Genomic DNA, 144179 nt, shown 5'->3' on the forward strand with positions numbered 1-144179 from the left:
CTAGTGGGAAGTTGTTGTATAGCACAGAGGGCTCAACTTGGTGCCCTGTGATGACCTAGAGGTGGGGGATAGGAGGGGAACGGAAAGGAGGTTCAGGAGGGAGGGATATACGAATACATACAGGTGATTTACGTTGTATGATAGAAACTAACACAACATTACAAAGCAATTATTTTCCAATGAAAAAATAAACATAACATTTAGAATTTTGGGCAGCCTTACAAATATGTAAATCATAGAGACATTCCTGAATATGAGTACAACAACAATAATAATAGCAAGATGGACAATAATCAAACTAATCATGACAATAATCAACTCAAATATAACATGATCTACAAAAATAGCCAGGTAATGTACACCAAATGTCAGTTTCTTATAATTACAACCACAATAATTACACTATTTGAGTGCTTATCAGTGGCAGATACAGTCCGTTTTGCTATAATGTGATACATGTGTTCCTAAAAAACACTGTGCTCTGCAAAATTGGCAAAAATAGTCACAAGGCTTCTGGGGAACATGGGGTTGGGGTACAACATTCAAACCCTTCATCAGGGACATACTGAAAAAAACCAAAGGAACTAAATAAAATGGAAGGAGATTTTTAACACTTGTTTAAGGTTAAGAAATGCATAAATGCTAAAAATAAGTGTGACATTTTAGCTTGGAAAAGACCTGACGCTTTTCTTGTGGAAGTGTTTGCAGCGTATGACTTACTTCGACGGGGTGAAAAGAAGGTCACCTGAAGTCTGATGGACAGCTGTCAGGTCAGATGTAGCTGGCCGATGTCTGAGTTTATGCGTGTATGGTCCCTACAAGTCTCAGGCCAACTGGGTGCGGTTTTTTCCGCTTCTGCCTCGTGTTTCTCACAGAAACGAAAGTGGCCTGAGCAAACAGGGACGTCTTGGTGTGCTCAAATTGTTCACTAATATGTCAATTCCATCGGAAAAAATCTGCATTTTCACAACAGTTATCCTATTAATACTAGGACTGACTGTTTTAGTTTAAGTCCTTTACCTATTTGAACTTAGGTGATCCTCTCAACACCTGCTTTGGTTTGGTACTATTATTGTCTTCATTTTATTAATGAGGAAACTGAGGCAAAGAGAGCTTAAATGACTTGATCAAGATCAAAGCTTGTTACACAACACAGTCATTATACTATCCCACCTTCCAACATAGTATATTCTGCTCAGGATAATAATCTATTTAGTAAGATACTTGTCTCCATCAGAGTTTTCAAGAGTGTGTGCATATACATGCTCAGTCGTGTCCAACTCTTTGCAACCCCATGGACTGTAGCCTGCTAGGCCCCTCCGTCCATAGGATTTCCCAGGCAAAAGTACTGGAGTGGATTGCCATTTCCTTCTCCAGGGGATCTTCCCAATCCAGGGATCAAACCTGAGTTTTGTGACTCTCCTGCTTTGGCAGGCAGATTCTTTACCACTTGCCATTCAGGAAGCCCCTGTTAGATGAATTAAAGTGAAAGTGAAATCCCTCAGTCGTGTTCGACTCTTTGCGACCCCATGGACTGTAGCCTACGAGACTCCTCCATCCATGAAATTTTTCAGGCAAGAGAACTGGAGTGGGTTGCCATTTCCTTCTCCAGGGCATCTTCCCGACCCAGGGATCGAATCCATGTCTTCTGCATTGCAAGCAGATGCTTTTATCACCTGAGCCAGCAGGGAAGCTAGATCAACTAAGGAAGCACTTAATTTATATCCCATTGAGAGATGGTTGCAAATGTAAATGGATGAATAACTAATGACATTCTGAATGGGATTTTGGTAAAAGAGTGGCTAAAAACTGACTCTAAGGTAACAGGTAGGAAATGGGTATGGAATAAGTCTTGGCTATAGAGCTGGTTATACTTGGTTAACTCCTGCACTTGTTAGCTGTGTGAACAGGGCAAAGCACTTAATTCTCTGAGTTTCAGTTTCCTCATCAATAAAAAATACCTTTTGTCATATCATTATGAATTAATGAGCAAATCACATTACATATATAATATGTAAAAGGTGATTAGTAAATCTCCAGCTAATAAGAGACGACCCTGAAGTCCATGAGAAGAAATCAAATCAGTCAGCAGGGCAAGCTGGAGGTTGGAGCAGAGGCTAAGACAAATACAAGAACAGACAGGGGAGAGGTCAGAGGAGCAACAGAGATGGACCCATACATGGTCGCAGAATAACTTACACCTAATCAGAGTCTTAAATTATATACAGAATGTACAACACAAACAGTGAATCCTAATGTAAGCTATGGACTTTTGTTAATAATAACGTGTTATTATTGGCTCATCAATTGAAACAAATGTACCACCGAATACAAGATGCTAATAATAGGGGAAACCAGGCTGACGTGAGGGGGTAGGTGGCAACTGTCTGTACTTTCTGCTTAATTGTTTTGGAATAAAAACTGCTCAGAAAATAAAATCTATTAATTAAAAAAAGTTTTAGTTTTGCACGGCTCTTTTCCCAAGCTTCCTTCCTTAGCTTGCCTGATCCTTCTATTTTTAATACTCTTGACTCTGGCTGCCAAGACTGGTCTAGCACTTAATTTTCTGAGTTTCAGTTTCTTCATCTACTAAAAAACACCTTTTGTTATATTACTATGAATTAATGATCAAAATCACATTACACACACATAATAAGTCTTAGTTACTCTGTCATGTACAACTCTTTGTGACCCCATTGTCTGTAGCCCTTCAGCTTCCTCTGTCCATGGAATTCTCCAGGCAAGAGTACTGCAGTGGGTTGCCATTTCCTTCTCTAGGGGATCTTCTCAAACCAGGGTTTGAACCCGGGTCTCCCACATTGCAGGTAGACTCTTTACCAACTGAGCCACCAGGGAAGCTCCATATATAATATATGATTAGCAAATCATCAGCCCATGAGAGAGGATCCTGCAGTTTGCCCAGAGACAGGATGCAATAGAGCTGGCATGCAAATTTAAGTTGTCTGGCTGTTCTCCTGGTTGTGGAGACAGAGCATGGTGGCTGGGTTCACCAGCTCTGCAGGCAGGCAGTTTGGCCGTTCTGAGCATAGGTTCTAGAGAGAAACAGACCTTAGGTCACCCACCTCCTCTGTCTGTGACCACAGACCATCTGAGCCTTTCTTTTCTCATCTGAATGTGGGATGATATTATTGAAACTGTTATGAGAATTAAAGGAAACAGTCTATGAGAATGCTTGGCATAGTGTACGATACACTGTTACTGCTGTTTCAGTTCTTTATGCTGCATAATAAACCACCCTGAAGCTTAGTGGCTTTAAACAATGATTTATGATTTCTCACAAGTCTGTGGGTTAGACATTCCAGCAGGACTCAGACGGGCACTTTTCCTGCTCCACATATTGTCAGCTGGGGCCACTCACCTGGCTGTACTTGGCTGGGGCTACTAGGGGCTGGAAGGTCCTGCTCACCTGTGCCTTGGTATTGTCACGTGGCTAGCTTGGGCTTCCTTGCAGCAAAGCTGGCTCAGAGTAGAGTTTCTTCCATGATGACTGGTTCCTAACAGCAAAATTGGAATTGGCCAGTCCCCTCAGAGGCTAAGTCCTGAACTTGCCCAGGGTCATGCCACTACAGTCTCCTGGACAAAGCATATCACACAGCCAGCCTTGAGTTGGGGGAAGGGTAACAGGAGTTGCCCCTCATGTGCCTCAGGACAGGAGTGACAGCAGCCATTGCCGGAGATGATTGCAGTGCTCCAATATTCTCCTGTGAATTGCCCTGTCATTTTACACGACAAGCATAGCTGCATCTCCTACTGCCAACAGCATGTTGAGAGGCAGAGGGAGGTGTCACTGTTGTTGAGGGAACGGAAGTACAAGCATGGCCAGCGGGCTACTCTAACCTAGCCGCTGCATCATCCCTTCATGTCAAGAGGGCTCAATATATTTTTATTTTATTCTATTTATGTTTAATTTTATTTATATAATTTTGGCTGTGCCTTGTGGCTTGCAGGATCTTAGTTCCCCAATCAGGGATTGAACCTGGGTCTCAGCAGTGAAAGTGCTGCATCCTAACTACTGAACCGCCAGGGAATTCCCCTCAATACATGCTTAGTATTGTTGTTCTGCCAACAGTGTGTACCCACCTATCATCTATTTTGTATTTTATTTCATGTCATGAGACTATTTTGAGACTCTTTTTTAAAAAGTCACTAAAACAGAAACATAGAGACATACCATTTAAAAGTATCATTTTACCTTTTCACTGACAACACAGAAAACCTTCTATTAACACCTCAGAAAAAGAAAATAAACCTGATTGAAAAGTAAGCCCAGGCTGGCTTCTATATTCGAGTTTTTGCTGTTTGTTTTTCCTTTGCACTGGAATGCCCTTCTTACCTGGCTTCCTCCTCCCTTCTGTGGGCAAAAGAACACTTATTTATCTTGTAAAACCCAGCTCGCATGTCATTTCCTTTATGAAGCCCCTATTGACACACCTGCCACCAAGTAAACTTGGTCACTCCCTTCTTGCGGCTCCACTGCACCCTGAAAGCTTCCCCTGTAGCAAGCATAACTTTATTGCACTAACATATTGATAAAGGTTCATCAGAGGGAGCATGGGGGCTAATGTCTGAGTCCTGCCATGAGGCGATACAGAGAGAAATGAGACGAACCTCTTGCCATTGGGGAGCTCATTGTCTGTTGGGGCAGTTATACAATATTAATTTCAAACATGATCTTCATTTCAGGGCTAGAGATCTACACAGGGTTGTTAGGGACACACTTTAACCACTTGAGTAGGGGATATCAGTTGGCACAGTGGTAAAGAACCTGCCTGCCAATGCAGGAGACCCAAGAGACACGGGTTTGATCCCTGGGTCAGGCAGACCCCCTGGAGAAGGAAATGGCGACCTGCTCCAGTATTCTTGTCTGGAAAATCCCATGGACAGAGGAGCTTAGGAGGCTACAGTGCTTGGGATCACTCAGACACAACAGAGCACACACACACCATGACACAGTAGAGGCTATCATTTGGCAGACTACTAGGAAGGCTCTCTGCAGAAAGTGTTACCTGCTATAAAGAGAGATATGGAGCCATCAGTATAATGATCTCAGACGTCCCGACTTCAGCCCCTGTCATTTTGGAGGAAGCTTTGCATCCCAGGTGTGATTGGTGTGATCTCAGAGAAGTGCGGGGAGCAATGGCCCATGTTTACTGTAAGAGATGGGAGGGTTTCAATGTATAAGGATTTTCTCATGGTCTGGTAAGGATCCCACGTAGAGCCAGGGCTGCTAAAAAATTTGCAAGGAAGAGATAAGGGCATTGTTTAAGGCTGTTTGGTTTCCTTACAGGTCAGAGAAGCACTTTAACTATGAAAAAAAAAAAGAGAGAGAGACAGATGTAAAACAGCATTTGGGCCAATGAAGATTACCCTTGTACTTACCTGAATGACTGTAACAGTCAGCTTTTGCTAGGGTATGCTGCTGTAACAAACAGTCCCACAATCTCAGTGGTGTATTTCTCATTGACATTACGTGCTGACTTCAGAATGGCTGTGGTTCTGACCCCCATGTTTTTCATTCCAGGACCCAGACTGACTGAAGGAGCAGTGCTTTTCTTGGCCTGGGTCATCATGGGGCAGAGAGACAAACACAGTAACTCCTGAAGCTTCTATTGGGAAGTGGTATGTGCGCATCACTCATATTTAATTGGTCAAAGCAATGAGGTGCAATGTCACAGAAGGGACAAGAAAATGACAGGAATATAATTTACACAATTTACCACAGCTACACAGAACCCTAAGATTAAAAGCTGATGGTTCTGAAGACAAGAGACCAAGAATATATCATACAAATTAGACCGATAAGTGCAACCTGAAGCAGGAAAAATATGAGAGTAATCTGCTAAAGAAAGAAATATGAAAAAATCAAGGATTTCCCTGGTAGTCCAGTGGTTAAGAATCTGTCTCCCAATGGCAAGGGACTTGGGTTCTATCTGGGGTTGGGGAACTTAGATCCCACAATCTGCAGGGCAACTAAGCCTGCTCAGCCCAACTACTGAGGCCACATGCTCTAGAGCCTGTGCTCTGCGACTAGAGAAAGCCCAAGTGCTGCAATGAAGATCGAACCCACACCACCGCCCCCACCCCCCAAAAAAAGAATCAGAACTTGCCTAAAAAACAAAGCTTAAAAACTTCAGAAATCAAAAATGTATATAGTGAGGAAAATTTTGATGTCTTTACCGACAAACCAAAAATCAGACTAGCAAACAAAGCAACCAGAGAAGTGTGTTGCTTCAGACACAGGCCCACTGAAGCCCACCTGTTTTGAGGATCATGGATGCGTTTTGGCAGGTCACACAAGGCATTTAGAGGAGAAAATGGATCGAAAACAAGCACTTCCATGATTAGCATCATCGGTTGCGCTGGCAGTGCTACTCTGTCACGCAGTGGCCACCAAAAGCTCTACTCAGCTTTTTTGCTTTACCTCCAATGCTGTCTTTTCCCAGAAACTTTCCTTGATGACTCCTTTGTGTATGAATTGCATCTTCCTTAGATGTGATGGTACTTGTGTCTCTATTTAATATATTGCCTTTATTATAGTTAATGATTTACTTCTACCTCCTCACCCCCAAGACAACTGTGAATTCCTTGAGAGCAGAAACAGGATTTTATACATTTTAGGGTCTCCCATAGTGCCTAGTACAGAGAAGTGCGCACCAAGGAACACAAATCATGGTTGTTGAAGTTCAGAAATTGAGGATCTTGTTTGGAGTCTCTTGACAGGCAAATGCTAGCTCCATTCTTGAGGTGTTCCCAGAGCATACGTGCATAAAAGAAGAAGGTAATGATTGTTAATGACACTTCTAGGGCTCAAACTCACCAGTACAGTAAGAAAGCCTTGGTAAGATAGGCAAAAGGGGAGAATAGATTGGGAGCAAAGGGTTGTGTAAGTGAGAGGTTCTGTGAAACAATACCAGTATCTCTTTGTTCTTGTGCCATCAAGATTATTTTGTTCCTTTTAGGTGTTTCTATTTTTCTTTTCTTAGTATAAAATAGTAATTAGTTACATAGGTCTTAGTTTCAATAAATTGTTTTAGGATGTGGTTTGATCTCAGTTATGCAAACACTGGAAGAGAGCAATATACAGTTAATTTAAGGACTTAAATATATTAGGCTGAAATGCATTATAATGATACAGAGGGCTATGTAGAATACTTATGTTCATAATATAGAGCACGAATATTTTTAGACTTTCTGATATTAGGTTTAGGTGTGCTTGTTCTATTTTGTAAATCAAGGAATTGGCCTATATCTTTGATCTATGTGTTTAAGTTTTCATGGTGACAGATACCTTATAATAACTAGAAATAGAAATTCCATCTTTAGTGATAATACAGTATGGGGATCTGAGAAGAGAAGGTCTTAAGGTGCTATTAATTAGCAGAAATCCGAAGCACACAGTCTCAAAGCAATTAAGGCTGTTAATTGAATATGTGGATGCATGGTGGAATGGCTCATATGTTGTTGGGGAGGGTACCCTAGGCTGGCAGAGAGCAGTTACATTATACACATTAAGTTGAAAAATTCACAGAGAACAAATATGGGTAAATATACATTTGTCTAGTAGTTAACTGGATTTATGAATGGTGATACATTGTGGGGTATATGCAAATTTGTCTTTGAGAAGCAAAATCCAGCATTAACTATTCAATCTTTCAGCCTATCTGTGGGGAGATATGGCATATGACATATGGCATACCTTTTACTCACGGAAAACTGAGCTTTTCTAGGAGATTTTGCTGTCTTCTGGTTTGGCAAACATCTCTATAATTCACATGCTCCTTTAAATGAAATTGGTGGTCACACAATGGCTGCCACCTAGCATCCATGCAATTTTGGGGGCAGAGGGGAGTGGACATTGTTGATGAGCTCAAGGTCTCTAAGAGATCCTATTATCAAGATCCTCCTGGGTTCTTTGAGTTGCAGCATTTGATGAACCTATGAACCTACTTCTAAAAGGAAACTTAATTGAAATGCTCAAGACTGTGAAACTCATTATCAGACAAATGCAAATCAAAACCACAATGAGGTACCATTTCATGCCAGTGAGAATGGCTGCTATCCAAAAGTCTACAAGCAATAAATGCTGGAGAGGGTGTGGAGAAAAGGAAATCCTCTTACACGGTCGGTGGGAAGGCAAACTAGTACAGCCACTATGGAGAACAGTGTGGAGATTCCTTAAAAAACTGGAAACAGAACTGCCATATGACCCAGCAATCCCACTGCTGGGCATATACACCGAGGAAACCAGAATTGAAAGAGACACGTGTACCCCAATGTTCATCGCAGCACTATTTACAATAACGAGGACATGGAAGCAACCTAGATGTCCATCAGCAGATGAATGGATAAGAAAGCCGTGGTACATATGCACAATGGAGTATTACTCAGCCACTAAAAAGAATACATTTGAATCAGTTTTAATGAGGTGGATGAAACTGGAGCCTATTATACAGAGTGAAGTAAGCCAGAAAGAAAAACACCAATACAGTATACTAATGCATATATATGGAATTTAGAAAGATGGTAATGATAACCCTGTATGCGAGACAGCAAAAGAGACACAGATGTATAGAGCAGTCTTTTGGACTCTGTGGGTGAGGGCAAGGGTGGGATGATATGGGAGAATGGCATTGAAACATGTAAATTATCACATGTGAAACGAATCGCCAGTCCAGTTTCGATGCATAATACAGGGTACTCGGGGCTGGTGCACTGGGATGACCCAGAAGGATGGGATGGGGAGGGAGGTGGGAGGGGGGGTTCAGGATGGGGAACACATGTACACCCATGGCGGATTCATGTCAACATGGCAAAACCACTACAATATTGTAAAGTAAAATGAATAAATAAATAAAACAGATAAAAAAAAACAGAAAGAGAAATAAAATGTTCTTTTTAGAAGAACTTAAGTAGAAAGTGGTTAATATTTGGGACAGTGCTCACTATTTTTTAAGGCTATATCTATCTCCCCCATTCCCCTCTGTCCCGTCCTCCCCATCCCCCACCCCCGCCGCCCCCGTGCATGCTCAGTCGTGTCCCAGTCTTTGTGACCTCATGGACAGTAGCCTGCCAGGCTCTTCTGTCCATGGGATTTCCCAGACAAGAATACTGGTGTGGGTTGTATTAGGCACACAGTCCTAAAAATGCGAGGTTAACCTGTCCTAGGTAGGAGGTTGAAGTCATTCACGCTGGATTGAGGAGCATATTCAAGAGATGACTTTTCGGAGCAGGAAAGTTCCTGTTTGTTATGTAATATGTGTGTTTCATTATTTACACGATTTCCCTGGGCGATTGGGAGCTGTGTACACAGCCAGCTGCGTCCGAAGCAGCAACCCAGGCTTGAAATAAAACTAAACAGCCTTCTTTTATTGCCTTTCACTCCTTATGCCTTTTTTAAATGGAAAAATTTCCCTAAATTACTTCTCTAGATAAAAACAATTTTTTTCCCTTAAATATTTGTAGGAACTATAGGCTTCCTGGAAAATTTTCTGTACTCGTTTCCACTGGTCTCTAAGGATGAATTAAATTAAAAAGTGAATATTCAATGATAAAGATTCGGAGCGGGAAAGTTTTTTGGTTTTGGTAAGGGGTTCTCAAGCCCTCTCTCATCGGGGTAATTCATTTCTCTTCTCCCGACCCCCTTCGTTCTTTGTGGTATTTCCTGGAGTCAATGACAATACATAAGGGTAGGGAGCCCTGGCCAAGGCTCTGCGCACTGGGTGCTCAGGGCAGACCCCGGGGTTCTAGAAGGAAGGCGCGGGAGCGGGGTGTGTGCGTGTTGCGGGGAAGAGGGGTCCGGTGTGTGTGTCGTTGGGGGCGGGGTCCGCCGTTTCCACGGCTTCGGCCCGGAGCCCCGGCCTTTCCCTGCGGTCCACCGCAGGCCCGGCCCGAGCGCAGGGGCGGTCCCTCCCGTGCCAGCCCCGCCCCGGTCGGGTTTATAACCTGCCTGCTCGCGCTCCTTGAGCCGCAGCTTCTCTTGCGCTCCTGCTGCAGTCGGGTCGAGAGTCCCCGGCCCGCCGCCCGAAAGACTTCCGCCTGGCACGCGCGCGTGCTCGCATCCACATTGCCCTTCACCGCACGCTGTCACACTCATCCCCGCTCACACTCATCACCCTCTCACACACGCGCGCTAACACTTACGGGAGCGCTCCCCCTGGAACGCGCGCTCACACTTCACCGCTCACACCCACTAGCGCCCCGGAGCGCTAGCCCTGCAGGGGCGCGCAGGCACCGCCGGCGAGAGCCCGAGGGGACTCACGGCCTCCCCATGGCTGACCTGAGCTTCATCGAAGATTCCGTGGCCTTCCCGGAGAAGGAGGAGGATGAGGAGGAAGAGGAGGAAGGTGTGGAGTGGGGCTACGAGGAAGGTAACCCGCTGCGCGTCCTGAGGCTGGCCCGCGGGGTGGGTCCCGCTGCTCTGGCGCGCTCCCCGCGCCTCCGCCGCCCCTCTTTCTCACGTGGGTCCCCGGCCCGTTTAGGGGCAGCAGGTGCTCCGGGTAGAGCGGGCTTCTCTGGGAGCCCGACCTTGGTGCCGGGCAGCGGTTGGCATCTGCCCCCGTCCGGTGGGCGAGCCCGAAGGCTGCGTTGGTGACAGTTCCATCTGGCTAGTAGCCAGAAGAGCAGCCTTAACTGTTACTGAACACCTTGAGAATGCAGCGTTACTGAAACTCTTATTTTCTTTATTTGAAAAAAAAAAAAAATTCTTTGGTTTACAGCGTTGGGTTAGTTTCAGGAGTACAGCAAAGAGATTCAGTTATACAAACGCATATATTCACTCCTTTCCAGATTCTTGTCTCTTATCGCGTCCGTGAAACTGTTTCTTGCTTGCCTGCGGGGAGAAAGTATCTATTTGAGCTACTGAGTTTTCTAGAAGGATGCTGACACCTTTCAACTTTTTCTGAACAAGTCCTAAGTTTTTGGGCTGAATCAGTGGGCCTGGCAAGATGGGGATTGACCTTGTATAAAAAAGTTTAGTTTCCTAAAATGTATCCCTGAAGGTGTAGGACTCCTGATGGAGCTAACAACTGGTGCTGATGTTGACTACATATCTGCAACAAATGTAGAGTTTATAACTTGCATTATGCAAATATGGAAAGAGTATTATCTATATTTGCATGATATATATATGTATATAGGAGTATGTGTGTGTGTGCTCAGTTGCTAAGTGATGTCTGACTCTGCAACTTTATGGACCACAGCCTGCCAGGCTTCTCTGTCCATGGGATCTCCCAGGCAAGAATACAAGAGTGGGTTTCTATTTCCTTCTCCAGGGGATCTTCCCAACATAGGGACAGAACCTAGGGATCGCATGTCTCCTGCTTGGAAGGTGGATTCTTTACCACTGAGCCCCCCAGGAAGCCCTGTATATATGAATATGCACACTTCAAACTACTGTTTAAGAAATTTTTACTCACTAGCATTAGATTTTTATTTTTTGACTCACACTAGGAACACTGAAAGTTACAGGAATTTTCCAAGTACTTAACATAATTGCACTAATGAACAGAGGAAATTTTTGTGGTATTGTTTCTTTTTCCAATCACTTAAAGATGATCTGAATTTCCTAGAGCCATAAATTAGTACCTCTATGTAGGCAAATAGAACATTTTGTTAGTCTGGGACTCTGAATGTGATATTTGATAACATTCGATCATTCAACCTATGAATGCAAAAATGCACACACTTTGTTAATACCATGTCTTCTATAAAGCGACAGTAGTCATAGCTTTCTTAATAATGGCAAGGATCATAAACAATGTTTAAACTAGTTTTCACATGTTAAAGTTTGCTGTAACTTATTTTTTCAATCCATTCTAAGTTTGCTTCATTTTGTCCTCAGGTGTTGAGTGGGGCTTGGTGTTTCCGGATGCTAATGGAGAGTACCAGTCTCCGATTAACTTGAATTCAAGAGAAGCTCGATACGACCCCTCACTGCTGGATATCCGCCTCTCCCCGAATTATGTGGTCTGCCGGGACTGTGAGGTCGCCAATGACGGGCATACCATTCAGGTTATCCTGAAGTCGAAATCAGGTATTTTAGATGTTTCTGTGTGCTTCTTATTAAACTAGAGGTCATTGCCAAACTAATTTAGCTTGCAGGACCTTAATGGTAGGACTAACCTAGCTCTATTGTCAGGATACCTTTATATACTGTAGCATGCTTTTTGGGGGAATTATTTTCTGAAACATTTTGCAAGGATGAAATTATGAAGGTGTCAGTTGGTTGTCCCATGTTATATGATGTTATTGGAACAACCTTAGTTGGTCAAATTCCAGCTCTGTGAAATTTGAGGAAAAGTATATACAAATGTATGATGCTGAAGCTCCAGACAACTCATTGGTAAAGTCCTTGATGCTGGGAAAGATTGAGGGCAGAAGGAGAAGAGGGTGTCAGAGGATGAGATGGCTGGATAGCATCACCATGCAATGAACATGAACTTGGTCAAACTCCGGGAGATGGTCAGAGACAGAGAGGCCTGGAGTGCTGCAGTCCGTGGGGTCTCAAAGAGTTGGACATGACTGGGCGACTGAGCAACAACATACACAAGTATACGAATCTTCGTTTTGTCCAAAGTGTTAATTAGCTCAAATCATTTAGATAATTATAATTCTGTCTTACTGCTTTGTAAAACTGAAGATTAGCATTTATTGATATAATTTGGCATCCAAGATAGACTTTTCAAATTAAATTTACTATATTAATATATAATTATATATAATATAATTAATAGTAATATAAATGTAATTAATATGGCAAGAAGAATTTTAATTAATAGCAGTCAAAATCAGTCTCTAAACTCAGTGAAAGATTTAAATGGCAAACAAAGCTCTTACTTTTTATTTTTTTTAACTCTCTTCCTCCCTTTTGAACCTATTTGAGATGGATCTGAAATGTTTTTTAGAAAAACTATTGGATAATTGCCAAGGAAATTGCTTTTTTGCTTAAATATAGGGGGAGAGGAGAGCAGAATATTTTAAAATAAGCATTAATTTCTGGCTTTTCATAGTGAATACTAACTATACTCCATGGGAAGAATGTAAAATTAGGAATGTGTTGAAATATTGGGAAGTATTTAATAAACAGAGACCAACTGTACTCAAATTAATTCTGAATCGATAAATTTGATATTTCAAGCCATAAAATCTTTCAGTTTAATGTTAGACAGGGCAGGTATTGATTTCCAACTATGAATATTTTATTCATTGTGAATATTCCTGAGCTTTAATTTAGAGTCTTCCCAGCTACTCTGAGTCTAGACGAGGTATGGATATTTCCCAAAATAGAATCTAAGGTGTAGTCAAAGAGACAGAGTCAGATATAAACTCAAACTTAAGTCAGGTTTTTTGGGGGGGAGGGCTATGATGGGACATCATGTATTAATTTTAAAATACGTAATAAAATTATTGAATGCTGACTGTCCTGACATAAAAAACATATTAAGGTAATGTTGGTATTACACTGTAAAGTGTATTGGTTTATGTTGACATACTGTTTCATTTCTGTAAATAAACATTTACGTATCTATACAGCTAACATGCATTTCACATCAGGGCATCATGGTGACTGAGTGTTGGTTTGTATACAGATGGGTAAGATGGTTCTTGAAGATTCCTATTAATGACAACATAGTCCTCTATGGTGTCAGTGTAAATGCAACCTGGTGTTCTAAAAGTGTCACAAGAGTGTAGAGGAATGAACAAGTCCAAATGCTATCAATTAAGACAGTTTGTGTTCATTCCTGCTTGAAGATCAAATTTACTCCATCACATTGAGTTTGCCATGTTTTTTCTGGTGCCTTCTCAAGCATTCACAATTTTCTGTGGCCCCCTACTGCACCCCCAAACAGAGCCCATCAAGCATTGTTTCGACTTTTCTGCCCACACGGTCCTCCCCTGACCACTGAGGAAGAGTTGTCTGTGTTTCTGTCTGGGCCTGTTTTGGCGCACACACTCTGACCCCTTCCTCCATCCTCTTTGAAGACCTTGCTCCATCAGATGCCTGTCTCATTTCTTCCACTACAGTCAGTCATTTCTTCATTGTTTCTCCCTTTTCAGTGTTTCTCCATACTTAAAAAAAAAAAAGTAAGAAAGAAACATGTGTCTGGAGCAGTTTATATTTACCCAGGTTCTATCCTTGGGTCGGGAAGATCCCCTGGAGGAGGAAATGGCAAGCCACTCCAGTATTCTTGCCTGGAGAATCCCATGGACCGAGGAGCCTGGCAGGCTACAGCCTATGGGGTCACAAAGAGTTGGACCTGACTGAGCAACTGAGCACATGGAAGTTTTGCCCCTCATCGTCCCTGTATACTTAAATTATAGTTGTTATTTAAATTAGCTCAGTGTTTTTATTATTATGACTGTGCAAATATTGTTTCCAGCTGAGGCTATGTTGTTTCCTTTATTGAATAATGTGGGGGGCCCCACCCCTGGTGTTAGTGTATTTTTGTTTGATTTTTTGTTTATCCATCATGGTTTCATTTCCACACTCTCTGACGGCTGGCAGGCACATCTTCTCCCAAGACATTCAGAAAGTCCTTTGAAGTCCTTCTGCCCCTCATATCCACCCTTCTCTCCTCCAGCCCACCTGGACTGCCATTGCCTGCAGCATCCTAGATCTCAGGCCTAAGAAGTCCATTGACCGTCTGTGTGTTCAATCCCATGTTTGCTCGATGATGTGATCCTCTTTTGAGACTGTTGCCTCCTTTCAGAGAGTTTTTGGTTTATTCCCTCCCACAGTTCATCTCCTAGTAATTTGCTGAGAAGAAGGCCTTGTGAGAGTAAATATTTAGAAACCTCGTGTGTCTGTGTGCTGGTGCTTGGTGGGCCCCAAAATCAAAAGATAATTGTCTTTTATTTCTCAGGAACTTTCTTATATTATTTAATTGAGAAGTTTTCTGTTTTTTTCCTCTTTTTCCATTAACTCTTTTTTTTAGTCTTTTTTCTTCTATTTTGTTAGATTTCCTCAACTTATATCTTTCTATTAAACTTCTACTCTCTTGTATTTGTCTTCTAATTGTCGTATATTTATCTCTAATCTGTTCTTAAATTTTTAATTTCTAAAATGTGGTGCTTATTCTATGAATTTTAAAAATTAAAAAAAAAACTACCAGTGTTTATTTCTTGATTACAGGATCTTTTTTTCTGTTCTCCTGTGTTTCTGTTTTATTTTGGGGTTCTTCTTCTGTTTGTTTTGGTCTGTCTGTCTTATGCTGGAGGTTCTTCTCAAATGTCCAGTGATCTTTGGCTTTGTTCACGTTTAGTAATGGGTCTAAAAGTCGAGTTAGAGGCTCTGCATGTGGGCAGAGATTGAGGTCTGGTGGCTGTCACAGTAACGTGGTTATGTAGGAGCAGGCTGTGTTGTTGCAGGAGCCTTTGTAGGTTTATGGATTTCTCCGGGGGAAGCCGTGTGATGGCTCACACCTGGCTGTCCGTATTCTGGTTGTTGGTCGCAGGTGAAAAAAGAACCAGAGGGTACATCGACAGTTAATGAACCTACATTGACACCTCATCAACACCCAGAGTCCATAGTTTACATTAGGGTTTGCTCTTGGTGTTTTTGAGCTTGAACAAATGTTTAATGACATATGTCCACTATTGTAATATCACACAAAATGGTTCACTGCCCTAAAACTTCTGTGTTCCTTTTGTTCTTCTGTCTCTTTCCCCAGCTCTTGGCGATCACAATACTGTGGCCATCCTTATACTGGCTCTGTAGTTTTGTGTTTTTCATGTCATGTGGTTGGAATCATACATTTTACAGGCTTCTGCTTGGCTTCTTTCACTTGGTAGGAATGCATTGAAGTTTCCTTGGATCCTGTTTTTTTTTTTTTTTTCTGACCAATCCCCAGCACAAGTCCATGTCAAAGAGAAAAGGACTAAGAGTCCTCTTAATCCCGAGGAAGGCTTCATTGGCTGAGATTGGAAATGAAATCCCACTTTTAATAAAAAATTTGCAGAATAAGTACAATTAAAAATTTTTGGGGGGGGACTTCCCTGGTGGTCCAGTGGTTGAGTCTTCACTTCCAATGCAGGGAGTTGTGGGTTTGATCCCTGGTTGGGAAGCTAAGAGCCCACATACCTTGTGGCCAAAAAATCAAAACATAAAATGGAAACAGTACTGTAACAAATTCAATAAAGACTTTAAAAATGGTCGATATAAAAAGTCTTAAATGTTTTTTTGTTTTGTATTAAAAAAGAGTACAGAATTACTAAAAGAAGTTACAACAACTGTAGTATAATTTAAATACTTCCACTTATTAAGTGAAAGCTTCTAGCATAATCCTTATGGTGTAGTTTCCTTAGATAAGTGTGCTTAGTCGCTCAGTCATGTCCAACTCTTGAGACTGCATAGACTGTAGCCCGCCAGGCTCCTCTGTCCATGGGATTCTCCAGGCAAGAATACTGAAGTGGGTTGCCCTTTCCTTCTCCAGGGTATCTTCCTGACCCAGGAATCGAACCTGGGTCTCCTGCATTGCAGGCAGACTCTTTACTGACTGAGCTATGAGGGAAGCCCTTAATAACCCTATCTGGGGTTTTAAATTTGAGAGATGTCATGAGCACAAATATTTCACTCCAGACCTCTTGCTGGAAGTTCCCAAACCAAGGTCATTGATAAGCTCCTCATCCCATGATCAAAGGACCACTTTAAAATCCTTATAGTGCTTTAATTCTGCTGCATTTGCAGTGGGATTTTTGGAAACTCTTTCTCCTGTTGGTCTCTATGACGCACCAGCTCTGGATGTTTCTTCTTAATTTTGACTACCTTTCCTCTGCCAGTTCTTCATCCCCCATTATCATTAATTGATGGAATTTCTCAAAGTTTCTTCTTCGACCCTCTTCTTGAGAAGAAAATAGTCTGATTGTGTAGGTGATACAATAAGGCAGCAGATGAGATTAGGAAGGTGACTGAATCACAGATTCACTGAATGGGTTGACCCCCAGGAGGCCACCATTCCAGCCCCCGATCTCAGACCCTCTGGCCAGTAGCTGCATATCTTCAGCTTGAACAGCTCAGGAAAAGATATTCATGCCTCACTGAGAGAGGATCCATTTTGCTTTCGAGTGAAACCACATCAAAAAGTCCTGGGATCTCCGTCATCTCTTCTGTTGTGGAATTCTGGACCTATACAGAACACATGTAATGGTACTTTCTTCTTTTTTTTATTTTAAAAATTTTATTTTAATATGTATTTTTGGTTGTACTGGGTCCTCCTTGCTGCTTGCAGGCTTTCTGTGCTTGTGGCAGATGGGGCTACTGTCTAGTTGTGGCGCATGGGATTTTCATTGCGGTGGCTTCTCTTGTTGCAGAACACACACAGGCTGTAGGGCGTGCAGGCTCAGCAGCTGCGGCACACGGGTGTAGTCTCCCTGCAGCACGTGGGATCTTAGGCCTGGCATCGAACGTGTGTCCCTACGGTGGCAGGCGGGCTGGACCACCAGGGAGGTCCTGCAGTTGTACTTCCACATGACGTTCTTTAAAATACTGACTACAAGATCATACCATGAAATTGCTATTTTTCCTTTCCAGACATAATTAGTTCCTTCAGCTGGTCCTCAAATGATAGCCCTCCCTCCATGAATACATATTTATTGATCATTTACTACCTGAAATACAAATTATCTTATCTGTTCTTAGAGAAGTTCGTGTAAATGAGGACAACTAGGAGAGCAAAACTTGAATTTCTTTATGATCATATTTATTATTAGCTGACTCTGGGGGACTTAAATTATCTGGACTGTCATCTTCATCTGCTTCACTTTGCTTATAGACCCTGTTTAACTGGCCTCCTCTCCCTCTTGTTTGATGTTAGCACTGCATTTATGAGCTGATGATATTTATTCTTTAATGTGAAATAAAGCTATAGGTTAAAAGCTAAGGACTGTTAAACATATTGATTGTTGCTTTGAAGACTTCAAATGTTAAAAGAACTGATTAATACTATTTTTTTAGAATGTTTTATGAATACATTTGGGATTCCTTAAAAATTAAACTGAGGTCATAAGATCTTTAAACCTATTGAGAAGTGCTCTTTGATGACCTAGAGGGGAGGGAAGGGAGTGGGAGGGAGGCTGCAAAGGAAGGTGATATGTGTGTACTTACAGCTGATTCACATTGTTGTACAGCAGAATCTAATAGAACATTGTGAAGCAGTTATACTTCAATAAAAAATAAATTAAACTTATAGAGAGTGAACTTTAGGGACCTCTCATCCTTTGGGGGATGCATCAGGGGTCATTGGTGTTGGTCTTCCTGAATTTGGGGTCATGACTCCATCAGGCTCTGTCTCCCGGTCATGCTGTCTTTGTCTGGCTATGGCTGCAGCTTTCTCAACAGTTGGGCTTGCACTTTGCTGATCTACCATCTATGCAGACCTAGGAGTAGTATTTTAATCCCATTTTTTCTTTGGCTGTGCCTTGTGGTATGCAGGATCTTAGTTTCCAGACCAGGGATGGAACTGGTACCCCCTCTGCAGTAGAAACACAGAGTCCTAACCACAGGATCACCAGGAAAGTCCCAGACTTGGGAATAATATTTTAAAATGCAAAAATATTAGCCCACTGCTTAAAAACTAGTGATGATTCTCCAAGATAAACTCCAGCCTGTCTGCATGGCCTGCCATCTGCCCACCCCAGCCCGGCCAATTTCATACCTTGAGGCCTGCCTTTGGCCATTGGACAACTCTGACTTTATTCTCTTGGCACCCATTCTGGCCATTTCCCACCTCTGAGTCTTTCTGAGCCTCTTCTTTCTGCTTCTAAAGTATAGTTTCTCACTTCTACACTTAGCAAATGGCAACCCACTCCAGTACTCTTGCTTGGAAAATTCCACGGACCGAGGAGCCTGGTAGGCCACAGTCCATGGGGTCACAAAGAGTTGGACATGACTGAGTGACTTCACATAACATAACATAAGACTTGCTTAGCTGTCACCTCCTCCGTAAAGTCTTCCCTGACTTACTTTCTAACTGCTCGCCTCCCCCCACAACCCCCACCTTTGGTTTTGGCTTGGATCCTGCTGGGTTCTGACTGCCTTGTGCATTTTCCTCTGCTCTTTTTTTTTTTTTTCTTTTTTACTTCTGTCCTTAGTCATGTTTGATTGTTTGCTACCCTTTGGATTGTAGCCCACCAGGCTCCTCTGTCCATAGTATTCTCCAGGCAAGAATAGCAACCCACTGGAGTGGGTTACTATTTCCTCCTCCAGGGGATCTTCCTGACCCAAGGATTGAACTCCTATCTACTGCATTGCAGGTGGATTCTTTACCTGCTGAGGCATTGGGGAAACCCCTTTCCCTTCTGCCCCGATGGAATCACTTTTAGTTCCTTCAGCACTGAGAATGCTTTGCCAGTGCAAGGCTATATCCTTCCTTTTACACACTCAGTGGTCAGCACATGGCCAGGCATGGAGTCCATCTCAAAACATGTGTGTTGAACTCGAATGAAATGAGGGGGACTCAACCTTTGAACTCTCTGGCAAATCTGTTTTCAGCAAAGGATTATAGAAGCTTAGATAGTTTCAGGGGAGTGTGTATGTGTCACGTCTCTATGGGATTCTCAAATTTTGCAGAAGCTTCTGAAAGGAACTCTTTTATGTCTATAAGTGTAATAGCCATGCCTATCAGAGAAAAAGCGTTCAAGACAACGGAGGTGGTAGCAATGGTAACAGTGTATCCTGTGTCCTTTTCACAAGTTTGTTATTCTCAGGAAATGCAGCACATCATCAGTGTGAGTTTCATGTTTCATTGTAATTTTATTGAACGTGATGATACCACAACTAATAAACCTGCCATCAGATCAGATCAGATCAGATCAGTTGCTCAGTCGTGTCCGATCCTTTGCGACCCCATGAATCGCAGCACGCCAGGCCTCCCTGTCCATCACCAACTCCCGGAGTCCACTGAGACTCACGTCCATGGAGTCAGTGATGCCATAGAGTGACAAAATATCACTCAGCAAAATTTGATATTCATAAATGCAGGATAAGTGTTCTTCTCTTGGTATGACTAGTTTCTTGTAGAGCAAGTAAATGGTCCAAAGGAAGAATAATGCTTTGAGAGGATGCTGCCAGATGGGTGAAATAGAGCTGCTATTTATTTGTAGTCTGTAAACACAATCATTTGTGGGGGATGAACGGGTAATGCTTTTACCTGGAACCTCATAAAATTCTGAATTCAGGATACGTCAGTTTTTATGGCTTTGCATGGCCCTGTGATTTTAGTGTGGTTTAACTTTGGATTATTTGTCTGCAGCTTGAATGGTACCAGAACCAATTCTTGGCTGACAGATTCCCCTTTGTCACCTCTCCCTGGGGACCAGGCTTGGTTAAAACGCTTCCCTTCTTTGTGTTCCTTTCAACCCCATAGAATGAAAGACCCTGAGGATTTGGTTTCATTAGAATTTTCTTAAGCATGAGGACCATGTAATGACCAAAAGTGAAAGTGTTAGTTGTTCAGTCTTGTCTGACTCTTCGACTCCACCAGGCTCCTCTGTCCATGGGATGCTCTAGGCAAGAATACTGGAGTGGGTTGCCATTCCCTTCTCCAGGGGAACTTCTCCACCCAGGGGTAGAACTTGAGTCTCCCACATTACAGGCAGATTCTTTACTGTCTGAGCTACCGGGGAAGCCCTGTAATGACCAAATAAATATCACAGTAGAAGTCTGATCTTCATAAATATATACATTTGCATTTCATCCTAGCGGATGTAAGATCCATGAAGCCAGTGAGTTTTGTCTGTTTTGACAACATCCATGTCTCTTAAACACCATATACCTACTACAGTGTAGGTGATCAAAAAGTATTTGTTGAAGTATTTTTCAGTGAAACCCCTGTGGGCCCGGAACTTCTCCTCAATAAAACATGCATCTGTGCAGTTTGGATTTTCAGGGCATTTAAAAATATCATCTCAATTTCCAAGTTTTAATCTGAGGAAATATTGGCCACTAGGCAGGTGGGAGGTACAGGTGAAGCTCAGAGCTCTCTTTTCTGCCCCTGAAGTCACTAGCAGGATCAGCTTCATCCGCTGCTGTAAGAAAATACTAGTGAACTGCTCTGTAACGGTTTCAGAAACTCTGTGTGTGTGTTTGTGTGTGTGTGTGTACCTGATGAAAATGTTTTGGGCAAAGGTATTTTTAATCCTTTTTGTTTCACAATGCTCCCGTTTCTTTTTGCTTAGCCTTGTGGAGCTAAGCCTCATCCAAGACAATTTTCTGCTCTTTTTTAAGAGTGGAGTGTTAGAATCGTGCCCCCCCCCATCCCACCCCATGAATGCCCCAAAGCCTTAGGTCGGGTCATAGACACGTAGGGTGAAGGGTGCTTCCGTTTCAGATGGTGCAGGCTGGGGGGCAGCAAGCAGGAGACTGATCTCGATCTTAGGGAGACAGCAGCGAGCAGTGGCTTGAAGTGGGATCTTAGTTCCCTGTCCAGTGTTTTGTTGCTTCAAGACTAGATGTATTTTCCATCATCCTTCAGAGTGCCCTTGTTTGGGACAGAGTTCTAGGTTATCTCCAGAAGTGAGACACAGAGACAGGGACCCATAGAACTAAAATTTAACATTTTAAATATTGTGAATATTTTATCACAGTTTTATTTTATTTGCATTTATGTGACACTGGATGATAGATAGCTTTTTAAAAATTGTGATTTCATTGCTAAAAAACCAGGTTGGCTTAATAATAATTGGCTTCATGGGTAATTATGCCAGCTAACATCTGTTCTCTCAATTGAAAGTGTGCTTGTGTATGGATTATCTATAAACAATGTTTAATTTAGTGATAAGTCTATAGAAAATTATTGGTCAGTCTGAGACTCAGGTCATATTCTTGTCTCCTGATCAATGCTAAGTTTAAGTCTCAGGGGAAACTGTGATAGCTGCTGTGTTTATTTCCTGTCTGCTCCTATGCCTAAAATATATAAGAAGTTAACATATACATGTCATTCTCAAGTATTTTAGAGTTTCTGAATGTCTGCTGTATCAAGATGATAGTATGAATTCATCCCAAAGTAGTTATACTCTCCTCATTTTGGCTATGTGAATTTAATCTGTAGAATTTATGAGACCTCTTGGCAAAAAATGTCCCCAAATGTTTATAATGCTGTGCCGATGAATGTGTTTGAGATGTAATTAAGTAGAACTTATTTTCTTTTTCCAGTTCTATCAGGAGGTCCATTGCCTCAAGGACATGAATTTGAGCTGTATGAAGTTAGATTTCACTGGGGAAGAGAAAACCAGCGTGGTTCTGAGCACACAGTTAATTTCAAAGCTTTTCCCATGGAGGTAAGAAGAACAAATCAGCTTGAACAGCACTAAAACTTTGTTGTTCATGTAGAGTATTTGGTGATTTACTGAAAATGATTTAGTTTCCAAGTAGCTGTGTAGTTCTTGAATTTGATCAATTTGTATTAAAATAAAAAAGTCCTCAATAAGCTTTTGGCAGCAGAAGAAACTTCCCATTAGCCTTAATGGGCCTGGAGAATGCCCATGGGCTGTTGGTTACAAAGGTAATCTATGCTGTTAAGTTTCATCATTGTATTATTATTATTGTAAAAATTCTATAGATTCACCAGGTCACTTTTGTGGATACTATGAATGGATGATAAACAGAAAACAACTTTTGGAGAAACTTCAATGGTAATTAAAAGTCTAGTTTAGCTCTGATTAAAATTGGTGAGTTGATTTATTCATCTCAAGTAATTAGAGGGAGAGAGAGAGATTTGTAGAGAGTTATTTTGTCTGAAGAAGTCACTCTCCTACTTACCTTCTTAGTCAACTCCTGCTCTTCTTCAATATCTAGTTAGCATGTCATTTCTTTATGGGACTCTTTCTGAGTTCCTTCCCAAAGCAGAATTAATTTCTCCCTTCTCTGTGCTCCTAGTTTCCTTGATAGATGGCTGCTGAGGCATTGATCTCATGCATTGTAACCGTTAGTGTTTAAAGAGTCCTTCTCATTAACTGTGGGCTCTTGTTATGGATTGAAGTGTTTGTGATTTACCACTGCCCCCCTCAATTCATATGTTGGAAACTGTACCCCTTCATGCGATGATATTAGGGGGTGGAGCCTTTGGAAGGTGATTAGGATTAGAAGAGGCCATGAGGGTGGGGCCCTCATGAATGGAATTAGTGCCCTCGTGGACTCCAGAGGGAGCTTGCTTCTTCTTGCTCACTGCTGGGTGATGGACACAGGACCATCTCCAAGCCAGGAAGCAGGCTCTCACCAGGTACCCTGATTGTGGACTTCCCAGCCTCCAGTACTGTGAGAAATAAATTCTGTTGTTTAAGCTACCAGTCTATAGTAATTTGTTATTACAGCCCAAGCTAAGACAGTCTCCTTCTCACTCTCTGGGTTCCTTCCAACATTGAGTCCAGTGCCAGGAACATCGAGACAACGCATGTTGGTGCAGTTGACAGGATGCCTCTGTTGTTCATATTTCTTTCTATACGGACCAAAGTTCTCTCCTGGGAAATAGCCCATCAGTGACAAGTAATGGTATATGTGAGGGGCCATCAAAATGCCAGTCTTCCTATCATTCCCAGCTGCATGTACTGCAGTGTGGAATTGCTCATGACCAGATGCCACATTCATATCTACCTCATTGCCTGGAAATCACTACTGTTTATATAAGTGATACATATACCTTAAAGAATGAAATCAGAGAAAATATTTTTCAATGTTGCTTGAATAATCATTAAAGAAGTTTTATTTTGAAAGCTCAAAATATCCCTTCCTTAAAAAAACTCAGGGTCTTAAAGAAATATTAAATGAAAAAATATTATGTGTTTTGAGGATGGAGGGAAAAAACCAATTGCAGTGTGTTGAATAGCATGTGTGGTATGTGAAGTGAAGTGAAGTTGCTCAGTCGTGTCCGACTTTTTGCAACCCCATGGACTGTAGCCTACCAGGCTCCTCTGTCCATGGGATTTTCCAGGCAACAGTACTGGAGTGGACTGCCATTTCCTTCTCCAGGGAATCTTCCTGACCCAGGGATTGAATCTGGGTCTCCCACATTGTAGACAGACGCTTTACCGTCTGAGCCACTAGGGAAGTCCTAAGTGGTATGTGATACTGAGGACAATAACAGGAGATACTTCTTTAAGGCCTTGATGGGCGACGTTGGGTCTTCAAATGTTATCTTTCCTAGGGGCTTTTTTCCTCAGTGCCCACAGACATCCTCTCACGTCTAGAGCCTTGAAACAGTTCCACCCCATCTCTGTGTCACCTCTTGCTGCTGCCCTATCCCCATCCAATGTGAGAAGGAAGAGTTCATGCCAGAACATATGAAAGAAGAGAGAGGACCAAAGACAATTCCAAATAAATCTGCAGAGTAGCCGAGGGCTGTGGAGGGACAGGAAAACACTGGGCTGTCATCCTGCCCTCTTCTTTGTGTTGAAAAGCTTCTCCATTTCAACCAGCCTTCAAAGATATATTGGTCTAATCAAAAATTTAGGGAGAGATGGGAGTCCTTGGAAAAGCACCAACTTCTGGATGAAGATTCAGTGACTTTGTGACACACAGAACTTACAGCCTTGGGGAGTTTTAATCGCTTAAGTGAGTCAGTGATATATGCTTTTCTCCCCAAAGTCAAAAAGAACTTCTGGATCAAATGTTCAGACTGGTCCTGCTACTTGATGAAAGTTTAACTGTCCTGGTCCATTAAGCGCAGGTAATGGTTTGTGCTGAGTGGAGATTAAATTCTGGTTTCGTTTCTGCAGAAATATTTTTATGTTTAGAATGATGGAATTACTGACTAATTTTTCCAAAAATAGATGATGAATAATATTTGAATTCTGTGTTATCCCAGATTATCTCTGATCCAGTCCTGAGAAAAGTACTTCTATTGGTCATCTGATGTTGGTTTTTAGTGCTGGGTCCTGATGAGTGTGTCAGTGCCGTGGGTTCACAGAGTTAGAGGGAGGTAACTGTGAGTCAGGTATGTTTTGTTTTGTTTTGTTTTAATGGAGGCTGTGAAGGGTAAGCTGGGTTTTCAGGAGGAGAGGGCTGACTCAGTGAAAGAGAGAAGGACTCCACTTAGAATAGTTGAGGAGGGAATGAGATGCCTAAGTGGAGATAGGTAGATAAATTGCCACCATCCCCCTGTCCTGAACTGCCATCCATTTGGAATATAAAGACATAGCCAAAGGAACAGTAGAGAGTGAGGGGACCAGGTACTGTTTGGGGTACATGATTTAAAAAAAATAATTTTCTAGGATACTTTTTCTATCTTATTTAAAGTTTAAGACTGACTTTAATCTCCAAAAGATATTTCAATATATATTTCCTTTTTGTTTATTTTACTTTAATTTAGATGGACGGTTTATTCAACAAACATTGTAAACAAATATTTACCTTGTCTGTTGCATATAACATGGGGATAGCTTTTAACGGCAATTCATCAAGCTTGCCTGTTGACTTTTAAAAATTATTTGTGTGTGCTCAATAATGTCCAGCTGTTTGTGACCTCCTGGACTATAGCCTACTGGGCTTCTTTGTCCATGGAGTTTTCCTGGCAAGAATACTGGAGTGGGCTGTCATTTCCTACTCCAGAGGATCTTCCCCACCCCAGAATTGAACCCTCATCTCTTGCGTCTCCTGCGTAGGCAGGAGGATTCTTTACCACTGTGCCACTTGGGAAGCCCGTTTAAAATGATAAATACAGGCCTAAAAGCAATCCTGAATGTATGTTTGATACTACTAGTAGTCAGCCACATCACTTCAAAAATTAACGCAATTTGTGACATTAGACAATTTAAACTGCAGCTCTTGTGCTCAGCAAGATGGATCAAGCATGTCCTTTCTGCTTTTCCTACTTGAGATTTGCAGTTTTCAGAAACACGCATGCTTTCACGGCTGCCTGACATTTCTTGCCATGTTTTCATCTTGTAAACCAAATTCCATTATGAAGACTCCAGATTTCTGCTTAAATGACAGTGCTTAACAAGAGAAAAGAAAATTGTGCTGCATTTTTCTTCCTGTTACCTAAAACATAATGGGTTTGCATGTATTAACTATTTTTACAAGCGTCTGGGTGATGTCTACCAGCTTGAATTCTTACCGTGTGGATATTTTGCGTCATGATATTTAATCAAGACAGCAAATGTGAGTAGAAGGTTGTTGGTTTAAGCCAAGTATGGGATCCAGTCAAATTAATTCCTGTCTGTTTGTCCTTCTCATGGCTGTAGAAGCTTCGTATTTTCTTTGGACGTCATTGGATGTCTTAGCTCTTGATGATCAACTTTAATACTCTATGAATTTTGTGATTAGCTCTATCCTTGGTGCATCCACCATATCACTAGAATTATTTATTATATTCATATTAATTTTGTTTCAAATCCAGTTAATGGAGGAACTTCCAGATATTTAAGTTCAAATTCAACTTTCAGGATATGAGTTGTGTTTTAGTCATTTTATATGTGGAGACCGTCATGTTCTTTGCCACTTCTAACATTTAACATTTGCCACTTAAACATTTAACTCCTGGTAAATTGTGATTAATCTTCACACAGGGATCACTACACTCATACTTTTATGGGAGAGTACATTCCAGGCATTCAGGTTTTGTGCCAGAGCAGCAAAATTAAGAAAAAATCTGGGGAATGGAGAGATCAATAGTATGGCTAAGTTTTATTTTTTTTCCTTTAAATAATAATATTAGCTCTCTGCTTTCCCTATCATTTTGCAAAGAGAGAATCTCTAATTTAATAACTAAATGTAGGAAGAGTAAGGTCTCAGGATAAACACCAGCCTATACGTTGAATAGACTGAACTTTTATTTATTTATTTTGATTTCACATTAGATATTTCTTTTAAAAAATTTATTTATTTGAATTGGAGGATAATTACTTTATAATAGCATGATGGTTTTTGCTATATATCAGTATGAGTCGGCCATAGGTATACATGTGTCCCCTCTATCCCGACCCGCACCTCACACCTCCCTCCCCGCTCCATCCCTCCAGGCTGTCACAGAGACTGGCTTTGGGTGCCTTGCATCACACATCACACTTGCACTGGCCATCTCTTTTACACATGGTAGTGCATATGTTTCAATGCAATTCTCTCAAATCATCCCACCCTCTCCTTCTCCCACTGAGTCCAAAAGTCTGTCCTTTACATCTGTGTCACCTTTGCTGCCCTGCATGTAGAATTGTCGGTACATGTTTTACAATGTGTGTTGATTTCTGTCATACAACAAGGTGAATCAGCTGTAATTATACGTATATTCTCTCCCTCTTAAGCCTCCCTCCCTTCCCCTCACCTCACCCCCCAGGTCATCACAGGGTACCTGGCTGGGCTCCCTGTGTTATACCACAACGTCTCACCAGCTATCTATCTACTGAACTTTAAAAAACCTCCCTGGGTTATTTCCATTTTCCTCATTTCACTACAGATGAATGGTGGTTTTATCAGAATGGGCACCGATCCTGCCCACACACCAGCAGGAGATTGGAGCTCGGGTTTGACTGTCGTCCCCTTTGGACCTAAAAGTTTACCCTTTGAGAGTGAATTATCCAGAGACACAGCTATTGTAGGGCCGACTCTTATCTTTATTTACACTATAGATAAAAGAAGCTCTTGCTCTGTGTACTCTCAAGGGCTCAGTGAGAACTGAGCTACATACCAGCTGTCTATGGAAAGTTGAGTGCATAAGATAAAGATCTGTTGTATGAAGCAGAAGTCCTTTTTTAAAATCAAAAAAAGAAAACCCAGCTTTTTGGCCACATGGTGTGGCATGGGATCTTAGTTTCCCGACCAGGGATTGAACTAGTGCCCCTTGTATTGAAAGCAAGGAGTCTTAACCACTGGATCCTCAGAGAAGTCCTGAGCAGAGTCTTCAGTTGTGAAGAGTCAGACCCTGGTTGTAAAATAGGCCAACAAAACACTATGAAGAATGTATCTTATAATAAAGTGCCAATCCTGAATATTATACCCCGTCCCCTCAATGCCCCAGATCTCCAGATATCCCACATTTCTTCTGTTGTTTTCAGGCAAACAGTAGTGTCTACCATTTAAGTGTTCTTTGAGTGAGTAACTCCTGACCTTTGGGTTGCTGCCTTTCAACTCACTTGCATATTCATTTGACAGAAAGATGTTGATTTTTATTCATTTCCTGAGGAGATAGCAAGAAGAGTTTCATTGGTTAATAGTGAACTGATGATCTTCTCAAGTTATTTGATTTCCACAGGCATCCCAAGTTGAGCTTTAAGTTTGTCAGTCTCTTCCAAAATAGACTTCCATCGACTTTCCAAGGAAGTATAACAGGACAACTTCAGTGAGTTAGACCATGGTGAGGATTAGACATACAAGGCATATGGTCAAATATTTTATTTGTAGGAAGAACTTTAGAGATCACCTAGAAAAGTTATACTGAAGTAACTTTCTAAACTCTTATTAACCTCAGAGAAATCTGAGGCTCCCAAAGGTTGAGGGTCACAGAGCACTTTATAGGAAACCATGATGTAGAAGCGTGTCCTTTGGTTAATTAAATGTTCCATTTAAGAATTATCCTTTACTACTGGTCTTGCCTTTGGTGACTTAGATGGAAGGAGACAACACCAGAGTCTATGTCCCCCTTTCCACTGCCCCTGGCATTTATGTCTGCATGCACCCACATTTAGATGTAGGCATGTTTTTGCTTTTTGGTTGTTTTTTTTTTTGGCTGTGCTCCAAGGCATGTGGGATCTTAGTTCCCAGACCAGGGATTGAACCTGCATCCCCAGCACTGAAAGGTGGATTCCTAACCACTGGACAGCCAGGGATGTCCAAGGTGGGCTTGTTTTAACCTTGCTCTATTCTAGTGAAACTGTGACCTTGTGCCTGGGCCTTATGGGCTATGAAGATAAAACTCAGAGGGCCTTTGTGAAGGTACAGGAGTCTCCAAGGAGCAACCTTGCAACCTCCTGAGAATTGGGGTGGATTTAATGGACCATCAACTCCCCCCACCCCTCCTGAGATGCTCCCAAAGATCTGGAGAGGAAGCTGATGTTGCAGGAAATGGCAAAGGACACGCAGGATCTGTGAACTGACTTCTGTTCTGAGAGATGCTTTTTTATTTTTTCACCAAAGCCAAGTCTTACTACGAAAAGAAGCTCTAGTTTGAGAGCAGTTTATTTGCCATGATAGTTAATACTTGGGATTGTGGTTGCTTTATGGGAAATAAAGGGAATCTTGCCAATAAGAAGAGTTAAGACTGACACTAAAGGAAGCAATTTCACATTTGAATGTTCAGCTTCTCTGGGTGGTGTTATCGTTTTGACCAGAAAAAATTCTCTCAACTATAATGATTATGATCATTTGGGTATCCAGGAATTATCCACAGGACTAGTAGATTGAGCCTCTTGGATAGTCAGATGGAAAAATTAGAACCTTGTGCTGTGGCCTCTTCAGTGGTCTTAATGGGGAACTCCCTCTCACATTTGGGTAAAGAAAAATAAAAACAGATTTTATATTTCCTGAATTCTAATGAACACTTGCCTTTTTAGTCCATAAAAATCATACCTCCTGCTCTGATTCAGCATGTTTATTTTTTTTTCCATTTATTAAAATGTATTTAGAGCAGAAATCTCAGTTTACTGAGTAGAAATTAAATTATAGTGCTGAACAAACAGAAATGTTCTTTTGGCTGCACCACGTGATATGGCAGTTTGCCATTTCCTCTTTGAAACAGAATTGTGTAAGGTTAACTTGACCTTAAAGTAGTTACTTTGAACCTACCTTCAATTTTACATTTATAAGGATTTCTCGTAGTAGATTATTCATTATCATTGTTTGAGAATGTATGGGAGGTTTTTCTTGCTAAACTAACTGAAAGAAGGATTAATATTGTAGCTGGTTTTACCATGTAAAGGCAAATTTGTGCAAAATAAAAATTAGTTCCTATAATGAATATGATATATAATGTATTTATAGGTGGCTATATACTTGCTCCATGTAGACATTAAAAAAAATGTTTATTTATTTTTTTAATACAGAAGCTATCCTTTTTGGAGGGGGCTGTGCTGAGTCTTCCTTGCGGCACACGGGCTCTTTATTGCTGAGCGGAGATTTTCTCAAGTTGGGGTGAGCGGGGGCTACTCTGTAGTTGTGGTGCACAGGCTTCTCACTGTGGCGGCTTCTCTTGCTGCAGAGCATGGGCTCTAGGTGTGTGGGCTTCAGCAGTTGCAGCACGGGACTCAGTAGTTGTGGCTCAAGGGCTTAGTTGCCCCGAGGCACGTGGGATCTTGGATGAGGGATCAAACCTATGCCCCCTGAATTGGCAGGTGGATTCCTAACCACTGGGCCATGAGAAAGTCCTTAGAAATATTCAAAATTGGGTTCTAACAGATCTAATGGAGAAGGTAATGACAACCCACTCCAGTATTTTTGCTTGGAGAATCCCATGGATGGAGCCTGGTAGGCTGCAGTCCATGGGGTCGCTAAGAGTCAGACACGACTTCACTTTCACTTTTCACTTTCATGCATTGGAGAAGGAAATGGCAACCCACTTCAGTATTCTTGCCTGGAGAATCCCAGGGATGGAGGAGCCTGGTGGGCTGCTGTCTATGGGGTCGCACAGAATTGGACACGACTGAAGTGACTTAGCAGCAGCAGCAGATCTAAATCCTCTAGTAAAACACATATCCTCTTAAATAGCCTTCCAATAAAAAATAGACTCTTGTTTGCTCAAACTCATGTCCATTGAGTTGGTGATGCCATCCAACCATCTCATTCTGTGTCACCCTCTTCTCGTCCTGCCCTCAATCTTTCCCAGCATTGGAGTCTTTTCCAATGAGTTGGCTCTTCACATCAAGTGGCCAAAGAATTGGAGCTTCATCTTCAGCATAAGTCCTTTCAGTGAATGTTCAGAGTTGATTTCCTTTAGGATTGACTGGTTTGATCTCCTTACTGTCCAAGGGACTCTAAGAGTCTTCTCTGGCACCACGGTTTGAAAGCATCAGTTCTTTGGTGCTCAGCGTTCTTATGTTTATATATCAGTCCAAATTTCCCAATTTATCCCTCTTCCCTCTTCCCCATTGGTAATCATAAGTTTATTTTCTATGTCTGTGACTCTACTTCTGTTTTTTAAATAAGTTTATTTGTACCATGTTTTTAAGATTCCACGTGTGAGCAATGTAATATGTATCTTTCTTTGTCTGACTTAACTTCTCTCAGTATAATAACCTCTAAGTCCTTACATGTCACTGCAAATGGCTTTATTTTGTTCTTTTTATGGCTGAGTAATAGTCCATTGTATATGTGTACCACACCTTCTTTATCCATTCGTCTGTTGATAGACATTTAGATTGCTTCCATGTCCTGGCTACTGTAAATAGTTCTGCGGTGAACACTGGCCTATATCCTTTCAAATTTTAGTTTTCTCTGGATATATCTAGAGGAAGACTTTTGAAGGCATTTATTAGAAAGCAGATATGTTAAGATGTAGTTGATTGTCAGCCAGATGAAATGTTTGTCAACTAGTATGCAGAAGGCACTGTGCTAGGTACAACCCTATTACAGGTAGCTGTAGGCTAGCGTAAGTAGGATAACTTGGCCAACATTAGGATCAGTGAGAGACAGGACAGGAGAGTTTAGATGGTAGGGAAGAGTTGGGAAAGGTCTTTGTTCAGGAAAGCAACCGGAGAACTTGACTCCGGGGCCGCTGCCTCCAGTAACAGTGGAGCCTCGCGGGAGGGGTCAGGATGCTGTAGCTGGAAGTCAGAAAACTAGGATCCAAATGCAGGCTCTGCAGCCTTGAGCAAGCTAGTAAACTGCGTGCAGCCTTGATGTTCCTGTCCTTAGATGGGGCTTGAAACTAGATCAGAGGCTGTGCTGTGCTTAGTAGTTTAGTTGTGTCTGACTCTTTGTAACCCCATGTAGCCTGCCAGGAACTGCTGTCCATGGGAATTCTCCAGGCAAGAATACTGGAGTGGGTTGCCATGCCCTCCCCCCAGGGGATCTTCCTGAGTCGGGAATTGAACCCATGTCTCTCACACTGCACGGATTCTTTACTGTCTGAGCCACCAGGGAAGCCTAAGATCAGAGGCTGGCAAAGAGTAAACCCTTCAGTACGTATTTCCTATCATTAGGAAGAGATGGGGGATGTCATTGTGGTTGTGATGATAAAAATCTAGTGAAAATACCGTGAGAGCGAAACCAAAAGCTTTTTTTTTTTTTATTTCTACAGATAAGAAATGCAGAGACTATGAATGGAGAAAAAAGTTTGAAGTCTTTTTTTTTTTTCCTTTAAAACTCCTGTGTGCGTGCTAAGTGCCATGGACTGTAGCCTGCCAGGCTTCTCTCTCCATGGAATTCTCCAGGCAAAAATACTTAAGTGGGTTGCCATGCCCTACTCCAGGGAATCTTCATGAACCAGGGATCGAACCCACATCTCTTACATCTCCTGCGTTGGCAGGCAGATTCTTTACCACTAGTGCTGTTGTAGCCACGAGTCCCAGGAAACAAACTCACTCAGAAGGACAATGCAGATAGTGGAGTGCAGTTTATCACACTGGAGGGCCCAAGGCAGAGTCTCCTCTCAGCCAAGGACTCCGACCAGTTTTTGTGAAAACCTTATATACCCGAAGTGTACATGCACAAATCCACCTCCCCAGATTGCCTGACAATCAAGGTTAACCTGTGATTCATATGCCTTAAGGCTAGGTAGTTAACAGTGGACAATTATCAATAGGCCTGTGGTCATACCCCAGTAAGCATAATAGAATGTATGATTCTATTCAGTTACACAGATAATTAGGGTATTCTTTTAGCAATGAAGAGCCCTGGGGCTCTTCCTTCCAGGGGGCCTGGTTTTCCAGTTGGTATGTCATTTCCATAGATACTGGACATATAGCTCAAAGTCCACAGTCTGGCCCAAGATGGAATCCCGCTTTCAAGATAGAACCTGTTCTATTTCCTCCTTCAGTGCCTCCCCTGAATATATCATCTTCTACAAGTCCAGTTAGTAGGACATTTCCTGGTCATTTTTCCTGACACATCTCTTTATGCTTGCTATATGTGCACATGCACTAGAATTTATATTATTGGCTTCTTTTGTAGTAAAAAGCAAGCAATTATTTCCTGCATAAAATAGTTGAGTAACAGTGTGATAAAACTTCTAATTGAATAGAAGGATGCTACGAGATTTTTAATTTCATGAGATCTTAATCAGTATAAAAACTGCCTACATTTTCCTAGTTTTTCTTTTTGGATTTAAGAGCGATAGATCAAAATGACACAGTAAAGTTATCAGTAAGATAATTTTGCCCTGGCCACTGCGTTGCTGTATTTGAATACATTTTTTTTTTTCTTTTAGCTTCTTAAGGCTACACACAACAGAAACTCACTGTCTAATCTGGAGCAATGTACCATGAATCCTATGGGAAACTGGACTTTCTGATTCTGTTGTTCCCTAGCAGGAAGACTGCTCTGGTTGTAGTCACGTGTTTCGGGAAATAAACTCACTCAGAAGGACAATGCGGATAGTGGAATGCAGGTCATTACACTGGTGGACCCGAGGCAGAGTTTCCTCTCAGCCAAGGACCCCGACCAGTTTTTGTGAAAACCTTATATACCCTAAGCTTAGGTGCCCAAACCCACCTCCCCAAATTCCCTGAAACTAGTCTGAACAAAGGAAAAAGAAGTGTACAATCAAAGTTAACCGGTGATTCATTTGCCTTAGGCCTAGGTAGTTAACAATGGACAATTATCAATAGGCCTGTGGTCATACCCCAATAAGCATAATAGAATGTATGATTCTATTCGGTTACACAGATAATTAGGGTATTCTTTTAGGTGATGGAGAGCCCTGGGGCTCTTCCTTCTGGGGGCCTGGTTTTCCAGCTGGTATGTGGTTTCCATAGATACTGGGCGTATAGCTCAAAGTTCACAGTCTGGCCCAAGATGGAGTCCTGCTTTCAAGATAGAGCCTGTTCTGTTTCCTCCTTCTCGGTGACATGGATTGCCAGTCAAGGAGGGCTGCACTCTCATTCCATTCACCATGGTGCTGGCTGTCAGACTTCTCTATGGGTGTTTAACCTCAGTTCCTTCATTGTTACATAAGGGTGATGGAGTTTTTCCCACCTTTATGAAACTTAGCGAGAGGCTGTAAAAATTAATGGTGTGATACTGGAAGCACAATTCACTGAATATGGTGGTGGAAAATATTGTGTCAACTTATTCACAACCTAAAAATTGAGAGTTATGTTTTATTTGGTGGAAATTTTTAGGACTTCAAACTCAGGAGGCAGCATCTCAAGTGACCCTGAGAGAACTGCCCCAAAGAAATGAAGGCAGGAGCCAGGTTATATAGAAGTTTTGGAACAAAGAACAGGTAGCCTGAGTGTCAAAAGATGATTGTTAATTAAAGGAAAAGCAGATATCCCAAGTTAAGGACTTCAGTGCTTTTCTATGTATGGGAAGATGCAAGAGTCTGAGCTCACTGAAATTATTCCTTTGATTTGCACCTCAGCTCTCTCCGGCCAGTGTCCTACGTTTCACATCCTGAGTTGCCTCAGGGCTCACCTTAGGGAGTTGCTGCAGTCTGGTGGCTGCTAGAGGGCAGGTATTCTTTCCTTCTTGAGTTCCCTCAGGGCTCACCAGTTCACCATCCCTGGGGTGGCGCAATCGCTGATGGCTGTAATGTCTTTGTTTACTGATATGGCAGGAAGTATTCCATTTCTCAATTGTTTTTAATTACAAAATCTGGTATTAAAGTGTTTCCTAAAAGCATTGTAAGGGCACAGTTAGCTCTGTTGGATGCAAATGTTGTAACTTGGGGCGGTACAGTTTTTTTTTTTCCCCTCTAAAAAACCTTGAAATGAGTAGATAAAAAGAAATCCATATTTTAAACATTAAGTATAAAAGGAAAACATTTGTAATTTTTAGACCTGGCAAATGATGGACTTTTTTTCTTTTTTTTTATCAATTAATGTTTTCACTTGGGAACCCTAAGGCAAGTGTATTTTCTAAACCCAGCTTACTGAATCACTTAGAACTCTGAATGAGAGAGATTATTCAGTGGAACCAATTTATTTGCCTTCAGAGTTAATGTACATCTCATGGATATTCCTTCTTGGGTCTATAAATTGGTGAGTTCTCCCGGGAGATCCTATAAAGAGATCGCTTCTCCCCAGCCTGAGCTCTGAGCAAATAGGAAGTAGGCATCGTTAGGGTCATCAGATAATGGAGAATAAAGCATCACCTTTGTTGTAGATCAAGGACGTCAGAGATGTAGCTTAGTATGAGAGAGGGAAGGGTCGGCCTACTCAGTCACAGGCAGGGGGGCGGGGGGAGTGAGAAGGGAGGGAAAGAAGGTGGGTAAGGAGGTAGGGGTTGTGGGGGAGAGGTTCTAGGTTGCTTTATTAGCCTGCTTTCTAAGGGTAGCTCAAATTTCGTAAGAGGAATAAAGAGAAGGGAGGAGTTAGTTGAAGGGGTGGAAGACAGGTCAGCTTTGTTTAGGGAAAAATCTCTCTTTATGGGAACAAGGAACAGGGAAGAGGTATTTCCTGTTAATAAGACTAACTCTTCAAAATTCTCCCAAGTAGCCTTTACAGTTCTATGGCATTAGACACGAGCAAGAGACCAGCTGCATCTGGTGGTCAGTGAAGGAAGTCTGGCTTCCTTTTACTGAAGGTTTGTTCACTTAACCATCTGGGACCACATCCCTTCCTGCCTGTGCTCCATTATACCTAATGTAGTCCCACAATTTTCTTCTTTCTAGAAGGAGTTGAGGACTTGGAGTGAGCAGGGATTTTGAAACATGTACAGGATTTATTTATTTATTTTTCTTTATAATTTACTTGGGTGGATTTTTGCCCAATTCACCATCTCAGCTTGGACCAGCTTTTAAACCAAAGAGATGATGACAGTTTACAGATGCTTCACTTTTCAAAACTCGTGACCCATGCCCAGGACTTAAATTGTTAATCCTGTTCCGAATTTGCATTGTATGACTCTGGAAATATTTTTCAATAATTTTTAAACGCAAATATCACTTATCCACCTTGTTATGGAGAACAAATATTACAGATTTTTATCATTGGGCATTGTTGCTAATGAACTTACCAGCCCTGATGTGCTTTGTGTTGCTAACCTTGCTGTTTTCTCGCTGATGTAGAACTTGACTGTATTAAAGAGCTTGACTGTGTTTGGTCAGTGGCTTGGGTCATAGTGGGGATAAAGGCTGTAGTGATCCTGCTGCCCTCTCCTCAGCTGAGCTCAGTGGGTTACTTTGTAGCTCGCGAGCAAGTGAAAAGAAAGATATTGCTAACGTTTGAGTCTGCTAGGAAGGCAAGGTGGTAGAGTTGATGTATACCATTCAGTTAGCAGACATTGGTTAAGTGTTTGTATTTAAAGCCAGGCAGACCCAGAGAAAAAAATCCCTGATTCAGGCAGATCCCCTGGAAACAGGAATGGCAACCCACTCCAGTATTCTTGCCTGGGAAATCATCCCATGGACAGAGGAGCCTGGTGGGCCACAGTCCCTGGGGGTCACAAAGAATCAGACATGACTGAGAGACTAACACTTTCATACTTTTCTGTGAGAAACATAGAAGGTAAGAAGACAGGCTTTGTTGTTGTTTTATATTTTAATTTTATTGGAGTATAGTTGATTTACAGTGTTGTGTTAGTTTCAGGTGTATGGCAAAGTGATTCAATGATACATACATTCCTTCTTTTTCAGATTCTTTTCTCATAGAGGTTATCACAGAATATTGAGTAGAGTTCCCTGTACTGTGTAGTAGGTCCTTGTTGGTTATCTACCCTGATATATTGTAATGTGTGTGTGCTCATCCCAAGCTCCAGATTTCTCTCTCCTGCCCACTTTTCCCCTTTGATGACCATAAGTCTGTTCTCAATATCTGTAAGTCTGTTTTTGCTTTGTAAATAAGTTCATCTGTATCTTAAAAAAAAAATATTAGATATCATGTATGAGTGATACATGATATGTGTCTTCATCTCATTTCATTTAGTATGATAATGCCTAAGACTACCCCTATTGCTACAAATAGCATTGTTTCATCCTTATGGCTGAGTAATACCCCATTGTATATGTATACCACATCTTCTTTATCCATTCATCTGGTTGGATGTTTAGGTTGCTTCCATGTCTTGGCTATTGTAAACAGTGTCACAGTGAACATTGGGGTGCGTGTATGCCTTTGGATTATGGTTTTCTATGGATACATGCCCAGGAGTGGGATTACTGTATCATACGGTAGTTCTGTTTTTAGTTTTTCAAGAAGCCTCCTTACTGTTTTTATAGTGGCTTCAGCAATTTACATTCCTACCAACGGTGTTGAAGGGTTCCTTTTTCTCCACACCTTCTCGCCAGCATTCATTGTTTGTAGTTTTTTTTGATGTCCGTTCTGACTGGTGTGAGGTGATTCCTCATTGTAGTTTTGACTGGCATTTCCCTGATAGTGATATTAAGCATCTTTTCACGTGCTTTACAGACATCTGTATGTTCTGCTTTGGAGAACTATTTAGATCTTCTGCCCATTTTTTGATTGAGTTGTTTGTTTTTTTGACATAGAGCTGTATCAGCTGTTTGTATATTTTGGAGGTTAATCCTTTGTCAGTTGTTTGATTTGCAAATATTTTCTCCCCTTATGTGGGTTTTCTTTTCATTTTGTTTATGGTTTCCTTTGCTGTGCAGAAGCTTTTAAGTTAATTAGGTCCGGTTTGTTTATTTTTGGTTTTAGGTACTGCTGTGATTTCTGTTAGAGTGTTCTGCCTTTGTTTTCCTAGATAGTGTTTGTTTTTAATGATGTTGTTGTCTGGTTGGAAGAGGCAGAATTAAGATAGAAACATGTGAAATGATGAACTTCCCCAGTGGCTCAGTGATAAATCATCCGCCTGCAAAGAAGGAGACACAGAGGACAAGGGCTCAATCCCTGGGTCGGGAATATCCCCTGGAGGAGGAAATGGCAATCACTCTACTATTCTTGCCAGGAAAATTCCATGGACAGAGGAGCCTGGCGGGCTAGAGTCCATGGGGTCATAATGAGTCCCACACGACTGAGCACACATGCATGCGGGGCACGCATGTGAGTTGATAACTCTAGAAAGGTTGTGAGTTTCCCTTGCGGCTCAGCTGGTAAAGAATCCACCTGCAATGTGGGAGATCTGAGTTCGATCCCTGGGTTGGGAAGATACTCTGGAGAAGGGAAAGGCTATCCGCTACAGTATTCTGGCCTAGAGAATTCCATGGACTGTATAGTCCATGGGGTCTCAAAGAGTCAGACACGACTGAGCGACTTTCACTTTCAGAAAGGTTATACAACAACGAAAAACAGTTCATGATACTCATAGGAAACAATTCCTTCATGTTTGCTGCTGTGGTTGGTGCTGATATAGGATAATACATAATAAATAATCTAGGTCTAGAAGAACTTTCTATTTCCAAGAAGATGTGACCTATTAAAAATGCCTGTTATATAGGAAAATAGCTTTAAGGGATAAAATGTAAGTGGGGACACACATCATGGAATAATGGATTTTTGCTGCCCTCAGAGAAAACTGTGGGAAGGAGTGGATATTGGAAGTGGGCTTTTGATGGCTGGGCAGGAGTTTGCTGGATAAAAATGACACGGATGGAAAAAAAAAAAGAGGTGGGTATAAAGATGTAGGAGAGGACATGGGCTGGGGCTTGAGGAGTGATTGGAACAGCCAGCATGATGCTGTGAAATGGAACTCAAGTAATTGAAATAGTGATGGCACAATTAACAGGAAAGAGAGGGAGTCAGCAAGTGAGGGACCATGCTGGGGAGAAGCTAATAAAATTGGATTAATAAATGACATTATTTTAGCAAGTGCCATTTTATCCTCTTACTGCCTGCAGTGCTTTTAATCCCAGCATTCTTTCAAATTAAGTAAAGAACAGTAGTAATTGGGGTCACAGTTCTTTAAGAAATTGTGAAGATGCCCTTTGCTGAAGGTAGTGTGAAGAGGAAAATATTTGAAGCTGCACTAAACCTTGTGTAATTTGAGTCTTAATTAGAGCTAATATTTCTCTACACAATGGAAGAATGAGTTAAACTAAAGATGACTAGATTTCAGTTTTTACTTGTTAATTGGAGTTGATTTGTGTTCTCGAGGGAGAACATTTTCAGTGTTGGACTTTCCATTCCTTCTCTGTAGTCTGATGGTCTGAATTTGTTGATTTTCACAGGGTCGTGTGCATTTCTGTCCGGGTTTTCTGGGTAGCACCCACCAGAACCTCTCCACTTTGGTGTTTTTGAAAAATATTTATTTGGCTGTGTTGGATCTTAGTTGGGGTGCACAGGATCTTCATTGCAGTGCTCTGACTCTCTGGTTGTGGTAAAAGGACTTAGTTGCTCCTCGGTCTGTGGATATTAGTTCCCTGACCAGAAATCGAACTGGAGTCCCCGCATTGGAAGGCAGATTCTTAACCACTGAACCACCAGTGGAGTCCCCCATTGGTGGAGAAGGCAATGGCACCCCACTCCAGTACTCTTGCCTGGAAAATCCCATGGACGGAGGAGCCCTGTAGGCTGCAGTCCATGGGGTTGCTGAGAATCAGACACGACTGAGTGACTTCACTTTCATTTTTCACTTTCATGTGTTGGAGAAGGAAATGGCAACCCACTCTAGTGTTCTTGCCTGGAGAATCCCAGGGACAGGGGAGCCTGGTGGGCTGCCGTCTATGGGGTCGCACAGAGTCAGACACGACTGAAGCAACTTAGCAGCAGCAGTAGGAACCTCCTTGGAATTGCTGCATGTTGCTGTTGTGAGTTGCTGGTTCCAGAGTCTTTCTCTTCCTTGGTCACACTCTTTCTTTGGTATCACTTTTCAACATTGATGTCTATATCTCATCAGTGTGCCTGATGGCCTCTTCAGTTCAGTTCAGTCACTCAGTCGTGTCTGATTCTTTGTGACCCATAGACTGCATGATGGACAGGCCTCTCTGTCCATCACTAACTCCTGGAGTTTACTCAAACTCATGTCCATTGAGTTGGTGATACCATCCAACCATCTCATTCTGTGTCGTCCCCTTCTCCTCCTGACTTCAATCTTTCCCAGCATCAGAGTCTTTTCCAATGAGTCAGCTCTTTGCATCAGGTGGCCAAAGTATTAGAGTTTCAGCTTCAACATCAGTCCTTCCAATGAACACTCAGGACTGATCTCCTTTAGGATGGACTGGTTGGATCTCCTTGCAGTCCAAGGGACTCTCAAGAGTCTTCTCCAACATCACAGTTCAAAAGCATCAATTCTTCAGCATTCAGCCTTCTTTATGGCCCAACTCTCATATCCATACATGACTACTGGAAAAACCATAGCCTTGACTAGATGGACCTTTGTTGGCAAAGTAATGTCTCTGCTTTTTAATATGCTGTCTAGGTTGTTCATAATCCTTCCAAGGAGTAACCGTCTTTTAATTTCATGACTGCAGTCACCATCTGCAGTGATTTTGGAGCCCCCCAAAATAGTCTGCCACTGTTGCCACTGTTTCCCCATCTATTTGCCATGAAGTAATGGGACCGGATGCCATGATCTTCGTTTTCTGAATGTTGAGCTTTAAGCCAACTTTTTCACTCTCCTCTTTCACTTTCATCAAGAAGCTCTTTAGTTCTTCACTTTCTGCCATAAGGGTGGTGTCATCTGCATATCTGAGGTTATTGATATTTCTCCCGGCAATCTTGATTCCAGCTTGTGCTTCTTCCAGCCCAACGTTTCTCATGATGCACTCTGCCTAGAAGTTAAATAAGCAGGGTGACAATATACAGCCTTGACGTACTCCTTTTCCTATTTGGAACCAGTCTGTTGTTTCATGTCCAGTTCTAACTGTTGCTTCCTGACCTGCATACGGATTTCTCAAGAGGTGGGTCTGGTGGTCTGGTATTCCCATCTCTTGAAGAATTTTCCACAGTTTATTGTGATCCACACAGTCAAAGACTTTGGCATATTCAATAAAGCAGAAATAGATGTTTTTTCTGGAACTCTCTTGCTTTTAATGATCCAGTGGATGTTGGTAATTTGATCTCTGGTTCCTCTGCCTTTTCTAAAACCAGATTGACCATCTAGAAGTTTACGGTTCATGGTTGTTGAAGCCTGGCTTGGAGAATTTTGAGCATTGCTTTACTAGCGTGTGTTCTCTTAAGTTTCTGTATTTTAAAAATTAAAAGAAGTGGCAGAAGTAAGAAAGATACTGACTTTGAAAAAACAAATGAAGATGCTTCAGATTATGTGGCTATTTATACTTACATCCATCTCAATTTTAATGAAGACTTCATTTCAGAATTTGTGGGGGATCATATTTGTGCAAACACCATGGAAGTTTTCTTTGTATGATGAGAATTTGTCTTACTTTCGTTACTGATCCAGGTGAGCTAAAAACTTCTGGAGAACTAGACTTTTTGCTTCTTGATTCTAGTTAAATTTGAGCCCTGTTGGTAGGCAAAATTATCCTTGATTGTTTGAGTCTAATGTCAGAAACATGTAGGTGGCATCTCTTACTGAATAAATATTGAGCCCCGCGGGGACAAAGATTTGAGAGAATGGAGATGACTCTGCCTTTCTCTCCCTGACCTTGTTTTTAGAAGCGTGGGAAAGATAGTATGTGCAAAATGGGGATGACCAGCTACTATAATTTTCCGGGGGTGGGGGGAGGATGTGGGGGTGGGGAGGGGCAGGCGGATAACATTCAGTGAGCATGTACATAGTATTATTCTTGTCAAAAATGAATGGAGATTTTGAATGGGAGGCTTGGGAAGCACTGGGTGTTGTTAAATGATGTGGGGATACCAGGAGGGAAAGAGAATGGGGGGAAGATGTCTATATCAGCTGTGCACGTGTGCTAAGTCGCTTCAGCCTTGTCCGACTCTTTGCGACCCCATGGACTGTAACCTGTCAGGTTCCTCTGCCCATGGGGTTCTCTAGGCAAGCGTACTGGATTGGTTTGCCATTTCCTCCTCCAGGGGATCTTCCTGACCCAGGGATTGAACCCGAGTCTCTTGCATTAGCAGTCGAATTCTTTACCACAAAGCCTCCTAGGAAGCATCTCAGTGAGTACATACATATATAAAAATATTTTGTTCATTAACATATTTCATTTCTCTGAAACATATATGCTATCTGTAATATATACTTTTAGGGAACATTTTTGTTTGTATTATTTGAATATCTATAGGTTTTTAGAGAATGAGTTGGATGGCCAAAATGCTAAGGGCTTGGAGTAGTAGGAAGTATATACCAGTTTAGACATCAGTGACTACACAGACCAGTCAATCAAGAGTGTTTTAAAGTAGAAACTCTAGCCAGTCCTGGAGAAGCTAGCCCAGGGGTGAAAATCCTCATTTCCTAATTGGTACCCCACATCTGCCCCCTTAGCCTTTAAAGCATTTCAGCTTTGCTGATTATACATTTTGGAATATGCGCAACACGTTATCATCTTGTTTTGGAAATCCTTTTCCCCTATGTCAATATGAACTGCATGAAATTGCAGTGCTTTGCCGTGTAAACGTAGGTGAAGTTTCCTATCTGAATTGTGCTTTTTCTGGTTCACACCCATTGATGTCTTTCCTGTTCCTAGTTGACCTTTTTTGACCTAGGCTGTTTTGGTCCAAGTTCCACCTCAATCAAGGAAATTGATACTTCACCTTATCATGGCATTGAAAAGGAACTTGGGCTCCGTGTTTTAGGTCAGTAGCAAGTCAAAATCCAGTTTTCTAGAATGGCCTTGAAAATGATTTGATTCGTGGTTGGTTCCCTAGAGCCCTGCTCTGTGTTGGCATCAGAGTCTTATGCTGAAGACTTACCTGGGAAGCACGGTCCCCTTTAATGAGCCCTGAGAAATGATGTGGTTTAGGATGAGTTTGCCAAAGAATGGTCCTTTGTCCAACTCTCTTGAGCAACGAGTGAGTTGGATCAATTTGTTAAGATTTTAAAGTAAATAACAAGACTTATATAAATAAGGAAGCACTTTGTGGGACTAGCATAGGTGTTGATATTTACAGAGCTTTTTTGTCCATGAGATTAGGGTAGCCTTTCTGTGTCCTCATCTAGTTGTGGGTAGGTGGGGAGAATGCCACCATTTCTTGGGGAATGGTTTTGGTAATACTCTGTTACATATATCTCTATGTATACATTTATTTGTGTAACTTGTCAAAGTTCACTCTTCTCACCATAATTCGAAGATTCAGGATGCTTCTTCTCTTGTGGCTCAGCTGGTAAAGAATCTGCCTGCCATGTGGGAGATCTGGGTTTGATCCCTGGGTTGGGAAGATCCCCTGGAGAAGGGAAAGGCTACCCATTCCAGTATTCTGGCCCAGAGAACTCCATGGACTGTACAGTCCATGGGATCTCAAAGAGTCGGACACGACTGAGTGACCTTCACTTTCATTTTTCATATTGTTGCAAAGTTTTATGTCTTTTGCATTATCTCATAGCCATGGAGTTAATGCAAGATTCAGTTTACTGCAGTCCTCAGGAAATTGTGGGGACTGTGTTAACACTTTTGAAGGTTGTCCATGTGCCAGGCATATGCCATATCTTATTTAATCATTAAAACATCTCTTAGAGGTAGATGTTATGTCTGTTTTTCAGCTGAATAATCAGGTCAAGAGGCATTAAATAAGCTGCCCAAGGTTACATTGGGAATGGCTGAGCCGTGGACCAACTACCGTTGTTTTCTGTATACAGTCTGTGCTTTCTCATATTTCTAATGAAATGGTCCTGATTTTTGCTCTAGATAATTGCCATTCAGAAAGTGAAAGCCTCTGAGTATGCTGTGTTCACAGATGAGTACCTTTTCAGGTACAGTGAGGAGTAAAATGGATTTTCTTTAACATTTTCAGATATATGCATTTTATTATAAATTGTAATCTTTTGAATATTGTAACTGGATTTAAAAAAAGCTTCCTGAAAATTAGATTATCAGACAGTGGACTGGGGTATGTAAAGTTTGAGGGTGAAAATTGGCAATGGTATTTCTCAAAGAAATGAAATAGTTCTGAATTTTAAATCCAATTAAAGTCACTTTTTATGCATTCTTACTACTAAAAAGAGCTTATTTCTGTAATTTTTATCATCAACTCACCTGAAACAGTTAATACATGATAAACCAAATTTGCCACACTTTTCCAAGATTATAGAAAGACATATTCTTTTAGTGCAAAGAGTTTGGACTGTTCCCAAAGAGTTTGGACAGGGAAACATCTCGGATGAACTTTCCTACTCAGGCAACATGACAGAACTGCAAGGTGAAGTCTTTAGTGAATTTGAAAAGCCAGCTTCAGAGGCAAAGAGGCAAGCTAGCTAAGAGACCTGGGCCATAATTCTAGCAATGGTCATGGATGTCTAAAGAAAGGAGTTGCTCCTAGGAAGAAGCTGGGTGGTTGGACCTGGGAGACTGTAAGGAGATGGAAAATGTCCAGACGTAATTCTTGGTTGTTTGTAAGGCAAGAGATGGACAGAAGAGTTTTCTGACTTGAGTCTGCTAACTGAGTTGGGAGCAGAGGGAGACAGAGGTCTGAGGGGTGGTGGAGGAACTTCAGTTATGAAATGCTGACTATAAAGTATCTCAGTAGGCAGTTAAGTAGCAGGATCTAGACTTGGGGTGGAGATTTTGGTTAAAGATGTTGACCTTGAAATCGTGGGCATCTAGATGACAAGTGAAGCCATAGGGTCACCCAGCAAGAATATTCTCAGTGAGAAGAGAAGAGGTGAAAGGATGGAGCCCTAATAGTGTCACCCCTCTGGGTGGTGGAGAGGGGTGTCAAGAGAAGGAAACCAGGAAAGAAAGCCAAGATGAAGCTGGGGTTGAGGAGAAGGAAACCTGCAGAGTGTGATGCACCGAGTACATAGAAAGGGGTGGTTCGAGAAGATCAGGAGGGTCTCAGATGCTCCAGGGCAGTCAGGTCAGCCCAAGCCCGATGTGTGAGGTAGAAGAGAGTCCGCATGGACTCAGGGAGAGCAGTGGCACTAAAGTGACAGGATGAGAGATGGATTTCGGTGGATCATGGGGGAAGTGGCGATGTGGAGAATAGAGAAGTTTTTGAAAAAATCTGCTGTGAAGAGAAAGTAGTAGGAAGGGATGTGAGGTCAAGGAAGTGTTTTTTTTTTTTTTTAAGATGAGAAAAATCTGCACATATTTAAGTGATGATGACAAAGGAGCTAATAGAGAGGGAGGCTTGAGGCCAAAGACTCAAGGTCCATGGAGGGGGCGGGGAAGAACAGAGCAGAGGCAGATGTTGAGTAGGCCATGAGACCAGAGGAAGGAGACAGGGTGGAGAGGGAGCTGGAGGGAGATGTGGAGGCAGGAGGGGGGCCCTGGCAGGAAGGAGAGAGAGACGGTTCCTTTCGGATGATTTAATTTTCACTTCCAGGCAGGAGACTTTGGTGTTTGAATATTAATGGTGCTCACGAGGATGTAGGGCTGAATCCTCCTTGGTGCCATGGTTTTGAAATTTGGGAATTTAAGCACCTTTGGGCAGGACGCCGAGTTTCTGTTTTTTCATAGCTCCCTCCTCCCTGCTCCATTCCATCTTTTCCCCATTTATCAGCCTGCTTCCTGGAGGCCTTTGAATTGCTGACTGACTTTGGTGACCTGCTTTTCTATAAAGCATTATTAATTATCGTTAAACCTTAAGAAAGTAAATAGTGAGTTCAGGCAGTATAAAGAGAAAATAACCAAACGGAAGGTAGATAAGCACATCTTCCTTTTCAAAGACCGAGCTGTTTAAATACAGCCCTGCCCACCTTTCCACTGGCAGCTCCTCCTTCTCCCTCTGCTAATTGGCTCTCTCCAGCACATACCTGATACTCACCAGCAACTTTCCAAATGAGGTTCCTTGTTCCTGTAATGGCTTTATACGTGAGGTAGTCTGATCCCTCTTTTACAGCTGAGACCCCAGGGCTTAGGTAATTTTTGCAGGAGCTCATAGTGAGAAAGAGTGTTCATTCATACTGAGTGTGCGCTTGGCACCTTGTGCCCTTGGCAGTGGGCACAGCCTGGCTGGATTCTAGCTGCTTCCTGGGTAGTACACTCTCCATTCTTCCTTCCTGGTTTTTCTTGTCTCTACAGAGAACATTGTTTGTCGTTCCTCCATGTGTCTTGTGAATAATCATGCTGTGAGTTCCACTCTGATCAGTCTTCTCTTTGGAGGAAAGAGCTGGCGTAGAGGTGGTGGAGCCACCTGGGCCCGGCTCTGGCTCTGTCACTTGTCAGCTGTGCAGCCCCAGGCAGGCTACTCCCTCCTCTGTACCTCCATTCCCTTCTCATTCAGGTGTGGTGTTGGCAGCAGTCATAGCATCTACCATGGTGGAGATAAAAAGCAGAGACATTGCTTTGCCAACAAGGGTCAGTATAGTCAAAGCTATGGTTTTTCCAGTAGTCATGTATGAATGTGAGAGTTGGACCATAAAGAAGGCTGAGCACCAAAGAACTGATGCTTTTGAACTGTGGTGTTGGAGAAGACTCTTGAGAGTCCCTTGGATAGCAAGGAGATCAAACCAGTCAATCATAAAGGAAATCCACGCTGAATATTCATTGGAAGGACTGATGCTGAAGCTGAAGCTTCATTACTTTGGCCACCTGATGTGAAAAACTGATTCACTGGAAAAGACTCTGATGCTGTGAAAGGGGATGACAGAGGACGAGGTGGTACTTAGTGGACATGAGTTTGAGCAAGCTCCAGGAGATGGTGAAGGACAGGGAAGGCTGGCATGCTGTAGTCCGTGGGATTGCAAGGGGTCGGACACGACTGAGTGACTGAACAACAACAACAACTGATGGAGATGATCATGGGGGCTGAGCAAGGTGATGTTTGCAGGGAAGGTGCCTAGCAGAGCAGATAGCACCAGTGCTCATTAAATAAACTGTTGTTGTTGTTTAGTTGCTAAATCGTGTCTGACTCTTTGAGACCCCATGGACTGTAGCCTACCAGGCTGTTCTGTCCATGGGATTTCCCAGGCAGGAATACTGGAGTGGGTTGCCATTTCTTTCTCTATGAGATATTCCTGACTTAGGGATCAAACCCAGTTCTCTTGCATCTCCTGCATTGGCAGGTGGGTTCTTTACCACTGAGCCACCTGGGAAGCCCCATAAAGTAAATACATATCCTCAGAGCATCCTCTGCCACTTACGGGCACAGGTACCCTTTCTGCTCATCTTTTTCTTCTGATGAGCTGTCAATTGCATAGTTTTATTTATTCACATCCTGGCTTCTTGTATAAAACTATTTGAGGTCTTTGTATTTCCAATGTTGAAAGCAGAGTACACGAAAATCCTTGATGTTACTGGTGCTCAGTAAATGTTTTAATAAATGCCATGGTTATTTCAGAGCTCTGTTGTCAAATGTGGTTTTCATTTGGGGGCAGAGGGGCTCGGATGACAGATGCAGTCTCTACATGACTTACATTCTATAATGCCAAGAGCCTTTGACATGGTCTCTTTACATTCTTTGCTTTATAGAATGACACATGAAATGCAGAGAATTTAAGTTACAGCCGCTTAATTGCAGCCATAACTCGAAAATAAGACAGAGGATATTTCTTGGAAAACCAAGAAACCAATGTCAATGAATCATGTTAATTGCTTCTGATCTTACATTAAATATAAAATATTTCAAAATGATGTATTTTTTTCTTTGATTCACATGACTGCTCCAGTGAGCCTTTCCCAACCTTTCACAGTGAATTGCTTTAAGTCAGCTTCTTTTTTTGCAGGGGAAAGAGTCATAACCACTCAAAGCTATAGTTTTTCCAGTAGTCATGTACGGATATGAGAGTTGGACAAAAAAGTAGGCTGAGCACCGAAGAACTGATACTTTCAAATTGTGATGTTGGAGAAGACTCTTGAGAGTCCCCTGGACTGCAAGGAGATCAAACCAGTCAATTCTAAAGGGAATCAACCCTAAATATTCATTGGAAGGACTATTCCTGAAACTGAAGCTCCAGTACTTTGACCATGTTTTTTTGAAGAGCTAACTCATTGGAAAAGACCCTGATGCTGGGAAGGATTGAGGGCAGGAGGAGAAGGAGGTGACAGAGGATGAAATTGTTGGATGGCATCACGGACTTAATGGACTTGAGTTTGAACCAACTCCAGGAGGTGGTGAAGGACAGGGAAGACTGGCGTGCTGAAGCCCATGGGGTTGCAAAGGGTCAGACACAACGTAGCAACTGAACAGCAACACCAGCCACACTACAATGCTCTGCTCCTAAGAGGGCAGCCAAATCAAAGTAAACAAAAGGAGATAAGCATTCAAAGAGGAAATCATTCTGCTTTGGAAAAAATCTTTTCATAAATTGCACGGAAGTAATGCTTTTCTTTTTTTAACATTAAAATAATTGAAATATAGTTGATTTACGAGTGCCATTTCAGACTGAGGTTTCTGAACCCTAAGAACATATAAATAGCTTTTGGTATTAATATATTAATAGATGAATTTGCTCTGAAATGTTCCAACACAGCCTCCTATTTCTCTTTTAATGATATCAGAAAGTATATAATTAAATTTAGGCAAACATAACAAGTAGGTGACAGAGATAGAACTTCAGATAATTTATTTTCCATTTCTTGCTTTACGTGCTTTGTCGCTATTCTGTCTACACCTTGAATGTCCTTCTCTGAATAATAACACTGTAATATATTGACAATGACATCTTAAGTGCCGGCACACCTGAAAATAATATACACTAAATCTCAATTTATCTACAGATGGATGACTGCACCGTATAATTAGGAGTGGCTCTGGAGGGAGGAGGTGCTTTCTTTGCTGTTTTTCAGTTATTCAGAGCTCTCATTTTGTTATTCAGACATTTCACTTTGTCTTCTTTCTTTATTAAAATTCCAAATTTTAAAAATACTTATATTTATTTATTTAGCTGTGCCAGGTCTTCGTTGTGGCATGTGGGATCTAGTTCTCTGACAAGGGATTGAACCTGGGCACCCTCCATTGGGAGTGTGGAGTCCTAGCCAGTGGACCGCCAAGGGAAGTTGGTGGGAAACAGTTTGACTAAAGATGTAACTTTCAGTTCTTCCCTAAATCTAGACTCATCCCTCTTTTGGGCAGTGGTTTAGGGTGGAAGCTCCAGTTCTCCCTTCCCCTTTGTATCTGGTGATTCATATTTGTCTTCATCTCCATCATCCCTATCTCTGATCTGTCTACCAGATGCCTGTTAGGGAGTGGGGGCAGATTTTGGGTAAGTGGCATGACAGTGAGGCCAGCATTCCAAGTGAGTGGAACAGAAGTGGAATGGGGAGGGTGTCATGAGGGATCAGGAGTCACACTTGATTTGAATACTTGGAGGATAGTTATAATAGGATGGGGAAGGATAGGGTTAGAGAAATTTAAGTCCTGTATGGGTAGGCTTCCCTGATAGCTCAGATCGTAAAGAATCTGCCTGTGATATAGGAGACCTGGGTTCGATCCTTGGGTTGGGAAGATGCCCTGGAGAAAGGAATGGCAACCCACTCTAGTTTTCTTGCCTGGAGAATCCCATGGACAGAGGACCCTGGCTGGCTACAGTCTATCGGGTCACAAAGAGTCATACACAACTGAATGACTAACACTTTCACACTTACACTTTCATGGGTAGGAAATGAGGAAAGTAGATATTTTGAACAGAGAAATATGATGAGAGTGGTGTCAGAGACTGGTTGAACTTTTAAAAAAAATATTCACTTAAAATATTGTAATTTATTTATTTGGCTATGCCGATTGAGCTTTGAAATGCATTTGTGTTAGGGGTCAAGAGAGCCCTGGTGAGTTGAAGATAAAACAGTAGAGGTCCCCGGGCATTGGGAGCTCCATGGAGGAAACAGCAACAGGGACTGGATGTCAGTTTTGGAAATGCTCAGCTTGAGGAGACATGGAGCCATTGTAAAGGAAAACTGCATCAGGCATTGAAGGTAGAAGACGTGAACCTGTATGAATACAGGGCCGGGAGAGGAACATGTGAGTCATAATTGCCTTTTCAGTTTTTACTGCTTTTTCCATTCCTCACGATTTACTCTTTTGTACTTTAATGCTGGCATGTTATTTATGTTAATAATAAACCTCATTTATCTTGAAGATAGCTTTCTGTTAAGCTGCCACGAACTCTTCAAACTTATTTTTCTTGGTGACAAATAAATGATGATAAGGCTATGGCCTGTCACAGTTTCCTAACTTTGGACAAGTTTATCCATTGCTGTGAGTTAAGTACATTAAGATGAACGTTTCACAGATTCTAATGGCCTAGTGGCATCATCAAGGCAGGAAATTTGAATTTGTGAGCTCTTTAGCAGAAGAGCAGACAGAGTTCCTCTAAAACAGTTAAACGAAGCTTTACAGTTTTTATCCTAGGTCAGATTTTTTAAATAGGAAGGGATGAGGGTCATGATGCTGAGAAAATAACAATAGGTTTTTGTTTGTCTTTTTTTTTTTTGGCTGTGCTGGCCCTTTCCTTGTGGACTTTCTCCAGTTGCAGCATGTGGGCCTCTTTTGTGGAGCATGAATTTAGTTGCATTTGGGATCTTAGTTCCCCGCCCAGGGATCAGACCTGTGTCCCTGCATTGGAAGGCGAGTTCTTAACCACTTGACCACCAGGGAAGTCCCTCAGTTGACTGATTTAAACCCTATCAGAGCTAAAAATATTGAATACCTTCATAGCTACATCTAGACTGGTACTTGACCAAGCAACTGGGCACCAGAGCCATGGTGTCACACAAAGTTAACCATCAGATACCCTTAGAAGGGGCTTCCCAGGTGATTCTAGTGGTAAAAAGCACCAATGAAGGAGACATATAAGAGATACGGGTTCAGTCCCTGGGTTGGGAAGATCCCCTGGAGGAGGGCATAGCAACCCACTCCAGTATTCTTGCCTGGAGAATCCCATGGACAGAGGAGCCTGTCGGGCTGCAGTCCACAGGGTCACAAAGAGTCAGACACAATTGAAGCAACTTAGCACAAAGGATGCACCCTTAGAATAATTTTCTGTCGGAACTTTTGTTGTAGCCACCTAGCTTATCTTCCCACCTCCCATGCCAAATACTTCCATCTATCCCTATTCTGCTAAGAAGACCTTTGAAGGAAAGATGTCAGTGTGGGGGAGTTTGGTTCTAAGCAGCATAAGTAATAATCATAGTCACTGCAATAATATATTGCTTTAACATTTCCCAAAGCACAGTTTTGATTAATCTTTAAACCTCTGTGCTATCTGAAGCCCTCTAACTTTCCAGCCCCATTACCCCCAAAGTGCTCTCAGTTCATCACAGGCACTGAAGCACAGTGACTTTGCTCTGTGAAACTGAACCAACACTAATATAAGGCAGAACAGAAGATGAATACTTACCAACCCTGGATACTCACTGGAAGGACTGATGCTGAAGCTGAAGCTCCAGTACTTTGGCCACCTGATGCGAAGAGCTGACTCATTGGAAAAGATGCTGATGCTGGACAAGATTGAGGGCAGGGGGAGCAGGGGGTGACAGAGGATGAGATGGCTGGATGGCATCACTGATTCAATGGATATGAACTTGGGCAAACTCTGGAAGATGGTAAGGGACAGAGAGGCCTGGCATGCTGCAGTTCATGGGGTCACAAAGAGTTGGATGCAACTGAGCAACTGAACAGCAACAAGAGGATAGGAATGAAGAAGGGGCCCTGGGAGATGATGAGTTGATGTGAGTAGTTCAAGATTTTCAGATCTGGAAAAACTTCATTAAGCTGGGGAGGAAGGAAAGGGGAAAATAGGCCATGTTGGGGCTAAATTGGATCTTCTCTCCCCACCCTGCATCCCTCCATCCCTTGCCAACCAGTTCATGTGTTCAAGTCTTAGCTCCTGATATAGCAGAGTGTGATTGTATTTGCAGACAGGATCTCTACAGAGGTTATTAGACTAAAATGAGGTCATTGGGGCAGGCCCTAGTCCAGTGTAACTGGTGTCATTACACGAAGAGGGAATCTGGCCACAGACATGCACAGAAGAAAGACCATGTGAGGTCACAGGGGGAAGGTGGGTGTTTGCAAGACCAAGGAGAGAGGCTTCAGGAGAAACCAACCCTGCCCACACCGTGAGCTTGGACATCAAGCCTCCAGAACTCTGAGAAAATAGATTTGGTGGTTAAGCCACTTAGTCTGCGGTCCTTTGTTATGGCAGCAAACTTACACAGGTTGGAGTGAGGCAGGGCTCAGGGAACACAGAGGGAGCTAAAGCCGAGAGGTGGCAAAAATGTAGAGTGTGTGATTGATGAGGACTGAGCATTTAAGTCAGCAGTAATAGTTAAACTGGTTTTCAGAATGTGCTGGAAATTTTCCTGGTACTTCAATTAACTATCTTCTAGTTTTGTGGAAAGGGGATCTCTGATTATGTTTTGTTTGGTCTTAATGAGGCAAAGCCATAAAGAGTCCACCTGCCAATGCAGGAGATGCTGGTTCAAACCCTGGGTTGGGAAGATACTCTGGAGAAGGAAATGGTAACCTACTCCAGTATTCTTGCCTGGAAAATCCCATGGACAGAGGAGCCTGGTGGGCTATAGCCCATGGAGTCGCAAAGAATCAGACACAGCTGAGCAACGAAACAACAAGAGAAAGCACCTCCACGAGAAGAGAGTTTCTCATAAATCCCAGACCAGAGCTTTGTTTCTAAAGCTTGGGTTCCTTGTGGACTGTGAAGGAAGACTCTGTTTTGCTCCTTAACTACCATCCCGTCTCCAGTCATTATTTAAGATCCAGATGGTAGGATGAAAGCCAGGTGGCAGAGATTCTCTTGCTGTTTTCGTTCTCTGTTATTTTACTGCTCACATGAAGGTCATAGCAATCTTCTGTTATCCTTTTTAGCTTGGGTTGGTGAAAGTGCCGGCATTTCCCTTAATTTTTCTTTTCTTTCTTTCTCTTCCTTTCTTCTTTTTTCCATACTCTGCAGCTTGGAGTATCTTAGTTCCCTGACCAGGGATTGAGCCCACTCTTGGCAGTGAAAGTGTGGAGTTCTAACCACTGAACTGCTAGGAAGTTCCCTCTTTCTTTCTATAATAGATTGTATTTTTTTTTAGAACAGTTTTAGATTTACAGGAAAATTATGAAAATAGTACAGAAAATTCTATAAAATTGGGCTTCCCAGGTGGCGCTAGTAGTAAAAGAGTGACCATGCAGGAGACAGAAGAGATGTGGGTTCAGTACTTGGGTTGGAAAGATCCCCTGGCGAAAGAAATGACAGCCCACTCCAGTATTCTTGCCTGGGACATCCCATGGACAGAGGAGTCTGGTGGGCTACAGTCCATGGGGTTGCAAAGAGTTGGGCACATGACTGAGCGACAGAAAGTTCATATCTAACTCAGATCCAGTTTCCCATGTTTTTAACATCTTGGTATGGCACATTGGTCGTAATTCGTTGTCCAGTCTTGATATGCTAAGTCCTTGTTTTATTGTTTCCTTCGTTTTCACCTAAAGTCCCTTTTCTGTTACAAGACCTCATCTGTAGCACCACATTACATTTACATTCTCCTGTTTCCCTGGATTCCTCTTGGCTGTGACATTTTCTCAGGCTATTTTTTTGTTTGTGATGACCTTGACAGTTTTGAGACATACTGGTCAGATATTTTGTAGAATATCCCTCTGTTAAGATTTGTCCGATGTTTTCTTCATGGTTACACTGGGGTTATGGGTTACTGGGAGGAAGAACATAGAGATAAAATGTCGTATTCATCATTCATGTCCAGGGTGCCTGTGTCAGCATATCTGATGACTTCTCATGTTGGTCTGCTCACCTGGCCCAGGTGGCATTGGCCATGTTTCTCCACTGTCAGGTATCCTGTACCATACTCTTTGAAATAAAATCACCATGAGCAGCACACACTCAAGGAGTGGGGACCCTCCATTTTTTAAACACAAAAACATGTGAAGTAGTTTTGGAAGAACGGGTGTGAGTGATGGGATGTTACTGAATTAGGAGGAGCGCCAAAGGAACAGAAAGGAAAACAGAAGAACTGAAAGCAGCCAACCTCAAAACATGCGTTTTTAGTTTGTTTCAGAAAAAAATACTCCTTACTGTTACCATAAGAAATAAGAAAATCATTTATTTGAACTTTGTAATTTGTGAAATCAAGATAGATTTCAACCTTGGCCTTTTTTTCTTGTTGATTTTAATTATGGCAAACAGTTCTTATCTGTTCCACTGTACACTTATCTGTACCACTGGGACGCCAAAGATACTGTTGCAGCCAGAAATGGAAAGATTAAGTTGGTCTGTCTTTCCTTATTAATTGAAGAGTTATAGAACATTGCTTTCTTAAAGGCAGTGCCTTGACAGTTACATTTACTGGGCAGTCCAAGTTCAGTGCAAAGAAACAGAGGAAAACAATAGAATAAGAAAGACTAGAGATCTCTTCAAGAAAATTAGAGATACCAAGGGAGCATTTCATGCAAAGATGAATACAATAAAGGATAGAAACAGTATGGACCTAACAGAAGCAGAATATATTAAGAAGAGGTAGCAAGAATACACAGAATAGCTGTACAAAAAAGATCTTAATGACCCAGTAACCACAACTGTGTGATCACTCACCTAGAGCCAGACATCTTGGAGTGCAAAGTCAAGTGGGCCTTAGGAAGCATCACTATGAACAAAACTAGTGGAGGTGATGGAATTCCAGCTGAGCTATTTCAAATCCTAGAAGATGATGCTGTAAAAGTGCTTCACTCAATATGCCAACAAATTTGAAAAACTCAGCAGTGGCCACAGGACTGGAAAAGGTGTTTTAATTCCAATCCCAAAGAAAAGCAGTGCCAAAGAATGTTCAAACTACCACACAGTTGCACTCATTTCATATGCTAGCAAAGTAACGTTCAAAATTCTTCAAGCTAGGCTTCAATAGTACGTGAGCTGAGAACTTCCAGATGTTCAAGCTGGATTTAGAAAAGGATTTAGAAGCAGAGATCAAATTGCCAACATCCATTGGATCATAGAAAAAGCAAGACAATTCCAGAAAAAACATCTACTTCTGCTTCATTGACTACGCTAAAGCCTTTGACTACGTGGATCACAACAAACTGGAAAATTCTTAAAGTGATGGGAATACCAGACCATCTCACCTGCCTCCTGAGAAACTCAGATGCAGGTCAAGAAGCAACAGTTAGAACCGGACGTGGATCAACAGGCTGGTTCCAAATAGGAAAAGGAGTACGTCAGGGCTGTATATTGTCACCCTACTTATTTACCTTCTATGCAGAGTACATCATGCGAAATGCCAGGCTGGATGAAGCACATGCTGGAATCAGGATTGCCGGGAGAAATACCAATAACCTCAGATATGCAGAGGACACCACCCTTGTGGCAGAAAGCGAAGAAAAACTAAAGAGCCTCCTGATGAATGTGAAAGAGGAGAGTGAAAAAGCTGGCTTAAAACTCAGCATTCAGAAAACTAAGATCATGGCATCTGGTTCCATCACTTCATGGCAAATAGATAAGGAAACAGTGGAAACAGTGACAGACTTTATTTTCTTGGGCTCCAAAATCACTGCAGATGGTGACTGCAGCCATGAAATTAAAAGACGCTTACTCCTTGGAAGGAAAGTTATGACCAACCTAGACAGCATATTCAAAAGCAGAGACATTACTTTGCCAACAAAGGTCCGTTTAGTCAAGGCTATGGTTTTTCCAGTGGTCATGTATGGATGTGAGAGTTGGACCATAAAGAAGACTGAGTGCCGAAGAATTGATGCTTTTGAACTGTGGTGTTGGAAAAGACTCTTGAGAATCCCTTGGACTGTGAGGAGATCCAACCAGTCCATCCTAAAGGAGATCAGTCCTGAGTGTTCATTGAAAGGACTGATGCTGAAGCTGAAGCTGCTATACTTTGGCCTGCTGTGTAGAGCTGACTCATTAGGAAAAACCCTGATTCTGGGGAAGATTGAGGGTGGGAGGAGAAGGGGACAACAGAGGATGAGTTGGTTGGATGGCATCACAGACTCGACGGACATGAGTTTGAGCAAGCTCTGGGAGATGGTGAAGGACAGGGAAGCCTGGCGTGCTGCAGTCCATGGTGTTGTAGAGTCAGACACGACTGAGCGACTGAACAACAACAGCCAAGTTCATGAGAGCTTTTCATAGCCTGACCTGTCCTAGGTTCTTGTTTTTGTTGTTCAGTCACCAAATTGTGTCTGACTCTTTTCGACCCCATGGACTGCAACATATCTTTCTCCTCTGTCCTCCATTATCTCCCGGAGTCTGCTCAGATTCACGTCCATTGAGTCCGTGATGCTATCTAACCATCTCATCCTCTGCCGCTGCCATCTCCTGTTGCCTTCAGTCTTTGCCAACATCAGGGTCTTTTCCAATGAATGGACTCTTCACATCAAGTGGACAAGATATTGGAGCTTCACCTTCAGCATCAGTCCTTCCGATGAATATTCAGGGTTGATTTCCTTTAAGAATGACTGGTTTGATCTTGCAGTCCAAGAACTCTGAAGAGTCTTGTCCTGGGTTATTTCTATAAAATCATAGACAGAGGGCCTCATTACTTCCCTCTAGTGGTCAGCTTTATAATTTTGAATTCTAGCTGGGAAAATAAGAGAAGCTTCAAATTTAGAGCGATCTTCCTTGATAATTTTCCTTCATATTTTAATATGGACGCTAAAAGGACAAGGTGTCTGAATTTTAGTGTGTCTTTTTGGATGAATTCTTAAATGAGGCAGTGTTTTCAGGAGGTAAGTAATTATAACTTGATTAAAATGTAAAGCGATGATTAGTATTCTCGGCAGAAGGTTTGCCTAACTACTGTTATACTGAGAACCTCAGCGGCCATTTGATTTTAACCAGGGAGTTGAATTTGGCTTCTTTTAAGTGTTTTATCAGCCCTGTAGAAGCAAGTGCGTATTCTAGATAAACCTGGAAACCACAGAGCTCTATAGGGCTAAGAGTGAGAGAGTCCTCTAGAGTATTGTTTGACATTCCTTCACAGATAAAATTTTATCTGCAGTGCAGGAAATGCCCTTTTTTAAAAAAGAGCTCCACATTGGCATTCATTACTTTACCATGCTTTAAAAAATGATGCAGTGCTTTTCATAGGATGCTATCTCTTCATATTCTTAGAAAGTTGAACTAATTTACAGAATGTGAGACTGGCTTTGTGTCATTCTTGATGGAGATGGTGGGTGACACAGTCCTGGAGTGTATAGGTACAAATCCTTTCAATGAGTTCTTTGTGACCAGACCTGGAGTTTCATTTCAGGAAGAGCCAGAGGGGATGTCTCTAAGGAAGGCAACGAAATCAATTTGAAATCTGCAAGTCCCCTCAGATGTGCTCCTGATCAGGACAGAAGCAGAACTTGAGAGGCACTGAGCCCTGCTTCTGTTGAGAAGTAAGAAGGAAGGAATTCACACAGAGAACCAGGATTCAACCAGTCATCTCTTTGTATCTGTCTGTAATGCTGTTGTTGCATACCATACCATATGGATAGGGTCAAGGAGAAGTTGATATATCTTTGTTTTCCTAAACAGAAGTGCCTTTAGTAACGAGGTTGCCTCTCTGTCATTGCTCATCCAGCTCCACCTGATCCACTGGAACTCCACCTTGTTTGGCAGTATTGATGAGGCTGTGGGGAAGCCCCATGGAATCGCTATCATCGCTTTGTTTGTCCAGGTAAACGGTCTCCTGTTAAGATTACTACATTGTTCAGAGATGCTTCTTTTCTAATTCATTGTGCAGAAGGTTTTTTGTTCTCTCTCAGTTTTACTACTTAGAAGGGACATTAAGTGCTTATACAGAGAACATTGATAGTTTAAAAATAGAAAACTTGGGGCTTCCCTGGTAACTCAATGGTAAAGCATTTGCTTCCCAATACAGGAGACATAGGTCAATCCCTGGTCCCGGAAGATCCCATCTGCCTCAGACCATCTAAGCCCGTGTGCCACAACTATTGAGGCTATGCTCTAGGGCCTGGGAACAGCAACTTTTGAGCCCATGTGCTGCAACTACTGAAGCCCGAGGGCCTTATAGCCTGTGCTCTGTAAGAGAAGCCATGCCACGGCAGTGAGAGGCCTGGGGACCACAGCTTGAAGGTAGCCCCCACTCAGAGTAACTAGCGAAATCTGTGCAAAGACCCAGCACGGCCAAAAATAAAGAAATAAAATAAAAAAAAAGAAAAAGAAAAAGAAAATGTGGTCTCTGTGGATCAAGTTCAGCCATATTCACTGGTAGAAAATGGTTCAGTGTGTTATCAGAAATTTTTTTCAGAATGGCATTCAGAGTCATTGGAGAAATGAATGAGAAAATGTCTCCTAAAGGCAGAGTTCATTTTATTAATGAAAAAGAGTTTCAGGAAATGTTTTTGGACCCTGCCTCACTGCAAAATCTAAGAAAAGTCCATAGTATAATCGTGCAGTAGATTCCTTTAGCTATTTGTTATGAGTAATTTTTTTTCTAAGATGATTGGAAGAGCCTTGTAGAAAAACATGGATGAAATAAGACTGACAAAAACCTTGGTGGATATAGAGTTTAGATATGAACTCTTTGGTGGGCAAAGAACATTATATGCATTGAGTGAAATATACTCCTGGAGGAGGAAATGACAACCCACTCCAGTATCCTTGTCCGGAGAATCCCATGGACAGAGGAGCCTGGTGGGCTACAGTCCACGGGGTCGCAAAGAGTTGGACACAACTGAACATCTAACATACTTACAGTAAAATGTACAAATTGGACCGTATGCTTTCAAAGGTAAGATTTTAGTTTTTCAGGTGACTCTTTTAAACTTTGTCGTATCGTCTTCTTGATGCAATAAAAGATTTAGAGCTGAAAGAGACCCTGGAGGGGGTTCCCAGGTGGCTCAGTGGTAAAGAATCCTCCTGCCAATGCAGGGCATGAAGGAAGATCCATATTATCTATGTGACGATGCCTTTCTCAGGAAAGAGCAATATCACAGAAACTGAGCACAGATGTTCACGGAGGAAAGAAGGGCTGATCCTGAGTGTCAGCCGAGGCAGAGAGGAAAGGACCACATCTGGGCCTTGCACTTAGGTCAGAGGCTGGGAAAGCGGAGGGGAGGTCCAGGCAGTGAGGATGGACTTGGCTTTCAAGAAACTTGACTCAAAGACAGAAGGGGTGATAACTAGCGATGATGTGCCCAGCTAGGTTCAGTTTGTTTCGTTTTGAGATCCAAGGTGGGCCTGTGTTTTTATTCTGAGCAAAAAGAGCTGGTGCAGGACTTCCCTGGTGGTCCAGTGACTGAGACTCTGCACTCCCAGTGCAGGGGGTCCGAGTTTGATCCCAGGTTGGGCAACTAGATGCCGCATGCTGCAACTGAGAGTTTGCTTCCTGAAAAAAAAAAGATCCCTCATGCCACAGTGAAGATTGAAGATCCTTCCTATCCCAACTAAGACCCAGTGTAGACAAATAAATAATTACATATAAAAAAAAAAACTAGTGCAGATGTAGTTTGAAAATACTGCAGGAAAGGAGATGATTGATGTAGAAGAGCCCCAGAGGAAGTGGGGGGTGTCAGATGAGAGTTATATGGATGCACTGACCCCGGACAGGAAGGGCCCACCCTTTCTCCAAAACAGAGGGCTAGGAGGAAAGGGTGGGCACCAATGGCAAGCACGTTTAGGTGAAGAAAGACAGGAAATTAGGGGAGTTCATGCCTGATGACCTGTATTATCTCCCAGACACGCACAGCAAAATTATTTATAGAGCAGAGGAAATGTGGGTGTGGGATTGAGTTTTGAAATAGCTCAGGAGGTGAATGACAACAGACTTGACTGTCAGGGTGGGAGACCAACTTGAAATTGAACATCACAGATAGTCTAGGACAGCAGACAGTGGGCTAGTCTCTTCATCCACTGTGAGGTGCAGAGAATTCTAGCAAATTAATTGTGGCATCGATGGGTTGCAGAGCAGTTGATTTAGGAGGGCAGAGGGACTAGAGGATGGAGAGATGTCTTCCAGGGTAGGCAGGAAAGGAAAGAGACAGAGCCAAGAGGGACCCCAGGGCTTGACTCCTTGTGATCAGTGAATAGGAAGAAAGAGAAGAGAGGAGAGGGATGGATGGGTGGGCAGGTACAGTCAGAGGGGATGGTCTGTGGAGTTGTGGGTGTCAGAGTGGAAACAAATCCAGGGCACATTCTCAGGATTGGTTGACAGAGGTGGGATGGAGCTGAGGGACATGGAGTGAGGGGTCAAGAGAGAGGCCAGGGAGGGCATAGGTCACACCCAGGGATGCTGAAGTCCTCTGGGGTGACTGCAGGAGGGAACGACCATTGGTTGTTACCAGTGGATCAGTGAGTGATAGTGGAGCCAGGATAGTATGGGAGGAGGGCAGTCCACTCAGAGGGGGCTGGCCTTGGGCTTGTGAAACAGAAGACCCATCAGAAGGTAACAGCCAGGCACTGGCCAGAGCTCTTAATCTCATCTTTGAGGGAGGCTGCACAGTGTCCACTCATAAGGCTTGGAGTGAAGACCTTGAGCAGATCCAAGGGGTTCACAGAGACCAGGAGGTGTCAGGGAGCTTGTCAAAGATGTGGCATCGTCCCATTCCAGAGGGTGTGGTGGGAAGTGAGGGGATTAGCCGTAGAAGTTGAAAAATTCAGGGCTTTGCAGGGCTGAGGTTCTCGGAGAGGAAACTGACCGGAGGGCTGGCATTCTGGGCAGTGGTGAAAGGTGGCGAAGGGCAGAGGTCAGAAGTTACCTAGTTGCGGGTGGACTCTTGGCCCCAGGTTGCGTTGTCACCCACACTGTTGTAGGATTTTAGGGACTGGGCTGTGCAGAGCATCATCTATATTTTCTTTTTGGTGGCTGTAACCTCTTCAGGCAGGACTTTGACAAAGAATGGAAGGAACGAGATGGAGCGATAGCTGGAATTGGCTGCAAAATATAGTTATGTCCACAAAGTATAGAACCTTTATAGATAGAAAGAGGCAGTAATAGTTATTAAATGCTGTATTTGATGCTGTGTGGCATTCTGAGTAAGAGTGATCTGGGTAATAATCACTGAGTTTCGATGCACCCTGCCCTATTCTAAGGTTTTTGTTTGACTGAGTCTTTTTTTCAACTCCGTCACTTTAGTCCTCCCTGCTGTATAGAGAAGAAAGCTGAAGGACAGAGAGGTTAGGTAAACTTGCTCAAGACTGAAAAGTGAGTCAAGGTCGGAACCCAGCATCCAATGCAAGTGACCTTGTTCCTGGGCCACTAAACTGTGTGGCCTCACAGTGTTCAGACGTGGGCTGTTCAGAGAATTATGCTCTGATCAGAGATGCGTGAAGTGACGACAAAGCCCACCTGTGGGTGTAAGCATCCAAATACTACATTTTGCTTAAACCAGTACAACAGAAAGTGGAAGTGTTAGTTGCTCAGTCATGTCTGACTCCTTGCAACCCCATGGACTGTAGCCTGCCAGGCGTCTCTGTCCATGGAATTTTCCAGGCAAGAATACTGGAGTGGGTAGGCATTTCCTTCTCTAGGTGATCTTCCTGATCTAGGGATTGAACCTGGGTCTCCCACAATGCAGGCAGATTCTTTACTGTCTGAGCCACCAATACAGCAAAGGAGTCTGTTTTTCCCTGAAAGTGGGGTGCAGGCATCTGCCTACAGGTCCACACTTTGACACCAAGGAGTACATTTTGCCTAAGATACACACACACACACACACACACACAGAGTAACTTAAGAGAATTCATTTTTTATTTCTAGAGCCTATCTCAGGAATTGCAAACACTTGGAAAATATAATCTTGATTATTTGGAACTCATTGGCCTGTGTTAGGTTGTATGAGTTTCCTGTCGCACCTCTTTCCTTTGATCCCCTTTGACCTAGTGTTTTTCCAAGTTGGTTCACAATGGAGAGAAGCCGGGCGAGTGGACATGGTGACAGCTCTTGTAGGTCCTTGTGGATCATTCTCCAAAAATTTATGTGCAAAAGAAAAAGCAAACCATAACAGGGATTGTTTATCTGACATAAGTGGTCTCTGTTGTGACTGCCTTCCATTAGCATGGACAGAAACTGTTGAAACTTGACTGAAAAGTAGAAATGAGATTACACTTATAATTTTTAAAGTTAGAGTCAAGAATACCTCACATCATATTCTTTTTAAAATCTCAAATTCCTTGGGACATTTTATGCACTGAAAATATGTAATGATATATAATGCTTTAAAATAGAAAGCTACAAACAGCATATTGTTATTTATTTAAGAATAAATAGGAGATTACAGAGTTATGTCCAATGATAAGAAATAAGTGTCTCAATTTCAGTGACTTTAGCATATGAAATCACATACTTATTTTTTGGAGTTAATAAAAAATTTTCAACATGAATACAGTCATTATAATAATGATCTAGAAATGCTAAAAGTAAAAATAGAAGGCTTTGGGCGTGTGTGAATAGTTCTAATTTAGAAATATCCTCAAAACTTTTATGTTACAGTGTTATGTGATTAGATATATATATAAACATAAATATGTTAATAAATATATAAATATAAATGTGTAGGACAGTGGGTAAAATCTATACCTAGCAAGGTAAATTTAGAATAGATTCTTGGAAATGCCCAGGAACATATCTAATACTTTCTTGTACTTTAATTGCCTTTAGTAGATGTTGACCTATTTATTAAGAAGTAAGTCTTGTATTCCCAAGAAGGACTTTCAGGTGAACTTGAACTTCACTTCAGTTGGTTATTTTACTTACGTATTTAAATGCTTAGTAGCTATGGTTTATACTTTATACGTTGCAGATCGGAAAAGAGCACGTGGGCCTGAAGGCTGTGACTGAAATCCTCCAGGATATTCAGTATAAGGTAAGTCATTCTCTAAAAGAAAATAAAAATACTGGTTAGGTAAGAGCCTTCCATGTCTATCCTCAGGCTTGGAGATTCCCTAAAAGGACTCAGACAAGCCGTTAGTCTCCTGGTTGTGGTTTATTCCAGTGGAGGAATACAGATCAAAAAAAGTCAGCACAGTGAAAAGGTGGGTGGGGCGCAGTCCTGGAGAAACCAGGTACAAGCTCTCAGACGTGCCCTCCCAGTCGAGGTGCCTGGGGGCACAGCTGATTCTCCCAGCAGTGATGGCACAGCACTTGTGAAGCGCTGCTAGTCAGGGAAGTTTACCCGAGCCTTGGTGTCCAGGGATTTTATTGGGGGTCAGTTATGCCTGGGCAGTGCCTCAGGGACTGACCTCAGCTATGCTGACTCCAGCCCTCCAGCCCCCACCCTGAGCAAAACCAGGCTTCCACCATAAATTACTTTGTTGGGATAAACTTATCTGGTCCAACTGGTACAGCCTGCCCAAGGCCTCAGGCACACAGAGCCACTCTTATCAGGAGGCTTATTCCAAGGACTCAGAGACGATCTCCCAGGAGGCAGCCAAGGGCTAGGCTTGAAGACAGGACTTTTGGGGGGAATTGTTTAGGATTTGAGCAACCCAGGCCTCCTGTGTACATCTTTCTGCCCTCTGGATATAGGGAGGTAGTATAAATGAAAGAAATAAAAATTGTGGCGACCACACTTCAGAGTATTTATGTGAAAAGAGAAGCAACACAAGCTCACATAAGTCATAAGTGATACCTCCCTGAGAAGGTGACTTAAGGTTGATTTGCCCCAGTGGCTCAGCAGATAAAGAGTCTGCAGTACAGGAGACACAGGAGACCCAGGAGACCCAGGTTCGATCCTGGGTCAGGAAAATCTGGAGAAGGAAATGGCGACCCACTCCGGTATTCTGGAGTCCATGGGGTTGCAAAGAGTCGAACACGACTAAGCAACTGAGCATGTACCTACTGTGCTGCCAAGAAGGTTAGAAACTGAGAGCAGAGTTTCAGGAGGAAAGTCATTTCTAAAGACTCCCTGGGTCAAGGCCCACATCTCTACTCCAGGAGCAGGAAAGGCAGTGATGAGGGGCAGACAGACACTGGACGGACAATTTTAAGTTTCACACCAGGAATTATAGGGAAATTCCTGAGCTGTGGCCATAGCAAAAATAGTTACAGACTCAGAGCAGGAACGTCCTGTTGGAACCAAGCCGTGTCACTCCAGTGAGAAGACAGATTGACACACCCACAAACCTGTGGGGTCTGGCATTCAGAAAAGACTTCAGGGCTTTCGCTGGCGGGTTCAGTGATTAAGGATCCATGCTTCCACCGCAAGGGGCATGGGTTTGATCTCTGGTCAGGGAAGTAAGATCCCACATGTACAGTGTGGCCAAAAAGAAAAGACTTCAACCTCGATTTTTAGTGCTTATAAATGTTCTTATTCTAAAATTTTGTGTTAACGTGGGGTACATTTTCTTTTTTTCAGGGGAAGTCCAAAACAATACCCTGCTTTAATCCTAACACTTTATTACCAGGTAAGCATTTATTGGGTTGCATAGGGTGAATTTTAACTGTGGCTGTGACTGCATTGTTTTTCTCAGAATATACACAACTGTGTCTTACGAGTTAGTAAGCTTTCTTTATAATTAATGTTCTTTGTAGTTGTTACCAGTTTCAGATTGTTCTAAACTTGGGAGTAAACTTTTTGAGATAATAAACATTTTACCACTGAGCTTCCCTGGTGGCTCAGACAGTAAAGAATCCACCTGCAGTGCAGGAGATGAAGGTTTGATCCTTGAGTCGGAAAGAGCCCCTGGAGAAGGGAATGGCAACCCACTCCAGTATTCTTGCCAGTATTCTGTCCAGCCTGGTGGGCTACAGTCCATGAGGTCGTAAAGAGTTGGACACAATTGAGCACACACACACACACACACCTGGTATAGTATATCAAGTGTTTATATATCTAGTTTATATAACCATATTTAAATATGTATAGGAATTCATTGATACAAAATCACTATAAATAATAGAGGATACATCATGTTCTCCATTGATTGTTTTCTTCATATGATTAGTTTTAAAATATATATGTGAGGCTTCAGTTTAAAAATGACATCTTTCTGAGACATGTTATCTGGATGGTTTGTAAGTTTGAAAATGATTGTTGGACTCTTCCAAATTATTTTTCATTAACTCATCTTTCCGTGATTGGTCCATGTGGTGGCACAGATCCCTTGCTGCGTGATTACTGGGTCTATGAAGGCTCTCTCACCATCCCGCCCTGCAGCGAAGGTGTGACCTGGATATTATTCCGATACCCTCTGACAATATCCCAGCTACAGGTGAGAGGAGGGCTTTAACCTTCCAGGACGAAGTTTTGCATTAAAGGGTAAATTTTCTCTCTGTAAAAGGGAAATGTCTGTTTCATGTTCTTGCTCCTTTCGGCTCAATTAGATCAGTCACATCTCTTCAGATAAAGTTAAATGTCTCGAGCCAGTAAAAGCAGTTGAAAGGTTAAGGATGAACAAAACCCAGCTCCCATTTACCATCTGTACTTTAAAAGTCAGTTTTTATAGAGTAAATAGAAGTCAGTGAAATACCCAAACTATTCATTAGTCTAGTTACTGTTTCATGTGGGATTTCTCAGGTATTGGAGAGGAGAAAGTTCTTGGAGGTGAGGTGAGAACACTGGTTATTTCTGTAACTCACACTCGGGCTTTGTAATAGCTCTTTCTTGGCTTGTACAGGAAAATTCTGTATGGAGAGGGTGGGGGACCTAGAAAGAATGCCCTGTAAAGTTCTGGATTGTTCTCTAGCCACTTTTGGTCTGCTGTCCCCCACCTTGGGTTCAGCATAGGTGCTCTAGATGCTAATGCAGCGTGTGAGGCACCAAGGTGAATTGTCACTGGGATGTCACTGGTGGGGCAGGATGCATGCTCACTACAATGTGTTTCAACATTGATTTTGACGTTATTAGTATCATAATATTTGATACTAAATGTACCATTTGTTAATGCTAAGAAGACAGCATTATTAATGATCACTCTCAAAGACTTAGGCAATATGCTAAATAAATAAGCCAAGTTTCCTTTAGAAATTCTTTGCAAACTATTATACCCCTTATATTTTATAACAAGTTCAAGTTTATTCACTATTCAGAAAAGCTTTCTTTTGTTTGTCCTTAAATCTTTAAAACACCTCTTTGAGCTCTGAACAATTTCTTCTTCTTTCTCTTTTTCTGAGGATTGACTTTAAAAGATACCCATTCAGCATCTTCATTGTTTCATTGTTTTAGAAGCTTTGATCACACCACTTTTGGGCCTTCCTGGTTTTCATATGACAAATCCCAATTCCTTTATCTGGTCAGTCTTTTTTTTTTCTTATGAGAAACTATTCCTGAGTGCCAACCAGACACAGAGGATCCAGAGATTAAAACACAGTGTTTATTCTTAAAAAGTTCACTGTGGAGTTGAGGAGGCACATGTTCATACAGGCAACTGTGTTGTGTCATGAGTAAGGTGCTCTGGAAACACACAGGGCAAAAACCCAGCTCAGACTGGAAGGTCCAGGGAATAACTCCTGAAAAATATTAGGAGTGAGTCTGTTAAAGGAGAGGCAAGAAATTAGAAATTTGAGTTGAATGTTAAGAATAGAGGTTTGGACTAAAGAGATATAGACGAAATTTAACAGCAAAGATGGTAGCTGCTGTAACAGATATACCCCAAAGCTTCAGTGACTGGGGACTTCCCTGGTGGTCCAGTGGTCAGGACTTTGCATTCCAATGCAGGGAATGTGGGTTCTCTCCCTGGTTGGAGAGCTAAGATCCCACATGTTTCAGGGCCCAAAAAACCAAAGCATAAAACAGAAGCAATATTGTAATAAATTCAATAAAGATTTTAAAAATGGTCCACATCACAAAAATCTTAAAAAATTTTCAATGACTTATCACAGTAAGAATTTATTTTTTTTTTTACACTCTTAAAATCTAACAGATGTATTTTTTCTTCACAGTCAAGGCTTTTCTCTGTGTAGCCACTCAGGAAATGGGGTTGCAAGACACTCTGCCATCTTTAATACCTCTCTTCTCTTAGGTGTGGGAATATAGTGAGCAGGAGGGGAAAACATGTGGAGGATCTGAAGGGAGACTGCTTTCTAAAGAGTAGACTGAGAAATGGAGAACACCATTTATGCTTCCATTCTATTGGCTGGAACTTAACCCACGGCCACACCTGGTTGTAGGGGAAGCTGAGAAGTGAATTCTAGCTTCGTGTCCAGGAAATAGAAATGAATTTGATGATCTGTTCAGCTCAAGTTGAGAAAGACAAGAGAGCCCAGCTGAATGCAAAACCTCAGTGCAGATGGAGGAGACAGGGAGTCAAGGGCTTGCCCATGGGCCTTGGGGACAGCCAGGAGGGAGTGATGTCCTGGGATCCAGGACAGGAGAGAGGATTTCCAAGTTGTGGAGAAGGGAGGTAAACAGTGACAGATGCTACAGAGAGTCTAAATAAGATGCGTGCATCTCATGCAGGTAGAAAATACAGTAAGTGCCCTACATACGAAGCTTTAGGTTGTGAACTTTCAAGATGCGAACGAGGTACTGCACTGTAAGGTTAAAAATGTTTTCTTTCTTGTGTTTGTTTATGTATTATTTCTGTGAAAAGTATAGACCTATTATAGAGCAGTACTATGTAGCCAGTTGTATTAGTTGGGTATACCTGGGCTAACTTTGTAGGACTTACAAACAAACTGGACTTCCCAACATGCTCTTGGAACAGAACTCTTTCCTATGTAGGGAACTTACTGTAACTATGCTTTATAAACATATGCCCAGGAGGCCACTGCTTGATTCTCACTCTTCACTTCTCTTTTTAAAGTTAATTCCATTTATGTATTTTATTATTTTGTCTGTGATGGGTCTCTGTTGCTATACATGGGCTTTCTCTAGTTGCAGTGCAAGGGTTTCCCATTGCAATGGCATCTTTTGTTGCAGAGCACAGGCTCTAGGGGGCTCGGGTTTCAATAGTTACTGCATGTGGAGAAGAAGCCAGTAGTTCTGGTTCTTGGGCTCTAGAGTTGAGGCACTGTAGTCATGGCTCATGGATTTAGTTGCCTTTTGGCATGTGGGATTTTCCCGGACCAGGGATAAAACCCACATCCCCTGCATTGGCAGGCGGATTCTTACCCACAGCCAGGGAAATCTTCACGCTTGACTCTTGTTTCTTGCCCCAGTGTGTTCACTGGTGGATCTTGGTGCTTCTCTGTTGCTGAGCTTTGGCTTCTGTTCTCCAGTATCATTCCTCCACCATCCCTTTCTTTATGCTGTTCTGGCTGCTCTAGGTCCACACCCCAGCCCATCCAGCCAGTTTGCCATGGAGAAAGCCTTCATCTCTTTTCAGAGTTGCCATCATGCAAGAAAAGATTCATGAACAAGGAATGTCATTGCCAGTTAACTGAATCATTAACTGAAGTGAGATGTTTCTGTGGAGCACTGAGCTGAATGGGACCCGGGATAAGAGTTTCAACTGTGTTAGTCACAGCGGAGGGGTCAGACTGGCAGAGGAAACAGAAGCAGCTCAGGGTCTGCAGTCACATTTGTTCAGCAGTTTAGGGGCAATTTTCTAAAAATAGGTCAAATCTTTAATGAAAAATAAACTTTTCCTCTGTAACCACAGTAAATGTCTATTTATTGAAAGTCAATTTGAATGAACCTGGCTGAGCCACAGAAAATTCTCAGTTCCACTTAGAATTCCACAAAGGATTCTCTCGCTAGCACAGTATTGGGGATGTTAACCAATAGTCTGTAATGTGATGATTTACTTCCATGTCATCCAGTAAATTATGCAACAACCCAGAGGCAACTCATCATGCCTTTTGGTCTTGCAGGCTTCAAAGGGAGCCATCCCCCTGAGCGAGGTCAGTGACAAAGTCTAACCTTAACTCACTAAGTCGTGCTCCTCAATTACTGGGAAATAAGCTGTGTCTTCCTCAAAGGGAGCCAAAGCCAAAGGAATGTGTATTTGAAGGAATAATTTCAACTGCTCTTGGAAATGGATAACTTTCCAGTTTCTTTTCAAGAAAAGAAGATGTAGGTGCTGTTAGTGCAGAACTCCGTTGCAGCATCTGTTCAGAGAGCAGGAGTGTGGAAATGGACACACACACACTCACATGTACATTAAATTGCAATTTAGAGTGATTTAGGGGAAAAAATGATAATCTTAGGAGAAAATGAATCAGTTTGTCCTTGATTTGAATGTTTCACTGTTGCTGCTCATATAGTTCCAGAGAAAGCAGAGTCCAAAATAGAGAAGGTCCAGAGAGGCAGCAAAAATGAGAGGAACTAAGGGTAAAGGTGTGATTCTAGAATCAAAACCAAGAATTGAGAAGCCTCACCTTGTTGGGCTTGAAGAGGAGGAGAGAAACATAGAGACTGAGGCAGAGAGAGGATTGATATAGAAAATAACAAAAAGAATAGCAAATGGCAGGTGGATGGCTACTAAGTTGATTTTTTGAGAAACAAAGCTTTGTATTGAAGAAATAATGTGTCCTCTTATAGGGGTAACATATGTTACTAAGTAGCTGGGTGTTATGGGCTTCCCTGGTGGCTCAAACTTAAAGAATCTACCTGCCAATGCAGGAGATGCGAGTTCCATCCTCTGCCTGCTAGTCCAGGAGGAGGAGTTGGTACCTATAGTGTAGTATTGACAGCTGAGCCCAGCGTGAACCATTTACATCTTCCTGAGCACTAGAATCCTAGTGTCTGGGACTGGGAGCCCCTGGTTGGTCGGTTGACTTTTTCGTGTTGTTCTGGTTAGCAGACTGTATGCTACGGGAAGAAACCCACACAACTGGATGGATTTGGATAAGTGTAATTTAAAACATTTAAAAAAGTGATCTGTAACTATTGTCACTGGCTTGTCAGTGACAACGCAGGAGATGTGGGTTCGATCTCAGGGTTGGGAAGATCCTCTGGAGAAAGAAATGGCAACCCACTCCACTATAGTCCATGGGGTTGCAAAGAGTCGGACATGACTTAGCGAGTAAACAACAGCAGCAATTCATGTATTGTTATGAATTTCCTGGTGATAAAGGAAAATAAGATGAGAACAGGGACTTTTATGTGTTAGTTTTCTTTTAACATGATGACACATGAGATGTAAATCAAAACAAGTCTATTACAAAATGTGTGTAGGACCCCTGGAACTACTAAAAGCAATGTGTGCCAAACTTCAGACCCTAGAAATTAGCCTGTTAACTGCTGTCATGAAGAAAGCAGTTTTAAAGCTGAACTTTGAGTGAGCCATCAAGGTCAGACATCAGTGAAGGCTGGAATGAACGTTGTAGACCGGTGGGCGTGCCACCCAGTTCAGGGAACAGTGGCTGCTCAGCTTTCTACCTTCACGGGTGAGGACGTGTCTCCCAAGTGTTAAATCTCTCTCTTCTCCATCTCTCTCTTTTAAATTGGCTGAACACACATACCATGTTTAAGTAGAGGAGCATTAAAAATCGATGAACTCGTACATACTGATTGATAATGATGGCCCCTGTATGGCCCTGACATTTGAATTTAGCTGAAGACTTTTATCTCGGAATATTATTCTGCTTCTTTCTCACTCTGTCTCATTTTGGTGCAATAACAGAGTGCGCACTCGAAACCATTTGAAGTGACTAAAGGATTCTGAGGGGTGGTTACTTCAGAAAAATTGGCATTTCAGAGAGATGTGTTTTTTCCCCTATCTTTGTTGATGTTTGAAGTCTTCAAAGCATCACTCTGATCAGAGAAAAACATTTCTTGTGAAGCAGTTCTCTCTGAGAAGGCAATGATTGGAGACTGGCCGGCTGTTGACTCAGATCTCTTCTAGAAGAAGTCGTTTTCACAGAAGGTATTTCAGGCTGAGGCCTGGGGCTTGAAAGATTTAGCTTCAGTTCAGAATACGTAAATACAAAGTTAACTCAGCTTTGCAATAAGCTTCAGAGTCAATAAGAAATGGAGTATTTCTTGAAATACCTCGAGGCAGTCAAGTTTTGAGTCCACAGTGCTCAGTGGTGACCCTGTCCTGGGTTTATAGGTTCTGATTGCAGCTCTTACATATGATCACACACACAGGGAATGGGAGGAAAGAGAACCTTCTGTTTCTCAGTCAGCTGGTTTATTATTTCTAGTCTCCTTTCTTGCGTACAACATTGTAGCTAAATAATCATCTCCAAATGCAGAAGCTTGGACTTCAGAAGTCATGTGGTTATTGATGAACATTCTCTGTGTGCTTGGAGCTGTGCTGAGTGTTCTCATGAATGATCTTATTTACCTCATATCACCCCGGAACACTGTTATCACCTTCATCTCTGTTATTCACAGGTGGAGACTGAGCTTGAAAAGGAAGAGCAGTTGGGTTGTTTGGGTCTTGGGTAGCAGAGACTGGACAAGAACCAGCCTTTGGATGCAGTCTGTCCTTGAGCTTCATCTTCTTTTTGAAAAATCATAGGCTCCTCTGACTAAGAAGTTTCCCTTTCACTCCATCTCAGGGAAATCTAAGAAAAATGCACCTCACAAATAATTATAAGGGATTCTCATGAAGACTTGGCTCTAGACATTTTTCAGGTGCAACAAGCAATATGAGTACTGCCATATTCCCTCCTGTAAACCCATGAGAAGGTCTAGTGAGAAACCATTATATAGATTAAAAATCTCATGGCTTATATGACTGGCACTTTTTTATATAAAAACAGCATGTGGATGTTATTTTAAAAAAACAGGACAATCCTAATAGGATCAGGGTTAACCCATTTAGGGAAATCAAACAGTGTTTGAAGAGATAGGAAAATAGAACTTTAGAAGGCAAATTTCTTTCCTTTTTATAATTCTATTTATTTATTCATGGCTGTGTTGGGTCTCCATTGCTGTGCAGGCTTTTCTCTAGTTGCAGCAAGCAGGGGCTGCTCTTCATTGCGGTGCAAGGGCTTCTCATTGTGGTGGCTTCTCTCGCTGTGTAGCACAGGCTCTGGGGTGCGCTGGCTTCAGCAGTTGCAGTTTCCGAGCCTTGGCGCGTAGGCTTGGTAGTTGTGGCACATGGGATTAGTTGCTCTGTGGCATGTGGGATCTTCCCGGGCCAGGGATAGAACCCGTGTCTCCTGCATTGGCAGGCAGTCTTTACTGCTGAGCCACCAGGGAAACTAGAAGTCAAATTTCTGACTTGGGTTCTGATCTAGCAAGCCATTTAATTTTTCCCAGCTCTGATTTCCAATTCATATGTGAGTGGATTGAATTAGAATCTTGTGAGATTTGACTCTTCTGGAGTCAGAGAACCTCTTAGGAGAATGCACCAGTGAAATTTTATAGGAGTCCCATGGGTCCTCTAAAGTCTGTGGATTTCTAGGTTTTTATTGGAACCCTGAATTAGTTACTATCATGTGGGTTTCCCCCTCATGATTGGATTAAGTCTGTGTCAGTGTTTTGTGAACCTTTGTGGGTAGAAGCCTCTGAGTCACAGACAGTGATGCTTTGGTCGATTGGTGCTATTCACGTCACATTTGCTCAATGTCCTGGGTTATATGCTGGCTCTAGGGTCTACTGATGACTAGAATTTCTGAAGAGGTGGCTGTGGGACTGGGAAGAGGGCACGTGGCCTTGGAATTGTCAGACCCAGATTATCTGGAATCTTCCTTAACCTGTCTGACCTCAGTTTCTCCTTTTGTGTAAAGAATGAAGAATGTCTCATGTGATTTTATGTGGCATTTAAAGGAAATAACAGATGATTTGACAAAGGTAAATCAACTGCTAGATGGCAGTGAGCTTGGCAAAAGCTCCTCACGTGTTTGCTGGTTGCTCAAACACTTCCAGTGGGTGGTGTCTGGCAGACTATGAGTTCTCAGGAGGTACAACTTGGCCAGTGAGGGAGACTGCCGTGAGCTGATGGGAATGGTCTCTTGGGACTGTGGTAACCAATAGTGCGTAACTGGAAACCACGGGATCTGGGGAGGCTGCCTGAGAAGGGAGATAAACTTGAAAATCACTGTTGTCACAGGAAGAAGATGGGCTTAAACTTTTGAAAAATCAGAGGCATTCTTTGCTCTTTGGAGGGCTCAACAAGCAGCAAAGGGAGTTTTTTGATGAAAAAGCCTCCATCTAATATATTTAACATATAATCAGTTAGCATATAGTAACACCATGATTCAGTATAGAGATATACTTGAGAAGCATTTCAGAACATTTCTTCATTTGTTCACTTTTTCTTATTATGTTACGGCAGACATGGAAGTTTTTTTTTTTTTAGGTATTACAGATTATCTCCTTTTTATTTTTATCTTTTTTATTTTTGGCCACAACAGGCAGCATGTCGGGATCTTAGTTCCCCTACCAGAGATAGAACCGGTGACCCCTGCATTGGAAGTATCGAATTCTAACCACTGGACTGCTAGAAATATCCCCATAAGAGCTATTTGAGAGAGATGTATATCCTTTTTGCATGAACAGATCCAGCAGGTTTTGACAGTTGTTTGGGTTTATCTGGAGGCCTTCCTATCTCTGCTTCTGTTGTCTTCTTTCCTCTTGTAGAGGTTGTGTCTAATGTCTTAGCTCTGGAAGAATGAACTCAGTTTTTCTCTTTTTCGAAGCTTAATTTTCTCTTTTTAAATGCTTGTAATTTATGCATATTTTAAGTTATCGATGAGATTCCCATCTTGCTTATGGCCGGTTGACAATTAATCTGTTCTGTTCTGCTTTTATTTTCAGATTGAAGAATTTCGAAGGCTGAGGACACACGTGAAGGGGGCAGAGCTCGTGGAGGGCTGTGACGGGATTTTGGGAGACAATTTTAGACCCACGCAGCCGCTCAGTGACAGAGTCATTAGAGCTGCGTTTCAGTAGCCAGAGAAAACAGGAGCTGAGAGTACGTGTGGGTACTTCATCTGGGTACGTGTGGATTAAATGAGGAAAACAGGCACACCGTTGAGCCTGCACGTGAAAGCAGCTCTCATGATGAACCTGTTAATTTTGCAATGTGAATGCACTTCATTGAAATTTAGGACACATTCTCAAGCCCCATTCATTACAAGTCAGGTGGTTTGTAAAAATTTCACACCCTTTAGGGAAAAATCTACATTCCTTATGTTTTTCCAGCAGTGCAGCCTTTCATTCTATTGATAGGTTTTGCTTTAATATCAGCTTTCATAAGGGAAGGCACTTGAGGCAGGGTAATGATGATACGCAAGTACTTCTTCTTTGGTACTTTGCTGTGTTGTCGTAGCTTGAAACTGCAGCTGTTATCTCCTGATGAATGGGGAGCATGAAGGAAGGGGCTGGGAGTTGTTGAGCCTCAAAGCTGGCCACTTGTCCAGTGCAGATTGGTCATCTTGCTTATTGGGGTAGGTAGTGAGGGTAGATCAGGCCAGAGTGATAATACTTACCCTGTGTAAGTGATTTTATTCGATAGATCAAGAAGCACTTGGTGATTATATAAATGCAGCATGTTTCTTTACTGATGGAATATTCTAATAATCTATACATTTTAATATATTGGATTCAATGTATGTGTTACTTACCCTTAAGGAGCTAACAAAATAAACATCACAAACAAGGAAAATATAAAATATATATAAATGCCTGTGTACTGGGTTACTTCTTCACTTTGTAGATTGACCAGGATCACATACCTAGGTCAGTGTGTTGCTATGAAACCGCTGCTTCCCGTGAGAGCAAAGTGCCTATTGGAACAGTTTCCGAGGAGTCAGCACAGAGCTCTGACTGTTTAGCGGTCTGTTGGGAGTGTGTCTTCTCACCCTATGTCAGTGTTCCAGTGGATGGGGGAGTCACAGAGGAACTGAAATCTCTGGCCTCCAGGAGCTCACAGTCTGGGACTTCCTTGGTGGTCCAGTGGTTAAGACTTACCTTCCTGGAAGAGTGTGTGGATTCGATCCTGGTCAGGGAGCTAAAATCCCACATTCCTCATGGCCAAAATAACAAAGTGTAAAACAGAGGCAATATTGTAACAAATTCAGTAAAGACTTCAGAAATGGTCCACATCAAAAAATATTTTAAAAAACAGAGCTTAAGCCTGAGATGGTGAGCAGGACAATGTAAAAACATTTCAAAAGTACAGTTACAAATTGTAATAAATTCTGTGAATGAGAAGAACAAAAAAGTGGAGTGGAGGAGATTTTGGCTAGAGGGAATATCTTTGCAAAGATCCTCGAGGGTCCCCTCTCTGTGGAGATGGTAAGACTTTGGTGCGCTGAGATACCTGAAAGAAGCCCCCTGAGTCTGCGGTGTGGAAATGAAAGGGAAAGTCAGGCGGGGCCCTGTCTTCAAGGGCTTTGTCAGCCGAGTTAGATGTCTTTATCTCATTGTCAATGTGTTGACGTCTAAGGGTTCTCAAGGGAGTGGCCTGACCCCTGTATATTCTCAGTAGATCACAGTGGCTGGAGAATGAATGGACTGGATTACTCTGGGCCAGGCTGGGGGAGTAGAAAGGTATTTTAGAAGTCCATTGGGTAACCAAGGTGCAAGGCATGGAAGCTTGGGTACCAGACTAGGAACAGTGCAGATGGAGAGAGGTTTATGTTTGTGAAAGAGTCTTGAAAGTGATATCTAGGGGTAAGTTGCATGTGAGTGAGAGGAGATGGAATTATCAATGATAACAGCTGGGGTTTGGGGCTTTAGAAACCGTAGGCAGAGTGACAACAGGGAAGCTGGATAGGTTCTGTCTGAGATGGAGAGATAGAGAGGACTGAGAGTGGCTTGTCAATCACAACAGTGGGTGGACCCGCCACGAAGGAAGCTGGAATTTCAAAAGCGGAGATCAGAAAAGAGGTCTGAACAGAATGTGGGAGTTGTGGGCATAGATTATGTGTGTCTGCATGTGTGTGTACAAATAATGTTCTAATAATACATGGGGATGACCTCACGTGTTCATAAAACCTTATGTGTTGCTTTATGATAAGTTAACCAAAGCACCAGGAAGTTAGGTCATTTGCCCAAAGTTGCTGAGCAGTGGAAGTGGAAGTTGGACTCGGGCAGCCTGACTGACAGAGCCCTCTGTCATAAGCAGTAAGGGTCAGAGATCAGGGAGCATCTCCACACTCGGGCCCTCAGGACAGCAGGAGGATGAGGGATGTAGGTTGCACAGGGCAGAAGTGGAGTTTGAAGGGAGGAGGCGGCGATACCTTGTAATGAATCAGCTTCCCCCTAGCTATCTGTTTTACTCATGGTAGTGTACATGTGGGGCTTCCCTGGCCGCTCAGCAGTAAAGAAGCTACCTGTAGCAAGAGACCGGGGTTCAGTCTCTGGATCGGGAAGATCCTCTGGAGCAAGGCACTCCTCCAGTATTCTCATACATATAGTGTTCAGTATGGAGTGGAGTGTACCCACTCCAGTATTCTTTCCTGGAGAATGCCATGGACAGAGAAGCCTCGTGGGCTGCAGCCCATGGGGTCACACAGAGTCGACACAACTGAAGTGACTCAGCAGCAGCAGCAGCAGCAGCAGCATCGGTGGCGTATATGTGTCAGTGCTGCTCTCTCACTTCATCCCACCGCCTCCTTTCCCCTTGCTGTGTCCACACCTTCATTCTCTAAGTCTGCGTCTCTATTCCTGACCTGCAAATAGATTAAGCTGTACCATTTTTCTAGATTCCATATATATGCATTAATGTATTTGTTTTTCTCCTTCTGACTGCACTCTGTATGACCATCTCTTGGTCTGTCCGTATCTCTACAGGTGACCCAGTTTCGTTCCAAATGAAGGCTTTTTTTTTTTTAAACGAGAAATACTGGAACTTTCTATATGAGGGGTGGGGAATGAGCCAGTAGGTAGGCAGGGCTGAAGATGCTGTTTCTCGAGAGGCTAATCCTAGCAGTAAAGTCTGTGAAAAGTTGCCAGGGGATGGAATTCTAAGCACAAGTGGAGGTTGACTTTTGTTAAGGGAATAGACACGTTCCATGCATTCAGAGGAAGGAAGGAGGTGGTGGTTTATAGACAGCATTTTGTGACTTGCTTTACCGTTTAAGGGGGATTGGGGAAGAGCTGGGAGTCGGGGAGGGAAGCTGAAGAAGCTGGGAGCAGAGGGTGGGGGGAGGGGTGCAGGCAGGACTCATTGGAGGGCAGGCAGAGAGGCACAGTGAGGCTGGTGAGCATGAGTTTGTGAATTTATCCAGTGCAGGTTTGGTATACTCTTCTGTGAATATCAGTAACCATAAATGACATTTTTTATGAAATGAGATGATTGGCTTGAGTTTTTGATCCTTATCTTGCCCTCCATGCAAATTGCCTCTCTAAATATCTAAATAATCATCCCTATGTTATCTCTGTCTTACACACACACACACCCTTAAATGTTTATGAGGAGATTGCATCTATTTCAGATACATATGCTTCGTATTCATTGTATGATAAGAAGACAATGTGTAATTCTCAAAGTTTTCAATTAATTACAGTATAGATATTTTAAGAGAGAGGATGGATTGCTATCCTTGTCTTGGTGGCTGAGATTCCTGAAAGGGGGTCATTTTTCCCCAGATTCTTAAGAATGGTGAGAAATTCTCTCAAAGATGAGTTCACTTCTGACTGTATCCTTTCATGAATACATTTTTGATCCTTTTATCTTGAAATGTGTAATACAAATCTAGTCATACTTCTACATAAAAATTATATTGGGAAATCAGACTTATGGATGTGTGCTTTTTATTTGATATTTAATAATGCCCTAAGGCAGGTAATTCAAATTTTATTAAAGTGAAATGATTTGACAGTCAGACTTTGAATTTAATGCATGAATGTTTCATTTAAGCTCTTAGAACTGAGAAGGAAAAAAACTTTTTTTCTGATAGCTTTCTAAAAAAATGTTCAAAATAATTCAGATTTATTTTAGCTATGCTTTACTAAAATAACTTTAGTTTGGGGATTTAAAATGACATTCATTTTTACATGACGTGTCTAGACATCTGGAGGGTTTTGATAACCGAGACTTATTATTCCCATGAATTACCTGGGACTTTTTATATTACCATTTAAGAAGTATGAACTATGGTTTTGTACTTGTTTGAAGAGTTCACATGTAACTCATCCAGATCCAAGGCTAGTTCACATTTCTGGGAGCCAGTTTACCCATCGAACTTATGGGTGTAGGAGAACCAAACCGTAGGCACAACAAATCAGAAATAAGACCAAGCTTTCTGACCAGTTTCTTTGCTGCCCTTGGCATGATAATGTGACTTCAAAGACCCAGAAAGGGACTCTGCCCAAATATGTGGGTAAATTTGACACAGGGATCTTTCAGAAATACTTTTTTCTTCTTCCGTTTTTTCGTTTTCTAATCTATTGGGAGCACACTTACCATTTCCCCTTTTAAGGGAGGGAAAGGAGATGATCTAGAATTTTTTGACATTGGTTTTTACAGAAAACAATTATGATTAGCTATAGTTACTGCAAACATGTGTGCAGTTTAACAATATTTGAGTCACAGGGGATTCAGGCAAATATATGAACAGTCAGGATAGCTTTCTAAAAACGGACTCATATTTAATGAAACAAACAGGCAAGTAATTATTTCATTGGAAGGTTAGTATTATAGTGTTTGATGCTACCTGTGACATTTATTACATCTAAGAAGACGATGTTATAAATTGCAAAAGCACACATACAGTCTGAACATGACTTCAGGTTCTATCATAATATTGATATTAACCTTCAAATGAAATAATTACTTGCCTGTTTGTTTCATTAAATATTAGCCAATTATTAGAAAGCTATTCTGTTTAAAAATGTGCCTATTTCCCCTGTGACTCAGTTTAATTGTTAAGCAGAACACATGTTTACAGTAACTATAGTTAGTTATAATTATTTTCTGTAAAAACCAATGCCACAGAATTCTAATTAAGGGGAAACTATAAGTGTGCTCCAAATATATTAGAAAAAAAGAAAAAGGTAAGAAGAGAAAAGATAAGTAAGTATCTCTGAATAATTCTTGTGTCAAACTTACCCTCATATTTGGGCAGAGACCTTTTCTGGGTCTTCGAAGTCACATTCAGACTATACTGAATTCTTCCTCATGTATACTTTTGCAGTTAATAACGTTGTCTTCTTAAGTTTAATAAATACTATAGCTAGCATCAATTTCTTATCAGTTTTCTTTTATAACCTGACAAAGTTGGAGGTTAGAAAAGGCCAAGCCATTATGGAAAAGGAGGGGCTGTGTGGGGAAGGGATAATGTCAACTCTGAATGACCAAGTAGGCAAAAGCTATTATCCTTCCAGGATAAATGGAAATCTCAGAGCCATATTTTTAGTCAATAGAACTTGGACTTGACTCACTCTAATAATTTAATATGATATACAGCATTAGGGTGAGAAATGAGAGCTCAATGGATATAGCTGTTTTCTATTTACTATATCATATAGAATTGTCCAAAAATGAATGAATTTCCTAAAGGACTTCAAAATGATTTCAAGAAAGGCCTATTAAAATACCAAGGGTACTCAGCCCATCTATTATGTGTTTATTGTATGATATAAAAGTTGTTATTAACCCAAGAATGAAAAATATCAAAACTGTATAGACATTTCTTCAAGATGACCAAAGAAGGAAAATAATCCTTACTTCCATATCTGTCTCTTTTTTTGTGTGTATTGAAATGTTAATAATTTATTGAGGGTAAGATTGCTGAAATGATTTATCCCTCCCCCTTCACTTGAATTTAAACAAAATTGTATTTGGGAGGAAGAAAAGAAAACATTTTGCAGTCATGGGTCAGCTTTTATGTTGAACATTAATATGTTAGGATACCTTAAGTAGAGTAGATTTTGTTATTTTAAACTTCATATATTTTCCATAAGAAAGACACCAAGACCAGGTTCATCTCACCTAAACATGTTGTACTGTGTCTCTTTCCTCATGGATGCTCATTATTGGTATTTCCTCAAAGCAATTTTTAAATTTTGTTTTTCCAGTTTGGAGCTTATTAAGAAAAGATAATTCACAAAGAAGCATTCATTTCATTTTCCACTGTCAGTTCTTTCCAGCTCTTATTTTCCATGATGAAGTTCATAGATACTTTGTTGTTATTCAGTTGCTCAGTCATGTCTGACTCTTTGCAACCCCATGGACTGCAGCACGCCAGGCTTCCCTGTCCCTCGCCGTCTCCTGGAACTTGCTCAAATTCATGTCCATTGAATTGGTGATGCCATCCAAACATCTCGTCTTTTGTCGTCCCCTCTGTCAAAACTTAGGAAAGCATGTTTGTCATAACCCAGGAACTATGAAAACCCAGCACATAGAGAGACCTTGCCAGAGGGCACTTGCTGTTGGAGTCGTCATGGTTCAGCCTAGTGGGCCTCCTCTCTTTGTAGGTGAATCACCTACACCCTCAGCCTCTGTTACCCCCGAATGCAGATAACCCTCATTTATATGCCTGCACCAGGGCTCCCTGTTAAGCTCTGGAATTGGATGCCCAGCTGTTTGCATGACTTTTCTTCTGCATGTGCCAAAGACCTATATACTGAGTTTCAGACTCAGTATATAAAAGATTGAATTTATGATCTTCCTTTTTTTAAAAAAAAATTCTTTTGTTTCTATTCAAATCCACTTGGTTACTTTTGTGTGTTTTTCAAAAAATATTGATTTTTATTTATTTATTTGACTGCGCCAGGGATTAGTTGCAGCACATGGGATCTCTTTTAGTTGCAGCATATGGGATCTAGTCCCCTGGCCAGGGATGCAACCCAGGCCCCCTGCATTGGGAGCATGGAGTCTTAGTCACTGGCCCACCAGAGAAGTGCCATGATCACGATTTGCAGACTAGCCTTTCTTCCAGTTTCCTCATGGTCCATCCATATTGCTGCAAATGACATTATTTCATTCTTTTTATGGCCGAGTAATATTCCATTGTGTATATGTAATACATCTTCTTTTCCATTCCTCTGTTGATGGACATTTAGAATGCTTCCACATCCTGGCTATTGTAAATAATGTGGCAGTGAAAACTGGGGTGGATGCATCTTTTTAAATTATATATGTATGTATCTTTTTGAACTATCTCTCAGTGTATGCCCAAGAGTGGGATTGCTGGGTCATATGGTAACTCATATGGAAAGCTCAGCAGCGGCCACAGGACTGGAAAAGGTCAGTTTTCATTCCAGTCCCAAAGGCAATGCCAAAGAATGTTCAAACTACCGCACAATTGCACTCATCTCACAGGCTAGTAAAGTGATGCTTAAAATTCTCCAGGCCAGGCTTCAGCAATATGTGAACCGTGAATTTCCAGATGTTCAAGCTGGATTTAGAAAAGGCAGAGGAACCAGAGATCAAATTGCCAACATCTGCTGGATCATGGAAAAAGCAAGAGAGTTCCAGAAAAACATCTATTTCTGCTTTATTGACTATGCCAAAGCCTTTGACTGTGTGGATCACAATAAACTGTGGAAAATTCTTCAAGAGATGGGAATACCAGACCACCTGACCTGCCTCTTAAGAAACCTGTATGCAGGTCAGGAAGCAACAGTTAGAACTGGACATGAAACAACAGACTGGTTCCAAATAGGAAAAGGAGTTCGTCAAGGCTGTATATTGTCACTCTGCTTATTTAACTTATATGCAGAGTACATCATGAGAAACACTGGGCTGGAGAAAGCACAAGCTGGAATCAAGATTGCCGGGAGAAATATCAATAACCTCATATATGCAGATGACACCACCCTTATGGCAGAAAGTGAAGAACTAGAGAGCCTCTGGATGAAAGTGAAAGTGGAGAGTGAAAAAGTTGGCTTAAAGGTCAGCATTCAGATAACAAAGATCATGGCATGTGGTCTCATCACTTCATGGGAAATAGATGGGGAAACAGTGGAAACAGTGGCTGACTTTATTTTTTTGGGCTCCAAAATCACTGCAGATGGTGATTGCAGCCATGAAATTAAAAGACACTTGCTCCTTGGAAGGAAAGTTATGACCAACCTAGATAGCATATTCAAAAGCAGAGACATTACTTTGCCAACAAAGGTCTGTCTAGTCAAGGCTATGTTTTTTCCAGCGGTCATGTATGGATGTGAGAGTTGGACTATAAAGAAAGCTGAGTGCCGAAGAATTGATGCTTTTGAACTGTGGTGTTGGAGAAGAGTCTTGAGAGTTCCTTGGACTGCAAGGAGATCCAACCAGTCCATCCTAAAGGAGATCAGTCTTGAGTATTCGTTGGAAGGACTGATGTTGAAGCTGAAACTCCAATATTTTGGCCACCTGATGCAAAGAGCTGACTCATTTGAAAAGACTGTGATGCTGGGAAAGATCGAAGGCAGAAGGAGAAGGGAATGACAGAGGATGAGACGGTTGGATGGCATCACTGACTCGATGGACATGGGTTTGGGTAGACTCCCAGAGTTGGTGATGGACAGGGAGGCCTGGCGTGCTGTGGTTCATGGTGTCACAAAAAGTTGGACACGACTGAGCGACCGAACTGAACTGAACTGAACTGATGATAACTCTATTTTTAGTCTTTTAAGGAACCTTTGTATACATTCTCCATAGTGGCTGTACCAATTTACATTCCCACAAACAGTGCAGGAGGGTACCTTTTTCTTCACACTCCTCCCTTATTTACTGCTTGTAGTCTTTTTATGATGGCCATTCTGATCATTCTGATCCTTCAGTTTTAATTAAACAAACATGCCAGTTAAAACTAGTTTTGGTAGCATACAATGCTAAAATAGTCTAGACAATGCCCAATATCTTATACAGAATCTGAAATATTTGTTGGATAATATGGAGGTTTCTCCTATCAAGAGATTTGACACTATGTAATATCATTCTCAGGCTTCCCTGGTAGCTCAGCTGATAAAGAAACCGTCTGCATTGCAGGAGACCCTGGTTCAATCCCTGGGTGGGGAAGATCCCCTGGAGAAGGGATAGGCTACCCACTCCAGTATTAATGGGCTTCCCTGGCAGCTCAGATGGTTAAGAATCCACCTGCAATGTGGGAGACCTGGGTTTGATCCCTGGGTTGGGAAGATCTCCTGGAGGAGGGCGTGGCAACTTACTCTAGTATTCTTGCCCAGAGAATCCCCATGGACAGAGGATCCTGATGGGCTACAGTCCATGAGGTCCAAAGAGTCGGACACGACTGAGCGATTAAGCACAGCAATACCATTCTCAGAATAAATTAATTGTTAAACTAATAAAACCATGTTGGTTTTGGATGAGTCTATTTTCTATCATGTCTGTATAGTCAAAGCTGTGATTTTTCCAGTATTCATTTACAGATGTGAGAGCTGGACCATAAAGCAAGCTGAGTGCTGAACAATTGATGATTTTGAACTGTGGCTCTGGAGAAGACTCTTGAGAGTCCCTTGGATTGCAAGGCGACCAAACCAGTCAATACTAAAGGAAATCAACCCTGAATATTTATTGGAAGAACTGATGCTGAAGCTGAAGCTCCAGTACTTTGGTCACCTAATGCAAAGAGCCAACTCTTCAGAAAAGACGCTGATGCTGGGAAAGATTGAAGGCAGGAGGACAAGGGAATGACAGAATATGAGATGCTTGGATGGCATCACAGACTCAATGGACATGAGTTTGAATAAACTCTGGGAGATGGTGACAGGGAAGTCTGTGGGGTCGCAAACAGACACGGCTTATCGACTGAAAAAAAAACAAATTTTCTATTACATTGCTTCTTTAAATGCCTGCACAATTTCTGAATTCTTATACTTTTAGTGGTTAGAAACTCATAAGTTTTGAGGGCTTGTCTGTAGAATATATTTTCAAAGACATCTTAGAAGCATGGAGTTGAATTGGATCTCAGAAAGTTATTTAATCTAGTCTTCTGCCTGAAGAGGCCTTCAGCTAAATTATTACAGATGGTTGATTTCCATATCTAGGAACAAGCAAACAAACCTTCATTGTATGAGATAACTACTTCAGAGGTTTTTTATTTTAACTCCTGCATAATGCAAAAGGAAAAATAAAAACAAAAAACCTCGAAATAGTCTCCTGGTAAAGTATGAACTGAATTGGAGCACCATTTTGATAGTAATATTTTTTATGGTTTACCATAAATGAATATTTTTGATGAATGTATTCCAAGATTTATGTTTTTCTTGTGTTAGCAGCATGTGAGATTTCCAGTAACCTATATGGTACAGAGAAACTCATGTAATTTTTCACAAACACGAATGAATGTTGATTCTAATTTTAGTCAGGGTACAACCAATGGTTCTCTAATGGTATCTTTTATTTCAATAATAATTATATTTAGTGGGTCCCAGCAATAAAATCACTGTAATGAGGAATAAAAGATTGTAAATATGAATAACAGTGTTATTAATCATCTAAATTAGTCATTTATGGCACATTTCTGGACCTGAAATATTTCCATAGGAAATAATGCTAAAATCCACATTTACTTATAATTAGACATAATACAAACCTTCTCCTTAAAATAGTTGCTCAAATCCCAATTCAGCTTAATTTCATTGACTTTGATTTCTGGACTGAAAGCATTAAACTTGAACCTAGTGAAAAATGTGTAATATGTGCATTCGATTAAGAAGTAATTAGATACTCAATCACCCTTACAACACACTTGGGATTAGGGAAGAAGGAAGAAAAATGTGACTCACTGTTGTGTATAAAACAGTTTTGTTAATGAGTTGAGTGCTAATTGAGATTGAGAAAGTGTCAAAAAAGCATAAGGTAGATTGGCTTGGGAAGAACTTTAAAAGCTAAGTTTAGTGGTTTATGATACTTTGGTGCAGAAGAGTTGGATATGACTTAGCAGTTAAACAATAATAACATGTATGCAATATACAAAGCAACCTGATGTGTTCTTGAGTTTTGGTTAAAGTTTAAAAATGCGTTTATTATTTTATTTTGACTGTGCTGGGTCTTTGTTGCAGTTTACAGGCTTCTTGCGGCAGCTTCTCTTGTTGCGGAGCACGGTCTCTAGGTGTATGGGTGTCAGTACTTGCGGCTCCCAGTCTCTGGAGCACAAGCTTAGTACTTGTGGCACACAGGCTGAGTCGCTCGGCAGCACATGGGATCTTCCTGGACCAGGGATGGAACCCATGTCCCCTGCACTGGCAGGCAGATTTTTTACCATGAACCACCAGAGAAACCCTACACCTTCATTCTAAGTAACACATTCTAGTGAGCGATGACAGGAAAGAATGAACGCTGTTTTGTGTTTCAGACCCTGGGCTATATTTTATCTCATTTAATCCTCACATTGATCTCGTGAGTCATGTTCTTTCATTTCCATTTTAGAAATAAAGACCCTAAGTCAGAGGGGTTGAGTAACTTGCTCAGGTCACAGACAGTACACTGCAGACCCAAGGTTCACACCCAGGTAGGTTTCACTGCAAACCCTGAGCTCTTTTCACTGCACATTTCAAATAACAAAGGGCAGATAATCCTTGCATATCTTTGCCTCCTTATCTCTCTTTTAAAAAAATTTATTAATTTATTTATTGGCTGCACCACAAAGCATGTGGGATCTTAGCTTCTTGACCAGGGGGGATTGAACCTGTGCTTTATACATTAGAAGGTAGAGTCTTGACCACTGGACCACCAGGGAAGTCCTTCCTTATCTCTTTAGATAGGTTCCTAGGATTGAGATTTCTAGGGAAAAAGGACATCCAAGCTTTCATTTTTGGTATCACATTGCTAATATCCCCAGTTGGTGCTCAGTCACTCAGTCGTGTCTGACTCTTTGTGACCCCATGGACTGTAGGCAGCCAGGCTCCTCTGTCCATGGGATTTCCCAGGCAAGATACTGGAGTGGGTTGCCATTCTCTTCTCCAGGGAATCTTCCCAACCCAAGGACTGAACCCACGTCTCTTGTGTCTCCTGAATTGGCAAGTGGATTCTTTACCAATAGTGCCACCTGGGAAGCCCCAGTATCCCCTAAGTGTTAGCCTAATTTATGCTTGCATCATGGGTTCAAGGTGTTTTTGCCCTTTTAAAAATCAGTCACTTTATACTTTTCACCCCTTTCTCATCTCCTTTTTTACTCCTCACTGTCTTGAAATGTGTTCATCTCCATTACCTATTGAAATTTCTGTGGCAAGAGTCACTCTTTGATTTTCTTTCTGTTCTTTGTCCCTGTGTCTCCAAATAGAATACATGTTCGCGGCAGAAAATTCAAATAACACACAAAAGAATGAAGCAACAAGCGTCTCTCAAACCCTCCTCTCAGTGACGAGCACTGGGTTGAAAGTGGAGGCCCCCGGTGGCACAGCGGTGGATGGATGGCTTGGGTTCCATTCTGACTCCACCACCAGTTAGCTGTGTGACCTTGACAAAGTTACTGATGTCTCTGAGTCTAATTCTTTCTTTTAAAAAAATTCTTTAATATTTTTTATTGTAGTATAAAGACTCTGCTTTTGGAGATTTTTTACTGAATTATCTTACTTAAAGAGGGACACGGCAGTGGGTTATCAATTGGCTGAACCAAACTCCTTGGAACAAAGGTCAGCCAAGCAACTCTGCAACTTCTAAGAAGGACATGCGTGCACATGTGCTTTTTTATTTTTGAGAGCTTTTCAGGAAGTTCTTCAATGGTAATTTGATTTGCGCTCATTCCCTAGGGTGTCTTCATAGAAGATAATTTAAGGTTCAGAAATAGTCACATGAAAGATAGCATCTGTTATAATTATATTGAAATAGCTGATGATTTAGAAGACTTCTCAAGATTATGGCCTTACTTCAAGGTCTCATTATGAACAGTGATCATTGGGTAATAGAAAATTTCCTTTTATAGTTAAACTTTCTTATTATTTATATATAGATAAATGAGTATTTGGAAGAAGTCCTAAGGAGGGAGAAAGTCAGCCTGATTACCTTTGTATATTCCAAATGTCATTTCTTTAGATAATTATACCAGATAAATTAAAAAAAATTTTTTTTTACAATATTGTGTTGGTTTCTGCCATACAACAACGTGAATGAGCCATAATTATATATATATCCCCCTCCAGTTGAGCCTCCCTCTCCTTCCCCCATCCCAGCTCTCTAGGTGATCACAGAGCACAGAGCTGAGCTCCCTGTGTTTCATAGCAACTTCTCACCAGCTATCCGCTTTACACATGATAGCGTATATATGTTGATGCTATTTCTCCATTTGTCCCACTTTCTCCCTTCCCCACTGTGTCCACAAGTCCATTCTGTACATCTGTGTCACCTTTCCTTCCCTGCAAGTAAATTTATATTCTGATTACCAAATGATAGAATTATTAGAGAAAGTTTAGAAAATATACATGGAGAAGGCGATGGCACCCAACTCCAGTACTCTTGCCTGGAAAATCCCATGGACGGAGGAGCCTGGTAGGCTGTACTCCAAGGGGTCGTGAAGAGTCGGACACGACTGAGTGACTTCACTTTCACTTTTCACTTTCATGCATTGGAGAAGGAAATGGCAACCCACTCCAGTGTTCTTGCCTGGAGAATCCCAGGGACGGGGGAGCCTGTTGGGCTGCCATCTATGGGGTCGCACAGAGTCGGACACGACTGAAGCGACTTAGCAGCAGCAGCAGCAGAAAATATACAAATGCATAAAAAGGAGCTTATGTATCAAATCATGCTAATCCATTAAATAGAAAGGCTTTTAGTTTTGTTTCCACCATGAAGTGTGTTAAAATAACAGGAAAGAGTTTTTTTTTTTTTTAAGTGTCAAAACTTACAAGAATAGAGAAAGCAAAAGAAGAGACGGCAGGAATGGTATTTTGGAAGCAGGTGGTTGTGCGGGAATGGATTTATCACACACAAGGAACAAGGCTGTTTACATGACAGTATCTCTCAAAGTCCCAGGAATTGGTGGCAACGGATGTGTCTAGAAGTTGAAGGAGGCTCAAATCATCCGGACTTGTTAGTAGTTGTTGGAGAAGCAGTTACATCTCTAGGAGCCCTTCTAATCTGTGGTGAATCCCCGTAAGTCCTTATGCTGTGATGAAGGGAGAGTTCCTCTCTTAGAGCACTGAGGCTCGATTGAGGGTTGGGAAACCTTTCTGAAGACTGGGGGATTAAGTAACATCTTTATTGTGCACCTCCTCCCCTACTCATCCGTCAGTACCCTGGCAGGAAGACGTCTACTCAAACAGCAGATGTGCTTGACCAAAGTAATCCAAGAAAACAGATGTGGAATCCAGGAAACAGGAGATCCCCAGAATGATGGTGAAGTGAGGTGGCCAGCGTGGAGGGTGTGAGTCTGGATATTAGCAGGCGAGAAGGTTCTAGAAGAGCTTCCTCCAGAAATACAGAGTTGATAGACTGCATGATATGTCTTAACTTCTTGAGAGGAGAGTCAGACAATTGTAGGCAATTTGGGATTGAGTACTTAGGTGAGGAAAGCTTGAGATAACGATTCATTCCAGAGAAAACAAAAAGTTGTGCAAGAAAGGAAAATGAATGATGTATTAATACTGGTAGTTCAGCTCTGAATAATATTTTCGTGTTTGCTAAGTTACTTCAGTGGTGTCTGACTCTTTGCGACCCTGTGGACTGTAGCCTGCCAGGCTTCTCTGTAAACTGGAGTGGGTTTGAATTCCCTCCTCCAGAGAATTTTCCCAATCCAGGGATCAAACCTGCGTCTTTTATGTCTCCTGCATTCTCAGGTGGGTTCTTTACCATAACACCACCTGGGAAGCCGGATAATATTTACATCATCACAATAAAAGAAATTGAATATTGATCCAACCAAAATTGCTCTATACTGTATTGGGAGGTTGAAGGGAAGGGTTTACAGTGTGTGATGTGTGTGTGTGATGTGTGTGTGTGTGTGTGTGTGTCTAGAGGGGTGGTGGCTGACAGAAGGAAAAGAGGATCTGTCTATCTGTCTTTTGTCTAACTGATGTTTTGGACCATGGTAGCTTAATTTTTTTGCTTCCCTCATGGCTCAGATGGTAAAGAATCTACCTGCAATGCAGGAAACCCAGGTTTGATCTCTTGAGTTGGGAATATCCCTTGGAGGAGGGAACGGCAACCCACTCCATTATTCTTGCCTGGAGAATCCCCATGGACAGAGGAGCCTGGTGGGCTGCAGTCCATGGAATTGCAAAGAATTGGACACAACTGAGTGATTAAGCACAGCGCACACAGCTTAATTTTTAGAATAATTGGATATATTCTTAAAATGAAATTGAATTACTTTCATAAACTTGGAATCTCCACCTCTAGAACACCCTTTCCCAAATGTGTTCTGCAGAGCAGTGTTCCCTCGAGGTGTTTGTTAAATCAAGAGGTGACTGTTCCCGTACATTTGGGGAATCCTGAATATGATGTTTTCCTTTTGGAGATTAACAATGCACATTAGCGTATTAGAGACAGATGATTTTGTATGAAAGAATCATGTTTTACTCAATTTGATCAGAGTTTTCACTGTTTTTTTGACTATAGATCCATTTTTTCCCACCTAACTTCCAGAGTTATGTGAAACATATTTGAGCAAGTGGCAGGGGGGCCTACGGTTTATTTTCCTTTTTCAAAAAATTCATGCATGCTGACCTTTAGGCTTCCTTTAAAAAGCTCTAAAATTCTGAGGCTTGACAATGTGGATCATCAGTTAGTTTTATGTCAGTCACTTTGATTTATAATTTTTTGGGTTATAGTTGTCAAATGTATATATAAACAGCATCCTATTTTACCTTCAAAATCATATCTTTGAGGCATAATCTTAAAATATTTGATCATGGCTCACTATCTTATTTGAAATTTAATTTGGAAATATATACCCTAGCATTATTAATGTTTTCTAATAAATTGTTCTATATAGGGAATACCAGACCACCTGACCTGCCTCTTGAGAAACCTATATGCAGGTCAGGAAGCAACAGTTAGAACTGGACATAGAACAACAGACTGGTTCCAAATAGGAAAAGGAGTACATCAAGGCTATATATTGTCACTCTGCTTATTTAACTTATATGTGGAGTACATCATGAGAAAACATTGGGCTGGAGGAAGCACAAGCTGGAATCAAGATTGCCGGGAGAAATATCAATAACCTCAGATACACAGATGACACCACCCTTATGGCAGAAAGTGAAGAAGAACTAGAGAGCCTCTTGATGAAAGTGAAAGAAGAGAGTGAAAAAGTTGGCTTAAAGCTCAACATTCGGAAAACTAAGATCATGGCGTCTGGTCCTATCACTTCATGGGAAATAGATGGGGAAACAGTGGAAACAGTGGCTGACTTTATTTTTCTGGGCTCCAAAATCACTGCAGATGGTGACTGCAGCCATGAAATTAAAAGACGCTTACTCCTTAGAAGGAAAGTTATGACCAACCTAGACAGCATCTTAAAAAGCAGAGATATTACTTTGCCAACAAAGGTCCGTCTAGTTAAGGCTATGGTTTTTCCAGCGGTCATGTATGGATGTGATAGTTGGAATATAAAGAAAGCCGAGTGCCGAAGAATTGATGCTTTTGAACCGTGGTGTTGGAGAAGACTCTTGAGGGTCCCTTGGACTGCAATGAGATCCAACCAGTCCATCTTAAGGGAGATCAGTCCTGGGTGTTCATTGGTAGGACTGATGTTGAAGCTGAAACTCCAATACTTTGGCCACCTGATGAGAAGAGCTGATTCATTTGAAAAGACCCTGATGCTGGGAGGGATTGAGGGCAGAAGGAGAAGGGGAAGACAGAGGATGAGATGGTTGGATGGCATCACCGACTCAATGGACATGGGTTTGGGTGGACTCCGGGAGTTGGTGATGGACACAGAGGCCTGGCATGCTGAGGTTCATGGGGTCACAAAGAGTCAAACACCACTGAACGACTGAAGTGAACTGAACTGATGTGAATATATACATACATGTGTGGTCATGTGTATGTACATATATACAAGGAAATCCATACATGTATCATGTATGAACAATTTTAAAGTATAGTTTATTAAAAAAGGAAATTGCGTAGTTTTTCTCTAGTTTTTTTTTTTTCTACAGTGAATGTTCTTACACATAAATTTTTATATAATTAGGTGATTGTATCTCTATCATAAGTTTCAAGAAGTGTAATTCTGGGTGAAAAGTATATGCATAATTTTAATAGATATTTGTTGCCCAAAAAACTGGACTAGTTCATGTTCAACAACTGTATGAACCAGTTGTGTTTCCCCAGCCCATCTGTTGTAACACGAGTAGATGTATTGAATGAAAATCTTAGCTGATATTATTTTCTAAATAAGAAGACTCTTAGTTATCTCAAAATGTCTGCTTGTTTCCTGTGTTATTCTGTATTTATTATTTCTTCATTTATTCAATAGAATTTGGGGACTAGGAAGAAGTGGTCTTTGTGCTTAGTTACCACCTGCAATTATTACACCCAAAATTAATGACAACAACTAAAAGCTTTATTTATTATTTTGCATGACATACAAATTTTTTGTTTAGAAAACAGTTCAAACATTCATTTATTTGGCTTGAAAATACATGTTTCTATGAAATTTTGCATTAATAGATTCTGTCAAAGAAAGAAATGTGGAAAAATTGCAGAGGTGACAGACATGAGCATGAAGATATTTTTGAAATTTCCATGTTTTCTTACAAAACTTCTCATTGTTGCTGTCTCCTGTTGGACTGTAGAAAAGACTTTTCAGTTTGCTGTGGAAGAATATCAGTAACATAATTGACTCCTTCTTTTTTGCCTTGAAGGAGGAAGACAATGGTCCTATGGTGTTCTTGGATAAGAAACGGAAACTTTGAGCTGCAGCTTCGGTTTATCCTCAGAGCCTGCATTGTTTTCTTCGTCTAAGCCAACTGTGATGGACATCTGCGACAGTTGCCTGTACACGAGCTCTAATGAAATGTTAGAAATGGCTGTACATTCAAATGGAGCCCCATATTCTGTATCCACATCACTGCTGCTAGTATTCACATTTTTGCACTTACTGTTTATTGCTTATGTGTAGAGGAAATGAAACTAGTTTTCAGAGTTATTGTTAATATGAATGCATATATATCATGTATTAACACTGAGACAGGAAAAATACATTTCCAGCATTTGCAGTCCTTCATTTCCTGTCTCCAACAGAAAATTCACTCATTCGGAGAATAATGTAATTCTTGATAATAAAATGAAAGTTCTGATCAAGAGCAGCATACAGCTTCAAAATGGAATGTGAAGGATTAGTAAAAATCTTATCCTGTGTTACTTTTCAACCCTCATACCATGATTAATGTCAGGGTGATTTGTTATAAAACATAATTTGGGAGTTAATGCAAGAACATAATACTTACTTTATATATTACTTTCTTAGACGATTTAATTGAATATACGAATCTAATCGTACTTGACATATGAGAAGCTGTGGTTTCTAGAAATTTGAGAAAGGGGTAAGAAATAAATTGGATAAAAAGCAGATACTTTATTTTTATTTTATAGCTTTATTTTCCATAATAGAAACATAAATTTAATAGTATGGCATAATAATTAAGTGGTGTACATTTTATGTCTTTAAAATATTTTATTCTATAGGTTTCACATCAGTATATTGAGATATTTCTTTCGAAGATGATCAATGTCTTTATTTTAATTAATATTAAGTGCTACTGGCAAATTTAAGCGTATGCTTAGATGCAATTAGATGTGGCAGAACGAGATAATTTATGTAAAGCAGTAGAGTGCCTGGCACAAAGCTAGTACTTAGTACATGTTATTAGTCGTCATTATAATTATTCTTGTAAAACTAATGACTTCAGTAACATAGACCCAATTTTGAGGGATTTCATGATACAAAATATCAAAGTTAGAAATAATACAGATGGAATTAGGAAGTATGTGTTGAGAGATTTTAGATGTGTTGGGTGGAGGTTGTAATAATGAAAAGCATTAAATGCAAATAAAAAAAATCACACCAAATATCCCCGAAAATGGAAGCCAAGATGGTTCATGGTGGAGGCTTGGGCAGTGGAGTCATAGCTCTGGAGCTGTGGGTGGGGATAGTGGTTTGCATCTTGTGGATTGACTCTCCTGCTTTTCAAGCAGTGTTCTGGGTCAGGCGAAGCCTCTGGTTTTTGTGGCTTGTCTCGCCCAGCATGAAACTTCCACCCTATGAATAAGCTGAGGTTAAGGTGAGCAAGGTCCTGGTATTCTCAGTCTGCCTCTGAGTGGAAAACCTCTGCTCTGTGAGTGGGGGTTGGGTGGAGGAAGGGGGCTTAGGGGCTCTTGAAAGTTAGCCTCTGTAAACCTTTTAAGGATCCTTTGATTGAGGTTTGAGGGAAGAAGGAACCCCATCTTCCTGGCCATACCCACCTAAAATGGGTATTTAATCCTACTAAACTGGAATGAGTGTGTTTATGGCTCAGATTCCAAATAATCTTACTGAGATTCAGGAGAGTTTTCTTGAATACGTTTTTCTCCATTTGTTGCATGTCCTTAGGAAAATTTCTGGACACTTTGCATTTCTTCTCCTTTTTTTTTTTTAATTAAAGTTTTTCTTCTGGACTATTTTTGAAGTTTCTACTGAATTTGCAACAATATTGTTTCTTTCTTCTTTTTTTTAAATGTTTTTGTGTTTTGCCCATGAGGCATGTGGGATCTTAGCTTCCTGACCAGGGATTGAACCTGCACCTCCTGCATTGAAAGGCAAAATCTTAATCACTGGACCACTAGGGAAGTTCTCCCCTCACTTTTTAAAAAATGTCAGGTATGGTTATGTCACTGGGAGCAGGCCTGTGGAGCTTCTCATGTGGCCATTCTGGCTATAATGCTCTGTCATCTAAGATGGTACATTACTCAAAAGCTTAGGCTGTCAAGTTCCTTTTGGAATTTTCACTTGAGTAAGCAAAATTGTGTGTCAAATACCATCATTGTGATTGAGGGTAGACTCATGCTTTTGGATACCTTAAAGTTTCTTGGAAGTGAAGTTGACATAACAATAATAGTCATTAACCTACTGTGTTTATTACTTACTCTGAAATTTTCTCCATTTTATTTTTCTATTTAATTAAGAGCAATTAATTAGTATGTGCTGATTAATGACTTTCAAGTCTGACCTCTACAAGACTGTGCCTCAAGATAGCATGTGCATGAAGAGGCACCCCAGAAACCTCATTTTCCTTAGAATGCATGCACTTCTGTTAGAGTATATTAATATAGCAGATATCGCTATGATAAAAAGCAACCTCTACTTTTTTTCATACAGAATATTATTTGTATCATAGTGTAGAGTATTATGTAAAAGATGAGGCATTCTACATCAATGATGTAACACAATCCCTAAAGAGAGGCTCACAGAAACATTTGTTCCTCTTGCTGCATTCCCTCCTTTGTTTAGAGGTGTTTTCTTCTGCTACTTTTTTTTTTTTTTTAAATTTTTGGCAGTGTTGGGTCTTCATTGCGGTGCTCAAGGTCTTCTTTAGTTGGGGCACACTGTTCTAGTCGTCCCTGCAGTGTTATTCACCAGTCAGGGCTAGATATGGGATCTTGGTCCCCTGACCAGGAATGGAAGCACATCCCCTGCCGTGGAACGTGGACTCTTAACCACTGGACCAGCAGGAAGTCTCTCCTGTGCCACTTCTGTGTGACCCTGGCAACTGACACTCAGGTCATGTAGTGGTAACACATGACCCTTCACATGGGTTTTTCTTTTTCTTTTTTTTTAAGAATAATAACAACATAGAAGAAAAAGTTTTATTGGAAACTTTATGTTGTGTTTGACTTATATTACACTTTAATAAAGTATACTAGAAATTTTCTAATTCTGGTTATATAGGAATACCCATTTGGGGATGATGCTATTGAGTTTTAAGAAACTTTTCAATTTCTAAAACTTCAATGAATCTGCATGAATGACTGACCTTGTAAGGCTTTTACACATCTACCATCCAATGCAACACTGTAGTTTTAGTGAGTCAATAAAATTAAGGAATTTCTTAGCGCTGCTCCAAAGACCTATATACGCTTGTGTCATTCCCTTTTGGTCTGGATTCATTTCCAGAATGACTCTACCGCAAAATTCCTTTGATAAACTTTGATTGCTTTCAATTTACATTGGAATTCAGTCAACTTCAATAGGAATTTTCTTCTGAAATTATATTAGAATCTGGCCCAAAGGGATTTAAAAAAAATGCATAATAAAGTCTATACATTGCATGAAAAACATGTTATCTTTTATAACATAAAGATGCTTCTTTGTGGCATAAAGAAAATCTGCAGTGTTATTATAGCAAAAGACTGGGATGAAAATTAACTCCTGGAAATTTCAATCATATTAAATAAATTTCCTAATAGAAGCTGTTTTCAGCAAATCTTGTTTGAATAAAATAATCTTAAGAAAATCTTTATAATTAACATGTTTCCCCTTACTCTTCTACTCATACTTAGAAATGATCTGTATATGATATAGTTCCAAAAATTCAAGAGATATGTTTGAGGCCCTATTAGACAATTCACTTGCGTGTCTAGTGAAGTCTCTTATAAGGATTTTGCCTCTTAAGCTCAATAGTTACGATGGTCAACCTCAAATTTTCATACATAACCAGAAACGTGAAGCAGTTTGGAAAATACAGGGACTAGGTAAGAAAAACCTATACTTCCACAGATCTTGGTTTTCTATATCCACAGAAAAGAAATGTGAATGCAGTTTTTCTTGTGGGTCAATTGGCTTTTCTAGGAGGAGGAATTAATGCTTCCAAAGCACCAAGGAGGTGATTTTCTCATTTACATAAGTGTGAGAAATGTTCTAGGTGGTACCCTCTTGTGCCAGATAAGTACAGGAGAGCAGTTAACTCCAAGGAGCCGGGTATCTCCCAGAGCCTGGGGCCACGCTTACTGTTAGTCCTTGCATGAAACTGTTTATTGGAAAACATTTCATGGACGTTGTGCTGCTGCTGCTGCTAAGTCACTTCAGTCATGTCCGACTCTGTGCGACCCCATAGACGGCAGCCCACCAGGCTCCACCGTGCCTGGGATTCTCCAGGCAAGAACACTGGAGTGGGTTGCCATTTCCTTCTCCAATGCATGAAAGTGAAAAGTGAAAGTGAAGTTGCTCAGTCGAGTCCGACTCTTCGCGACCTCATAGACTGCAGCCCACCAGGCTCCTCCATCCATGGGATTCTCCAGGCAAGAGTGCTGGAGTGGGGTGCCATTGTCTTCTTTGATGGATGTTGTACACCTATTATTTCTCAATGCAGTTCCCACCTTTGGGCTCCAGCCTTGCATCTCTCTGTTCTCAAAATCCCTTCCCACCCACTCCCCCCAGAAGACTAAACGGTCCATTCTTGCTAACGTCTACGTCCTTGGCAAGAGAACATGTATTTTCAAAACCATCCTTGGAGACCTTTTCTTATTTCTGAATTACCAACAATTGGTCTGTATTGTTTTTGCCATCTCATGCCTTTGTATTAGATATATTTTAGTCATCATAATCACTAGGTTGGGAGTTAGCTTAAAGGAGACAAATAACATTTAAGCCCAAAGAAGCTTTATATTTTCCTTTCTAAATCATATTTTAAAAACTGGCCACATAGGTTGATGTAATTGTTTTCTGGGGTTTCTTAATTCTGTCCTCTGATTTAACAAAGGGCAACTTTCTTTCCTATTTTTAACCAGAGAGAAAAATGTGTCAAGTATTCATATGGTCAAACCTATGCATCTGATGAAGAATTATTTTAATTTTGAATTCCTCTAGGATATTTCCAGCTTTCCTCAACAGTGTAAGTCTCCACAACCACCTTGGGAGGCAGAAGATGAGTAGCCGGAAGCTTGGTACAGCTTCTCCAGCTGATATGTGGGAAGAGAACCACAATAGTCAGTGGAGGCCAAGGGCACCTCCCGGGAGGATGTGGTGTCTAATAAGAGAATGTATCTGGGGTGGGTGCAGACATGAGAGAAGCCAAGTAAAGGAGCAGAGAATTGCAATGAAGCCAAACTCCCTGTGGAATGTGCAGATACACGTTGCTAACAGCTTAGATAATAGTTCAGTTATAAAACAGAGACCTAATTCTTTTTCAAGGCATATCCATAGTAATCTGATCCATATATTTGAGTTGTTCTGCAGAAACTAGGATTCTAACTCACCCCCTTGGAAGGTGGTGACTACACCCTCACCACAAGCTCATAGATTCCAGACTTGCTGGAACTGAAAGGCAAAGGATTAAGATTCATGAAACATTGCCCTGTTTTCTTACTACCACCCAATGAAAAGAAAGTCCACGAGCTGCAACCTTCAATCCCCAGACCCTTTAGAAACCCTTCCTTGAAAACAATCAGGTAGTTCAGGTCTTTTGGGCATGAGTTGCCCATTCTCCTTGCTTGGAGCCCTGTAATTAATGGACTATTTTCCTACACCATGGGGGCTTTCCTGGTGGCTCAGAGGTAAAGAATCCACCTGCCTATGTAGGAGACATGGGTTCAGTCCCTGGGTCAGGAAGATCCCACATGCCATGGAGCAACTAAGCCCTTGCACCACAACTATTGAGCCCGTGCTCTGGAGCCCAGGAACTGCGACCACTGAGCCTGCGTGCCCTGGTGCCCATGCTCTACTACAAGAGAAGCCACCACAGTGAGAAGCTGCTGCTAAGTCGCGTCAGTCGTGTCCGACTCTGTGCGACCTCATAGACATCAGCCCAACAGGCTCCTCTGTCCCTGGGATTCTCCAGGCAAGAACATGGAGTGGGTTGCCATTTCCTTCTCCAATGCATGAAAGTGCAAAGCGAAAGTGAAGTCGCTCAGTCATGTCCAATTCTTAGCGACCCCATGGACTATAGCCTTCCAGGCTCCTCTGTCCATGGGATTCTCCAGGCAAGAGTACTGGAGTGGGGTGCCATTGCCTTCTCCAAATGAGAAGCAGGTGTACTGTAACTAAAGAAGTTTCCCTGCAGCAGTGAAGACCCAGCACAGGCCAAAATAAATAAATAAAATTATAAAAAAAATAAGACATCTTTGAGGGCCAGATGGATGAGTAAAATATGCTCCTCAATTTTCCCATCCACACTGATAAATCCTACTTTGTCATAATGTCAGAACATTGAAGACAAATGAATGCAGTGCGTGGACCCTTCACTTCATCCTGGTGTATACAGAGACCTCTCAAACCTGCACAGATAGAGATTTCAGTTGTCCTCCTGCTACCAACCAAATGGATGACAGTAGCTGAACTTTCCAAAGTTTCTGCCTGAAAATATTCTAGCAAGAGAATCTGAAGCAAATAAAACAGATGGTCATTTGATTCATGTGAGTCATAAGCTGCAGTTTCCCTGGTGGGTCAAACGGTAAAGAATCTGCTTACAATATGGGAGACCCGGGTTCAATCTCTGGGTCAGGAAGATCCCCTGGAGAAGGGAATGGCTACCCACTCCAGTAGTCTTGCCTGGGAAATTCCACGGACAGAGGAGCCTGGTGGGCTACAGTCCATGGGGTTGCAAAGAGTCAGACATGACTAACACTTTCGCTGTCACGTAAGCTGTGGAATTCGATCTGGTTCTAGTGCATTAAAATTGTGATAGTTTTGTCTTAACTGGATTTTAGATGAATCGCTAAAAAAACGTCAGCAATTGCTGAATTAGTGAATTGCAAAGGTAAGAAGTGGGCAAGACTTTTGTCAGCAGCACACTGACTTCTGAATTAAGTGACAAGGAGGCTTGAGGACTTCTGAGACTGAAATTCCTGATTCCTTACACATTGGACAAGTCCCTCCGTGACAGGATGTCAGCTTGTGGGAGGTGATCCTCACACAAGTATGAGGTAACAGTAGTCCTTTTAGTTCTGCCCCCTCCACATTCCTAATTAATCATACCATATTGGACCACTGCTTTATTTTTCTCCTTTTTATATTTATATTAAAAACCCCCAATGTATAGTATCACCATTGACAAGGTTTCTTAATATACACATTCCATTTATTTTCATGACCGCTTAGGACCAGTGAAATTTATGTAGCAACATATTATTATCTGCCTTTCAACTTCTATCTATCAGAAATATTTAACAAATGTCCCCATTGTTTATTATAAAACTATCCCTGAAGCACAGTGCTTTCATACTTGCATCTAACTGGTGCATTGTCTGTTTTTTGGAGATGCAGAGATTTCTGGAGAGCAGTCCTCTGACATGGCTCCCTAAATGATGGAGAGAGAGGATTATTACTCACTGGGATGCCGCCTGGGATGATGGTCTGGCTCACTCAAAAGCAGAAAATAGAATAAAATGAGGTTTATGTGTTGTTGGGGTCAGAAAAGCCCATTACGATGATTTCGTTTGATGCTTGTCATCTAGTCTGTTGCTGTCATTTAGTGACTAAGTCATGTCCGACTCTTTTGTGACCCCACGGACTGTAGCACGGTAGGCCCCTCTGTCTAAGGGATTTTTCAGACAAGAATTGGAGTGGTTTGCTATTTCCTCCTCCGTGGTACCTTTCCCACCCCGGGATCAAACATGAGTCTCCTGCACTGGAGGCAGATTCTTTAACATTGAGCCACTAAGGAAGCCCCCACCTAGTCCTTAGCTGTCTCTAGTACAATGCCGGTCCTGATGCAGATTGTTTTGTTTTGTTTTGTTTTGGAGAGTGGGTATCTGGATCCACAAATGCATGGGCATTTGGGCAGTAGGAAGGGTACATGGAGGGTGGTGTGGATGGCACGGGAAAGTGGGCAAAATCAAGGGCAACAATGAAGCCCCTCTCCCTTATTTGCATCTCTTCTTCCTCTTTTGCTGCAAATTAAATATGGTTGCTAACGTCTAATATTTTCCCTTAACAGTGAGGGGGACAGGGTACAAATCTGCTATTCATTTATTCAACAAACACTTTTACTGATGTCTTACTGTGTGTCAGTTACTGTGCTGGTGCAAAGAAAACTCAAAACTTGCCCAGAACACACCCAATTAGAATTCAAAAAGCCACAGGAGTGGCACAAGAGTTCAGAAGAGAAAAAAAGACTATCCCGAGGTGGACAGCATGTTTATGGAGAAGGTGTCATAGGACTTAAAAGGTGGTGCGGCAGGTGAGAGGAAGGGGTCCAGGCGTGCAAAACAGTAGGAGAAAAGGTGTGAAGAAAGCGAAGCCAGTGACCCGATACAGAGTTGGTGCATGAAGCATTATAGATGAATTAAAATACCTACAAGAGAGTGGAGAGATGTTATGATAACAGGCAGGATGAAAGAGTCAGCCTGAGGACTTTGAGAGCGAGATGATGATGTTACACCTTTATTTATGGGAGACCAGCTCAGTTAATAATCTGCTTGCAATGTGGGAGACCTGGGTTCGAAGAAGATCCCCTGGAGAAGGGAAAAGCTACCCATTCCAGTATCCTGGCCTGGAGAATTCCATGGACTGTTCAGTCCATGGGGTTTCAAAGAGTTGGACATGATTGAGCAACTTTCTTTCACGCGATCCATTATGCATGTTAATTATGGAGTCCTTGAGTAGCAGGCACTGGAATAGACCCCAGAAAGACTGGAGATAAATGATGCACCCACATCCTTCAACTAGAGGCAGCAGCAAGACTCAGAGAGGTTCGACCATGAGGTTGATGTCTCCTGGAGGTTACCCCATGTGTAATTCATCATGGACTGGAATGGTGTAAAACTGGGGGTTGACAAGCATGTCACCCAGAGGTATGAGCATAGAGTGAGAGGTCAGGGCCAAGAAGCAAAACAGAGAAACAGACAAGACAGGACAGTGCCTGCTCTACCTGCTGGCTTGAGAGCCAGTGCCTGAAGCTGCTTCCTGTATCACATCTTCGCCTCTTCATCTAACAAATAGGTGTGAGTGAGCTGCTGTCCTCAGCTTACTGTTGGGGGAGAGTCATTTGCAAGTTTTTTACATGACTCCTCAGGCTCTAAGAGATATGAAATAGCTCTCTGTCTTGTGAAATGTCTTGCTTGTAAATTGTCCCTAAAAGAACTGCACTGTGTTCCTGTCTGATTCTCCCAGGTAGTGTTGAAGCGCCTCAAAGGTAAGGACTGTGTTTCCAGACTCTCTGACAGATTCCCACTGTGTGTCTTCCCCCCACATCCTTGTTGGCTGACAGATTTCCCAGTAACACAAAAGATTCTGAACTTGCACCAGACACAAGCCAGCCTCAGTAACAACTAACTTCAGATTTACCTATCTTTTTGGAAATGCAAAATAGACCTCTGTGTGTGTCTTCCTCCAGCTTTTCTTAACTCTCATTGCTAAATTCATGATTTCGTGGTAAAAAAAAAAAAAAAAAGCCCCTGGAAAACAGCCAGTAAATTCTTGGTGTTTAATATTATCCTAAAGGCAAGCATCTTTCTCTTTCCAACTTGCTGACAACACAATTGTTAGGGGTCATGCACTCAAAATGGGTGTGTCTTCTTGGTAAAAAATAATACACATGTGGTTGTCCTAGCAGTTCCTGATCCTGTTTCTATTTTCTACACTTTCTCTAAGAGGATGTCTGGGGCAGCTCTGACACACCCAGACCCTTCAACTCTGTCTTAACATCCTGGACTGCTGCCAGTCTCCTTTCTCCAGACGAAGCAGCATAAGACCAATCTACGAGGACTTTGGAGCTGGGTGTCTACAAGGCCAGGTGAGTTGGTGTGCACTGGGTGGGCCTCTGCCCGCACATTGAGAGTTGAGGGTACCAGCTGGTGGATTGGGTGGATCCCCAGGCTGAGCAGGGTTCCAGCTTAGGAGATGCAGGGCAGCCCCAAGAGAACTGGTAAACCCTCCTGGGCCACTGGCCTGGCCCATTCCTCACTTTGGCAGTTTCATCATCTTCTAACTTCTTTTTTGTTTGTTTTCAAACAGCTCTCCTTTTGAATATTTTTACTCCTTTAAAAGCTGATTTATTCTATCTGCTTTATGCCACATGAGTGCTTTTTCATTTAGTGTAAGCTGGTGCACTTTCTCATTTTGATGGGGCTTTGTCTTCAGAATTAATTTCAGTCATTTCTTCTTCTCTTCATATCTTTAGCAACTTACAAACATTTTTTGAAAGATCAGTTTATATGATTTATTGGATCTTTAAAAAACCATTGCTATCTCTTCCTATTCCATAATTATTTTACTTAAAAGGCTATTTTTCTTATTCAGATGTGAACATAAAAAACAATATGTATCTCTGTTTACATAGTACATATGGGATATTAAAAAAAAAAAGAATCAGGTGGTTGTGTCCACATATATTTCAGTGGGTTTTCTTCAGCCTTTGCAACTACAAAAGCAATACTATTATTTTTGTTTTACCTTAAACCTACCAGAGAAAAGAAGAGTGTTACATAGTGTTTCAATTAGCTTAGTCTTTCTTTCTCCAGTGGTAACAAGTGTGTTGCCGGGAAGCCTTCTCTAGTAGTGCTGGAGTGATGAAGCGTGCCTGGTACATGGCATTGCTTGCAATGACATCTTTTTCTGCACAAGTGTCCTGGAATCACTGTGGATGGAGAGCCTGTCTTAAAAGGACGGCCTACTGTGATTCATAATTCTGGTCCTGCAACAGTAGGCAGAGCCGCCTGAGACAAAAAGCCTTTTCCAGCTTTGCAGGAATCATCACTCAAGCATTTAAAACATGGAGTCTCTTCTACCAGCGCAAAGCACTCCTGTTCATGTTAATGAAAGTCACACATTTTCCCTCAAAGCCAGAAAGGATGCTTCCATCTTTCCCCAGAAATCCTAGATGATAAAGAAAGAGTATCTGTAACTTCTTTCTTTTTATCGTGGAGCCGAAGGGAATAATGAAGCTTAGAGAGAAGCTGGCAACACTTAAAATCAAGCTCTCTGTTTGTTGACAACAGAAAAATAACTTAGTGCCAGAGCCTAAATGCAAATGTCTCCCTCCATGCTTGATAATTTTCAGGTTTCTCTTTCCTTTTTCACTTTGAAAGGAAAAGAAAAATCGTTTTGATTTTTAAAGGATAAAACAGATTTTTAAAAACATTTAACAGACACTAGCAGCTCATTCTCCCATTAATTCAAATCAAGCATTCTTATTGATAGAATCTGAGAAAAAGAGGAGATAAAACACAATACATGAAAGACACAGGTGGAAATAGCAGCAGCATAATAGTCCTGTTCTCTGGCTCTTAAGGCAGCAGATTCTACCATTCTTCTTAAGCTAAACTACCCCTGATGTTGGAGGGTTGAGTGCAATGAAAATGCTTCATTTTCAAAGAATTAGCAAGATCATTAGCAAATCCTTATAACCAAGAGTAGTACAAAGAATTGACAATAGAGCAGTGTCATGTAGCATTGGTCTTCTAAGGACTCATTTTATGTTTCAATTTTCTTTGTCAATCCACATGGTGAATTCTATTCACTTTGAGAATGTAGGGGTAGTTCAGTAGGGCTTCCCAGGCGGCTCTAGTGATAAAGAACCCACCTGCCAATGCAGGAGACATAAGAGACGTGGGTATGTTGTTCAAAATATAAGAGGCTGTATGTGCAGGAAAGGACATGGGTTTGGATCTTAGAACACAGACTCAAGTTTATTTAGTCAGTAAATACTTACGTACTACTCATTCCAGTGCTCAGCCTCGAATGGTTATGGAATCTTGAATATTCAACTTAGTTTTTCTGAGTATATTTCTGTGGAATATACTCTCCCACCTAGCAAAGTTGCCAAGATCTTCTTGTTATTTAGTCATTAAGTCGTGTCCAGCTCTTTGTGACTCCATGGACTATAGCCTGCCAGCCTGTCCATGGGATTTCCCAGGCAAGAATACTGGCGTGGGTTGCCATTCCCTTCTCCAGAGGATGTTCCCAACCCAGGGATCAAACCTGAGTCTCCTGTGTTGCAGATGGGTTCTTTACCGCTGAGCCACCAGGGAAGTCCAAGGTCTTACCTCCTCCATAAAGTGACTCAGAGAGGGCAGTCTAAACACTCAACCCCCGTGGCCACTGTGATTAATTTGGGATGGGCCCATGGCCTGAGGGTTTCCCAAATGGCTTAGTGGTAAAGAACTTGCCTGCCAATGCAAAAGACACGAGAGATGCTGGCTCGATCCCTGATTTTGGGAAGATTCCCCTAGAGGAGGGCATGGTAACCACTCCAGTATGCTTACCTGTGAAATCCCATGGATAGAAGAGCCTGGTAGCCTACAGCAATGGGGTCACAAAGAGTCAGACGTGACTGAAGTGACTGAGCACGCATGGCCTGAACTGAGCCAGTCTGAGAATTTTGCTGGAGTTTCCTGGACAGAGGAGTGAGACAGCTGCTCACGATCGCCAGTTATGAGGATGGTAACTTAGTTTTCACGTGCCTGTGTACTCAGCCGCTCTAGTTGTATCTGACTCTTTGTGACCTCACGGACTGTAGTCTGCCAGGCTCCTCAGCCCATGGGATTTCCCAGGCAAGAATACCGGAGTGGGTTTCCATTTCCTTCTCCAGAGGATCTTCCCAACCTGCATTGCAGGAGGGTTCTTTACCAACTGAGCCACCAGGGAAACCACGTAGAGAGTAAATTTTAAGCCACAGAGGAGGAGGTCTGTGGAGCTGTAAAGAGTCCACACAAGAGAGCTCTGGTAATGTGCTTTGAGTTGCTGTATCTAAGCTTACTGGATCCAGTTCTGGATATTTTAGTTCCATGGAATTAAAGGACTTCAGAATGAGCCTCTCCAAAATGTGCCACTCTGGTACGTGGATTATTCTAAGCTGAAGATGACCAAGGTCCAAAAGGCTCAGAAAGAGCTTTTTACATCCCCCTTAACTGACTAAAGGATTTAAATAGAGGGCCTGGTCTAGGAACTGTCTGCTCCCGGTGAAGCAGCTAGAATGCTCATACATTAACGGTGGGAATGAAAAATGGTACTGCCACTGTGGGAAGTCTGGTAGTTTCTCCACGACAAAGGATAGCACATATCTATATGAATATTTGTACACACATATTCGTATCATGTTTGTGACAGCCCCAGACAGGAAATGGTCCAAATGTGCATCAACAAGTAAATGTAAAAATGAACTGTGGTATATCCACATAAAGCTTCCCTGGTGGCTCAGTGGTAAAGAACCCTCCTGCCAATGCGGGAGACAGGGGTTTGGTCCCCAGGTCAGAAGATCCCCTGCAGATGAAAGTGGCAAGCCCCTCCAGTGCTCTTGCCTGGAGAATTCCATGGACAGAGGAGCCTGCTGGGCTGTGGTCCATGGGGTTGCAAAGAGCTGAACATGACCGAGTGACTAGACAACAAAAACAATGTCCCCATAAAGGAATACTATTTAGGAATAAATGGACTGCACTCATGATATACACAAAATGAGAAATTTCAAAGTAATTATGTGAAATGAAACAAGCTGAGTAAAAAGGACAGATAAACAAACAAGAAAAGAAAACCGTCAGCAGAGAGAACCGCAAAGGATGCGGGCCAGGTGTGGTGAGCAGGAGGGAGTCGGCAGTGCCTGTGTCCCCTTGAGTGTGTATGGCATGTGTGTCCCATTGTCTCTCCCTGGCACGGCAAACATTTGTTTACCAAACGTGGTCTCTTCCTATCTCCCTGTGAACCACCTTCCTCCCTTTTGAAGTCCCAGCTTCCCGTCCCCACCGCCCCCCACTCCCCCCACCCCAGCCTCCTTAGCTCAGGATGGAAGATAAGCTTCAATTGCCTGACTGCCTTTGACCCTTTCATGTCTTTGTGAGCCTATCATACATTGGAAATTACATCTGCTTTTCTCCTGTTAATCTATCTCATGTCAGTTTAATTCGATCAGCCAAAAGAACTTATAAGTATAGAGGAAAATTTTTCAAGTTTTTTCTACCCCCCCCCCCCCCACTTTTTATTGTTTCATTTTGTTTAGACTAGTTTGAGTCTTGACGAGGACATTTTGGTTCTTTGCTGGTAAAGCTAGAATAATAGTAGTATTTTCCTTAAAGATTTCTTGTGATCTTCTCTCCATCTTCTCTTTATTACCAAGCCCTACTGAAATCATCGCTAAATTCTCATGCTTTGAGTATCTTTTTACTTTTATTTTCCTTTTGAACAATAAATCTGTAAGTTTGAAGTTTAGAGAAAGTTAAAAGAATGGTAATAAAATTAAAAACATGTATTTTCTCACCATAAAGAATTAACAATAAAGAAAACTTGTCGTATTAGCTCAGCCTGTTTGTCAAAAATGTGAAACATGGTATGAAGTAGAAATCTTCCCTTTAGCCACCAAAGATGTCATCAATGTCCACCTTTGTGTCTGTTTGAGAAATTTTGTAACATACAGCATTTAAACATTTTGGTACTGTAGGAAAGATTATGATACAGCATTAAAACCTTAGAATTCTTTTGGGGGTAGAGTCCTGTTGATGCTAACATTCTCTTCACATTTTCAGCACTGACAGCAGTGTCTTTGTTGGCCAAGTGTTCAAAATTTCTTTCTCCATCCTTCCCCTCAATTACCCCACCCTTCCACATGTCCCCTGCCCCTCCTCACAGACACAGTTATAAGCCAGCCTCCCATCCTTTTAATGTTTTTCCTGGTGCAGTTGCTCAGAGAATGTATATACATATTGCTTTCCTGTGACACTTGCCTCAGAAATAGCAAAAATAAATCTGATGGAAAAAAGTCATAAAGAAAGATCTATTCTTTATAATGCCAGCTATCAGGCTGATATGAATGACTCACACTCAGGAAGTGACAAGTAATGTATAGTCATTTTTGAAACAGAAATGACTAATCTTTAACCCTTGACCAACCAGCTCATTGCAGAAAGATTTTCTTGGTATTCCCTAAGTGAGGGGCAGTAGACAGCCTACCCAATGCAGGGCATATCCATTCCCTTATATGTCAGATCTTATCACTGAATATTTTATAATGAGAGACAGGAATTTAAGCAAATATTTGAAGGAACAAAAGGAGATAACAGTCAAGTGACGGGGTGAGGAGGAGGAGGAAGAAAACCTTAGATGCCAACAGTTTTTGTCCTGGGATTTGATTGGGTTAAAAACTCTCAGACACAAATAGACAAAATATTGTATTTTTACATTTGTGTGTATGCATTTCAGTCATTTCTGTCGTGCCCAGCTCTTTGCGACCCCATGGACTACAGCCCACCAGGCTCTTCTGTAGATGGGATTCTCCAGGCAAGAATGCTTTCTTAGTAATTAATTGTGCTAATGCAGCCTATGATTAAACTTGTAAGCTGTTTAAAGTGTTAATTGCTTAGTCGTATTCGACTCTTAGCAACCCCATGAACTGTACCCCACCAGCCTCCTCGTCTATGAGATTTTCCAGGCAAGAGTACTGGAGTGCGTAGCCATTCCCTTCTCCAGGGAAACTTCCCAACCCAGGGATTGAACCCAGGTCTCTTGCATTGCAGGCAGATTCTTTACCATCTGAGCCACCAGGGAAGTTCTTTAGATAGGTTTAAATGTAGGCTGCATTAGCACTATTAAATCCTAAGAAAGCATAAAAGAGTACCTACTGCAGGACTTCCACTTCTTCCCAGGAAGAATTAAATGCTTTAGAAGCTGCTCTTCTTTCATAAAACCTAGAAAACTGGACTGTGAGCCCAAGAGAAGGAAAACAATGGACTGAGCCCTTGCTTGAAGCAGTTTCCAGGCTGTGGTAGAGGGTGGGAGGACATACATGGAGCTGGTGGCTTACTGACTTAGGGAGACAGAGATGGCAGTTTGGGGAGGCTGATGCAGTCACACTTCATGGGCAGAGGGCCAGGAAAATTAGAGAGTGCTGGAGATCTGCAGAGGGTTCCTTCTGAGTCTTTGGCTAAATACTCATTTGCACATGTAGGAGGTGAATTTACAGAAGCCAAGAAAAGAGCCACCAGGAAGCAGTAGACCAAAGGATTCTAGGAGCTCACACAGGACTGGGGAGAGTTCATGGTCTTCGCAACCTGCATGAAGAAATTTGGTATGACATGCTGCTGCTGCTGCTACCAAGTCGCTTCAGTCGTGTCCAACTCTGGGCGACCCCATAAATGGCAGCCCACAAACTCTCCCGTCCCTGGGATCCTCCAGGCAAGAGTACTGGAGTGGGTTGCCATTTCCTTCACCAGTGCATGAAAGTGAAAAGTGAAAGTGAAGTCACTCAGTCGTGTCTGACTCTTTGTGATCCCATGGATGGCAGCCTACCAGGCTCTTCCGTCCATGGAAGTTTCCAGGCAAGAGTACTGGAGTGGGTTGCATTGCCTTTTCCTGGTATGACATGGGGTATTGGCAAAATTCTCCCAGGGGTTACACCATCATCTCAGGGCTAAATTACTCCTAGAGTCATCTTCTCTGGGCTCACTGATAAAGATTAGCAACAAGCCTTGAAGGGCTCAAAATGGTGTACAAGTGAAAGTGCCAGAGAAGCAAATACTCATTAAAAGAAAACAAACAAACAAAAATCTGAATGACATAACCCTCACAGTGATAAGTAAATGATAAAGAAGTTACTTTGTTTGCAGATAAGCAGGAAACTACACCCAATACCCAGAGGAAAATCAGCACCAAAAATGACAGAGAGAAAGAAATTAGGAGACAAGGATCTTAAGACAACATTTATAAATCTTAAATATGCTCAAGGATATAAAAGAAAACATGGAAAAGATCAGGAAAGAAATGATAAACATGATAAAGGACCAAAGGAAACTTTGAGAGGTGAAAAATACGATACATATACACACAAAAATAGACTGAATGAGATTAACATCAGATCAGACACAGCAATCACGGAATTAAAAGAAACCTGCTCCTGGGAAGAAAAGCTATGACAAACCTAGACAGTGTATTAAAAAGCAGAGACATCACTTTGCAGACAAGGTCTATATAGTGAAAGCTATGATTTTTCCAGTAGTCATGGATGGATGTGAGTGTTAGATTATAAAGAAGGCTGAGCGCTGAAGAATTGATACTTTCAAATTGTGGTGCTGGAGAAGATTCTTGAGAGTCCCTTGGACAGCAAGGAGATCAAACCAGTCAATCCTAAAGGAAATCAGCCCTGAATATTTACTGGAAGAACTAATGCTGAAGCTGAAGCTCCAATACTTTGGTCACCTAATGCAAAGAGCCAACTCTTTGGAAAAGACTGTGATGCTGGCAAAGAATGGAGGCAGAAGAAGGGAACGACAGAGGATGAGAGGGTTGGATGGCATCACTGACTCAATAGGCATGAGCTTTAGCAAACTCCAGGAGATGATGAGGGACAGGGAAGCCTGGTGTTCTGCAGTTCATAGGGTCCCAAAAAGTCTCACATGGCTTGGCCACTGAACATCGGCAACAGCATTGCCTACATTTAAACATTATTTTAAATCTTTTTGTTACTCCGTGTTTCACTCAGCTAATTTCTTCTAACCTATCTTCTGTTTCACTAACTCTTCAGCTGGATGTCTTGTGAAAACTCTCCCACTGAGTTCTTAATTTCAGTTACTATATTTTCAGCTTTAAACTTTATACTTGATTTTTCTCCAAACCATCTAAGTCACTGTGTAACAGTTTCCATTATGCTGTGGATAATTTTAACCTTGGCTTATAATAAATTACTTATTTTGTAGTTCGATAATTCTACTATCTAGAGTTCCTAAAGGAAATTAGTCCCGAATATTCATTTGGAGGACTGATACTGAAGCTCCAATACATTGGCCACCTGATGCAAAGAACTGACTCATTGGAAACGATTCTGATGTTGGAAATGATTGAAGGCAGGAGGAGAAGTGGATGACGGAGAATGAGATGGTTGAATGGCATCACTGACTCAATGGACAAGAGTTTGAGCAAGCTCAGGGAGTTGGTGATAGACAGTGAAGCCTGGTGTGCTGCAGTCCATGGGATTGCAAAGAGTTGGACATGACTGAGCTACTGAACTGAGAGTTCCTATGCATCCATTTCAGTTTTCGGTAATTTCTGCTGATTCTTATATATAGGGTCTTGTGTTTTCAGCTGTTTAGTTACCTTTTACCTTGTTTAACATCTGAAATTATAGGAATAATCTGAGGTCCCAGATGATATAAACTTTTCTTGAATATCTTTAGGGTACTTATTAAATTATAAAAATTTTTGATCTATCTACAAAATTTGTGAGCTTCAAATTAATGTGATTCCATTGTATTGTTGAAAAGTTTATGTGTATCTCTACCTTAATCTATCTATTCATATCATTAAAAGCTTTAAATAGGGGAAATTAACTTGATCTAATAGCTAACTCTGGACCAAGCGTTTGTATCCCTGATTTTTGCATATTTCATTAGAACTGATTTTATTGATGTTCTAGTTTCCCTTTTAAGCTTCTTGTTGTATACTGTGAACAATAAAAAAATTATTCCAGATATAATATTCTGAGTCACCTGACCTTCATAGTCTTAATTGATTAGTAAATGTATTTATATTGTCTGAATTTAAGATTAATGTTCTTTTTAAAAAGTGAATTTCTACACATGGTTTCTTTCTGTTCCTACTATCTTAAAATATGAGATGCAAATAATGGGACAGCCACGTTACATTTGCACAAGAACAGTCATACTATATTACACTGTAATTTGTCCTGATTATATTGTTGGCCTCGTACAGAATCTATGAGATTTTGATCACAGTGATACAGTTCCCTGGAGATTATAGCCAATAGCTACCTGCTTGATATTATAGAATATTGTAGATAAAAGAAATAAGTTTTTAAAAGTTACTTTGATATAATTTGAGTTTATTAACTATTAAGCATGGAATTCATTCTTTTCTAGGAACCGCCAATAATTGTGCCTCCTTGAATTCAATATTCATTCCAACAAGAAGATAAAACCAAATTGCAGCAAGTCATAGAAGTTCCCTTTTCATTTTCGTTTCTTGCCAGACTATTATCTTACTTTATTTTAACTCTTTCTTCAACTTTATTACTTCTAACTGAAAGTATCTCACAGTTATCCCTCTGATTATAGCATTGTTCCTTTGGGGAAAATGAGGCTTTGCATTATACTATTTTCCCAAGTGCTTCTAGGATTAGAAATATATTACTCAAATAAGTAGCACACATGTAGGTTTACTTAAAATTTCTTTCTTTTGTAACATAGGAATAAAATATTGGCCTATTTATAACTGGACCACCAGATATATTTTCCTTTTTCTGCAGGGAATGCAATCATACCCAGACTTTAGATATAAGAGCAGATAATGAGAGAATTAACATTATTTGAATCTATTACCTTTCTTTCTGCCCAAACCTCTTTTCTTCATTATATTACCATCTCCTAGTGGAGATTATATTGAAACAAAACAAAATGAAAGAAAAATGAGATAAAATGCAGAAATGGATTTTCCCTTCATTCTCATATAAGGAAACTGCATTTTGCTCTACTCTGAAAAGAAAGTAATTTAATTTTTCTTTGATTTTTATTTTCTTATTTATTGAGTGGAGTAGTAATTTCTCACTTCAGTTTTTTTAAAGCTTTTTTTGGTTGAGGTGGGAGGAAGCAGAGATAACCATATCATTTTCATTATCTTTCTCAAAAATTCAAATACTTTTTCACTTTCAACTTAAGATCATTTAATCATTCACATCAACTTAAGATCATTTTAATGCTTCTGTTATTTCAAAACAATGATCTCTGGACTGAAGTTCTGAGGGGTATAAAACGGAGGGGAGAAGAAAAGAACAAGGTAGCTATCTGAAGCATCTTAGACTAAGATTATATTTCATTAGATTTCTTAAGCTCCTTCACTATGTACAATTCACTGAATGTTCAAGATGGAGGCGGACCTGCCTCCCTGGGTGAGGAGACCAGATGCCAGTTTGAGCGCCTGAACCTCAGCACCATGCAGCACCCAACTTCTGGGTTTTGTGATCTGGTCTTCATGTTGGATTTAACAGTTAACACACTTGAAACCCTTTGAGTACTTTGACCAAACTATTGTAGTACTAAATTAGATATCACACATACTTATCAAAAGGTGGAGATTATATTATGGTGTCTGTATCAATTAGCTGAAAATACAAGACAGTCTTTTTTAAGAACCAAATTCCTTCTCTGTGTGGAAGGAATACAATTAGTCTGTTTTTCTTCTTCCCTGGTTAACCTTGCTGCATCCTACCTATTGTCTATAGAAGTCAGTGTGCCTTCATCTGATTGGTACTGAATACATCTTGAAACTTTCAACTCCATCTGAGTTCTTTCATAAATACAACATTGATTTCACATTTGGTGCTGCTAAAACTTTTGCTGTTTGGGATTTCCCTGGTGGTCCAGTGGTTAAGACTTTGCTTTCTAACGCAGGGGATGTGAGTTCAATTCCTGCTGTTGCTGACATAGAAATTTTAAATAACATCAAGAGTGCATGGTAGCATTCCAAGGACTTTTAAATGCCATTCAGGACCTTGCTGATTCTGGAGTCTCTGAATAATACAGATAGAGTATTTTTATTTCTTATTTAAAAATAGTTCTAACTATACAAGTCAAAAAAAGGAGCATGGCTAGAGTCAGTAATACGTTAGAGCCATTTTATATGGGCTTGGAAGATATAACTGTTAAAATAGTAGCTTTTGAAGCCATAAAATTATTCATGGTGGATGGATTTATTCCTCAGAAACCAGTAGACACTACAGTGGGAGATGTGTGTGCTAAGTTGCTTCAGTCATGTCCAACTCTTTGTGACCTCAGGGACTCCCACCAAGCACCTCTCTATCCATGGGATTCTCCAGGCAAGAATAGTGGAGTGGGCTGCCATTTCTTCCTCCAGGATCTTCCTGATCCAGGGATCGAACCCACGTCCTGTATATCTCCTGCATGGGCAGGCAGGTTCTGTACCACTGACGCCACCTGGGAAGCCCCAGTGGGAGAGTTGGTTGTCAAATCCGTAGCAGACAGCACTGGCTGGAGTCCTTTTGTTAAGGATCCTTAACACATGTTGCGTCTCCCCAGCTCTCAAGATGTACCCACTACCATCCATTTAGGAAGCATCTCCCACATTATTTTCTGTGTGTTTACATAATTTAGGGTTCCTGGATGAAATATATAATTTTGTTAGCATTTTTCCTATTTATTTTTTAAAGTGCGGCAATTTACTCTTTGGTAGCTTGTTTTTCTCCCCACTCAACAAAATCTTGGGTCTCTCTCCTTTTTTAATACTATCTCATGTATCATATACATAGTATATATATACTATCAAATAGTGTAACTTATTTAGTAATTGCTCTGTTTGTGAATGGGCTTCCCTTGTGGCTCAGCTGGTAAAGAATCCACCTGCAATGTGGGAGACCTGGGTTTGACCCCTGGGTTGGGAAGATCCCCTGGAAAGGGTAAAAGCTACCCACTCCAGTATTCTGGTCTGGAGAATTCCATGGACTGTATATTCCATGGGGTTGTGAAGAGTTGGACACCGCCGAGTGACTTTCACTTCATTTTGCTATTTATGAATATGGGCAGAGTTGTCAAGTTTTTACCTTGATAAACATTGCAGCAACAAATGTCCATATACCTATTTTCTGGCTGCAGTATTTCTAGGATAAATAATGACACTTGGAATTTCTGGACTTAATGGTCTAAGCATTTATAATTTTAATATAAACTGTAAAATTCTTTCCAAAGATGCTATAATAATTCACAGCTCTGTCAGCAGTGAATGGCCACCCAGTTTCTCTAATCTTGACCTAGACTTAATCAGTGTACATTTCCTAATGTAATGGTTAAAATGTGACCATTTTAATTTGTGTTTCCTTGATCTCTGTGTACATTTAACATAGTTTCATATTTATTATTTGTTTTCAGGAAAAAAGCTGTCTGGTGCTTTCCTTACTTCACTATTTTTTGGGGCTTTTTTCCCTAATCAGTTTGTAGATCATAATCTGGATATTAATCCTACGTCATGTATTACGGTTTGAGTATTCTCTTACAGGGTCCTTTCATAGTATTGCTTTTCAACTTTAATCTTTTTATTCTACGTTAATGTTCAGTTCACAGAAAAGTTGCAAAGGTTGTACGGTGTGGTCCTATATACCCCTCACCCACTTTCCCCTATTGTTAACCCTTCAACTTACTGTAGCACATTTGTCACAATGAAAGAATCCATACTGGTATATTATTATGAACTAAATCCATACTTAATTCATGCTTCCCTGGTGGCTCAGTGGTAAAGAATTCACCTGCCAACATAGGAGATGTGCATTTGATCCCTGGGTTGGGAAGATCCTCTGGAGAGGAAATGGCAACCCACTCCAGTATTCTTGCCTGGAGAGTCCCACGGACAGAGGAGCCTGGTGGACAACAGTTCATGGGGTTGCACAGAGTCAGACACGACTAAGCGACTAAACAGCAACAACAACATCAACACACTGAGTTCACGTTTGATTAGTTCTCACCAGTGCTCTTTTCCTGCTGCACTTTTCCATTCAGGACACCAGGCTGCATTAGTCATCAAGTCTCCTTGGCCTCCTCTGGATGTGACATGTTCGCAGGCTTCCCCCGCCTTCTTTCTCTGATAACCTTGACAATTTTGAGGAATACTGGGCATGTATTTTGTAGAACCTCCCTCAGTTTTACAAAATAGAATTTTGTTTGTCTGATAGGTTTCCCTAGTTTGACTGGGATGATGTTTTGGGGAAGGAGACCACAGAGGGGAGGCAACATCTCACCATAGGATAAAGGCGCCATGCTCTTCCCGACTCATCCCTGACGATGGCAGCCTTCATCTCCTGGAGACGGGAATGTTAGAAGTAGGAAGTAATCATACCTCTGATTTTTGCTTTTTTTCTATAAAAATTGAATATTGGCTGAATAAGAGCTAATTGGCACAAAAAGAGAAATCAGAATATAGGTATTTAATTTGCTGAATAATCCCAAGTACTTGCATGTTAAATATTTATAAAGTTTGTTGTTTTTATGAGTTTATTTATGAAAGATGGATTATGCCCATGAGATTACACTGGGTAAACTTTCTCTAAGGCTATTTGGTTAAGAGAGTTTCCTCTGTTTTGTTTTTTAATGGTAAACAATATAACAGGAAATAAACAGAATAAAGACTAGTACAGTGCATATTGCATTTATAATAGTATAAATTTGCAATTACATCTAATGGCCAACATTAAGTACAGTGTATTATTCAAATTGCTCTTCAGTATAAATTATGCCAATGATTAAATTTACGGTGGTAGCTATGAGATGTAAACTAAATATTGTGACATTCTTTAATTGAAATAGATGCTTGTACTTCAATTAATGGCAATTTTTTAGGTCATTAACTCTAGAAATTTGTTTTTATAGTCTATTCAGAATTCTACAGTCAAATGAATTGAGACTCAGGCAGCATGGGTTTATTAAAAACAAATCAATGTCACATAACCCTGAACACATTTTGGGAATATAATGATAAGATATCACAAAAAATTTGCAATGCAAAGGAGTAAAAGTGTCTATTTCTGTCTCTTCTAAATCTTTTTATGTCAAATATGTCTACTTCTTTCCAAATAATGGTTTATGGACAAGAGATATCTAGACTTTATGGTGTGAGTTTTGCTCTCCTATTGTTTAACCCACCTGAGACTTCTTCATTAGCCTTGATAAAAATGCAGCCACATATTAACTTCCAGTACAGAGTAGGTTGTGCCAAAGGGGACTAGGTCATGGGTGTCATCTGGAGGGAAGAGCAGGGTCTTTATAAAGTGTCTTACAAAACTTTACTGAACCCTTGCCATTTCACTTTGGCAGCTTGTAAAACATTTATTTATTTTTAATTGAGGGATAATTACTTTACAATATTATCTTGATTTCTGCCATACATCAATGTGAATCAGCGATAGGTACACATATGCCCCCTCACTCTTGAACCTCCCTCCCACCTCTCACCCCATCCCTCTCCTCTAGGTTGTCACAGAGCACTGGCTTTGAGTTCCCTATGTCATACAGCAAATTCCCACTGGCTAAATATTTTACACTGGTAATTGATGTATACGTTTCAATGCGACTCTCTCAATTCATCCCACCCTTTCCTTCCCCTACTGTGTCCAAAGTCTGTTCTCTACGTCTGCGTCTCTGATGTTGTCCTGCAAATAGGTTCATCGGTACCATCTTTCTAGATTCTATATATATATGCGTTATTTGTTTTTCTCTTTCTGACTTACTTCATTCTGTATAGTAGGCTCTAGATTCATCCACCTCATTAGAAATGAGTCAAATGCAACTTTAAATGGAATAAACTTCCTGAAGGACATTGAGCCAAGTATCAATGTTTAAGTGATCTATCTCAAAATAGGGCCCAAGGACCCATACCAAGAGCACCTTGAATACACATTAAAATGCAAGCCTGCTGAATCAGATGCTTAGGAATTGGGGTGGTGCCTCCATGTTTCCCATTTCTCTAGGTATCCTTATGCAAACTGAAGTTCAAAGTCCACTGTTGTGGAGGGTACTGTTTTATTTATAATATGTGCCAGAGAGTAAGAATGAATACATGACCTTCTCAAGTAGAAAGATCTTCTGACCAAATACAGTGTCAGGATAAGCTGTTTTGCCTTTCCGAGGATGTCCTCTTCCACGTAACTTGTCTTGTCTTTGCTCCTTTAACCCTCTGTGGTCATCAGCTGTGTCATTCCACCTTACAGTTACTCTCTAGTAGTAGGTTGTATTAGGGGCTTCCCAGGTGGTGGTAGTCTAGTGCCGGGAGCGGGCATATTGCATATTGAGTGCAGCACTTTCCACAGCATCATCTTTCAGGATCTGGAATAGCTCAACTGGAATTCTATCACTGCCGGGAGCCAGCGTGAGGAGCTCCACCCGTGACAAAGGTCATGAGGAAGGAGGCTCGGCATACGCAAAGGCGGGATCGAGCCTCAGGAGTCCCCCTGGAAATTCTCGAGCATTTACACCCAAAACCAGAGTCTGCCTACTTTCTGCTTTGTGCTTTCACCTACACTTCTGACTTTACGGGGGGCTGTCCCCCACTACCTCTCTGAAAAAAGAGTTAGATTACAGCTCCAGTTAATAATTCCTGGGTGTGACAGTGTTTAACCTACAAACTCCTTTGGAAGTCCTCTAGCCTACCTGAATAGGTTTTTCCGGCCACATGTGATTGTTCAGAGCCTCCCAACTGTGAGAGGCAGGAGATGTTCTAAACTGTCTAAACACAGATTCTTTTGAGTAGTTAAAAGATTGATTAGAAATTGTATTGGTGAAGGGATTTTCACTTGTTGGGCCAATGTTTGCTGCTAAGTTTCCATATCCCTTACCTGCTGTGTCCCTGGCAGTGTATTGATTAATATAATTGGTGTAAGTAGTAGCTTTAATGTTTGTAACCTGGGACCCTTGAGTTAATTCTTTTTCTTGTTATAGCCCACCACACCTTTGCTCTGTAGGAATGCAACTTTATCTAATGCTTTTGGAGGATGGCTCCTGACCAATCACCTTTAGAGAAAAATAAGTTTTCTGAAGAAAGGGTCTTAAAATGTTAACAGGCCTCCGGGCCAAAAGATGATGCAAATCACCTAAGCTTTTGCATATGATAAGTTTGCAGGAAGAAAGCCTGGCTTGCTGCATGACTCTACCCCTTCCCCCATTTTCCTCTATGCATAACTTAAGGTATAAAAACTACTTTGGAAAATAAAGTGCGGGCCGTGTTCACCGAAACTTGGTCTCCCCATGTCGTTCTTTCTCTTACCTTCTGGCTGAATTATTCAGCCTCTTTTCTTCACTGAATTTTCCTACTGAGCTATCCTTATTTCAGCCTCTTTTCTCCACTGAATTTCCTCACTGAGCTATCCTCATTCTATTACTCTTTATATCTTTGATAAATATTTAAATAAATAGGTCGCCTATGCCGTCTCTCCTTCGAATACCCTGGATCAGCCGGGGCTGGACCCTGGCAGTCTAGTGGTAAGGAACCTGCCTGCCAAGGCAGGAGACATTAAGAGATGTGACATTAAGAGATCACCTGGAGGAGGGCATGACAACTCACTCCAGTATTCTTGCTTGGAGAATCCCATGGATAGAGGAGCCTGGCAGGATACAGTCCATGCGGTCGCAAAAAGTCGGACCCGACTGAACATGCACACATGAACTTGGTTGTAACCTCCTTGAGAGTAGGACTCGTGTGATATCTTCCTTGCATCCCTATTGCACCTATTTCTTTGAGGGTACAAGAATATTTGATGATCTGAATTGGGAAAACAATTAGCTAATTAGGTGGAGACAAAGTATTATTGTTGTTAGACATTTGTATTACTATCAGGTCCAATGATGAATTATGATAAATGACACTGAAAACAGCAGGCATTGTTCCTGCCCACGAGAAAGTAATACAATCAGTTCTCCTGATTATTTCTTAACATTTCTCTAATATTTTCCTAGCTTAATTCCAGGGCAAATCTCTTTTGTCACTTTGCTTTACATTTATATAACAGTTTCTTCCCAGCCCTGAGGGATATTTCCAGGCACACATAGTAATGTTCTTTAGGCATAGGAGAACCAGTGTTTGTATTAAAAGTATACTGACTTTTATATATGTATTTATGGTTATTTAGGTAATAATAAGGGGCATCCCAGGTGGCAGAGTGGTAGAGAATCTGCATGCTAATGCAGGAGACACAAGAGACATGGGTTTGATTGCTGGGTCAGGAAAATCCCCTGGAGGAGGGCATAGCAACCCACTCCAGTGTTCTTGCCCGGAAAATTCCATAGTAGTTTGGCAAGCTACAGTGAATGGGGTCACAAAGACTCAGACATGACTGAGCACATACACTCAAACACACAGGTAATAATAATAATAAAGCGTCAGGAAAACATATTAAAGATGCTTAATTCATTCTCACCTTGTGATAACAGGTGAGTAGGTGCTGATTTCTACATCTCGTCTCTTATGTGCTAGAAAATTATGAGATCTCCTTCCCTATAACCCCTCAATGAACAAAAAAATACTTTTTTCTGTTGTTGTTTCTTGGGTTTGAGGATGGGCGGTGGTGAGGGGAGCAAGGCTGAAAAATACTGTGGTTGTGTTTTTTTTTATTTCATCAGTCCAGGCCACACAACCGTCTAGTGAATGGCAAGATGGGGAAGGTAGCTGCCTTTTATAGGTCACCTGCCTCCTGGCGATGTCATCACACAGGGAATTACTGCTTTGTAAATCTAATGTTTTGTAGTCACTAACACACTGAGCAGTGTGTTCAAACCCAGCGCTTCCTACAGGGTGGCTCCGTCTAGTGCTGGTGTCTTGCCCTTGGTCTCAGCTCCTGGAACATAAGGTGTGACCTTCCTCCCTGGCTCTCTCTGAGTGCTCAGTCTCTAGGCTTTGCTCTGGTGTGGACTCTGGTGTCCTGAAGGACTCGAATTCTCAGGTAAGAATACTGGAGTGTGTTGCCAGTTTCTCCTCCAGAGGATCTTCTCAACCCAGGGATTGAATCCAGGTCTCCTGCATTGCAGGCAGATTCTTTACCATCTGAGCTACCAGGGAAGCCCTCTTTGACACTGTAGTGTTCTTATTTTCAACTTATGATTGCCTTAAGTTCAATGTTCCAGTCTGTGAATGGGAAGAGCGTATTCATATTTACCTTTTTACATCCTGAAAGATTTACAAAGGAAACAGTTACAGAGTAATTCCTGTGGACGATGACCTCCATGGGAGCCAGCTGATGCATGAAACATCAGTACCATGGCATTCAACAGATAGTCATGTGCCACGTTCTTTAAACTTTACATTAATCAAAATCATTAAAGAAATTAGTCATACCAGCCAGCCTCATTAGTTTTAATTCATTCTATGATGTGTAATAAAATACAGAGAACACGTGCCTGTATCAGGAGGCGTGATGCTCTCAGTCGCTCTCATCACTGGTTTAAATGAATGCTGCTGCTAAGCTGCTAAGTCACTTCAGTCGTGTCCGACTCTGTGCGACCCCATAGACGGCAGCCCACCAAGGCTCCCCTGTCCCTGGGATTCTCCAGGCAAGAACACTGGAGTGGGTTGCCATTTTCTTCTCCAATGCATGAAAGTGAAAGTGAAGTTGCTCAGTCGTGTCCGACCCTTAGCGACCCCACGGACTGCAGCCCACCAGGCTCCTCTGTCCATGGGATTTTCCAGGCAAGAGTACTGGAGTGGGGTGCCACTGCCTTCTCCTAAATGAATGCTGATTCTCACCTAATTCGCAGGTTTTGTTTGCCAATAAGCTTAATTAATTCATAATTGATGCCTTAGCCCTTCCTTCCCCAGAAAGACTTTCATTGTTTACCGATTTCTATAATTTACCGTTGGGGGCGGAAAAAAAAAAACCAGTCTCTATAGTGTTTGCAGCTTTGAAACAAAGCATGAAGACTGTAGCCATCGAGAGAAGGAATGTCGCCTAGCAGCTCTGGAATCTCGAACTGTTGAAATCGGACAGTTTAGACTTTAATTTTCATGACTAAGAAACCCAAGCAATGCATTTTGTTTATCTCTGTGGAATAATGTTTCATTTTTTATTTATGCAAATTTGTTTTTTTCTCAGCTTCATAAAGGTGTAATTGACAAATAAAATGGCTTGTATTTAAAATGTACAATGCGGGACTTCCCTGGCGGTCCAGTGGTTAAGATTCCACACTTCCACTATCGTGGGCACAGTTTCCTTCCCTGCTTGGGGCGCTCATATCCTGCATGTTGTGTGGGGTGGCCAAAATAAAAAAGTACAACCTGATGATGTGATATGGTATACATTGTGAAATGATTACCACCACAGAGTTAGACATAGTTACCATTGTGTGTGTGTGTCCGTGTAGTGAGAACCCTTATGATCAACTTGTTTAGCAAAATTTCAAGTAGACAATCCAGTATCATTAACTATAGTCACCATATTGCACATTAGATTTTCAAAATGTATTCATCTCATAACTGGAAGTTTGTACCCTTTGACAAACATCCCTCATCCCCCAAACTCTGGCAACCCCCATTCTACTCTCTGTTTCTATGAGTTTGACTTTTTCTTGCTGCTACTGCTGTTAAGTCACTTCAGTCATGTCCGACTCTGTGTGATCCCATAGTCGGCAGCCAACCAGGCTCCCCCATCCCTGGGATTCTCCAGGCAAGAACACTGGAGTGGGTTGCCATTTCCTTCTCCAGGGTGTGAAAGTGAAAAGTGAAAGTGAAGTCGCTCAGTCGTGTCCGACTCTTAGCGACACCATGGACTGCAGCCCACCAGGCTCCTCCATCCATGGGATTTTCCAGGCAAGAGTACTGGAGTGGGGTGCCATTGCCTTCTCCGACTTTTTCTTAGTGTGGAGTAATTTTTAATGCTCAACTTTGTGGAATAATATTTTATCTTTGTGGAACTTTGCACATGAGAACTTTTTTTTTTTTCAAAAGTTTTGTGGAACTTTTGAAAAACCAGCTTGTAAGGTCTCTTTGCTTTTCACTTTCAGATTTACACCTGTGATAGAAAAAAAGTGGGAAATAAGTCCTCTGATGAGATATTGCCACTATGTGTTAAGAGCTTTGACGGCAGAGAGACTAAAGCAAGTGGCCTGGGAGTGGAAATATCTTGAAAGCAGCAGGTATTTCTATCATTATTATGTGTCCAGGGACGTGTTGATTGTGTGGAATGGGGCAGTGACCCTCTAATTGTGTTGAAACCGATGATTCCCGTTATCACCACCAGAGGATGTTCTAAGCACGTTTTTTGTCAGAGCAGCTCACGTTGACTGCAATAGCCCATCCTTTCAACAGAGGTAGAAGAACGACTCTGAGGCTGTGGAAAATCTCAATGTCAACAGCAGCTCATAAAAGGGAAAGAACATGGCATGAGCTGTGTGTTTGGAAAAGTCTGAGGCGTTTAGCCCAACCGTTCTTGAATCATTACCATGATACTGACAAGCAAAGATATTTCTGAGAAAGCTGTCAGATTTAGCCCTCGACTGCATGGTTAATAGAGAAAAGAGCCAGGTTACCCACATTTCAATTCTTTCTGAGCTTTGGGCAAGCAGCCATTTTTGTTATTAGATTAAAAAAAAAATCTTGTGGTGAGACTAGTATAGGAAGAGAGACAGGGAAGAGAATAAAGGAGATATTTTTAGGGGAATTTTAGTGTCACGTTCTTTAGATAAGGAGGGGGTAGGATGGGGAAATATGGCTTACAGTCACCTCAAAAATAAGCTATAAAATGCAGTCAGAAGAATAGCAAGAACACCTGTTGTAGATAAGAACTTTAAAAACTGGTATTGCAAAGCAAAGTCTGCTATCAAATGTCAAAACTACTTGGAGATTGAATCTCATGCCAGCCCAGAAGGAGACACAGTGAAGCTGAAAAGCAACAGGCCATCAGTTTACCTCATTATGTTAATTATAGCCTTTTTTGCATGCTGGGAGTACACTTGAGAATACATGATATATATGAAAAAGGGTAAGTGTATTATGTTATTGGAGGTAAATCATATGTGTGCCTGTGTGTACGTCCGTGTGTGTGTGTGTGTGTATGTCTACACGCAATCAATAAAGAGCACAAAAAGTGTTTTTCAAATAAAATATAAATATTTCAAAGGCCAATCACTGCTTTTAATAAAAAGATGCTATTTATTTAGATAAGAATACTTCACATGAGATCTACCCTTTAAGCAGATTTTTATTTTATTTATTTATCTTTTTGGCCATGCCACGTGGCATGTAGGATCTTAGTTCCCTGACTAGGCATCAAATCCATGCCCCTTACACAGGAAGCAGAGTCTTAACTGCTGGACTCCCAGGGAAGTCCCTCTTAACAGACTTTTAGACATACAATACAGTGCTACCTGTAGGTACAGAATTGTACAGCAGACCTCTAGAACTTATTCACCTTGAAAAACAGAGTTTATGTCCACTGATTAGCAACTCCGCATATTCCATCTCCCCAGACCCTTGTAACCACCATTCCAGTCTCTGAGTCTATGATTTTGACTGCTGTAGACAACTTACATGCCTGGAGTCATGCAGTATTTGTCCTTTTGTGCCTATTTTGCTTATTTCACTTAGTGTAAGGTCTTCTACGCAGGTTGTCACGTGTGGCAAGATTTCCTTCTTTTTTAAGGCCAAAGAGTATTCCATTGTCTTCCCATTTTATTTATCCATTCATCCATTGATGAACCTTCAGATTATTTCATCTTGGCTATTATGAACATAACTTCAATATATTTATTATTATTATAAGGTTTGATTTAGTTTTTACGAGATTCTTATAGTAGAATAGTAAAATGATTGGTATAATCTTAGTGACAACTACAATTCTTAGAGCGAAAACAATTGGCACCTGGAACATTTTAGGCATAGAATCCCGCGGGCCTGTGACTCTGTGTACAAGTCAAGGTCACGGTTGTTGTCTCCTGGGCCTTGGAGGGAATCACAGATGTTTTCTTCCTGGGAATCCTGGGATGCAGCGTCACCATCTAGTGTCTGGGCTTCCACTGCTGCACTAGTTACCTCCTACTCATTGGTTTGTTACTAATTTGTGAACACTGGCCATCCAGACAATGGGGGACTGTGGTAGCTCACAGGGTTACTGTGGAAATAAAAGAAAATAACAAAGTTAATGTGAGTAGTACATGTCTGGCTCATAACAGGCACTGAATGAGCACCAATTACTATTATTTCATTATTTCTATCTCTTGTTTGCCAGAGACAAATCCCAAAAGAGACCACATTCAGAGCCAAACTCCACTGAGTTTGGAAGGAAAGCAGAAGCTCTCGTCTTCAGAAAGTTTGAAGAATCACCTGAATTAATTCGAATGAAAATCTCATGAGATCCCTTCTGGTTTCCTCCCTAAGGTGCATTGCACCAAAATCATTGATTATATCATTAAATTGTGTGTGTGTGATCAGTCACTCAGTCCTGTCCAGCTCTTTGTGACTTTATAGACTATAGCCCACCAGGCTCCTCTGTCCATGGAATTCTCCAGGCAAGAATACTGGAATAGGTTGCCCTTGTCCAGGGGATCTTCCTGACCTAAGGATTGAATCCAGGTCTCTTACGTCACCTGCATTGGCAGGTGGGTTCTTTACCACTAGCACCTTCTGGGAAGCCTCATCATTTAATTGTTACCCCCGATGAGAATTCTGGATTGGCTGATTTGTATCAAAGGGGTATTAGTACCCCCTTTGCAAAGGTGACATTATCAGCTGTAAATCTTGGTTTACTGGGACCAGTGAGATCACCCAAGATGATAAAATAGGACTTGCCTGGGATCACCTAGGAGGTGATGCTTTTAGAAAAACACGTGAAGTGACCAAGTGAAAGGACAGAACAAATGGAAGAGAGAGATTAAAACAAAACAAAACAAGTAAAACTTCCCCTCTGCCCAGTGTGAGTCTGGTAATGAACTAGATTATGGTGTTGATATTTACTATTTTTATGCAATTCAGTTCTCTTAAAAAAATATTTCAGAAGCCATCAGGGAACAATATCTGTACTTTGTTACTACTTATCAGAACCAAAGTCATTTATCAAGTCTTTTGCTTCACATTCTTCTTCAATTTATTTCCTAAAATTATGCTAGTTATATAAAACTCACTGTAAACAAGGAGTTGCTAGATTTTACCAGAACTCTACGTGAAGGTTAAGTCTCCAATAAAAATGCTATAGGAAAAAGAATTTGGGTCTCAAATGAAGGACAGATATTACTTTGTATTTTGGTAGGAAGTCAAATTTAAAAGCTAACCTTTTTGACATAAGCACATAAATTTGAAAGGAATTTGGGACATGACTTCTTGATTTATGGACGTGTATACACAAGTAACTTCACTTTGCCTTCTCCCTACTTCAGTGTTTCTCTGTAACTTCCTCTACGGTCTCTTTATTCTCATTTCCAAGTCTAGATAATCTTCTTTGACAAGCCCCATGCTCTTGTTTCTGTTCACTCCTCTTTTCTTGACCAGATTGTTTTCTCTCTCCTATCTGTGGTCTCTCTCTCTTTATTGGTTTCTCTCCCTCAACCATCAAGCCATCTTGAGCATAACCTGCAAATGTCCTAGAATACCGTCTATGGACCTTATGGCCTCCTTGTTTTATCCTTACAGTCACCCTCCAGCATAAGGACAAAGTAATCAAAGTGGGCCTGCACTTCAGAACCACAGAACACAAGGGTCCAAGTCTGGCAAGACAGACTCTATCTATGTCAAGAAGCATAGAGTCGAGTAGACAGATGTGTAAATGTGCTGGGTTGCTGAGACCTGTGGGTGTAAGCTGTCTGAAAGGACTCATTGTATTCCCAGAGTTAGAGGAGGTGAGATCTGCTAAAAGATGAGCTGGTATTAGCCAAGTGGGTAGTGGCAGCAACAAGGAGGACTTTCCTTGTGCAGGTACAAGTAAGATGTGAATTGGAAAGAGCATGAAGCAACAGGTGTGTAGAGAAAACCACAAGTGATTCTGTGTCACTGGAGTGTAATGTATTAATACAAAGGACGGTGTTCAGTAAGGAGCAAGGTTGAGACGTGGCCAATGGAACTCTTTTTTCAGGCATCTAATGGATCTTTAAGAAGTGTGCAATCTCAGCAATTTCCTTTGCATTTTCTCAATTGGGGCTTTATTGCCTAGGCAGACTTTATATAAGATGGACTTTTCACTAAGTCTCCTTTCCCAATATATTGTATCTTTGGGTAGTGTAGTCTTTCCATGATGATCTGCTGATCAGAGTGTTAATGTGTGACTAGTGTCAAAGAACCCACCTGCCAATGCAGGGGACATAAAAGATACAGGTTCGACCCCTGGGTCAGGAAGATCCCTGGAGAAGGGCATGACAACCCATTCCAGTATTCTTGCCTGGAGAATCCCATGGACAGGAGAATCCCATGGACAGGGGAACCTGGCAGGCTACAGTCCATAGGGTTGCAAAGAGTCGGATATGACAAGCGACTGAGCACATAGTGCAATGTGTGACTAGCTTCCAGACCAGGGACTGTCAGATGCACCTTCAGTACCATTCTCCCTGTCTTTAGTAATGGCACTGCAGGTGTGTGGCTGTCGTGAGAGACCCATGTCCCAGTGTCTCCTGCCTGTTGTTGTGTTCTGTGGGACTGGGTTCTGCACTGTGGTGTGCATAAGCAGAAGAGATGCTGCCATATGTCCAGACCATCACTCTAAAGAGGGATGTGCATACACCTCTCTGGCCCTTCCCACTGGCTGGGTGATAGGAAGACCTGGAGCAGCTGTTCTGCTTTAGAGAGAGAAACTGCATGCTGACCAGGGCAGGGGCTCCCAGCCCACTCTGGAACATTCTTCCTTGACCTGTTTAATGAAAGGGAAATGTGGTTCAGTACAACCCATGTTTGGGTCTCTGTTATAGCTAAGTAGCCTGTTTTGTAACTAATATTATCACAAAGTGCTATAATCGGTTTTAAAACATGGACTTAAAATTATACAGAAGTTTTAGGAATGTTCAGGAAAGACTGTCTCAATTTAAAGCACTTTCCCCAATGTTGGGCATCACAGATACACAGATGTGTTGATGGAACAGGTCTATTCAGGCAATGGGGTCCTATAACTTAACTCCTCAAACTGCAAACTCTATCTGTGAGGCACCTCACAGAATAACTGCCTGTATACTTCAAATACACTTCAAATTGCTCCTTGGAAGAAGAATTATGATAAATCTAGACAGCATATTAAAAAGCAGAGACATCACTTTGCAGACAAAGGTCCGTATGGTCAAAGCTATGGTTTTTCCAGTCGTCACGTATGGATGTGAGAATTGGACTTTAAAAAAGGCTGAGTGCTGAAGAACTGATGTTTTTGAATAGTGCCGCTGGGAAGACTCTTCAGAGTTCCTTGGACAGCAAGGAGATCAAACCAGTCGATCCTAAAGGAAATCAACTCTGAATATTCATTGGAAGGATTAATGCTGAAGCTCCAATACTTTGACCACTTGATGCAAAGAGTCAATTCACTGGAAAAGACCCTGATGCTGGGAAAGATTGAGGGCAGGAGAAGAAGGTGACAGAGGATGAGGTAGTTGGAAGGCATCATGGACTCATTGAACATGAGTTTGAGCAAGCTCCAAGAGACAGTGAAGGACAGGGAAGCCTGGCGGGCTACAGACCTTGGGGTCGCAGAGAGTCAGACATGACTTAGCAACTGAACAATAGTAACATACTTCAAAAATATCAAGGGCAAGAAATACGAAGCAAGTCTCAGGAACTATTTCAGATTAAAGGAAACAACTAAATGCATGTATGGTCATGGATGAGGAGAAAAGAGCTGTAGGGGCTACTCTTGGAACTATTGGTAAAATTTGAGCATGGACTGTCTCTTAGGTAGCTCATTTATGAAAATATTGATCTTGATAACAGCATTGTGCTAATATAAGAAAATATCCTTTTTCTTAGAGAATGCTAAAGTTTTAAGTTTAAAGCATCATGATGTCTACAACTCACTCAAATGGTTCAGAAAAAAATATGCACACATAGATATGTATACAAGGGGTTTCCTAAGTGGCCCTAGTGGTAAAGACCCCTTTTGCCAATGCAGGAGACTATAAGAGATGCAGGTTCGATCCCTGGGTTGGGAAGATTCCCCTGGAGGAGGGCATGACAACCCACTCTGATATTCTTGCCTGGAGAATCCCACAGACAGAGAAGCCTGGTGGGTTACAGTCCATAGAGTTGCATGTCCAAAGACTCAGACATGACTGAAGTGTCTTAGCATGCCCGCATATATATGCAAACACATAAGAATGCCATAGGCAGAGAGAGAGAGAATGATAAAGCAAATGCATTAAACAAATGTAAACAATTGAAGAGTTGAGGTGGTAATGTGTAGTATACATACCAGGAACTTTTCTGTAAGCCAAAATAGGGAAAAAGAAATGAGTATAATTTTCTCCTCCTCAATCATCAACAATAACATCAGTAGTCACATACTTGTATTTGAACACTGCCTGCCAGTTAAATTTTGGTGTTGGCAAAACTTGGCTGGGTGGTCAAGCACGTGACCCTGCATTTTGGACCAGTTTCCAATGTTGCAAATTTTCCCTGAAGCAAATTTGTCAAAATAATTGTGGGATAAGCTCCCATTTTAGAAGTTGGCAAAACAGACCTATTCTCCCATCTTTTATCAAAGAACAGATGTAGATTTTGGGTCTGCAGGGTAGGTAGAATTAGAGGCTGATACTAAGCATGGAGTAAAAATTTAATTAGTGTGGTTTTGGTGACATGTATATTTACCCAAATAAGGGACATGCTCCAAAATAGATGCGTGTACACTTCCACTTCAAAAACACTGGGAGGGAGGTGGTGTCAGAGTTGAGTGTTAAGATCATCGTTACACCAGTAAAGCTATTCTAAGTCAGAAACTTTTGTAATCCAGTAATGCTTATTGTTCCACTTATTGTTGAAAAGAGACAACACTGATGCATTCACAGGCCAAATACCTAAGTGATTATTTCTTAGATGCATGCTAAGTCACTTTAGTCTTGTCTGAGTCTTTGCAACTGTATGGATTGTACCCCACCAGGCTCCTCTTTTCACGGGATTCTCCAGGCAAGAATCCCTTCCCTAGGGGATCGTCCTGACCCAAGGATCAAACTTGTGTCTCCTGAATTGCAGGCAGATTCTTTACCATCTGAGACACCAGGGAAAGCTTGCAATATGAAAGTATATGATGTCAACAGATTGTACATATTAAACTCTCATAATGTTATCTGTCAATTATATCTCAATAATGCTGGGGAAAAAGTTACAAGCATGTAGTAATTTTTAGGACAACTCAAATAAATATAAACTTTGTTTTACTTTCTGGTCAAATATCATGTTAGTTAGCAGTTTCAAGTGGGATTTGGGAAAATTTATTACTCATGCCTCTTTCCTCCTGGCTTCATGCAAAGTTATTCTATAGCAATTTTTAATAAAATGCTAATGTGTTCATAGTTGGTAATCACCCCCATCTCTTCCAGCACAGCGCTCTTGGGTAGTATCTGTGCAAGAGAACAGCGATCAGGCTTGAAACCTCTCTTCTGAGTCTGAACCAGGATCACTGGATCTGAGTCATCTACTGGCTGCAGGGAGGCAGGAATGAAAGGTGGTCTCAGGGCATGGGTGCTGTCTTCTCCTCCTGGGAAGAAAAGCCCAAGCAACGTCTTGTATTTTGGCCAGGGAAATCTGTTTATCTGAGGGCAAGAAGGCTAGAAAAGTACATTGGGATGAGGGCAAAAGTTCCCTTTTAAACACGCCACACTGTCTTTATTAGAGATTTGTTGGGTGGGTTATAGAGCTCCCCTGGTGGCTCAGATGGTAAAGCATCTGCCCGCAATGTGGGAGACCTGGGTTCGATCCCTGTGTTGGGAAGATCTCCTGGAGAAGGAAATGGCAACCCACTCCAGTATTCTTGCCTGGAGAATCCCACGGACGGAGGAGCATGGTAGGCTACAGTCCACGTGATTGCAAAGAGTCGGACACAACTGAGCGACTTCATTTTCACTTTATAGTTCTCTACGGTTGTAAGGTCCTTGTGAGTAGAATTCATGTCTTAACACATTTTTGTATTATCTCTATCTATTGTAATAGAGACACGTTTGCTGATTGATCGACGTTGATTGCTTTATGCTTTAGATGACAGTTTTTAGAAGGATTTTAAGATCTCCAGGTGCCTCTAGGACATGATTATAAACATCAATTTCCACTGACTCAATACAAGGACTCAAGTCTTAGTTAATAGACATTTCCAGATGAAGTAGTTTTTACAGGACTATAGCATGGAATATGAATAGTTTTACAGTATCTGTGTTGTTATGGAGCAACATTATCCAATCAGTTTGGTTCAGTCGCTCAGTCGTGTCCGACTCTTTGCAACCCCATGAACTGCAGCATGTCAGGCCTTCCTGTCCATCACCAACTCCCAGAGTTCACCCAAACTCATGTCCATCGAGTTGGTGGTGCCATCTAGCCATCTCATCCTCTGTCGTCCCCTTCTCCTCCTGCCCCCAATCCCTCCCTTTTCCAATGAGTCAACTCTTCGCATGAGGTGGCCAAAGTATTGGAGTTTCAGCTTTAACATCAGTCCTTCCAAAGAAATCCCAGGACTGATCTCCTTTAAAATGGACTGGTTGGATCTCCTTGCAGTCCAAGAAACTCTCAAAAGTCTTCTCCAACACCACAGTTCAAAAGCATCAATACTTCGGCGCTCAGCTTTCTTCACAGTCCAACTCTCACATCCATACATGACCACAGGAAAAACCATAGCCTTGACTAGATGGACCTATGTTGGCAAAGTGTCTCTGCTTTTCAATATGCTATCTAGGTTGGTCATAACTTTCCTTCCAAGGAGTAAGTGTCTTTTAATTTCATGGCTGCAATCACCATCTGCAGTGATTTTGGAGCCCAAAAAAATAAAGTCTGACACTGTTTCCACTGTTTTCCCACCTATTTCCCATGAAGTGATGGGACCAGATACCATGATCTTAGTTTCTGACTGTTGAGCTTTAAGTCAACTTTTTCACTCTCCTCTTTCACTTTCATCAAGAAGCTTTTTAATTCCTCTTCACTTTCTGCCATAAGGGTGGTGTCATCTGCATATCTGAGGTTATTGATATTTTTCCCGGCAATCTTGATTCCAGCTTGTGCTTCTTCCAGTCCAGCGTTTCTCATGATGTACTCTGCATATAACTTAAATAAGCAGGGTGACAATATACAGCCTTGACGTACTCCTTTTCCTATTTGGAACCAGTCTGTTGTTCCATGTCCAGTTCTAACTGTTGCTTCCTGACCTGCATATAGGTTTCTCAAGAGGCAGATCAGGTGGTCTGCCTTGAAGAATTTTCTTCAAGAATCTCTTGAAGAATTTTCCACAGTTTATTGTGATCCACACAGTCAAAGGCTTTGGCATAGTCAATAAAGCAGAAATAGGTGTTTTTCTGGAACTCTCTTGCTTTTTCGATGATCCAGCGGATGTTGGCAATTTGGTCTCTGGTTCCTCTACCTTTTCTAAAACCAGCTTGAACATCTGGAAGTTCATGGTTCACATATTGCTGAAGCCTGGCTTGGAGAATTTTGAGCATTACTTTACTACCATGTGAGATGAGTACAATTGTGCAGTAGTTTGAGCCTTCTTTGGCATTGCCTTTCTTTGGGATTGGAATGAAAACTGACCTTTTCCAGTCCTGTGGCCACTGCTGAGTTTCCCAAATTTGCTGGCATATTGAGTGCAGCACTTTCACAGCATCATCTTCCAGGATTTGAAATAGCTCAACTGGAATTCCATCACCTCCACTAGCTTTGTTTGTAGTGATGCTTTCTAGGGCCCACTTGACTTCACATTCCAGGATGTCTGGCTCTAGGTGAGTGATCACACCATCGAGATTATCTTGGTTGTGAAGATCTTTTTTGTACAGTTCTTCTGTGTATCCTTGCCACCTCTTCTTAATATCTTCTGCTTCTGTTAGGTCCATACCATTTCTGTCCTTCATCGAGCCCATCTTTGCATGAAATGTTCGCTTGGTATCTCTAATTTTCTTGAAGAGATCTCTAGTCTTTCCCATTCTGTTGTTTTCCTCTGTTTCTTTGCATTGATTGCTGAGGAAGGCTTTCTTATTTCTCCTTGTTATTCTTTGGAACTCTGCATTCAGATGCTTATATCTTTGCTTTTCTCCTTTGCTTTTTGTTTCTCTTCTTTTCACAGCTATTTGTAAGACCTCCCCAGACAGCCATTTTGCTTTTTTGCATTTCTTTTCTATGGGGATGGTCTTGATCCCTGTCTCCTGTACAATGTCGTGAACCTCTGTCCGTAGTTCATCCAATAGCATAAAGCTAATGAATTAATTACCCCCAATAAAGTACAGTGCTAGCTGTTTTTGAGCTACTTTAATATGCAACCCACTCCAGTGTTCTTGCCTGGAGAATCCCAAGGATGGGGGAACCTGGTGGGCTGCCGTCTATGGGATCGCACAGAGTTGAACACGACTGAAGCGACTTATCAGCAATATGAGGTTTATACTGCAGGATGACTTAGCAAAAAGAAAATTATTCTTGTTGAGGGACAACTTTTTGGAGATTGTGTTCAATACAATTTTTTTTTTTTTTTTTGTAAGAGTCTCATGAAGCCATTAGCTTTATAATTACATAGTTACCTGTTCCAAAGATCACACATTTACCGAGAGGCATCCAGAAGATGTTTTGAAGGTATTTTGTTCATCCATTAGCCTAAAACTCTTTCCATTCATGATTATTTAGTAAGTTTTTATGGTTATAAATATAATAAATACCCAACAAATAGATGAATACTCACCAAATATTTATTGAATGGATTCATTGTTCTCCCTTGAAGAACTGACTTAAAAAAAAAGTTTCCATGAATATCTGATCCTATTTGTTCCCTCAACAGCTTTTTATTTGACCTCAGGGTCAATTCATTAATCTCAGTGATAAAAATTGTGGAGAATCAGATTGAATCACACGGACCCAAAATTTCCAAGGAATTCTACTCTTGGTCAAATCACTTTCTAATAGACTAACATTGTCCTCTGTTCCCTGGTTAACAGAAGGACATCATGGACATATTCATAAGTTAGGAAATCCAGTAAGCATATCCTGTTCAGTGGTAAGAACAAAGTGATAAGTAGCAAGCTGGTGAATGATGGACAGACTTACAATGGGCGTATTCTAGACTCTAGTTGGAAATTTACTCCCTCCTTAATTTATTAGTTTACATGGGTATATTTGTTGCTATTTATTTAATGTTTTAAATAAACAGAATGACTTACTAACTAAGTCCCTCCTTGACTTATTAACCAGACATTTCTGTCCATGGGATTTCCCAGGCAAGAATACTGGAGTGGGTTGCCATTTCTTTCTCCAGGGGATCTTCCCAATCCGAGGACTGAACCCACATCTTCTGCTTGGGAGGCAGATTCTTTACACTGAGCTACCTGGGAAACCCTTTACTTGGGCATATTTATTGTTTTTTATTTATTAATAACATTCTCTATGATAAGTAAGTAGGATACAGCAGTGATGAGCCTACATTCTAGCAATAAACCTGAAGTAAGGCAGAGTTTTACTAAATTGTAATTGTGTTTCTGGAGTGCTATTTCTTGAAGTTCTTTTGAGTTCTTTGTTGTCTTTTCTCAGGTCCAATGCTCCTCTAAGAACTTTTATTTTGTGCTTGTAAAATGAAGATACTTAAAACAGAATCACAAAAATAACGTACAAATACTCTGGACTTTGTAGGTGACTACTTCACAGTCAAGCATGTCCATATACTTTCATTGTCTGTGAATATATTTACTTTTAGACAAAACCAAAGGTTTCACACTGATATCATTGCCCTTTGGAGGTCCAAAGTCATATACTTCTAGGTCCCAGATATCTGAATTTGAAAAATGTAACTTTAGAATAAAACACTTGCAAAGAATTCCACAGTCCTCTCAGGTCAGAGAAACACTGTCTATTCCTTACTTTGGTAGGGAAAGGATTAGTTAAAAGAAGTGTTAGCCATTAGTACCATAGATGCTGAGTGATGTTACCATTGGGATTAGCTAGATGAGAATGGCTGTAAGTGTTGTTGAGTGAAATAATCACATCTACCCGAGAGGCTGTGTTATTGGTTCAGTTACTAGGGATTGTATACACATCAAGAAGAACTTCAGCATGATAAGGTGACTTGCGGTGCTATGTATGATAAAGGGAACAAGGAATCTGTTTCCTGAGTACCAAAAGGAGCTTTTATTTTATTTTTTGGCCATGAAGTGTGGCTTGTGGGATCTTAGTTCCCCAACTAGGGATTGAACCTAGGCAGCAAAGTGAAACTGGAGTCCTAACCTCTAAACCACCAGGGAATTCCCCCAGAAGAAGCTTTAAAAAAAAAAATCCCCAAAGAAGATTTTAATTTTAGATTCCCAAATAGGTGAATTTTGAAAAGTAGACATTTAAGAAAATGGTTTGGTCTCAAGATGATTCCAAATGAATTTTTCCTCAAGCACATTCTTCTAGATTTTTTTCCCTGCATAGACATTTAATCTGCATGCTTCTGATTTATTTACTCCTGACTCATCAAAGTCTGTTTTTAAAGTGTTCTTTGATGTCTAAGGAACCTAAATAACTTTTGTAAGAAATGTTTAAGTCTGGAAATCGTGTTTGCAGTACAAAATAAAACATGCATAAGCCAGTTTGAATTGCCATAAATACCACTCTGATAATCTGCTATGAGGCTGTTTGTAATCATCTTGTGACTGACTTGCTCCTTGGATAGAGGCAAACTTGAGTCAAGAAGCATAAAACCTGCATTCTTTTCCTGCCTCCCCACTAAAGATACAATGGGGCGCTATCTTCAAATGTGAAATATTTTATTTGCAATCAAACTCAAACCGCTGTTTCATTTCTTTAAAAAATGATTATCCAGTAGTTTCTATATCACTGATATTGGGAAGATGACAGATCTGAAATTTTTAACTATTAATAGAAAAGAATAATCTAATTTCTTGAATTTTGGAGTAGCTAAGTTTAGCTTGGGTTTCCCGGGTGGCTCAGTGGTAAAGAATCTGCCTGCAATGCAGGAGACATAAAAGATGTGGGTTCAGGCCCTGTGTCAGGAAGATCCCCTGAAGGAAGAAGTGGCAACCCACTCCAGTATTCTTGCCTGAAAAATCCATGGATAGAGGAGTGTGGCAGGCTACTGAGTCCAAAATCACGACTGAATGACTGAGCACGCACACATATTCTACTGAAATAGTAATATTTACTAATAACAAGTGAGCACTTACTATAGAGTAAACATTTCCCATAAATTGCCTAATTTACCAATGTAGAAATCTGATACAATACTCTTACTATCCCCGTTTTACAAATTAAACATATTGGGTCTGAGATCAGTTAAGTAACTTGCATAAAGACAATTGCGCAGAGGCAGAATGGAACACAGGCAGTCTTATCCAAGGACTATGCCTTCATCAGATGGCTGTTTCTCTCTCCTCTCTGTGTACATTTCAAAATTAATTTCCTCAATTGGGTTCTACATTCCCTTGAGTCCTTGGTGCTTGAGTTTTACTTTGGAATAATAATAATAATGATAATCTACACTGTTAATAAATCCCTCTAGTTTATGTAGCAGATTCACACGTGGTGTCTCTTCTTGGATCCTATGACTATCCTCTGAGCTAGACAGGAAAGATATTATCAGCAAAATCACCCAGTGGAGAAGATATTCAGCATAAAGGAGGAAACCATTATTTTTGCATGTGAGAAAAACAATGTCACCCTGATTTTAAATGTCACCCCAATTTTGAAAATAGCCTCTGGCTTCTCCGTGAAATCACTGGAATGAATGGTAGAAGACAAGTAGCCCTCCTGTGCATGAATAAACCATGAAATATATTTGACAATAAAATTTTCAATTAATGTGGAAATATTTGCTCTGAGTCTCAGCTCTTGAGGATTTAAGTCTTGGCCAAATATTAAAAATATGTTTTATTTCATTGCACAAAGTACCTTGCAGAAGATTAGATTCCTGAGAAACTAAAAACTGCTATTTTTTGAGAATCCTGAATATGAATTAAGCTGATGGATGGGCCATGTTGGGAGAACTCGTTTCTTTGAGACATTAAATAGCCTTTACCCTTGCTCAGTGTGGCTCTGTTAGAGAAACAGTGGCTTTTACCACAACTGACTCTTAGATGATAGTTTTCTCAGGTCTCTTGATTCCTTGTGGAACCCTCAATTCAGTGATGCAGCCAAAAAATAATAAAATTTTTAAAAAGGAAGTGGATCAAAGATTTTTGACCAAAGCCTTTATATAGAATTGTGTACTTAAAGAAAATTTCTGTGTGATATCACAGACAGATACACAGTAACACATTTTAGATTATTTTAAAGATTGCAGGGTAGGTATTTTATTGTGTACAGTGATAAAATGGAAGACTATGCAACAATCAAAGTGAATGAAGCTGAACCCCATGGATCATGATGGATTAATGTGGAAACAGAATGTTGAGTGAAAAAAAGAACAAGATGCAGATGTATATTTATAGTATACCAGTTCTGTGAAGCATTAGTCGCTCAGTTGCGTCCAACTCTTTGTGACCCATAGACTGTATGTAGCCTGCCAGGATCCTCTGTCCGTGGAATTCTCCAGGCAAGAATATGGGAGTGGGTTGCCATTCCCTTCTGCAGGGGATTTTCCCGACCCAGGGACTAAACCTGGGTCTCCTGCATTGCAGGTGGATTCTTCACCGTCTGAACCACCAGGGAAGTTTGCTGTTGTCCATGGGGTCACAAAGAGTCAGACACGACTTAGCAACCAATCAACAAGTTCTGTGAAGATAGTAACATGTAAGAGTGCCTGATTGTTTTATGTAGCTAAAATATAAATGTGTCTGTGATAAAGATAAACATTAAATTCAGGGTAGTGATTGGTCCCTCCACTTCCCTGGTGGCTCAAGGGATGACGAGGGAAGGTAGGAGGTGGGACTTGGGTTCTAATCGGAAAGTTCCATATTGCGGCACAAGTGATGCTGTGCAGCCCTGGATCTAGCCTTTGAAGGTACAGAAACTCCTGCTTTTGTGCTTGGGGACACAGCTTCCATGCTGTAAGGAAGCTCAGACTGTCTTGCTGGAGAGAGAGGCCACTTGAGGATGCTGTGGAGGGACAGACACAATATAGGGGAGACTTCCTGAACCTCCCAGACCATGACTGAGGCCAGCCTTTATCACACGGAGCAGAAGAAACACAGGCTACCTGCAGAATCTAGATCAATTTTCATTCATCGTTTTAACACAGTAAGTTTTAGAGGGGTTTGTTACTCAGCGATTGATAACTGAAATGGTCAGGTAGTTTGTATCGTCTTTGATAGGAGACTATGAAATGGTAAGAAACTATGTAGAATTCATGAGGACAGGCTTTCTCTCCTCTCCCTAATGTTATCTTTATTCCATGTGCACATCAGATTTTAATTTTATTCTGCTTCTAACGGGCTTATTCCCATATCTGTGCTTATTTTTAAACACATAAACCCCAATTTTCAGTCTAGAATGATTTTGCTTCATGTCTGCCTGAGTTAGCATTATCTTTGGGGGAAATTCTTTACTCAGAGAGCCTGAGAACAATTACATTGCTTGTGGATTCCAGCCGTGCAATGCTTTTAGAGGTATATTCTTAGTAGTGCATTTGCAGCGTTTATTGGGAATAAAATTGATAAAATCTAATGATGATCTCTTTCAAACATTTATTTGGTAAAATCTGCAGGTATGGGGGGCCAATACGGTGACAGAATAATTGCTGAGTCACTGTCAGGCATTGCTCTATTTAATGTCTGCAATTTCGCACAAGCCAAGCGGAACTAATCAAAATATTGAAGGTAGGTTCTTGCTGCTAATGCTCCCCCAACCCTTACCAAGAGAACTGTTTACAAGGCCAAAAATATGACTTTATATATCGTGAGTGAATTGGATTTTTAAAATAATAAACTGTGGTTGAAATGAAGCAATCATTCTTTCTAAAGAGAACTATTAGTGATGTTTTCAGTGATTAAGTTCTGATTGTGCCTGAAGCTGGTCCATTTGGGGGTAACACAAGCATAGGCTTAAGCAACTCCATCATTTTTAAACTCATTTTGGATACATTTACCTGTTTTTCACAACAAAATCTCTCTGTGTATATGTGAGAGCTTCTGTATGAAGGGTGGTGGGCTTCCTCTGACATCCTCTTCTTATGTGTGTCCCTCCCAGCCAGGACTAACCCCATAGGGTGGTGGGGACTGGGAGAGGTAACCTCAACTGGCCTCTTCATTCTTGCCTGTTACCCTCTTGTTGACCTTCCTCCCAGATACTCTTGGTGCTTGCCAGCCTCGTCCTTGACCCCTAACATTTTCCAATCAGATCCTCATTCTTACTCAGTCCTTTCCCCAGAATATTCTTGGTCCTTACATTAGAATTCAGTCAACTTGTCTTCTTTTCTTTTTCTTCTTCTTCTTTTTTTAAACTTTTCTTTTTGTATTGGGGTATAGCCTATTAACAATGTTGTGATGGTTTCAGGTGAGCAGTGAAGAGACTTAGTCATACATATACATGTATCCATTCTCCCCCAAACTCCCCTCTCATCCAGGCTGCCACATAACATTGAGCAGAGTTCCATGTGCTATACAGTAGGTCCTTGTTGGTTATCCACTTTAAATATAGCAGAGTGTACATGTCCATCCCAAACTCCCGAACTATCTCTTCCATCCATCCTTCCCCTCAGCAATCACAAGTTCGTTTTCTAAATGGCAGTCCTTGGACCTAAGAACCCAATACAAGGTCTTGTGTCAGCCCAAATGAGGGTCCTAAGGATGGAATTTTTAGGACACAGGAAAAAAAATACTTTGAGACAAAAAGGCTACTGGTTTTCTCTGAAATTAACAACCAAACTCTTGGTGGTTTCACGCAGCAGAGCTCAGCAGTTTACCGGCCGTCTGATCCAGAGCTGTGGGAGTTTCATCATCTCTAATCTCTTGAACACAGCATGATCTCAGAGGGGAGAGAAAAAGCCCAGCAACAGTGAGAAAATCGGTCAAAATCATCTTGTTCCTTTTTTTGTATCAGACAAAGAATTGCCTTCAGAACTGGGAATGTAGGTTCAGGAATGGAATTATGGAGTAGGGGAGGGGCTATCAGGCCAAAGCAAGAGCAGAGTCAGGGAGATGGGAGGCCGGGGAGCCAGAGGAGGCAGGCACTGGGCTGCTGTGTGTGGGGCCTAGTATGTTGCAGGCTTGACGGCTGCAGTGTTATATTCATACTGTAGGGTCAGGCTCAGCCATATTAATAGATGACTGCATCCTCAAAAAAGATGAGGTTGTAGTCAATGTGTTTTGCTTATAAAGGCAACAATGGTAATGCATTTTTTAAAGGCTTAGTTAATTGTTTGTGATTCACATGCAAAACTTTTGCTACTAAAAGAGGTAAAATATGAGTTATTTGGGAAAGTTAGTTATTTAGAACAGGCCACTCCCTAAAAATGCTAGGCTTGAGGGCACCTGCAAATCCCTGACATGTGTACTTCAATCTAGCGTCAAACATGGAAATGCAATTGCAGGATCTTGAGCATTTCATTAAAAAAATTTTTTTGACCACACCCCAAGACATGCAGGACTTTAGTCCTTGACCAGGAATCGAACCCATGCCCTCCTGCAGTGGCAGCATAGAGTCTTAACCACTGGACTGCCTGGGAAGTCCCACGAGCATTTCGTTTCCATCAGCTCCATTTATCCTTCCATTGACCGTGGGGATGACACTACTTTGACTGTCATTCTCTGTCAGTTCTTGCTGCCGCCTGTTTGTGCTATAAGAGTCCCTTTACCCTGTCTTTCCACCCCAGTTCTACCTGAGGGCCACCTGTCTGGGTCCTTTGCAAACATGAAAAACAGCATTAGTTCATATCCTAATGGTTTGAGTCTAGTTTGAGTCTATGGGATACGATGAGCCCTAGACCTGGAGAGTAGTCAGTCAGCCAGCCAGCCATCCTGGGTGAGGCAGAGTGGAAGGGGGAAGTGTCAGAAAGATGCAGGGGAGAAAATCAGCGAGTGCCATTGCTGAAGACACTGGCTTAAGGCTTCAGGTAGCTTATACCAGTGTCGTATTTGTGTTTACGGCTTTCTTTTGCCTCTTCAGAAATAATTAGCCTTCAGCATCATTAATGTTGTGTAAGTTAAAGGTTGAATTAAGAGGTTAGAAGGTGAGTAAGAGATCATATGGTCACACGGTTACATTTTTCAACTGCTGGTATGGATGTGTGTATTTAATAATGAACTGTTGGGAAAATTGCTATGATAATCTTAAATAAGAGAGTCATTATACAGAAATTACTGTGTATTTTTCTACAAATAATCATCTTGATTTGAAATAGGCTAATCAGCTGAATTTAGTGATATATTTGTTCTTTGTATTCCATCTCTGAGACTCTCAGAGAAGAAAAATTACGTATTTTAACAGAGCCTTAATTTTTTGGAAAAACGTGGCTCATTGCATTCCATGGGGTGGGGTCTGTGTGCTATCCACCCTCAGAAGTGTGCACCAGTCCTTTCTGAGCACTGCCAGCTCAAGCTCAGTTTAGAATTCATCAATTTCTTACCTCCATGAAAAAGGCAATTTTATCTAAAACTTTGGAGTCTGTAGACTTTGAAATGGAAATAAAAGTCACACCAAAGGCTGAATTTTCTTAAACCCCAAGTTGCAAAACAAAGTAGACTAGAAAAAGGTTGTGCTATCTGGAACCTTTAAGAAATGTATTACTTTGCTTCCAAACGAAGGACAAATTGGATTTTGAATTTCTAAAGCTAAATAAATATTATTTATTATGTTAAAACATTAAAGCTACTAACAGCAGGATCTATGAAAGAAAGTGTGAGATTCACAAAGATCATATTCATAATTGAAAAATCTCCACTGAACAAGAGTTTTCTACTTTATATTGTTTGCAGCCTAGGAGCTATCATGAAAAGAAGGGAATAACTATAATTTATAGTATGCAATATATTCAATTTGAATATGTATAATGTAATATATTAAATTATAATTGTTAGGATATGTCTCTTCCTTTTATTCATTTATTTTAGGTCTTAATTTTTGAGTGACTGATTCAACCTAGAGTTCTGAAACCTAGTATTTGGAATGTACTCATTCACTCATTTATTTAATAAATAGTGATTTGATTAAGGAAAAAAAGAAAATGTGAAATTAATTTCCAATATGTGATTGGATGTCTTCCCTAATCCTTGCCTTGTGGGTGCTAGTTAGAGATGTGAGATTTTTATACTCATATATTCTTGATTGAGCCAATTGCTCTTGAGACTACAACCTCTTAGATATTGAGGTGACTTGGCTCTGAGGGGAAAATAAAGCTATGCTTAGTCACCAATTGCAAGTAATAAACCTTGCTTTGAGATGATGGGAACGTCAATTAACAGAGGCCCTTTTAAAGGGATCTTGGCAGAAGAAGAATGACAGTTGTTGGATATCTATGTTGGTTTCCATTGATTTCAATCCTGTTTACTCAGAACATTTGTCTTAACCTACTGCCTTTTGTTAAATTTTGCCTTGTTTGTTTAACATTTGATTTCACATTTAATCATTTTCATACACTATAATTTCTTCTGTCTTTATATTATTTTCTGCATCTTACTGGCTCTTAATCTTTATTATATTAGAGCATATGATATGATTGTTTTAATGGTTATAGACTTTTGCTCATTTTCAGTTTTAATTTTTTACTGAAAACAGTTTCTCTGAACTTTCAGTTTTAGTTAGAATTTTATGTTCAAGGACACAAAACAGGAAATCTCACATAACAGTGGCTGAAAGAAGATAGAAGCTGACTTGACTTCTCCTTTGGGTAAACGATGTTCACAGCAGTTCCTGAGGGCTGGGAGGGAGCCCACTGATATCAAGGATCAGAGTCCAGTGATACAGGTCCTGATGTGTGCTTTCCGCGTTCCTAGTCAGCTCATGACACAAGATGGCTGCTAAAGCCTTGGATGTTTCCTTTGGAAGCAAATGAATAAAATTAGAAGATTGAAAAGAGGTTTTCTCCGCAGTTTAACCATCTGAAGCAGCCCTCCAGAAGTCCCATCCAGCTCTGGTGCTTACACATCTTGGTCAAAATCTGGTTACTTGGTTGCATTTGTCTGCCGGGTGGGCTGGTAAGTATAATCCTACTTTGTGGATGGACAATGTGCCCAGTGAAAATCAGAGTTCTGTGTCTAAGTGGTAAAAGGAGAAGGGATGCTGGTCCAGGCAGCTAACTGTGTCTGCTTATTTGCTTATTTGATATTCAGTTCAGTTCAGTTGCTCAGTCGTGTCAGACTCTTTGCAACCCCATGGACTGCAGCATGCCAGGCTTCCCTGTCCATCACCAACTCCTGGACCCTACTCAAACTCATGTCCATCACGTCAGTGATGCCATCCAACCATCTCATCCTCTGTTGTCCACTTCTCCTCACACCTTCAATCTTTCCCAGCATCAGGTTCTTCTCCAGTGAGTTGGTTCTTTGCATCAGGTGGCCAAAGTATTGGAGTTTCCACTTCAACATCAGTCCTTCCAATGAGTATTAAGGACTGATTTCCTTTAGGATGGATTGATTGCATCTCCTTTCAGTCCAAGGGACTCTCAAGAATCTTATCCAACACCACAGTTCAAAAGTGTCAATTCTTCGGCACTCAGCTTTCTTTATAGTCCAACTCTCATATCCATACATGACTACTGGAAAAACCATAGCTTTGACTAGAAGGACCTTTGTTGGAAGGACTGATTTCCTTTAGGATGGATTGATTGCATCTCCTTTCAGTCCAAGGGACTCTCAAGAATCTTATCCAACACCACAGTTCAAAAGTGTCAATTCTTCGGCACTCAGCTTTCTTTATAGTCCAACTCTCATATCCATACATGACTACTGGAAAAACCATAGCTTTGACTAGAAGGACTTTTGTTGGTATAGTAATGTCTTTGCTTTTTAATATGTTGTCTAGGTTGGTCATAGCTTTTCTTCCAAGGAGCAAGCGTCTTTTAATTTCATGGCTGCAATCACCATCTACAGTGATTTTGGAGCCCCCCAAAATAAAGTTTCTCACTGTTTCCCTTGTTTCCCCATTTATTTGCCATGGAGTGATGGGACCGGATGCCATGATCTTAGTTTTCTTGATGTTACTTATTTTTTAATCCAAAAAAAAGATCCATGTTACTTCTTTTTAAATCCTATTTTTACATTAGCATTTTAAATATTTGACTAAAATTTTTTTTGAAGTATAGTTGATTTACAATGTTGTGTTAGTTTCAGATATTCAGCAAATTGATTCAGTTATACACAGACAGGTATATGTTCTTTTTCATATTTTTTTCCATTATAGTTTATTATAATATATAGAATATAGATATAGTTTATTACTGGGCTGTCCAGTAGGACCTTGTCATTGATCTAATTTATACACAGAAGCCTGCATTTGCCAAACCCAAACCCCTGATTTATCCCTACCACTTTCCCCTTTGGTAACTGTAAGCTTGTTTTTTATGTCTGTAAGCACTTTAAATTTCACTATTTTAAAAATATTTTGCTACTTTTAAGAGCTATTTTTATTATATTCTACTTTAAATTTTATTAGTTTAACAATTTTATCACTATTTGTAGTACTTTATTTTTTCCAACTTTATTGACATATATTGTATAAGTTTGAGGTGCACAACATAATGATTTGAAATATGTATATCTTGAAGTGATTACCCCAGTAAATTTAGTTAACACCTCTCACCTTCAGACACTATTTAGACATTATTACTGTTTTTAATTCTTTTGACTTGTTATGAAACTTCTATCTTCCTAGTTAGTAAGTGTCTGGAAAGACAGAAATAATGGGAAAATCTAAGACGGGAACAATTTGAAGCAAGGGAAGTGGATGCTTTTTCATGAGCTGAGTCTGAACTGTCAAGTTTTTAAAATGCATTTTTAATTGGAGGATAATTGCTTTACAATATTATGTTGGTTTCTGTCATACATCAACATGAATTAGCGATAGGTATACATATGTTCCCTCCCTCTTGAATCTCCCTCCCACCTCCACCCTATCCCACCCCTCTAGGTTGTCACAGAGCACCAGGTTTGAGCTCCCTGCATCATACAACACATTTCCACTGGTTATCTAATTTACATATGTAGTATATGTGGTTCAATGCTATTTTTTCTATCTGTCCTGTTGGTATTGCATCCTCTTATGCTAAAACTTTAGCCTGAGTGACCCAGGAGACTCTCAGGATGAAAGTTTCCTTCACCCCACATCTCCCAGGATGATTATAATTCTACTTGTACTAATAACACCTTTGAGCTATTATAGCAAAACCCTCTTTTAGATCCATCTAAAATCCATGCATCTTGGAAAAATAAATAACACTGTCTGGAGTGAACTAATGTTTTTGCTGATAACCTTAACTTCTGTTTTACACAAACATTTTTCTAAAGATTTTTTGATATGGACCATTTTGAAATTATTTATTGAATTTGTTACAATATTGCTTCTGTTTTTTATGTTCCATTTTTTTGGCCATGAGGCACAGGGGATCTTAGCTCCCCAACCAGGGATCAAACCCACACCCCCTGCATGGGAAGGTGAAGTCTTAATAAGCACTTTAAATTTTTATTTAAAAAATAATTTAGGCTCCAGTTTCATCCACCTCATTAGAACTGATTCAAATGTATTCTTTTTAATGGCTGAGTAATATTCCATTGTGTATATGTACCACAGCTTTCTTATCCATTCATCTGCTGAAGGACATCTAGGTTGCTTCCATGTCCTGGCTATTATAAACAGTGCTGCAATGAACATTGGGGTACACGTGTCTCTTTCAATTCTGGTTTCCTCAGTGTGTATGCCCAGCAGTGGGATTGCTGGATCATAAGGCAGTTCTATTTCCAGTTTTTTAAGGAATCTCCACACTGTTCTCCATAGTGGCTGTACTAGTTTTCATTCCCACCAACAGTGTAAGAGGGTTCCCTTTTCTCCACACCCTCTCCAGCATTTATTGCTTGTAGATGTTTGGATCACAGCCATTCTGACTGGCGTGAAATGGTACCTCATAGTGGTTTTGATTTGCATTTCTCTGATAATGAGTGATGTTGAGCATCTTTTCATGTGTTTGTTAGCCATCTGTATGTCTTCTTTGGAGAAATGCCTATTTAGTTCTTTGGCCCATTTTTTGATTGGGTCATTTATTTTTCTGGAATTGAGCTGTAGGAGTTGCTTATATATTTTTGAGATGAGTTGTTTGTCAGT

At 41.2% G+C, this 144179-nt stretch overlaps 1 protein-coding gene across 4 annotated transcripts; it reads left to right on the plus strand.

Moving 5' to 3' along the window:
• Positions 1-9984: 9984 nt before the first annotated feature.
• On the plus strand, positions 9985-92563 carry CA8 (carbonic anhydrase 8 (inactive)). Of its 4 annotated transcripts, none has more exons than XM_086336886.1 (9): positions 9985-10388; positions 11861-12052; positions 22169-22293; positions 57480-57575; positions 62662-62724; positions 64216-64264; positions 64959-65071; positions 73456-73635; positions 91345-92563. In XM_086336886.1, exons 1-8 carry the CDS (start codon positions 10289-10291, stop codon positions 73588-73590), a joined length of 873 nt encoding a protein of 290 aa, XP_086193012.1. In that variant the 5' UTR covers positions 9985-10288; the 3' UTR covers positions 73591-73635; positions 91345-92563. The 4 variants fall into 4 exon arrangements, with proteins under 4 accessions (XP_086193012.1, XP_086193013.1, XP_086193014.1 ...); XM_086336887.1 differs by having other exon boundaries at positions 73456-73612; XM_086336888.1 differs by lacking the exon at positions 91345-92563 and adding an exon at positions 82950-84011.
• The last annotated feature ends 51616 nt before the right edge of the window (positions 92564-144179 follow it).

This window comes from Bos grunniens, chromosome 14 (assembly GCF_055505025.1).
Source record: "Bos grunniens cultivar Pamir isolate PY7600 chromosome 14, Bosgru_T2T1.0, whole genome shotgun sequence".
NCBI classification, from domain to species: Eukaryota; Metazoa; Chordata; class Mammalia; order Artiodactyla; family Bovidae; genus Bos; species Bos grunniens.

Coding starts and splice junctions, on each gene's coding strand:
- CA8 (XM_086336886.1), top strand. CDS start 10,289: ATGGCTGACCTGAGCTTCATCGAAGATTCCGTGGCCTTCCCGGAGAAG. Junction 22,294..57,479: donor TCAAAGCTTTTCCCATGGAG/GTAAGAAGAACA, acceptor TTGCTCATCCAG/CTCCACCTGATCCACTGGAA. Junction 62,725..64,215: donor TCCAGGATATTCAGTATAAG/GTAAGTCATTCT, acceptor TCTTTTTTTCAG/GGGAAGTCCAAAACAATACC.